At 42.0% G+C, this 121896-nt stretch overlaps 1 long non-coding RNA gene across 2 annotated transcripts; it reads right to left on the reverse strand.

Moving 5' to 3' along the window:
• Positions 1-64594: 64594 nt before the first annotated feature.
• LOC120507275 lies at positions 64595-106526 on the reverse strand. Of its 2 annotated transcripts, XR_005628711.1 has the most exons (5): positions 106374-106526; positions 94946-94998; positions 78800-78925; positions 77945-78001; positions 64595-65857 (listed from the first exon to the last, which is right to left on the reverse strand). It is a non-coding gene; the product is annotated as an uncharacterized LOC120507275 (long non-coding RNA). The 2 variants fall into 2 exon arrangements; XR_005628712.1 differs by lacking the exon at positions 77945-78001.
• Positions 106527-121896: the final 15370 nt, after the last annotated feature.

The following is a 121896-nucleotide window of genomic DNA, read 5'->3' on the forward strand; positions in this document are numbered from 1 at the left end:
CTCCCTCAGCAACACAACATCCATAACCAAGTAAATCTTCCCAAATCCTGTAGGTAGCCACTAACCCTCCATCACAAAACTTCAGATTTAAGCTACAAAAAATCAAACTAACATCAAACTTTACACAGATGAAAACAGATGTGATCTGTCTCATCACGAATCTGTTTAAATGCAGATTTTGGATATCTGTTACTGTTACTTATGTGTATATAAGGATATATCCTTATATCCTTTTATACAGTGGACTTTCTGGGAGGGAAATACTTGATCTTGTCTGCACCCAATCTCATATTTTATTATTGTTAAGAACCATCATTTATGCCTGAGCTTAAATCACAGAACATAATTTCATTTTCGAGACTAGTACTGGAAAGAAAACAATATAAGAGCTTCCATTTAAATTCTATAGAGTTTAACAAGCACTTGAGGAAAGGAAACAGAAAAAAGGCAATAAGTGCTATGTCTCTCTAAGAAAAATGAGTGTCTGATTTATTTTAAAATAAGATCTTCATGAAAACTACACCCCAAGTACTGCAACTAGGCTTCAGCATCTCAGGCTTTTCCCTAGGAATGTAATTTAATGTTTCACTTTGAGTGCTTTTCCCCACCTCACACACACATCCAAGGTCATTGAAATTAGAAATGTGCCCAGTTCTGTGAGAATCTGCCCACAGTAACAGAGATCCTGACAGCATGATGACCCAGAAATTATCAGAAGCCACAAGAAATCACTTTAGTCCAAATGTCCTGATACCAATAAACAGAGAACAGTCCAAAAACATTTGCATGATTCCCAGAGTAAATCTACACAAGAATCTCAGCCTCCACTGCATTTCTTTCTTCTCTATGTTTCCTAGTATTATTATTAACATGGCCATAGAGCATTGACTGCTGGTAGGTGCTAAATCTCATCATTGTTCCTATTAGGGAATTTACTATCAGTAAAATATCATCAATGCGACATAAGATTTGAATGCTGACAAAATTAACTTTTACTGCTAACATTCATCTCTTTTACTGGGACCACATCTTTCAGTATTAAGGCCATGTCCATTTACAGAAATAAATGGGCACACAGCAACACTTAAACTCTGAACAAGGCATCCTGAGCCCTTATAACTGCTTCAAAACCTCCAAATGTATCAGTGAAGACTATTTTCACTTTTCACTCCCCAAGAAATTAGCAGAGGAAAAAGAAAGGGAAAACACAGCAATTTCATGTGTATTATTTCTGTGCAGTACTAATTTGTGGGTTGAGACATTGACTTGATAGCACTTCAAATCTTTCAACGTATATGTTATCAGTTTGTAATTTCCTCTATTCGTTTTAGCTTCAGAGGAGATGCCTTGATATTCCTAGTAAAAAATATATGTAAATGTCTCTTGACTCTGCCACGGAACCATGAGTAATATTGTATTGTTACCAGCACTCACGTAAAAGTCATTCACTTCATTATTATTCAACTTTAAAGTGATATCTTTGTGTGACAGTCATAATTTTTACTTCTTTTCAACTTTATAGCTATGTGTGCCATTACTTAAATACCAGCATTTAAAATGTTTCCCTGTACTGCTTCAATTGCATTACCCAGTGTCATTTTGGAAAGGCAGATCTGCCTGCAGCTTCTGTTGGGTAGTAACAATTTTTAATCAAGTTTTGGAGAGTTGTAGCATTTTTTAATGAGGAGAGAAACAGCAGTCAGGAAAGGTATTCCCACTGCCAAGAGCATGCTGTCTCAGGCCGTTTTTTAGAATGCTTCCACCTTTCCCCTACAGCATCAGGGTTGTCATCAGATGACTTTTAAGGTCCCTTCCAACCCAAAGCATTCTATGATTCTATAAAATGCTTGTGTCTAAGCATCTGTCCATAGGCTTCTGAAAGTTTAGCTTAGTACAGATAACACACATAGAAACACTAAAAATGTCCTTTCTAAAGAGGCCACTGTAGGATGAAAGGCAAAAGACTGCACCTCCTTTTGGAGTGACCCTCTCCTTTAATTCACATCTACATCACCGAAGAGAAGGAGCTAATACAGGACCAGGATGGGGCATCAAGATGAGAAGTCATCATCCTTTTCTCTCCAGAGAGCTCCAGTCAATGCTGATCTGGCAGGGATTCCCCTCAATGTTCAGAGAGCAGGAAAGCACCTGTGCCTCGTGCCTGTCCTTGAAGGCCCTGGGGCTGCCCACGCATTTCTGGGAGCTCTCAGGCTGCTAATGGAGTCTCCCAGACCCTGAGCCTTGGATAGACTGTCCTGTTCACAGGGCTCTGTCCTTAAATGCAGCGCACTTGTTTCAGAGCAGGCACCTCTGCAGGTTTTCTCCACGAGTCCTCATAGCAGGAAATCACTGTGCAAGTCCCCTGTCCTCTACATTAGGGACAGGACACCTTCTCAGGACTGAGGTGGAAACTTGAATTGACTTCTCTATCCCCACACCTTCAGGCCCCAAGTTTCCCATTCTGGCACCATTCAACTCAGTTATTACCTGCCTAAGTTAGGCTATTTCACACCATAGTTGCCTAAGGGATGTTAAGGCATTATAAACACACATATACATATATATACACACACCCCTCTCGTCATTCTAAGAGTCATAGAAAGGGCCCACATCCAAAACTCCACCTCCAAGTGGAAACCGACTTTCACACCATTGGCTTCTTGTTCCTTCTTCTCCCATTGCTTTAAGCCCCTGCCTCTCTTACACTTTCTCGAAATCTCCTCTTGTTCAGTTAATAGCCAGCTGCAAATAAATCACCTCTAAAGAAAAAGCCCAGAAGGTCAAATCTGCCTTTCCAAAATGTCAATAGGTAATGCAATCAAAGCACTGCAGGGAAACATTTTAAATGCTCATAGTTTAAAAATGGCACAAATATATCGTTATAAAGTTGAAAAGAAATTAAATATTCTTACATGGCAAAAGCCTCATATCTCTGAAGTTGAATTTTCTCCACCTGATCACAGGACAAAACTCCTGCTTCACTACCAAGAGAGCAACTAAAACTGTGGAGATCAACCTATTCAACACAAAAATCATCCTGCAAAAAGTGAGGTGATAAAGTGACTTCAGACTTAATATTTCTTTCATTTTTTGCTACACTGCCTGCTTAAATGTTTCTATTGTGATGTGTGACAAGGGAACATTTAATGGACCTGCACCTGGATGGATGTAGGTTTTCTTTTACCTTCAAGGTTATTTTCATAAAAGCATTACATTTCCCCCTTTTATCACAAAGCTGCAGAGTACTTCAAGTCCTTCATCTCCAACTTATGAGTTCCAATACAATTGCCAATACAGGAAATGATAGGCCATGTCTAGTTAGGAACATCATCCTCCCCTCCCCTTCCCTCCCTGCACTTGAGAAATATTACAAATGAGTCATTATGGAAAGCGCTCAGCAAGCCAAGCACTGCACTATATGCAATTTGGGAGCTTATTTTCCTCTCAGAGTAATAAATTTGTGACAACCCATAGTTCTTCAGTTTAATCTGAACAATTGTATTTCTATTAGATAGAAATGCCAATTTCCTTATATCTTGCTTCTTAACCTCTTGTAATTATCTCCCATGCTATGCTTCCTATATCTCCATGCAGAATACTGCACTCATATGGAATCCTGTTCATGTGTCAGCAGCCCAGGATGCTTGGGAATGCTGTGATGCAGAGCTCCAAAGGGGCAGCATTTGCCACCTACTGAGGCAGCCCCTGCTCCCCACAAGAGCCTGCCAAAATATGTTTTCAAACATCAAAAGAAGCTTAAATTGTTCTAAGAAACTAAATAAAGAACAGCTGATGGGATCACAGCCAGCACTGTACCTCTTTTCTCTCCCCCCAGCAGCCCTGGAAATGGCAGTGGTTTGGGGCTGAGAGGCCTGACATAGGCACTGCTGATAGGGATAACTCCAGGAGAAAAGAACTACCATGGCTACCATGGAAGAGGAAGGAGATAAAAGCACACAGAAGCCACAGACATAAAAGTCACAGGAGGGACCACAACTGCATAGCACACAGAAGCCACAGACATAAAAGTCACCTCCATTTTTTCCCAGTAAAAAGACAAAACAAAGGCTCCCAGACCTTCCTAAAAGCAGGCAGACTCCCTCTGTATGAACTTCAGCAAGCCAATGCAGCAGCATTCAGCATTTTGATCCCCCACTTATGGGAGGAGAGAGCATTCTCCTCAGGGGAAAGAAAAATAGGCCCTAGACTCTCAGCCCTCTCACAGTGATGCTTTCCACTTGGTAAATTTCTCCAGCTTTTTACTTAGACATTATTAAAAAAGCAAATAAACAAAAAACCCAGACAGAAAAACACCAAGAATCTTCCAAAAAAAAATAATAAAAAAAGTACTCACATTTCCTCAGTCACCTGCTAACACCTATCCTCGGTGAGGAGTTCCACTGGCTTTTTTATCTCCTCCCCTAATCATCATCTACTAATTACTTACCGAGTTGCAGCTGTTTCCCCTGCACTCTAACCTTTCACCAGAATCAGCAGGTTCCTCCTTACACAGTGAGGAGAATTGGTTGCACCTGTTGCATTGCTGCTGCACTCCCCTCATTGCAAGTTTAATATTCGTGCATGGAGCCAGGCACGAAGGGTGGCACAAGATATATTTCTTAAAAATACACTAATAATCGCAAGGAATTGCCTTAGACCTTAATTGCAGATCCCTCAGTAACAGAGTAACCTGTCTCAAATGAGTGCAATTTGGAGCCAGCTGTAATGAATCTCCCCTGATTAGGAAGAACATTGAAGTGTAGCAAGTTTTTCCTCCTCTTCACTTGATCACTTCATCTAATTATTGGACATCTTTATTACCACTTTTAACCCTGTATTTAAGGCTAATCCTGCTTTCAGCATTGTTAATTCTTGTTACTTTATCTGTGTCTCTATTATGGGCTGTAATTGGCCTTAAGGCCCGAAATTTTTCTTTCCCAGTATTTGACAAGTGCTGACTTGTCAAATACTGGAATTGGTTTGGTGACACTTCTTTCAGCAAGGCTTTCCTAGAATGCCAAGCCCTTTCCAGCTCAGCAGTGAGAAGTGGGTAGCTGCAGTGCTGACCTTCAGATGGAACCAGTGCTCAGTCTCTCGCAGGAACAGCTCAATCTAAGGAATTCTTTTGGTGAAATTGGTTTTAAAACACCATGATCAGCATATGAGATCTCAGGTTGAGAACTTCAATTCTAGTTTTCAATTGAGATTTTATTCTGCTCAGCACTGGGCTTGATCCAGAAGCCTGTGGATTCTTGTTCTAAGCAATCTTTCTGTTAAACAGAATGTGAGCTCAAAAAAACCCCTTTTTTTCTTCAGCATTTTATTCCAGATTTGCTGTCCTGCACAGCCACTGGGGTAAACAGCAATTACACTGTATTATTTTGAAAGAAATCTCACCAGTCCAACATCATCACTAATGAGGGTCATGATATAGCCCTTCTGGCAACTGGTAGCTCAGCTAAAAGTTATTGCTGTCACTCATGATAATTATCCATAAGAACTTGAAAAGGAAACAATTACTGCTGTACCAAACCACTCAGTGGCTCCCTGATTTTAAATTCCACTGCAGTTACATTATTTTGACATATGTCAAGTGACACATCAGAACAGAAAAAACACATTTAAAGCTGAAAAGTACCTTTTCATTCTTTGTATCTGATTTCTGTATCACTGAAGAAAATTAAAGCTTTTCCCTTGATTTCTAGCAATTACATTAAAACAATCAGAAGAATCCAGTTTCCTTTTTGCTTTTTCAACTGCAGCTACACATAGCCTTGAGTCAGAAGATACATTCAGTCAAAAGGACAAAACTATTGAGTTTGAGATATTATGGCACTAATCAGCATCTATAATTATATGATTCTTATTCTTGCAAAGATTTTTGCAAAGAAATTAGACAAATAGATAACTTTAAATGAATATATGTGTGTTTGATAAAGTGTTCAACAAAAAGAATTGGGAAAGAAAGAATGGCAAATCAAGGTATTAAAAAATATCAGCTTATTATAAGACTGTGGTTTGGTTGGTTGTTTTCTTTTTCTCACGTTGCCTTCTGGGAGAAAACAACATTATCTCAGATTTTGCTTGGATAAACTAGGTTCTAGAGAGATACTTTTTATTTATCCATGTATCATCCAGACAGGGAAACCAGATCCAGAATGAACTCAGGCACAGCATATGGATCTGAATTATTTCTGTAAGGGATAACCTCTGGAGTCCCTCTGCTTTGCCCTGATCGTCAGAGATCTCCCTGGTGCTTGATGAAAATGTCAAAGTTGCAGCATCAGTGAGGGGAAAGGACAGAAACCACCACAATTGTTCTGTGGGGCTCCAGAATCCCACTGCATCCTTCAGTCCCCCAGGGAACAGGAGTGTGGAATCAGCTGGGAGCTGGTTAGAACTGTGCCACTGCAGCCACACAAACCTCTCCTCAACAATAAATCTGCTGTGTGCACTCACAGCCTGCACACTCATATGGCCCCCTTCACACTGCTCACGCAGCAGATTTCCGTGGAGTAACAGCCAAAAATTCAGCATCAGATTCAAATGGTGACAACAAAACAGGTCATAAGAACACCAAATCCACTGACTGGAGGTGAATCTAGTGCAAGGTGTTTCCTAAGCAATATCTTGATTTTCCTCTCAGCATTTCTATATCTGCACATAAACAATGAATTCCTGGCTCTTGAGATATTTGCTGCTTAATCAACAAACACACATCTGGAGCTTCATCTTTTTTTTTCTTCTTTTTTTGTGCTGAGATTCTCTGTGGTTTTTGTCTCATTTCTCTTTAGTATAACTATTTCTATTTTCCTTATTACATATAGAAACCAGAAAATCAGAAACCTAGTGCATTGTTTTTCACCTGGAAGAGGGTGAGCTATTAAAGCTCCCAGGACTCTGAAGGAGACAGTGTTTACATGAAAACTGTCTCTCAGAATTCAGCTTCTACAAAGGCATCAATGAGTAATCAAATTGTGGCAACTCTGCAAACTTACTGTCCTCTGACTTTTAGTCTGAATAATTTATTTTCTGTTTGAGCTGCTGCCTGGAAGGAAGCGTACACAACACTGATGGGGTAGGATGGTACACTGATGCTGTGGTTTGATGATTCAGTCTTCAAAATGTTACATCTCAGGATGAATTTTCCCTTTGCTAGACATACTTGTATTTACAGAACAGCAAGGCAACCCTGTGGAGATGAAATCTAGATAAACAGTGCATCAGCACAGAGTAAACCTGAGTAAACCAGGAAAGAAAAATGTTGCTTTAATGAAGAAATTGAAGGGAGGAATTTACTTTGTTCTGATAAAAAAATCCTTGATAATTGTTTACCTGTCTTGTTAGCTCCATACTTTGAGGGGGATTGGTGTAATCAACTCTTCTCTGCTGCTGCTGCTGCTGAAAACAGAGATAGTATGGTGATTACATATTTTAGATTTCTCTTCAAATCAAACAAACAAACAAACAAACAACACTTTCAAAGCCTGGAGCAGTAGGAGCTTCCCGGGATGATGGCTGAGGTCTGAGTGCAGCAGAGAGAACAGTACTCTCAGATGTCTCTGTCTCTTGGATTCACCACTGAATTCCCAGTCCCTCACCTGAGACACTTCTTTCCTTACCTGGAAGGAATGGCAGAACCAGGCTGGCACACAGCAGCGTTTGCTGAGCTCTGCCAGTCCCCAGCGCTGCTCTGCTAAAGTTCCCTCAGCCCCAGCCAAGATGTCAAACAATTTTACATCTTGTCAAGGCCCCTATCTGCCTCCAGGTTGCATTTTAGCAATCCACCTCCCTTTCCCGATGTTTTTATAATCCAATATAATGCTGGTATTTTCCCAGCAAGGGAGGAGGAGAGGAAGAGGAGCAGTGGCTCTGTGCCAGCTGCTTCCAGCAGGGCTGGGACACGACCCCTCCCGTGGGGGTTTGCTGCCAGGCTTTGCCTCTGGGGCAGGAAAACCAACGGGAACCCACATGGAACACAGAGCACAGGAATGCAAGGCTGCAGCAAGGGAAAAGGGATAAGCCTTTTATCCCTTCAGTCTGATTCTCAGAACAAGGAAAGCTGATTAAAGTTCCCATTTCAGGGCTTGAATAGCATCTGACCAAACAGCTCCAGTACACAGGAAGTTGTTCCTGTAGGATCTGTGTTTCTAATCATGCTAAGAAGATGCCAAATGACAGGGAGTCCTCCCAAGAGGCCTGACCTCTTTACTAGGAGTTAAATATGTTGAGATGTGAGGGAAGCAATCTATTAGACAAACATTAGATTCAGAAGACTGATTTTAATGGGATATGTTTACTGCCTGAACCAAAGGCAATCCATCAAACCCCTCCTATGCTGCAAAAAGCAGGGAGAAGATGCACTAGACTTATGGGCTGTGGACAGTGCTGCCATCTGAGCCATGTTCACTGCCCTGAACAGGGCTGCTGAGGCACTGAAAATCTGCCAACCAACCCAAATAACATACACAGTCTTGGGGACCTAGACAGTAATTGGTGCAGAGGATTTGACACTAAATATTTTCTTCTTGGGAACATGCAGCCTCTTAGAGAAAATGAGCATTTGCTGAGCTCTCCCACAGGTGTAAAACAATAACTATTTCCCCCTGCCATTTGGCAAGGTGTTGAGAGGTGGTTAAGTGACCCATGGCCTTGGACTCTCACTACAATTAGGTGTCAGTAGCATTTTTCTCCTAATTTTGTAGCATTCCTCTCCTCCATTAACCAGGAGAGGAATATGAGAAGTCTGCAACCCTCCAGAGAACCCCACTTTGCTTAAGTCACTCCATCAAAACTGACCCACGAGCCCTCAGCCCCTTGGATGGGACCATTGCTGTGGCCATTCTCCCTGCCAGTTTGTGAACTTCTGCTTCTGGACTCAGCTACTGAAAAGTTTCTAAAACACATGAAGCATTCATTACATAGGGCAGAATGAAGCAAACTACTGTACTAAAGGGTGATGAAGATAAAATTTCCAAGTGCAATGACTTCTCATGGAATACACTGATTTTTTAAAGAATTGACATTGTGAACAAAGTGTCCAGAGAGAAAAGAAAGGAGAGAAAAAAAAAAAAAAAAAGGAAAAAAAGGAAAAAAGGATACAATGAAGCAAACTACTGTACTAAAGGGTGATGAAGATAAAATTTCCAAGTGCAATGACTTATCACGGAAGACACTGATTTTTTAAAGAATTGACATTGTGAACAAAGTCTCCAGAGAGAAAAGAAAGGAGAGAGAAAAAAAAAAAAAAAAAGGAAAAAAAGGATACAAGGATACAAGGGTAAGGAGAAACTACACTGAAAGTCCCATGAGTAATTGCTATCAATATTTGCATTATTTCTAGTCACAGATAAGGACCTTTTGTGCTAACTGCTAATATATTAATTCTGAGGCATATCTGTGCAGTGTTTGACAGCATCTGTCATTAAAACATAAGGCACTTTGTAGCCTTGCCAGAGGACCAAGCCTCTCCTTGTTCCCCTTCACTGGCTGCCTGTGACAACTCTTTCCTCTCCAGGACGTCTCAGGAAGTGCTGTGTGTCCCACTGCTAAACCAGGAGCTGCAGTGTGCCATGGAAAAGGCAGTGGGAACAGGGAGGCCATGTAACAAACCCCTGTGATATTCCTCATGGAATAACATCAGGTCCTGAGGAGAAGCCCACCTTGTACTCTTTGGCTTTCTCACTGCAAATGACTTTGCTGCCTCTCTTGAACTTGCTGTAAATAAGAATTCCCCTGAAGTCAGTGGATTTGCACAGCTGTAAAACAAGAGAAAAGACTGTATAGAATAAAGCAAGAAGGCCAATAGAGCTTTGCACATTTTAGTAGATCCAAGATTAAATCTATTTTCAGCCCCTGTCAAAAACAGAGAAAAGGAAAGTTTGCTTTGCCTTGCTATTTAATAAGAAGTTTAAATATTACAATGCTGTGTTCTATGGATTAGAAATTCAAACAATAACCTAGTGTGATATTTAGTTTCACCCCCTCCCCTTTGTTCATGTGCGTGTTTTTACCCTACAATACAACATTTTGCCACTTTAAAAAGTTGCTGTGGAGGTGTTTCTAGAAAATATTCAAATATGTAGATGGGACCCGAATACCCCCATAATGCCTCCAAATAGCATCTGGAAACAGGAAACAAAAATGACACCCAAAATTTGTAATGTAATACAACATTTAAAAAGTTGCTGTGGAGGTGTTTCTAGAAAATATTCAAATATGTAGATGGGACCCGAATACCCCCATAATGCCTCCAAATAGCATCTGGAAACAGGAAACAAAAATGACACCCAAAATGAATTCTGTGTTCCACAGCATCATCCAAAGAGAGTGAAGTCCCTGATTCAAAACATGTCTCAGGCCATGCCCTCTCTGAGAAGTTGTCATCAGAAAGAACAAAGAAACAGCACATATTTCTTGAGTGGAAACTCCCTCAACACATTTCTGGAAGCATCAGGAATTATTTTAAAAGTTCAAGAAAGATTTTCCTGGTATCAGCCTTAATTTATATAACCCTGATGCCTTAAGATGTTCTATCGATGTCTGAATAAAAGTATCTTAGTCACATATCAACTTTTCCTTATGCTGTGTATAATTTTAGCTGCAGGTAAAGAGCAGCTGAAGGCTTTGAGCTTTATATGCAGGAGATCCTGGGAAAAAAGCCCCAAAATTGTAGGAGAGTTCTTCAATGAGAAAACAACCCCAGTTTGTTTCTCTTGAGCATTTTCAGCCCCTTTCCTGACAATGTTTGAGACATTAGGGTAGCCAGGACTGGAAAGTCATCGTAGCTGGGTTTGACTTACTGTAAGGTATTTATACCCACCACTGAGACAGGGGCATTGCTTCAAAGAGCACAGCAGATGTGCACAGCAGTATTAAACTAATTATCAGCATCATTGTTGACTTTCCCTTCCCACACTCTTTGTCTTTCTAATTACAACTACAAATACACAACCTACGTGACCCCCTCCCCATTTATATGCACCAACCACTGAAAAATCCCCTGTGCAATCCCCCATGCAATCAGGTGTTGGTTAACACCAGTCCTCTTTGGAGAATAGCCATCTACTCTGAACACATATTAATTAAATCCAAAGATACTTCTGGGAGGCATTTCATTTTCCTGAGTCAACATAACCTCCTCTAATGCCTGGGAGCATCACTTTTCCCACTGTGACTTACTGTGCTTAACAAAGCCCTGGGAAGATATTTAAGGGCACAGAACAGAGTTCTGGTGCTCTACCTGCTGCATATTTGTTTCCACTCACAAAAAAGTGTGCTGCTCTTACCTGTGCAACTTAATGCACCTGCTTAAAGCTCAGGACAAAAGGGGTTCTGGCACCTATTTTGGAATTTATACCCTTTCAAGCCAAAGTGACAAGCAGACATTCACTGACCTCTAGCTCCCTTCTGCCCCTCCACAGCAGTGGGTGACATTTTTTAGGCACCATCTGACATCCCCTGGGAAAAATGTGCTCAGTCTGAATAGTGAATTGGGAGGCAAAAGGGTGTTTGCCTGTATGTTTTGCTTGTTTGTTTGTTTGCCATTCTTAACTGCACACATTTGCATAAAAGAATGTTGTGTCATCTTCTCCCAGAGCTGATTTCCCATCTGAATCTGTTGATGACAGCTTAATCATTTCCACAGCAACCAAGATCACAACATCAAACAGGGTATAAGCAGCAGGGACAGATGATCTCTCAGGAAACAGAGGTCCTCTTCCATGTACATAGATACTCTGTAAAACAAGAGAGAGAAATACAGAGAATATCTGCCACTCACAAAAATGTGATGGCTCTAAGAAGCTAGACACTGTCCATTTGTTCTTTCATTGTCTGTCTGCTGCTGATTAACAGTGCAAAATTACATCATGTCTTATGATTTTAAACAGTATTAAACGACAGACCTAGCATGAGGGACAGACAACTTCCTTGGGCAGAGCTGGAAAGGCAGATGTACGTGCAGTTCCTCTGCCAGGCACAGCCCATGCTTCAGGTGGTTGCAAAGGAATCCTTCTTGGTCTGTTTGGCAACTTTGCTAATTTTGATCTAAATGAGGAAAATAGAATTGTGACCTTAAGCCTTTCATTTCATTAATTTCGGGAGCTTTTACTTTGACAATATCCCTTTTTGTGATAAAACAAAAACCAAACCTATGTTCTTACTAGTGAGGCCTTTTTTATTCAACCTTTCTGAATTAGGACCCCAAATCTGACCTTTCAGTAAAAGAGTAACACATCACAACAGAGCTTGTAACAAGCAGAGCTGCTGGGTTCAGCTGCTGCAGCTCCCTAACTTAACAGAGCTGTGCAGGTGGATGGAAACGGCTGCATTTGCTGAATGTGGGATAAATCACAAATGACTGCTTAGTTCAGGGATGGCCAGTTCCATGCAGCTCTGAATTATTTAATCTTACCACCATGCCAAGCTGTGCTGTGGCTCAGGGCCACACGTGTGTGACACACTGGAGTTAGGGACAGGCCAGCGCACGTGCCACACTGAATGCATGACATCAACCCGGCAAAATTGCCGTGGAAACTAATATCTGACACAGGAATGAACTAAGTAGAGCTGCCAGAAGAACAGGTTATCGATCACCCTGCCTTCTGGTTGGAAATTAATGCTGCCGCGAGACAGAGAGCAGCCCCTTTCCGAGGGGATAAATCCCAGGAGCGGCTGGGCCGGAGGCGTGCGGCCCTCAAGTGAGAGCTGCCGGTAATGCAGGCCGGGCTGAGCTCACGCCGAGCTATGTGTGTGTGCTTATTGATAATTCGTACATCATGAGTGCTCTGTGAGGTGTGGAATGAGTATTGTATAGGATATAGTACGATTTCTAATCAATCATGAAGGGCACACTAGCCAGAGACAAGGGATTGCTACAGGGAGAGAGCGAGGAAACCACAGCTGGCAGCAGAGGAAAGGAATCCAGATTTACACACGAAAAAGACTGGCCTGAGACAGGAGATGGATGTTCTCTCTGGAATAAACCAGGAGGCACCCAGCGATGACGGCCCATGAGGATGTCTGACCTAGATAATCTGAGCCATCAGAAACTTACATCTGAAATACATATTCCAGGAACTCGGCAGCAAAAATACATCGATTCTGGGACGAAAATACATCTATTCCAGGACGAGCTTAGTTGGACTTTTGCACAGAGAAAAGAAACTACATTAATATGGGAAAACCTGAAAAAAGACAAGAGTCCTTAATGGAAGACAAGAGACTCTGCCTCTGGCTAAAAAACCTGTATTTCAGCCGGCTGTACCAAGCTCTCTTTCTGAACATTGGGGATTCGCTGCTAGCGAGCTCGGATTCCGTGTTCACCCAGCTCCAGTCCCAGGGTCGGTGCTGTTCCTTGATTGTTGGCTGTCAGGACTGTATATCGGTTGCGAATAAATTATATTTTTATTAAATTGGCTGGGTCAGTTTTTTACCTATAACAATCTTCTGCTCACGCTCAGGTAGCAGAAACCTGGGCACACATGAAACCCATCTCACTCTTCCCGCTCTGGATGGTTACAGACTTCTGGTAGATTTTAGCTGAAAAGCCAATGGCAAGATTAGTACAGAAATGTCTGCACCTATCTTGGTCAAATGCAACAGTGACACCTCCAACCCCTGGCTGGGGAGATGAAGGCTGTAGAGCAAACTCAAGGCAAAAGTGGAAATCACAAATGTCTTACTGATTAGAATAAGCCAAACTGCAAAAACTGGGGGGTGAACACAGAGTTTAGGCGTCCAAATATAATTTCTTCCCCAAAGTGTTGGAGAGGAACTTTGTCATGAGTTTCACCATGAGCACTCTCAATTTCCAATTTTACTCTGGTGGAGTGGGGTGTTCATGTTAGAGATGACCACGACAAACTGTGGTGGCCAGTGCAAAACAAAACAAGACAAACAAACAAACTGCAATTATATATCGTTTAAAGCATCAGAAAACAAAGGATCACAACTTTTTTTCCTAATCGTTATTTGCACCAACTCCTCAATGATTTTGGAATTCTGGCTCATGAATTCTGAAATGCTCTAAGCTGGACATACTCCCTGGTGACTGCTTGAGTGCTCAAAAGAATGTAAATCTGCCATTTTTTATTGCTGGCTGCCCACAGCTTCAGGCCATTTATCAAAGAGCACTGCACACTCTCACCCTGGAGGCTGCCCTATCATCTCTCTGGCAGGATGGATGCAGGGAGCCTCACACAGCTCTTGATTCATACAGTTATCCTGTTGCAAGGAGCTAAACCTCCTTTGTACCAATTGGTAGTATTTTTAAAAAGGAAAATTTGGGATGCCTGAAATTACACAAAGCCAGATACAAATTTGATTTGAATGGACAAAACAAATCTGTGATTTTTTTTTTCCCTTACAATTCAGATTTTAGGATGTTTTACGCTGATTTTTCCCCTGTGCAAAGGGTTTTCCTGTTAGAAGGTATCTTTTTGAATGACCTGTACATACCAGCGTAAACTGTTGGGAGGGCTTTAGTAACAACAAAATATCCAAATTACCCTTCCAGGGAGCCTTCAAAGGACTTTTCCTGTGTTTGTACACAGACTGCAGGCAAGCACTGTGAACATTTTATGCAAAACAAATTACTTGGTAACCAAAGGAAAGATGTGATGTGCAGCACAAAAATTTCCCAATTGTTGTTACCCTTGTCACAGAATCTTAGAACCATTTAGCTTAAAAAATACCCTTAAAGCCATCAAGTCCAACCCCTCACCTGGCACTGCCAATCCACCCCTAAATCCTGTCCCTAAGTGCCACATCTACACAACTTTAAACACCTCCAGGGGTGGTGACTCAATTGCTCCCCTGAGCAGTCTATTCCAGTGCTTGACAACCCATTCAAAGGGGAATTTTTCCCTTAATGTCCATTGTTGTTACAGCTCCTCCCAACATGGTGTCTCTAGATTTAAAAGAATCAACATAATTAGCCACAGAGAACAAAGACCCTCTGACTTACATAAACAGACACAGCTATAAAGCTTTCTAGTTTCTTAATCAGTGTTGCATCTGTGCCAGGCAAGAGATTTAGTTTACCAAGACACATTTCTTTGCTGAGAAACACATTTGCTATGTCTCAGTGGTGGAGTAAGTGGTTTGCTGTAGCTCTTTGCTGAATAGCATGGCATTCCTTTGCCAAAAGACCTTTATTTTTTATATCTACACATTTGGAAGAAATAATGTCTTACTCTGCACTGCTGCATTGCAAGAATTGTAAGACAACAAGCCTTGGGTGTGAAAAAGCTGTGGGCCAACATATCAAATATATCTCATTATAAGTAAATTGCCCAGTGTTTAGACATTTAAGAAAATATCTTTACTTTTCTAGCCATAGAAGTCTCTCCCTAAAGAACTGACATTATATCTGTCCCTCTGAGCAAAACCTTCAGTGCAAAATGCCCAAGCTGCAAATCCTGCAGCCTTTACAGACCTGTGTGGGATGCAGGAGGCACTCACTGCTCACTGGCAGGCAGCTCCAGCAGAAGCAGCTCATCCCCTCTCTGGCATGCAGCATCCTGGTGAGGAGCAGGGATGCCTGCACGGTCACAGGCCATGCCAGCAGGTGTGCACTGCTGCCAGCAGCACAGCTTCCCCATGTTGCTCCAGGAAAGCAGCAAAGCAAGCCCAGTGTGTGTCATTTCAAGAGCAGGAGGGATGCAGTTTTCAACGAGGCATATTTTGGCAGCTCAGTGAGGTGGGCACTGTGGAGTGATCAAATGAAAGCACTGAAGTAGGAAGATGAGCACTGTCATCCATGACAGTGAAAAAAAAGAGGAGGAAAACAGTGAAAATCCTCCCTGTTTCAGTTCCCAAAATGAAGCAGAGAAATGTTTCTTGACCTCAGAGAAGGTAACTAGAGGGTGTCAGTAGTCACTGTGTGAAAGCAGTAGAGACAGAGAGGATGTATGAACAGCACTGAAGATCAGAACTATCCAAAGGCATTTTCTTCACCCTTAGTTTATCAGTGTGTGACTTCCCATTTAGTGCCAATGGTAGCATCAAGGACACTACTTTCCTCATTCCCATTGCACTGGAGCAGTAATTCAGGTGCCAAAGTACTGCTTGGAAAAACTGCTTAAGAAGAGGGGGAAAAAAGAACCATATTTCCCAGAGAAACAATGCCTTTACATAAGTTAACTTAAATTCACATAATAAATCTACTCCATCAGCCTTTATTGACCATCCTGGTCTGAAACTACGGATCTATAAATAGCTTTATAGTGCTGTCAGTTTGTTACAGCTCATGTAGCAAAACTCTTACAAAAACAGCGGTTATTCTTTCTCTCTGGAAGATTTCTTTTTCAAGTGAAACAGGCAGCCCATCCATGTGGCTGCAAATGAGGAGCTGAAATGTGTTTTCATTATTAAATGGCACCAGCTGAAAGATTTTCTGCCTTTTACTGTCTCTGGAGTCTCCCTGAGGTCACCCATCTCGGAGAGCGCCGCACACAAAGACAGCCTCAAAAAGATATTTCCCATCTGCCAAGCCCTGTTCTGCATGGCAGGGAGGGGGTTTGGAACTCCTGGCCTTTGTCTCTGCCAGGATAAGGCAGGAGAGAGGCCATGCAGGCTGTGTGTGAGGGAAGGAGCACAAACAGGGAGCCCCTGGCAGGGTCAGCCTTGCAGGGTGTTCCCCTGAAAGCGAGCCAGGGCATGGTAGCTCCAGAAGGACTCTGTTTGTCATGGGAACCAAAGTCCCTGTCGTGCTGTGCAAACCCTGTCGTGCCTCCATGCCTCAGATGGTGTGCTATACATCAATGTGTTATAGATCTATTTCCAAACCACACTGTTTCTCAAATCTGATGGAGAGCTGGTGCTCCCAAAATACTTGCACCACATCTTCCAGTGGCTCAGTCTGATGCACTAGGGGTTTCCAAAAGAAGAAACACTGGCTCAAAGTGCCAGAGGGAAGAAAAAACATAGTATTTCCCCTCTATTAATCTCACAGTGATGAGGAACTATCAACACCTCAGGAAGATGTCAGCTGAGTTCCTGCAATGATTTGGATGAGAATGAAATACTGACAGTAAGCAACAGAGGCCTTTGTCTCTTCTCAGATTGTCTTTAGTGTGAATTTCAAACTCAAGCAAGCCAAAACTTTGATGAAACTTAAACATTAAAAAGATTACCTAGGACTTGTCCCTCCTTATGTCTTTCAGGAGCACTATCACAAAATACTTGCATGACAACCTAAAGTAGGAAAGGAAAGAAAAGAGTAGATGAAATCAGTCAGACTCTGTCTTCTCCAAACTTTGTTAACACTCCAGGTTTCTGTGAAACAAGGAAAGACAGGATGCAATAACACACGCAAAAGCCTTTCCTGTCACATGCAGGGCCTTTCTGTGAACTTCATGGGACGCTAGCATGAAAAAACTGAGGACCAGAATTTTCTTAAAGATTTTTTGTTTAAAAAATGTGATTTTTCTTCGAGGGCTGAGAAAATGAAGTACAAGGATTTCCAGGAAAGCTTGCAGCCCAGCTGAACTGTACATTTGAATCTCACCAGTTTCCTTGCCCCTGTTTATATGCTGAGGAGGAAATCCTGCTACAGAAACATCCTCTGCAATCCCCATTGCTCCTGGGGAGTGGTGCCTAAACATCCTCAGGGCTTCTTTATCCACTCTCTCTGAGATCAGGCAAACAGCAAATCATAATTTTGGTACTGTTGAGTCTGGAGCTTGGAGTGGTGATACCAGGACTGCTTTGAGATGATTTCTGACATAATGACAGAAAATATGAAGTAAAAAGTTAAAAACAGCTTGGGCAATAGCTAAAGTAGAACCATTTCAAATGCATGAGATTGCTGCCATCCCAAGGAAGCTCTGGTGCACTCTGAGCCTGGGCTAATATTCCCTTCACATAACAGCAAGAGCAACACTTGTATGGCTGACATTTGAGCAGGGATACCTCAGCCTGTTTGCTACAAGAGATGTCCCCTGGAATCAGCCCTCAGTTACTACAAAAAAACCAAACCAAACAATCAAAAAACCAAAACAACCAACAAACAAATAAAAAACCCCTTCATTTTACAAAAAATTTTTGTAACTCTTAGAGAGGCAGCTGAATTAATATTAATAGATGATTATATTATCTATGTAATATTATATTATTATCTATATATTATTATATAATTATATAATTATATATATAATTATAATATATACAATCTATATTATTACAGATTATTACATTCTAATAATATATATTATTATATAGATTGCAATAGTACTATAAGAATATTTATATAGATTTTTGTATAAATAGATTTAAGTGCCAGCAGTGGTGAAATCTCCACTGCTCTAGTGATGACTATTGCTTGATCCTTGGCATCTTTATCCAAGTACTCCACATCAAGTTTAGTGATGCAGATAACAGATTTTTTGGACTCTCTTTGTCATGATTTACTGCCATCCCTGAACATTCCGTAGCTCCTTAGATGATCACCATCTCCACCTGAGATTGCCCCACACACACCCACAGCTACAGCTGTGGTCAGTGCTCCAGCTGTGGTCAGTGCTCCAGCTGTGGTCCGTGCTCCAGCAAACAGCAGCCACTTGAACAGGAGATAAATACAAACTCTCCAGCCTTCTTCATCACCTTGCAAGGTATGAACTGATACCAGAGTCAGGCAAGCACACTGACCACCTGTACATGGGATCATACTCCCCATAAAGCCTGTCTCATTCCCTGGCTGGTTTGATTACCAGTGATCAAAGGAAAGAAAAGGGCAGGATGGGAGAGTAGCAGGCACAGAACAGGAATACAGACTCTTAGTTTCTCTCACTTAGAAGAAAAAGGATTTTCTGGGCTGGATTTTCAATCCCCTTTTCCTTCAGAGTGACAGTTATTTCATCCTATGTGCCATGTCAATAGTTTGGACAAACTAATGCACACCCCTTGGGCAATATTTAGAGCAGGAACATTAGCTAAACTATTACAAATCATTGCATTTTCTTATGAATATCAATCTATTTTAACTATTTCAGCTTGGAGGAGTTGCTTGGGGTTTTTTGTGTCAGCATCTGATTGCAATTCCCTAGGAAAAGTTCTGGTTAAGTGTCCATACAGCAGATAATTAACGACAAACTGCTCTCTGCCAGTTCACAGATGACTCAAACATGGCAGGTATGGTGTTAGGATAGGAAAAAATAATAAAATTAATAAAATAATTTTCCATAGACTAGAGCTACCATTAGCTACCATCTATGAATGCCATAAATCCCATCCTTTAGACACTTTTCTGCCAGGAGCATGAAGAGAACTCACTTCCCCCTAAGAGCACAAGATAATAATCTCTGCTAAAAGCAAATGTAGGAGGGAAAGGTGTTACAGACCATTGGCTGTCTCCTGAGCCATCCCTACAGAGATTTCTTTGTAGGAGGAACAGTGGAGGACGCACAGATAAAACCAGTCAGGGAGTGCACTTGTCAGATTAAGAGGATGCAGATAAGGACCAGGGCTTTCTCCTTTCACAGGGTGAGTGCAGACTGCTGGAGTTCTGAAAATATCTGCTGGAAAGGACAGAACTATTGATCTGTATTAAAGGGGAGGGCAATGCTGGTGGGAAGGGAAAGGGTGGCTATAAGTACAACAGTAATTCCATTTTTCAGTCAGAAAGGAAAAGGAGAAAATGTCTGTTCCTGTTTTACTCAGCAAGTCAAAGACTCTGTGATTTGTAATCAGAACAACAGAGCTAGCTCCTAATCTGCCCAATTCCTCACTTGCTGTAAGCCTACACCTGATCTGTCAGCAGCAGGGGTGAAAATGATTGATCTCTGACTTTGTTGGCATAAGAAATGCCAGTGTACATAGAAGAGGATCACTGTCTATCAGCTTGGGCTATCAAATCATACCAGCTATATATCTGACTATAAACACAGATGTTTTGTTATTTTCTGTCTCCTGCTTGGAACCCCTGACTGTCTGCAAGGGGTTGTGAGTCTTGGTGAGAGGGAGGGAGGGAGAACAGCACACACACAAGATTACCATTTGATATTCTTAGTGCTTTTCATTCCTTTTTTTCTGTAAAGGCTTTCAAGAGCTATGCCTTTCCCTTCTGTGCCTTTGCCACAAGTACACAACCAGCCTTAAATATAGAGGAATTTGATTTTCTTTGAGCAACAAAATATTTTCAATCCTAAGGAACAGCCTATATTTTTGCCTGAATCTTCAACAACCTCCCTTCCTTGTGACTGATTTCCTCCTCTTCCCTTCCATCCTTTCCCTTTTCTGGCCCTCTACCTCTTCTGTCTTAGTCTGGAGCCCTTGAAAAAAAAAGACTGGACTCCCTTTAAAGACCATTCTTAGTCAGAAGAATATGCATTTCATCAAGACTCACTGCTTTTCATATTTCCACAAAAGCTTCTAAATTAAATAAAAACAGCACAAATAAAGGACACAATTTCTGTTGCTGTTTAAGAGATGAAAGCAGAAAACAGCTCAGAATTAACGCCCTGGTTCCCCTCCGAGATGAGTGTTTTTAAAAAACCCAAAGTATAACAGCAGTAATGACAGAGAGATGCCATTGTTTCAAACCTTTTCTTTCCCTTGTTCTTTTTTATTCTTTTCTTTGTGTTTTGGCAGCTGTGAATAATTCTGCACCCTGGAATTGTTCTGCAGGCTATTAATGTCTGTGACCTTTTGCATCAACAACAGCTCTACTTTCCAATCATTTCTGGAAGTGCTACCTAATAGGAATTTAACATGACTGAGGCAGCCTCCTACACACACACAGATACACACACAGAGCCCTTTCTGAGACGTGCAGGAGTGTGCTTCACCCCTCCACATACAAGAAAATTAAATCCCTTCATCAGAGAGTTATCTGCCTTGCAAACAGCTGTGTTTCATGGCAACAGGCAACAACCACCTCTGTTACAACCCCCCCAAGTGCTCCTGGGGAAATAAAAGGAGGTGAGATGATTTCTTATATAAGGAAAATAAGATCTCATTAAGTCTGAGCCATTATGGGGTTCTTCTTTGAGCAGCTCTGCTGCTGCTTTTACTTTTTAAGAGTGTGTAAAGAACCCATATGTGATCAAACAGATATCAAGAGCATTCTCCAAATCTATGATCACATGCCTGCTACATCAAGAGAGGCTCTCGTTGTTTTTAGATTCATTTCATTAAATAGACTGGAGTCTAGTTCCCAGTGGCACAGCAGTGCTGCAGGAGTCTCCCAGGATGAAAACAAATAGCAGGTGTCCTCTTGCAAAATAAACTAAGTGGTAAGCAGATATGCAGGATGAAAGAGCTCAAAACACAAATACTTGTAAAAACAGTCTAAAATGGCAAGGTATGCCTTTCTTCACTTAGGAGCCAAAGATTAGTCAAAAGGATTTACAGAAAGTTGGTTTTGTTGGGGTTTGTTTTTTTTTTTTAAACAGGTTAAATGAATTGCCTTAACAGAATTACCCAGCTTAACTTCTGACTGTGGTTTATGCTTCCTAGAAACCAAAGATCATAGGTGTTGCTCCTCCAGTTAAAATTATGAGTGAGATGTTAAAACAGGCTGTAGAAATGTGCTGGACTCCAGCAATGCTTAAACCAGACGTGACTGGTGTAGAACAGTAAGTGCCTGTGTAAGCTTTGCTTGGGAAATAAGAGATCTAGGAATTCCAGCCAGGTTCCTTGCCAGCTGCCATCAGACATTAACTTCTCTGACAACATTTTTTGTGTCTCTGTTTCTCCTAGTTCAGGCTTCTCATTTTTCCACCAGTCACACAGACCAATGAGCTGGGCCTTCTGGAAAATTTCCCCTGAAATCCATTTGTCAGGGAAAAATGAGTTTCTGACAAAACAAAACATTTCATGAAATTTGTCTTTCTCATGGTATATATTAGATGTTCCTAAAAATCTGTTCAATTAAATTGGTTTTAGATGAAGCTCTTCACATTCTGTGATGAGAGCTGACTATTTGTAAGGCAAATTAAGATTAAAAAAATGTTCTGGCCTGGTTTGTGTTTACATTTTCCCTGGAAAAAATCCTTCATCACACAGCCCTGTAACAAACTGGCTGGCTGATCAGGGAACCACAGTACCAAAGAAAGCAGACATCATGTCCTTCTGGAAAAAAGCAAAACTAAATTGCTCCTTCCTATAATAAAGATTTTTGCAGCTGGGATTAAGGGGCAGGGGGGTAACATTCTAAATGTAGGGAAGCATTTCAGGATTCCTGAGAAATCCCTGGGAATGAGTGATCCTCTCAGAAACCCATCTTCCAAAGTGGAAGATGACTGTGATTTCTCAGACTGTCTGTATAATACATTGCACAGTGATGAACCTTCATCTGCAAATCATTATAATACAAATTGTGACTAATACTACCAGAACTGTTGTTTTTAAATGACTCAGCCCTGCTGATCACCCACTGCAGGAACACTTCACTCTGGAGTCAGTGATTTGAGACGAGCCCAGGGTAGGAACTGCTGCTCACTGAGAGCTGCTTGAGACCCATTCCAGCTCCTGGGAAGGAATACTGGAGTGATTCAAATCACCACCATAAAGGGCTGCTCCTCTGTCATGGCAGAGCTGACAGGGAAGGGCCTGGATGCCTCTGGAGCTGGTACCTTGGAAATATCAATCCATCTGCACAGCTCGGTGAGCACTGCTTGGGCAGAGCAACGTGGGGATAGCAGCACATCTGCTGCCTGGATTGCACCGGGTTCAGAAAGAGAGGCACAACTCTCTGCTGATATATTCATGAGAAAGAGCACACTGGGAAAAAAAAAAAGAAAAAAAACCCAAAAAGAATCTTAAAAAATGCAAATTTGTTTCGCTGTATCCAATATGTTCTTGTCTCTTGTCTAAAAGGCCCATCTGGTCTAAAAGCATGCAGCACCTGTGTAAGTTTTTATGTATTCATGCTTGAAGTGTTAAATATTCCTTGTTGTAAAAATAAGTCATGGATAATAAAGGGATTTTTTTCACATGCTTGCTTGTTGATGTATCCTGACTTTAGTGTACCCACATTTGCTGAATTCTTCAATGAAAAGGTTTTCACACAAAGATGGACTTGATGGGCAGAGGACAGAAAACACAAAGATCGAAAAATGGACCTGCTTTTCATATCTCAGCAATAACTTTCTTTACAACTGTCTAAGCTGAGCTCTTTTCTGTAGAAAAACAATAGACTCAATCTTTCTAAAAAAGGTAGCTAAGACACAGAGCAAAGAAAGAAATGAAATACTGCAGAAGTTATCTACATCTCAGACATACACCAGCAAATCCCAGTTAGTGTTGATGCTACATATGTATGTTTTCTATCCCAAACTAGAGCTATGCCCTTGGGTTTTTTCAGTGCTGTACTTCTAGCTGTCAGAGAAGCACAGCAGAACATTGTTCTCTAAGATTTGACTTCTACAATTGAGAATAAAAGAATGGGAAAGAATGGACTGTTTTGGGGTCACTGGCATAACATCCTGGGCTATAGAAAGAAACTTCATCCACTCCCTAAAGTCTGCTACTAGCAGGCACCAGTGCAAACCTGCCCATTTCCTAGCTGGCTGAAAAAACAGCTTATGATTCAACTATCTCTTTTCAAAATGCAGCATGAAATGCCACTGTGATGCATATGGTTCATGTTTTAAGGTGTCAGAGAACTAGAATAAAATACACTTTGAGTTTTTATGGTTATTCAATTGCAATGATTGCATTAAGAAGGAGACATAAAGTCTCTGAAGTCTGAAGTCTGCCAGGGTACACAAAGCTACTGGGCCAGGCTCAGGCCCATGGAGACCTCAGGACTCTCCACAGAACTTTGCTGTAAATTGGTGTGGTCAGGCAGACTTCCACAGCCAGGAACCCACCTGTGTGCTCTCAAGAAGGGACTCCTTACGTGGACTTCTAGCTCTTCTGCTGTTTTCCAGAAAGAGAATCACCTAGTTATTGTTCTGCTCCATTTGTAGCAGAAAAAGATTTTAATTTACTCCTCAGGTAATCCTGTGCAAAGTCAGGTCAGCCAAGAGCAGGTGAAAGATCTAGGAAAAAAGTTGGAAGAAAAGTGTAAAAATCATCCTTAGCATCCTCCTCAATGGAGCTATTACAATGCTACAGGAGGATTTAAATGAATCATCTTAATCACTCTTCTTATTATCCTTGCAATTAATTGCTGGATTTCTAAGGCAGCATCACTTTGTTACTCAGTATTTTTGTGACTCTTCACCTTCCTCATTTACTCATCTGGTACAAATTAAACACAGCTTGGGTAGCTGCCTGTTCTTAAGCATTCTTTGTTATGCAGTCCTCATCATTTCAAGTTTTGAAATGTAAAGTACATGTTAGAATCCAATTAGAATGATAAATGAATCATGAGAAAATCTAATGGCATGAAACAAATTTGAAAGCTTAAACAATTTCCAATTTACACTTATATTGTATATAGCTGATGTAGCTCACCTTGCCAAATGGCACCATTAGCATTTAGACTTCTGAGGAACATCATGTGCAGTGAAAGGATATTGATTATTGCACACACGTGGAAGGAAAATGAGAGCTAAGAAAGGAGGGACAGTGCTGGATGAGATGTGATTGCAATTGCTTTAATCCAGACTCAGGGATTAAGGAGGTCATCCCTGCATGGCTGGAGCTGCTCCCTCCCTGGTAAGGCATGTGCAAACCAAAATTTCTCTGTAAATCCATTACAGACAAGCAAAGAAATGGCACCATTATCTCTCTTCACCTTTTCATCTGTGAACAGACTTTCCAGACTCAGTAGGACAAGCTAGGGAATCTTTCAGGTGTAGGTCTCAGATCAGAAAAGGGAGAGGCGTTGGTTTGCTGCCAAGAAGTCAAAAGTCTTTTTATTTCAAGAGATTTTTGAGAAGAGAACAAGGAAGATGGTATAGGAGAAACTTAAGTGGAAAGGTGAGAACAAAGGAAGGAGAGAAAATGGTAATGATTGCACTGAAAAGAGAGATAAGCCTGTAAAAACATTAAACATTAGTTTAGTGCATAACAGAATTTAGTATTCAATCATCTGGGCAAAAGTATGGAAGAGGGAGGAGAAGAAAAGAACAGAGTAAACACAGAAAGGAGAGCTGAAACATTAATGGGACTGGGATGGGAAGGGAATGAGTGCTAAAAAATAGTTCAAGGACAGCAACCAGGGACTGCACTGCTGAGGTCAAACAGGCAAACATGGATTTAGCATAGTCTGAGGGGTTTTTTTCTGTAATTGGAAGCAGCTGTTTTTATCAGTTGCACTACCAAGCTGTGGCAAAACATAAATACCCACAGATATAAGCAGATACAACAGGACACATGCATGAAACAAAGAAGAGTTTTGGTAATTTTTAAACTTTCAGGACACCTGGAAGCACCTGTCAAAGCAAATTTGCTCAGGGGTCAGTAGCAGTGATGAACAAACCTGGCCAAATTAACTTTGATGGAGAGCAGAAAAATGATGCCGCGTATTTTACTGTTTGTTCACTCACTTTCAAAACGCTCTCTTGCTGGCAGAAGCCTGCAAACATGCACAGAATTCACTTCTCTTCCAAAAGGGAAAGAACAGACAGGTATCAAGAAATCAAACATGAAGAAATTATTTTTTTAAAAAAGGACAGAGGTATTAATTAACATGTTCCCGTTGCATAGCAATATTGCACAAATACCCTGCAGGACAGTGTGCAAGCTTCTGGGAACACATTAAACTTGGTTCTTCAAACTTTGCAAGTAATTGCTGGAAGGCAATGTCCCCAGCAGCCAGCTGAGGCTGAACATCTGGGCAGTGGATGCTTGATTCCAGGTGGAGCCTGAAGTCAGGGCTGCTGGAGAAATGGCAGATGATATTTTCATGCTCTGCTTCTGTACTGCTCCTTCCTGCCCTCGGAGGGGCTGCATGGTTAGCAGACCAGAAAGGCTGTGGCTGAATGGATTGTCTGAACATTTTTTCCTGAATGAGGACTTCTAGATCAATACCAGACCATTAGCACTGCAATTGGTCCTGTGCATCTTCTGGAGCAAACAAACAAACAGAGCAAGAGAAATCACAAGGACATTTTTTATACAAAGTTTAAATCTAACCTGCCATATAGAAAATATACAACTAAATTGCACTCTGCATTCCCTTTACCGTGTGACTTTCTCAAACTGTAAACTACTTTTGGTAAAGATCTCATGGTCACAAGTCCAAGACTGTCAGTCTAACACATGGAAATGCTTTTCCTCCACTGTGCAACAGAGCTGTCCTTGAAGAATTGTGTGCAGGCTCAGAGTTTGGCAAGGGACCTGATGTGTTGGTCTAGTGTTTGTGCCCACATAACTCTGCATCATTAGAAATTATAATATTTTGCTGTAGAAATATGAAAGCTGGACAAAGAAAGCTCCTGCTCAAACCATGACTACTAAATGAAAAATCAAACCCAACGGCCCTTCAGTTCCTAATAGTAACTGCAGGAAAAACTTTGAAATTACTGAAGACTTTTTCCAACTTTTGCTACTGCACTCATCTCTGTGCTAAGACCCTCTAAGGTTTATATGATCTTCTTGCCATAACAACAGTGCAAAATACCAAACTCATCCCCCATACCCAATAGATATTTGAGTCCATAACCCATCGTGCTGTTTCCACACAAGCTCATTTCTTCCTAGTAATGACAAATGAGGATGATGAAAAATATGATCAAACATACAACACCAAACAAATATTAATTTGGAAGTTGATTATTTTTGTGGTTTTGCTGTATTTTCTTTAAGTTTTTTGTCATCAATTTTGTATAGTCTGTGTGGAGATGAGCATGAAAACTCTTACAATTTTCTTTTTAATTGCTGCTTTCACTATCAGTTTCTACCACCTTTTTTCTCCTTCTGCTCTTATGTTTGGCTCTGTCACACAACTTTTGCAGAGAACTGAGCCAATAAAATGGTGACACCCAGGAGAGCCTGCAGCCTTCCCTGGCAAATATATGAAAGGCTATTTGAAGATTCTCAAAGCCACATGAAAAACAGTGTATATCCTAGACGTGATTTGTCTATTTAGTATTAAAAGCATTTCTGCATCTTTGTACCTTGCACCACTGAAGTCTGTCATTCATATAGCACAAGTCAAAATTTCATAAATTTCACTTACTAAACTTCAGACCCAAGAATGCAGATAATCTGAGATGTTCAAAAGGGTTTTGCTTTTATGAAAGATGGGATTGGAACAACATATTTATTCAAAGTTAGCATCATATGTCATTGCTGTAGTTCACTGTATGTGAATTCCTGGAAGTATTACTCTACCTGTGTATGCAAGCAAGAAATTTTTTTTTGTAAGTGTGCATATTTAGGGTTGTTATGGTCCTTTTCACATCTCTTTGTAAATGTTCCTTCCTGTTCTGCTCTCTGCAGCCTTCCAAATTTCAACAGAGTTGATTGCACAGAGAATCATAGATTTTGTCAGGTTTTGTGTTTCTGAGAGGGATAGCTGTATCATATGGATTAGGAAGCTTTCAATCTGTGCTTGTTTTCTAATAAATATCTGATTAAACTGCTGGGAAAGCCAGAGGAAAAGGATTAATAATGCTACTTAGTACTGTCAGCTTTCATAATGAGATAAAGGGAATTTCAAGGACCAATTAAATAAAAGACAGGGAAGAAAGATAACACACAAATAGCAGAAGTAGCTGACTACATATTCACTCAAGTATTGAAGGTACTTTAGAGGTGAATTTTGCACTGTTGGTTGGCAAATTTAAGGGTCTGATTGACTGACTGATGTTTACTTGAATCCAAAGAGTCTCAAGGCATTTGTTTGAGTTACTCAGAAAGTAAAACCTTTCCAAGCCCATCAAATAGCACAGAGCAGATCAGCATTTCCCCCTCTCTAATTCAGAGTTTCTGCTCATGGGTGAGCTACAAAAACCAGGTCTCAGCAGGAGCTAAGATCTCTAAATAACCTTCTCATGGGTGACCCTCATGATGACAGTACTGCCTTTGAAAGGGAATTTGCACGCTGTCTCTCCTGGTAATGAATTTAATCCTGCTGCCTGTGGCCTTGTTTTCAATGTTTTAAGTCTTTATCCAAAGGAGGGTTGCACACACCAAGTGAGTTTTACATAGCTGCAGCAACACTGCTCATGCTCTCAAAAGTTTTTCCCTCCACAGCCCCAGTATGAAAACCTGAATTAATTTACAGCTTCCAAATGAGCCTGATAGACTTTGCACTGCATTTTTGATTGAATTTTGCCAGCAGAAAATTTGGCCTTCAGTGTTGAATTGCTCCAATTTCAATCCAAATAGAAGTTCCAGTCTGTTGCTCTGAGTTTACTTTTTTTTTCTTTTTTAAGGAGGCTTCTTTCTACATTATCTTTATGAGAGTCATTATGAGATTAGTGGCATTTTCTGGGGTTTATGAGAAAATCCCCAGAAAGTTTAACTGCTCTTATATCTTCTGAATGAGATAAAGAACTCCTGCCTATTATCTTTGTATTGTCTATTCCCTGGCATGACCTTATCTTGGGCTGCTACAAGAAAATATTTATTGACATTATTTCCAAGTTTACTCTTTTCTCAGGCCCAAACACAAGTTCTATAACTTTCAAGCATCCAGTAAAAGTTTGTAGGTAGTAAGAAATACTCTATATGGTGAGATAAGCTGCTTGGTGAAACTGCCCAATAAACTAAGGTTTCCCAGGTAGATTTTTGATGTGACAGACAGAGAGGGTTTGGCTTTCTGATCTGATCAGAAGACAAAACAAGGCTCGATTTCAGGGACCAGCCCTATTTTATGTACTAGTCAGAAGCCTTTGCAGTATGAGCAACAAATCTGGGCTGATGTAGACCTGCTGATTCTCTGATGCAGTCTGCTTAACACGTCTGAGTTTCATTTCAGAAAGCAGAGTGCATTTGGATGGCTGGGGTGATGTGCTATTTAACTTCCCACGTGCAGAAAAAGGCAGTTTTCCCTGTGGTCCCTCTCCTGAGCAGAGCAGTGCTGAGCACTGTCCCAGCACAGCACAGAAACCACAGGGCTCAGCAGGGGAAGGGAGGAGGCTCTGGCAGAACGCTGGCCCAGCCACGCAGGACACCTTGTGACAAGGTACCTAAACCACAGCCATTTGTGAGACCAGCAGAGCCCACGTGAATGGCAGGTGTGAGATTTATAGGAACTCCTTGGAATCCTGCAGCAACAAACCCTCTGGAGAGCACAGCTGTGAAGGGGGAAGAGACAATGCAATGGAGGAGAGAAGAAAAGCTGAACCAAGAACAGATGTGTCCCTTGTAGGAACATTAGGGAAGGAGAGAAAAGAAAGCATTTTTACTTTTATATGGGTTTATTCTTCATTCTAAATATGTTATATTTCCCTCCAGAAGTCATTCTCCACAGTTTCTTTAAATTTCAGCTAGGGAACTGCTCTTTCCCCTGGTAGTTTTTCAGGCAAACGAAATCAAGTTGCAGCCTAGCTCAGCCCTAGGCTGTGTCTCCACCACTAATATTCCACTGTCAAAGCAACCAAACTATTCCTCAGAGGAATACTCTTTCTGCAGCAAACTTTCCTTCCCCTCCTCTAAAGAATTCCCCAACAGGGCAGGAATATTTTTCCTGCTTCATGTGGCCCTCACACAAAGAGGCACAGAACAGTGAATTTCATTTTGTGCCTGTTTTGAAGCCTCAATAAACTGGCAATCCCTAGCTATTTTCAGGATGGAACAACCTACTTTTCTCAACTCCTTGTTGTGAATTTTGTTTGGAAACCTTCCCAAAAAATCTAGGCAGCAGAAGACTAAACGTGCCATCTTCACAAGTTCCCTGTTTCACCTATGGCAGTCTGACACATGAGAAAGGACCCCAAAACCACTGCAGAGGACCCCAAAACCATTGAAGAGAGTCACTGCAATAAAAAAGATCCTCACATGGACAGAAAGTTCACACACATATTTCTGACTTCAGGGCTGGGGCCATATTTTGTAAAAAGTCTTTCCAAATGTGCTGCAACACAATTGGAAATGGTAGGTAAAGAAATGTGAAAAAGAAAATTACCTCCAGCACAGAACACATCCCTTTATGTCTTGACACTCTTCCCATGGATCTGTTATCTGGAGCTCAGGACTATTCTGTCTGTGCCACTTCCAGAATATTCTTGGTAATGTCAGGGGCTCTAACACAGGCAAGGTAAAATACCTTACAGGAGTCCTAGGCTAGGAAAAAAAAAAAGGAAAAATGTGACTTGGAGTTTATAGCTCAAATATAAAAGCAGTTAAAACTGAAACAACTCTTGAAAGGAGGGGAAGAAACTGCACAGGTTCTTGTGGCCATCAGCCAGGGCACCCTTTGCACTCACCCAGAATGGCCAGAGCAGTGAGCTACACTTCAGCTGCACGTAATGCCCATTGCTTCTGAAAGAGAATTGTTTTGTTGCCTCTCTGGTAAGGCAGGTTCAGCCATGAAAGTAATAACAGAACTGTCCTGGAGAGCAGAGGCTGCTGGATCAGGCAGCTGTTCCTTGCTAAAAAGACAGACCAGGAGTTCATTTGGATTGTCAGCTTGTTTTTGTTCTTACTTTCCAGGACCTCTGTTTACAGAGGAAATGTGGACTCTCTTCTGTCCTCTACAGAACTAAAAAGTTCCCAACACTTCAATTCCACAGTTCAGAGTTTGCCAGAAAAGGTAGATGGAGATGGAATAATGAAAAAAAAAAAACATTCCTTCCAATACCTTGTGAGGTTATTCAGATAAGATCACAGGAACAGCAAGAAGCATCTTGAAAATAGGCATGTCATTAAAAAAAACCCTAGGTTTCATCATGCAGCTTACATCTGAGTGAGCACCATTCCTTTTTATAACTTCCCTGATATTTGAAAAAAACAACTGCACTATGCTACAAAAAATTAATATGAAATACAGTACATTTTGTCCAGTAAACATACAGAACAAAAGCATCATTGCAACAGCACCACTGTTTTCCCAGCCTGGAGCACAGCTGAAGTTTCTTTATCATTCTATCTGCAGTGCTTACACCTGTGAGAAGCATAACCTGATGAATAAGGATGTGATAATGTTACAGAAACCTGCTGATAGCAGAGCAGCTCCTCTGACATCTAATTTATTCCATGTGGCTCAATCGTTATTCCTTATTTCACTGCTGCAAGAATATTCTGAGTTGGAAGGGACCCACAAGGATCATCAAGTCCAACTCTAAAGTGAATGGCCTGTGCAGGGATCAAACTTATGCCCTTGGTGTTATCAGCACCATGCTCTGACCTGCTGAGCTGTTCTCAGGGTTTTATTGAACATTGTACCACAGTTTGCAATTAAAATAAATTATTACCAATTATTACAATTAAAATAAACCAATTATTTTGTTGGCACAACAAAAAACAAATTCCAGTTTCGGGGAAAGTTTCTGGGACCCTCTTGATCTCAACACAAATGTCACAATTTCACTTTCACCTTCTGAAATTCAGCTCTCATGAGCAGCATCTCTGTATTTCCTGCTGTACCATGTGCTCCTCCCTCCATGCACAGATGACCAACCATACCTGGTGTTTAGACAACCCCTGAGTAACATTTTTCTATAAGGCAATGCACAGATTCTCTCAGTGCCTCTGAAGAGTGTGAGGAAAGGTTCCCCCCTCCTTGGGTAGTAGGTAAAATTTCACACAAAATACTTAATCCTGGGTGGGAAATACATTTTTCTTCTTGCGCAAAAGTTAAAGTTTTAAAAACTTATCCAACTCTGAAACACGAGTACCACAAAAAATAGTTTGTACTCAATGCACAAAGATAAGGAAGTATGTTTCTGGGTCGATCAAATTATTTTGGACTCCTTATGTTTGTGTGTTACTTTCCCACATTTGGCAAGCTTAGTGGGCAGGGTGACACTGATACCTGGGCTCCTTCCCATGAGCAGGACAAAACTGAGCCTGGACCAATGAGGACCAATTTGTGTCTCTCTCTTTATGGACAGAAAGCTCTGAGAACCTTTCTTTCTACTTCTTTTGAATTAATAAAATCCCTGATGTACTTGTACTGGTGAGAGAGGTAAATAAGGGGGAATAAGAGATGTAAAGAATTATATTGGCTTATTTTATTATATAAAAGAATTATATTATATCATAAATATAAATAATATATAATATTATGTATATATTTACATTAATTATATGTTATATATAATTATATTAATTATATATTTTATATAATTAATATATATGTGTGTCTATATCTATATATATATAGGAATCAAGGGTGTTAGCTTGCCTTCATAACATCTGAGTTTTATGATATTTTAGTGCTCAATTCTTTAGCATGATGGCAGCTCATGCCAGCTGGTGATTGATTTGATGCTGGAAGCATACACACACAAGAAAAACTCTTCATACTGAAAGGGCCATTAGAACACATTTTCTGTCTGATACCTGGTAAGAAACTCCTCCCAGACAGTCAATGCCATTGCTATAGGGTTGAAAATATTCAGCAAGCTGCCATTTCTCTTTCTGGAACCTAGATGAAGGGAAACAAAATAAATTATGTATTCTACACAAGAGTGCTAGACTGTGCAGGTGATGCATCCATTGTCACTTCAGCAGCAATCACAGAGAAAATGAAAGTGTCCTTTAATGAGGAACATTGTGGCTTCTTGGAGCTCCAGAGGATTTCTTGGAGGCATCTCAAGAGCACAGAGAGTGAATGTTCAGTTCAAAGAACAGGACTAATGGAAGTAAAAATGGGCAAGGCAGACAGGAGAGATGAAGCACACCGAAGCTGCTGGAGAATACCTGTGGAATGGGTGTAGAAAATTCAATAAAGCAGAAATACAGGTGTGTGACAGACATTCAGGTGAGTCACAGCAGTCCAGACTGCAGTCCTCAGATCTTTCCTCACTTCAAACCTAAACTGCTTTGGTGCTAAGAGATCTGCAAGTCACTGCTGGGTTTAGTTACATTTCAGAGCACTGCCAGGTCTGCCAGGTTTTGGGATTGAACACTGAATAGATCACACCGTCCTCCACATAAGTCAACCTTGCACTGCCAGACAGTTCAAGGTTGTGCCAAAGGCCTTCCCACCTCCTAAGGACATCTAAATTCATTTGCAGGGAGATTAATCTTGTTGACAGGCAAAGGCTGTGACTGGAAAACATCTGGAAGTTTAACTTCCCAAGCTGTGATCCTTCTAAGGACCCCAAAGCCCAGGAGAGAAAATCACATTGAAAACTTTGTTCCACAGAGGCCTGAATCAAAAATAGTTCTGTGAGTCAAGGACTGATGGCCTCTGATGAGCCCTGAAGAAGTGCTCTGTTAGCCAGGGCCATACTCAGCAGTAACTAGAGAGGTAAAACTAGGAAAATAGAAAATAAGTACGAAGCTGATGGGCAAGCTACAAAAATCAAACCAAAGCTACAAAAACAAGTTGGTAAAAAAAAAAGGAATAAATTTATTCTGAAGATCTATTCTGGTGCCACACTGTATGAAGCACTGTAATTTTCTTCTCTTGGTGTCCCACAGTACCAGGACTTTGGGGCTTTTAATTTTAACTTAGCAGTATTTGTAGGGCCTGTGAACAAGTTTTTCACTGATTGCTCTGGTACTGTCCCAGGGGAAAAGACCCTGTCATTCCTTCATTGAAATTCACTATATGTGCTTCTATTCATGGTAGTTCACTTTTGCAGGAGGGAATTGAGCTACTCTGACTTGTCCCCAGGACACACAATAGTGGATGGGAATAACACCCAGGCTCTTTAAAAGTTCCTAATACAATTACTTTTTGCTTGAGGCAAAGGAAAAATCAATAAAACATGGGCATCTGGTGTGAAAATCTCACATTTCTTAACCTGTATCAGTCCCTGGATTTTCAGGTCGCTGTGGAGGGAGAAAGAATTGGAGGAAGTCATGTGAAGCCCACACTAGGAAAAAAAAAAAATCACAATTTGGCACAGAAGTACCAAGCCTGTGAGAGAAACAAAATTTGTAAACCTGGCTAGTGGGGAGCCACATATTCCAATCAACTATAATCCCCAACAGGGGTCCCATATTCACAACTGACTTCCACCATCAAGCAAATTTAATATTTTTCATACTTTTTCCAAGATTAAAATGCTTTCAAAGACTAAAATGTTGCCATAGGTAGGCAAAATCCACTAGTTTTGTTATGAAAATAAGAGTTTCCCTACTTTCTTTAAGACTAAAACATTAGATTTTAAAAAAATCAAACAAACAAAAAACCAAACAACCAAAAAAAAAACCCCAAAAACAATCAAACAAACAAAAAAAGGGCAGACACATAATATCCCCATGCATCAACTTTGCAAAATTCTCAATTTTGCAGTTATAGATCTTCAGGCTTGGAAAGAGGAAATGTGTCCAGTACTCAACAGAGATAGATTGAGATTCTTGCTTTCAGATCTTCTGCTTCTACAGGGAACAACAAACTCCAACAAACCTGTGGCAAATAAAGATAGCCCTAAAATTTAAAACAGGAAGAATTTTTAGCCAAAGTTCTTAAGCTGTTCCTTGCAAGAAGAAAAGACAAAAGAGCAAATCTCTCTTTTTGTCTGAGAGGAGGAAATATAAGTGAGATCAAGACCCTCCCCTGCACATCCCCAGAAAGTTCTGTGGATGGTGTCACGAGGTGAACACTAACATTATGAGTGCTAAATCTATCAATCAGAATTCTACCAGTGCTTACCAAGGGCTTGGTGCTCCTTCCCAGAAATACAGCATGCCCTGTTTAGCCTGGGAAGTGTTCAGACTGCCGTAGCAATGCCCTTCTCATCACTGCAGAGGAAGGAAGCGAGCAGCAGTCTTAGGCTGCTGATATTCTTGCCATCGCCCTCTTGCTCAAAGCTCCAAGGAAAGGAAACCTTAAGTACCTGGATGTTTTCATTCCTGGTTCCTTGACAAGGGTGAGTAACAAAAGCTGTGATCTCACAGAGCAAGGAGGGAAAGTGGTTTCTTTATTCAGTTTCTTCTTTTTTTCCTTAATTGGGCAAACACGTCTTTTCCCGGCTTTGGCTAAGACCCAATGTACTCCCCACTCTCTTTTCAACCCAGCACCTCCTCTGGTTATTTTGCTGGCATTATCACTTCATGAGGAAAAGAACTTACTGTTAAATATATTAAGGGGCTGTAATTTCCCTGAACTTGGCTAAAGGGCTTCAGCCTGAATATATACACATTTCTGCTGCATCTTGCCTAACAAGGTTTGATTGAATATTAATTGAGTTTTCATACCAAACTGAACTGTACTAATTTGTTCATTATTTTTGTAAGACAGTTTTGGGCTGGGTCTTTGACATCTGACCAAAATGACCCTTTAAATTATGGTCTTATATTTGTAGTACTCTTGTAACAGACAATTTGCAAATGTAATGTACAAGCCAGAATGGCATGTCTACAGTTATTGTTGAAAACTGAGAACGAAAAATACATTAGAATTCTGAGATGCATCTCAGTAGCTCCATAATCACATTTAGGCATGATAATAAAGGTTGATACATTCTTTGACACTCGATGCTATTCCCCAGTGACAGAAAGCAGAAAATTCGTGACATTTTGCTAATTAACTTGAGCACTTCATTCAATAATATGAGCAAGTAAAACATTAAGCATGGTACTAATATTCTCTAAGAATTCAATATATGAAAATGACTAAAAGTGTTTCCAAGCATACTTCAAAGGCACAGGCTAGTTTGGTGTAGCCCAGATATTAAGAGTATTATGCATTTTGTACCAATACCTTGGACCAGAAATCCCCAGTGCAGGCAGGAGCTGTGACTTCCAGCACCACTGTCACCCCCCTTCAAGAAATGACTGTACTCAGGCAAATGGTGAGGGGTTCTGTGACTGAGAGAACAGGTTTTTTAGTAATAGATATGGTTTCATGTGAGCTTTCATTTGCCTGTTCTCAATTAGCTTGTTTATTTTACCATGCATGCTAATTTGAAATTGTGGTTTAGACACGTTTAAATAGCATTTGCTAATTAGTAAATTAGAACCTGGCAAATCAGATGCAAATCACTGATTTATATACACAATGTGAACACTCTTGGCTCCATTTTTCCAGCAGTTATTTAACTCTGGAAAACTGAAAGAGCACAGGGTGTAAAGCCCCCCTTCCAGCATAGCTGGGGCAGAGAGTTGCTTAGTTAGCCAGTTGTTTCAACAATTAAATGAACCCCTCTATTTGCACCAACAAAACAAAGTCTTCTTTTGAGTTATATCTGCATTGAAGACTGAGAGAAGGACTATTTCATATTTCAGTATTATTTATTTGCATTTCCAATTAATTCTGCTACAGCCATCCTGTGTATTTTTTGCAAGGATAGGGAACCACTGCCAGAGAAATATTTGTAAGAGCTGTGTGGCAGTTTAAGAAATCATGTGTCTTGCTAAGGCTACTCCTTTTTTAGTCTCAGACCAAAATAAGCCAATAATTTCATTTTTTAATTGCTCACGTGTTACTCACACGTGGATAAGTTCCCTGAAGAGCATTCACTGAGTTTTTAGTTCTAAAATGCACAGGGTACAGATCCCAGATTTTGCCTCCAGCTTTTTCCCCTCAATGGTTGTCAAAATAAAGTGTAGAGGAATTCCACCTGAAATTGACTGTATTTCAGTGAAAGTCAAGACATTTCACACTGCAGAGCAGATAGCCTTGGAAAATCCCCTTATTTCAGGATAAGGGAGGCCAGCTTCTCTTCTGTTTATAAACTATGACAGCCTTTTTTAGGCAAGATTCATGTTCAATTGTGTATATTATTTTAACAAATGGTCTTCACAGCAGGAGGGAGCTTCTTGTTTTTAAGATAAATTCTTAACAGCTCCAATTGTGGCCACCTACAGACCAGATTTTATGCAAAACCCAGAGTCCCTATTTGAAAGGTGAAACAAGGGAGCTGTTAAGAGAAATAACCGAGTGTAAGATGTGGGGATGAAAACGTGCCAAACTTTACAAGGGAAACAAAACAAACCAAAAGAGCTGATGAAAGGGAAGTGAATTATTAGTATGCTCCTTTCAAACTAACAGAAAATATATTTACTAAAAGGCCTGCCTGTTCATGGGAGTCCCTGCAGAACGGGGAGCCTCCTTAAAGATTGTAAAAGGACTGGGGATGTCCCCCCATGAAAGGAGGCAGTGCAGAACTTCTTTTCCTCTTACCAAAGCAGAAAGAAGCACTGGGGTTTTTCTAAAAAAATTGTGTAATATGAGGCAGCTGAGCTAAACACTCTGACAAACCCCAGCTGAAATTTTAGGTGCTGATTCTACACACTCTGCCCTTCTGTCTGCATCCTGGGAGTCCTGCCAAAGGCAGGGATGGGTGAACACACACCTCAGCCTTTCTAGGGCTGGGGCCTCACTGAAACACAGCCCAACCCTGCTGCACATGCCACTTCAGCATCTGAGGCCAGTCCTTGAAAGGGAACATCCAAATCAACATGAAAATTTAGGTCAGATAATGTAATCTAAAACCAGGATTAAACTGCTGAACTCTGAAGAAAGAGATTATCTTTCAACCAGATGTGTGAGGGCAGGCACTGACAGCTGGGAGGATTTGAAACCTGGGCTAAAAGCCAACAGAAAAAGGTGAGACTTGGTAGCTGAGTGGACTTAATTTGTGCCAAAACACCCTCAATCCTACATGGATCCCATCCACTGCTGCCTTCCAGCTTCCAGGAACGCACACAACACAAGCCTTGGAAGTTTAGACACAAATGTGGTGCAGGAGAGAGCCCAAAACTCTTTTTCACCTTAAATTAGGTGAGCCTCAAAGCAAGCACAGGAGGACATGACAAGGATCCTGAGCACAGGAGCTGTCAATGCCATCCAGTTTGAATGTGGTGATCAAGGACCTTCAAACAAGTGAAATGTCTTTCAGTGAGAGGAATAAAAAGATGAAAGGTATTTTTGTAAACAGGAAAAACAAAGCTGTCACATACCAAATTACCTCAGAGTGGAAGATGAGTTTGGAGATGTTTTCCTAGTTTGATCTGGTATTCATCTAAACAAACTAATGGCTCTACCTACATTCTATACTGTTAGCAACAAACCCTCTCCAAGTTCTTCTGTGGCATGTGGATTTAAGACCTGCATATTTACATGAAAAGACCTGCAAGGAACTTTGCATTTTAGGTGGCCAGTTGAATCCTCACTCTTTTAATCTGTAGGCAGGAAAAAGCTAGCACTGACTTTGCTGTCTTGTTTATTTAAAAAACAGGAGTTGAAAGGCACAGAGAAATAGCCCACATGAAACACATGAATAGTTTAATGACAGACAAACAAACATACAAGGCAGCAGAGTGCTGCACAGCAGTATAAAAACCAGAAAACCTTCTACAGCACCTTCAACCAAGGGGAGAAAGCAGTGTGATGAAGGAAAAAAGCAGGAAAGAAGAGGAAAAAATGGTCATAAATAATTTGCAACTCTACAGTTGCCAGGTGAAGGGCAGAAGGAAGGAAAATAATTACATTCATCATCAAGAATAGGTTCCTGAGGAGCTGATTCATGTTAAATCATGCATGCAATTGTTTTCTGAATTAAGGCCCAGAAATCAAAGGTCCAGGCTTGTAAACACCTTTGGGTATCACAGTATTGAGCACAACCTTTGGCCAAGCAAGGAGTGCAGGGGAGCCCCACTGAGCTGCCTGGGATGTGTGTGCTCCCTGTGAGGAGAGCTGGAGCTACAACAGCCCAGGAAAACCCCAAGGAGCCAAGGGAAAAGGAAAATCATGATTTCCTGAGTGCCCTTGGACAGGGAACGTGCTCTGAGCTGAGCAATGTCATCCCAGGTCCGGGGTAAGGTTCTCTCCTGTCAGGACACTGTTCAGTGTCATTGTCCCCAAAGAGCTGCCCCCAGGCTCTACCCCTGACTGCCACAATCCCAGAACTGAACCACAGAAGCCAGAAAACCAACTCAGCCAGCCAAGAGAGAGGCATCTCTCAGAGCCAGCAGAGATTTCCTGAGGACAAAGCTAAAATCTCACCTTTCCCAGAAATAAAAGCTAGGGGAATATATCTGCTTTGAGGAGCCTTTCCCCACCACAAAACCACTTCCCATAACCACCTTCTTCAAAGCCAAATAAAATCTTCTCCTTCTTTTCTTTCAAAAACCACCCCTATCCTCCCTTTATTATCTGAAGGCTTAAAATACTCACAAAAAGCATAGTTTCTTTTACAGTCGTCAGCTCACCCAACATCTGTAGTTTTGAGTTTTTTTAATGGAGAGGGAGAGAAACAGTAATGTCTTTTGAAAACATGCAACTGTCTGCTTCACCAGATTTTAAAATTGCAGTCTGAACTGCATGCTGTACTTGGAGACTTTCACCATGTTTTAAGACACTGCTTTGTAAACCTTGCATAGTGCCAGCTGCAGTCTATCATATCAAGTTTTCTTCTGGATTGATTCTCCCAGAAAGGTTTCATCAGCTTACAAGCAGCAGAGTTGTTTCATTTCCCCTTAGGATTCTGCTGTGTGTCAAAGTAAGAAATTGAGACTAAACAAAAAAACGTGGGGTAAAGTTTAAGTACCTCTGCTGTGAAAGCTGTTAAATGAGAAACAGGCATTGCAGGCTACAAGTGCCAATTAGGAACTGGTTCCACTGGGAAATGACATTTTCACATTGTTTCTGCCTTCTGGTTTGCTGTTGACAAATCTGAGTTTAGGAAAGTTATCCTCTAGTTACACAGATTCCTGACATCTTTCCTTTGCAGGCCTGTCAGAACAGATATTTCACATGAAGCTTATTTGCTCCTATCATTTTAAATTAATAAAAAAACTCTAACATTACAATAAAAATATTGGATTGCCTCCTCGCTCACTGCAAATCTGGGGTACTCAGTTGTCAGAATGAAGGAATGATTTTGGAAATCTCTGGCTTTTGGCACCCAAATGTAAGTATTTCAATGAGATCTGATCTGTGATTGACAGGCAGCCCTGAAAGTCTCCCTTACAGATTGTAAATTGCATTGCATTTGTGGGGAAAGAAAAAAAAAAGGGAAAAAGTCAGAATGACTGGGAGAAAAATATCCAGTGAAAGCTTTATGAACCCTGGTGAATTCCAAACACTGAACATCATCCCACAGTGTTCCAAAAGTGCTTTTTAGGAGCTGGGCTTGTTGTTAGGAGCACAGCCTGTCCTGTGTGGGGATGTAATTGCCAGGGACAGTGTCAGGCTCCTGCCTTTGAGCGATGACAAGAGCAGTGGAGGGTTACCACCCTGGCAAAGCTCTGCTGCAGGAACATCCCCAGCTTTTGGGGTGGGAGATGAGCTGTTCCAAACCCCACAGCAGGGGTTAAAAGGTTTTGAGCCCGGCACAAAAGGCTTTGCAACAATAACAAATCAATCCACCCAGAGCCCTGGCTTATGAAAAATGGCTGATTGGCTCCTGAGTGGCTGAAAAGCCGTGGCTGGAATTGAAATTCCATCTTGTAATTCTGTCTCCATATGCTATTGTAATTCCATCAGTCTCCTTTCACCACTCACTCCTGGACTCCTGAGATTTCGTGTATCACTTACCCCCACACTTCTATCTGAAATCAGGGAAGGGACTTGATCTCCTAACATGTGGCATCATGCCACTGTGCTTCCCAAGGACCCAAAACACCCTCCTGTGCTCCAGCACCAGGATAATTGGAATGCACTGCCATCAACACAGGAGTGGATGTTCCTGCTGCATCTGCATTCCACATGGACTGTGAATTTGACAAGCTCCCATAATAACAGAAAACATTTCCGACAACTTTCACAGCTAATATATTCTGATCCCTACAGAGCAAATTTTCTAAAAGAGAAGTGTATCAATTTACAGCTAAGGGTTGGTTAAGAAAGGCAGAGCTTTCCACAGAGAGGAATATAACAGCGAAGACACAAAGGCACAGAAAAGTTATTTTCAAAACTTTTAAGCATGCATTGTGCCTAAAGCAAAGTTTGCATTTCCCCTTCTCAAAGGCCATTAAATTCCAGGGAAACTTGGGAACACATGCTTGAACTAGAACTGTCAAAGGCTTTGGCAGAGGGCCTGTTCAGTTACTGACAAATTAAAAGCTGAAAGTTTCCCTGGAATATAAAACCCCCACACCTAATCACACACAGATAGGACAGGAACCCCTGACTGAAGTCATAGAATGATAGCTGATGGAAAGTAGCAGAACACTTGTGGACTCAGAAGGGGCAAGTGAGCATGGGCAGATCCAGAAAAAAGCCATAGAAACTCACCAGGACTGCAAAAAGCAGGCTGAGGACTGTCAGGAATATGGCCAATGTCCTCCAGTAGGGCAGGCTGACTTAGGAGTTCCTCTTCTTGCTCATTTCGTAAGGAATTTGGGTGTATCATTGTGCTAGAAATTCAAACACAGTTCTGTAATGGGATTTTCCCTCCTAAGGGCTGCCATTGTGCCAAACACAATCAAAATAAAGCTGGCAAGAGCATGGAAGGCCAACATACTGAGGGGCACAAGATGGCAAGCAGCCTCTCTCTTCTGCAGTCAGCAGCCTGTGCAGATTTCCTTGGTTAAATCCTTCAGATGACTCTCATTTCTGTGCACTAACCAAAGTTTCTGCTCCTGTGGGCAGACAAACCCATGCCCTTGTAATGTGGGCAGACATCAAGAGCCCAGAAAAAATTTCCATCTCCAAACTGTGAATTTGAAATTTGCTTCTCATGTTAATCCAAAATAACCCGAATGCTTTGATCTCCACATGTAGCACTCTGTCCATGTTTTTGGGGAACAGGAGCTATTGACATTTTTGGATCTGGCTTGACCTAACACTATTCAAATTAATTCTCAGTCTGACAAGAAGAGCAATTTCTGGTTTTTGTGTTATTTAATTAAATTTGAAGATATATCACAGGTGTCTGCAGTCAGAAGTGGCCTTGATATTATGATATGCAACACCAAATTAATATTTCCCAATAACACTGTTTATGGAGCTAAATGGCCAGCACATCTGTTCATGCCCTGGAACAAGATATCCTCGTTGTAAGGCTCAAACTTGACAGCAGGGCAGGATAAATATGATGCACAGCTATTCTGCATGTTTCTCTCTCACATTTCAGGCTGCCCATTGCAGCAATGTCTACAAGGGTCTATTCAGCTAGAAAAGAGATGCCACCCAGAAAATGGTACAAAAACATAATGTCAATATTTGGATTTTAAGCTATGAATGCACAAGTCCAAAGAAAAGACCTCCCCAGGGTCATCCTTCTGGGAGAACATTTCTTTCCCATTCACCCCTCACAAGGAATCCTTGAAAAAAAAAAAATTAAGCCCACAGTCTTCTTGAACACAGACTTATGGACTTAAACATCATTATGCTACAAAGTTTGCCTCAGCAGCCACTTTGATGCTACACTTGTCAACTAAATGAGCAGATGGAAATTTAAAAAAAAATACCACTAGTAGTGAATTGTGTCATATCAGTGTGCTTGGACAAGACACTAAACTTTAAGAACAATTTAAAGGTTCTCACCATATGCTGCATACAATCTGCAAATTTTGACCTTGAATCAGCACAAGCAGTTCAGATATATTGTTTAAAAATGAATCAAGCTGGAAGTCTTTAGAAATTTCAGCCCTTGTATGAGCTATTGATTCTGGTTTTGCATAACAATTGTCAGCAGCCTACAATTTTTTACTTAAAAGAAGAAAACTGGTGAGGCAGAAGGCTTTTGCTTAATTCCACTCACCTGAATAAAACCAGCCCTGTTTTCTAGAATATAAGGTCTCCACCTTTTTCTTGCTGTTAAGTCTGTAATTTTTTTATTCATGCAGGCAGACAACAAGGCACCATATGGCCTATTTTTCTATGACAAAACTCCTGCAACTACACCAAAGAATTCCCAGCAGAAATTTGTGAAAGCAGCATCACAAAGCTTGCACTGGAGTGCTGCTCTTGGCCCATCCCTCTCCCCTCCTTGCAGGAGCCAGAGGGGAGTTATTGCCTTCCTGTTCTGTTCCAAAGGACAGCTCCTGAAAACTGTGCCCTTTGCACAGCACAAAAATAGCATATAAACACAGCTACTAAGAAGATTAGGGCTTGCAGTCTTTGCAGGGCACAGACACCAGGGCGAGTCATACTTCTCTGTTCTGATTATTCCTCAGCTGCAAATAGTGCACAGAGCCAAAACATTAGCTTCCCTTTAAAAAGCCTCCCAGGGCTTGTAAAGCATGATGAAACTGGCACAAATGTGAATTCAACACACTGCCTCTGCCTTATGGGCTGCCAGGCTCATTAGCAAGTTTTTAAGTCACCTTATTGTGGCTGTCCTGTGGGATACAAGCACCTTATATTGCTGGAGAGTTCTCCAAGCAGCCTGATGCTAACTCTGACTCACTTGACAACATTCATTTTTGATTTTCCTCTCCACTTTTCTGTTATGATGAAAAAGCCATGGCATTTGCATTGGCTCCTTTTTTGTGTCACTGGATCATCAGGAGGAACAGGCACCATAATTCCAGGGGAGTTACTGAGGGGAATAAAGAAGGACCAGAGAGACTGGCTGGTGTCACACACAAGAAAGGGCAGCTCAAATACGTGGAAGGCAAACACTCCTGTGGGTGTATACACACATAAAACACTGGTAAAGAGGAGGCAGCATTATTCCTTTCCATGTGAAAAGATTTCTTGCTTTATGAAAGAGATTGTGCATTGAGCACATTCAGGCACGGCCACAGCAGGTCCCAGCTGGCCTCTGGTGGCCCCTACCCAATGGATGGCACTCAAGCTGCTCTAGGCTCTGCAAGGCTAGAGCAAAGTCAGGCTCAAAGCAGGGAGCCAGAAGTGCCCCTGCAGCCTTTTATTGGTACCCAGTGAATACTGAGGGCATCTGCAGATCTTGCCAGAAAACCCTGAGAAAGTTCCAGGAAAGTCCCAGCTTTAACAAAATTCCCACTGACCACAAAGAGAGCAGCAATATCCAGCCCTTCCTTTTCTTGGAGCAAAGTCCTGGTTACACTCTAGGACCTATGGTACCATATTTTAAATTATCTCAGAGAAGAGCCATGAAGAGGCTCTCAAGTGCTAAATGTGATGAAAATTGCTTTCCATTTAAAAGAGCTTCTTTAATTCTGTCTCTCAGGTGGCTAATACAAAGCTTGAACACATGATTAACAGGGAATAAGGAAAAAGCCCTCTAAGCTGTTGTTTTAAAATAGCAGTGCCTGTATCCTACTGATTCATAAACACTGGATAAATGATTTGATGGGGATGATTTGATCTGTGGTCCTTTTTGTCCTTGTGCCTCTGGACAGTCAATCTCCCACCTTTACCTATCTCAAGATGCAATTTGATGCTGCATTTTCAGGTTGCACACACTAATATTCTCCAAGAAAAGGCCTGCAAATGCCTTTCTGTACACCATGTGTCTCCTAATTCCAGCAGTGCAGTCCCAGAAATACATTCCCATGCCACTGCCAAGTGAAATGATTCCTGGAGGTGCTCCCATCCCTCCTGCCACTGAACTCTGAGCTTTGGGAAAGGTATCTGTAGTAATATCAAAGAGCTACAGAACTGACAGCACTACTGGCAGATGTTGGGAGAGAAACTGAACAGGGAAAAGCCTGAGTGAGCACGAGGCAGGCATGCACTCTGACCTCCATCATCATTTCTCAAATTTCATACCCTCTGAGGTGTAAAGTAGGTAGATCCTTTTCTTCTTTTCCCCAGCCAAGAAGCAAAAGGTACATGGTAAAAATATTCCACACAGCATTTTTGAGACTGCTTTTGCAAACAGAATAAAACCTGATGCATCAAGTGGTATCAAGTTACTTTTCCATATTATGTAAAAACTTACAATAGACACAAGATACACAGTAGCTAATCTCAAATTCATTCTTGTTTACCTCAGCAGACCTTTACATTTCCTGTTCCTGCAACTGTGTGAGCAGTGTGTGAGACACAGAGGTTACTTGGAAGGAGCACTGTTAATTTAGAGTGGCATTACCAGGCTGTTAAAGCAGAAAGGTGAGTGTGCAGCTGATGGAGACAAGCATGTGCTGGGAGCACAGAGGCTGCTGGGGAGAGACATTTTGTTCAGAAGTGACAACGTCCTCCTTCTCTCAGGTGAACCCCTGAGTCCCTGCTCAGCTGTCAGCACCTTCTCCTCAGTGAGTTAACCCCAAATGCCAGAGCCCCAAGGAGGAGACAGAGATGCCAATTCCTACTTGAAGGAGCTGGCTGGGGGATGCTGGGTGCCCCAGGGGCCAACACTTCTTTCCCAATACAATTTCAATGCTGCTGCCTATTGCAGTGGTTCTCTATGTTCTTCCCTCTCCCACTCTAACCTGATTAGCCCGTTTGGGCAAATGAGACCAGATTTTAGTGGTTCTTCAAAGATTAAATGTCAAGAATACTTGAGAAGTTCTTACTCCCACTGAAATATGCTTTAAGAAATAAAAAAAAAAAAAAGTGCAGAACTAAAGCAAAAACCTTTCAATGACTGTTACCAGAACATTTTCTTTCAGTAAGGCCAGAGGCTTGTGTTCACTATTTACTCAACTAATGGTAAATAAAACAGGGTGCCCAGGAAGTTTGAAACAACCCCTAGCACCTTTCTGATGTTCAAAAAACATTTGAAAATGTTTTTATTATCAAATACTCAGTGTCAATTATTGTTGTCAATAATCTTTGGCTTTTCTTTGCTCTTGCCAATCCTCTGGTAGGACTGAGGGTGAACACTGCTTTCTAAGGGTAAGATCATTCTTGCTGGTTTTTCTTTACAGACACATGCACATTTGAGTAAGTAGCACACCTTTAAATATTTGAAAGCTATCATCTTGATATGCTTTGAAGACTAGACAGCAAAACCCCACCTCCTATGCTGAGTTTAGTTTCTGTTTTTTAATAAACTGTGTCTTCTACCTCCCCATTGCTTCTTTTTACTATTTAAAGGGAAAAACAAATTCCCCTTAAGCAACTAAATGCCAGGTAAAATAAAAACAATCTTTATATTCTTATGACTCTAAAATGAAGAGAGGTATAGAGTTTGCAGCACAGCAAAAATAAAAAATTATTTAGACAGAGAAATTCATACAGTAGAGGTGTTTGGAGATTACTTTCTTCTTTTAAATTTTGTGAAGCAAAATATATTATGATACATAGACAAATTCCAATCTCTAAAGAAAACAGAGACAGAATATATATTTCTGAAGTGCCTCTGGAAATGTATAAATTATGATATAGTATGCACTTTCCTTTTAAAAAAAGGAGAAAATGTACTCTGGAAGACATGGCACTTTGTATGTACGTGTTTTGGATAAGCAAGCCCAGGCCTTTTGTTGTACATCCATTGATTTTAAGCAAAGATTCTGTACAATGTGAGCACTTAGGATATTTCTCATTTTTAAAAATTCATTATAGGAAGCTGAGAGATAGATTTAGAAGAGAACACAACACATATTTGTAAAATAATTGCAGTTTATTGACCGAAGCCATTAAAGACACTGCAGACAACAGCATTACTTGGCAGTCCTCATCGAGTTATTGATTCACTTTTCTCTCCCAAAAGCACAGTTGCTCAGGCTTTGTTCAGGTGCCTGAGCACAGGGCAGAAGGCACCTTTTCATTGCCACTCTTTGGATGTTATTAAACACCACTGCCCCGTGCTGATTTTGGCAGGAAGGAGCTGGTGTGCTGTGCCTGGTGCAGCAGAGGCAGCGCTCCTGACTCAGAGGTGTGCTTGCACCTCTGGCCCCTCCAAACTGTGGAGTCTCCTCCAGATCCCTGCTTTGCCCTTGCACTGCCATCTTAAAAAGAAAAAATACAGGAAAGGCTTGAAACAACCTGTGTATGCGAAGGTGACATGTTGGTACTGCTTGAGAATGAGAAAAGCCTGAAGTCTGAGCTTCCTGGTGGAACACAATACATCCACAGGTCTTTTCCCACAAAGGAATGGATCTTAATGCTGGGAAAAATCTGAAAAGTACCCAAAGACAGCTGGGTAAAAACACAAAGTGTGCTCTGATAAAGCAGTGCTCACAAAGGAATTCAGTGGTGCAGGAGGGCCAGGCACACAGAGATCTAAACACAGATGGGCACCCAACGCAAACTCTGGTTACATCAACAGGGGAATCAAACCCCAGAGCTGTAAGAGGTTTCAAGAATCAGGTGGCTGTGATGGCAGACAAGAAGCCCTTGTGCTTCCCCTGTCTGCTCACATGAGCCACAGCCAGGAGTGCACACACTCCTGGGCGCTGGGCAGGTTTTGATGGAGGGACCATCACAGGTCCTCCGCCCCACACCCGCTCTCTCCAGGCAGCAGCAGATCCTGCTGAGCCTCCTCACAATGCTCATTGCTTTGGGGTGACACCACAGGCACCTGAGATCCAGAGGAACCTCCTGGGAATGGATTCTGTGGAAATGAAGCCCCTGCAGCTCAGTGAAGCTGCTCCAGGAGCAGCCCACTGCTGCAGTCCAGTGATTACCCTGCAGATGGGCACAGCTGCTGCAGCCCTAGGAGGAGAATTCAGTTTGTTACTCCTTGCTCATCCTGAGCCTGCTTAACAGAGGAATTTCCCAGAGAAGAGCCACGCTTCCTAACTCCATGCCATAACACAGAATTAATTATCCCCAATTAAAAGCATGATTACAGGCACTTATTCTTCCAACTCTCTTTCTAGTTGCAGATTAAATGGCAAAAGCATGAATGGGTTTATTTCAAAATAACTATCAAGAATGCAGTCAGACTCTGATCTGATTTTCTTGACTTATCCATGGCATGTCTGTCCTTCTGGAAGGGTAGAGCCACTTGATTCCATCTCAGCATGTAAGCTGGAAAAGAACAGTTTAAGGATCTGTGTCTTTGCTGTGTGCTGTGAATGATGACACCTGCACAGGGGAAGCAGCAATACAACCAGCACAGGCCCCAGACCTACTTACAGCTGGCTTTTGACAGCTTGGTGGCAGCCTGAATTTCCTTCAATTCATTTTAAAAAGTTGCAGATCATGACAACACATTAATCACTGTGCAGAGGAGCAACTCCAGAATGAAAAGGGCTTGTTCCGAGTGGGGAAGTGTATTCATGAAGTCAAACATGTGCCATCCCATATTTTACTGACTGGGCTGGCATTTTCCAGTGGCACCACATTCTCATCAGAATTTCCACTGCTGTGCTATTGCCTGATCCAATCCCATCCCCACACCAACTGATGATCAGCACCAAACCCCTCTGTTGGTTGACAATCTTTTGATCTGGGACAACTTCAATGGATGTGACCAGATTAAAAAAAAAAAAAAAGTGTCTTCAGTCCTGTTCTAGTTAAAGAACTCCCAGTGACCAGCAGGAAATCAGTGCTGTGGAAATGTGGTATCCCAGGAGAACTGACCCAGAGTGCTGCTGCTGTCAGGAGTGCAAGACAGACAGTTCAAGAATGGCAGAACTGCCTGTTCCCTGGATTGGAAAGTGTCAACTGAGATAGAGGCTAAAAAAGCATCTAAACCAGGTGGCTTCATTCTCTCAAGGTCCAGAAATACCAAAGAGAAACAACCTTGCAACGACTCTAATTCATTACAGCACTAGGGAACCTGCCAAACAGCTCAACCATGAAACAAAAACACAGCTTCTCTACTCACAGTCAGGGCAGAGGGATGAGAACATTTGGCTTCTTGTATGGAAAACAAGAGACGAGAACTCCAAGTCCAAAACTAAGTGTATAAGAAATAAAAGTAATAAGGTAATGGTGCTAGTTACTTAAAGGGCACTTAAGTCCCCATTTTACAAGCTCATGGTCACTGCTTACAACCTGCCAGGTACAACTGGAAGCAAACAGTTTGTCTGATGTTGTCACTAGGCAGAGGGCAGGCATTGGAAGAACCCCACCTCCCTTACGGGTTTACTTTGAGGGAGGACAAACACAAACTGAAGGACAGCATCAGACTTTTGAGCAGACAATGGGCTAAAAGGGGGTGAAAGGAGCAAAAGGTTTCATGGCACGTGTGCAGAATAAACAAGGCTCTTCCAGCTCAGATACAAGGAGGAGCTGGGGAAGCCAAGACTTAAAAACTTATCAGTCACCAGCTGAGCAATGAGTGCTTTGACTTTTGATAGGAACTTGCTCCTATTCTTCCTTTGCATCAAATGACAATGTTTTTAGCCTTGGTGTGTATCTCTGGGGAACAATGGCTGAGAACTGACTGCATGGCAACAAACAGAACTGAGGGAGTGCCACAAACAAACAGAAACAGTCACTTGAGCCCCTTAGTGAATCACATCAGCAGTGTTTACACCCAATGCATGTTCTTTCCAGCTAAACAGAGAATGTGACTGTTGGCAGGAGTCAGGCAAATGAACAGTGAATAATCAACTCAAGTAGAGACTGTTCACAGGAACTGAATCTTGAATTTACATTCAGGTCAGAAATGCTGGTGACAGCAGGCTCTGCTCACCCAAGCAGAGACAGGCACAGTCTGTGGCTTCTCTGTCTGCTTTTTGACTTTCAAAACATTCCCTCACATGGGTACAGACCCCACCTTACTCTGTTCCCTGAAATTAAAAGATGCAACAGTCTGAGCTGATTCAGGGAAATGATGAGACCTCTGTCAGAAAGATGACTTATTTTCAAAGGGTTTCTACATCTGCTCCAGAGCCATCTGCAACAGCATTTGTGGCCATTAGGAGTGGCTGACAGTGCTTAGGATGGAGCTGCTTAGAAGTCCACAATACAGTTAAGCAAAAAGGAATTTTTATCCAGCCTCTTTAGCTTGCTGCTGCTCTAAAAGGATGCTAGGTTCTTTTATACATGACAAATCTTCATTTTTATAATGGAAAACTTCATCAATTTGGTCTGCTTTAGGTGATTTTAAAACCCTGGTGGAAAAGAAACTGAACAAATTTCTTAACTTTCAACACCTCCTCAACCCTACAAAACTTAGAGAATAAAAAAGTGCTTTGCAAAGCTCTCTCAGTCACCCTTTGGCTTAAGTCTCTGCACTTTCCACTGTGGTAACTGCTTTGCTACTGTTTTCAGGGACTGCAGAGAATTCCCTCAGTTAACTGCACTGTCAGGGGAGATTAATGCAAGGTGGGAACTGGAAGAGAGGGAATTTAACTTGCCTGTCTTTGTTCAAGGTCACTCAACCACTCCCTTCAAGGAGCCCTCTGGCTCCTAAGCTTTCCCACCACAGGAATTATTCCCTGACCATGCCTACCCAGAGGTGATACCAAGCCTCTCCTCAAAGCAGCCAAAATTTCAAGCTGTTTAGAAAGCTTTCAGCAAGACCTGACTGCTCCTTCTCTCCCTGACTTATTCTGTGGCTACTGTGACCCCTTCCCAGCTCAGGTGCCTCCCTCTGCTTTGCCTGGGAGCTGCAAGGGTTAATTCAGCTGGGGAAAAGTTTCACTCCTTGAAGGAAGCAGCTGTGGTCTTTTCTCCCCACAGAACCAGAGTTAATTCTCAGCTTGCCAAGAGTAGAAAAGCACTGAGTTTGCTTGTTGGCTCAGATTTTTCAGCAATCATTTGAGGTGATCAGGATGTTTTTAAATTGGACTCTGCTGCATCCTACCTTAACAAGGCAGGGCTGCATTTAAGGGGAAAAAAAATCTCTTGTCACTGTTTTTGAAATAATTTCCCTTTCATTTTAAAGCGCCACATTTGGGACAAAAGTAAATAGCTGTTTCACAGCATTATTCTTACTACAAAACCAGCTGCAGCCCAGAAAAGGACTGTCTGACCTCATTTGGAGGGCTGTTACACTTATGCCTTAAGTACAGGAGTTACAGTTACTCTTTATAGCAAATTATTTAATCACAAGGCCATGCATTGGAGCCTTGGTTTAATTATCTGTGTGTATGACACTTCCACAGCTGACAATCAATTAAATCTGTGTCTCCAAACACACCCCAACACTCCTGTACGAGTGTGGAGCTGTCCTTTTCAGGAACTCCAGCACCATGAGGTCCCTAAACCCCTCAAGTCTGTCTGAGGGTGCTGGTTCTCCTCTTCACAGATGTATTCCTTGTCATGGTTACCAATACCCCTCTCACTCCTGAGTTATTTACCACATGCTGTACTTTTGTTTTCCCACCAAGTGCTGGGATCTCTAACGTGATGTCTCAACGTCACCACCCAAAACGGAGGAATGGTTTTGTTGAGCAAAAACGTGACAAAAACCACCGCAGGAGAACAGAATCTCCCTTCCTGCAGATATCTCATCCATCATTCTGACAAGCATGCTGACAAGAAAGGAGTGAAATGTCACAGACCTCCTCTAGCAGATTATGTCTAATTGACCATTTGCCCCCCTCCATGAGGCAGGGCTGTATCTGAGGGGGTTCCTTTACTCACTGAAAATAATCAAAGCCAAAACCACTCCCATGATGATGTTTTTCTCTTCTTCCTTTACTCTCTGTACTTCCCTGCTGTGGACACACACACTCATCTGCTCACATCCTCACAGTGCATCAATAACCACAACTTCACCGCAAAAGGAGAAAGAATAGCATGGCTTGGAAGGAACCTTAAATATCATCCACTTCCAAACCCCTGCCATGGGCAGGGACACTTCCACTATCCCAGGTTACTCAGAGCCCCATCCAGCCTGGCCTTGGACACTCCCAGGGATGGGGCATCCGACCTTAAATATCATCCACTTCCAATCCCCTGCCATGGGCAGGGACACTTCCACTATCCCAGGTTACTCAGAGCCCCATCCAGCCTGGCCTTGGACACTCCCAGGGATGGGGCATCCACAGCTTCCCTGGGCAATGTGTTCTAGAGCCTCACCCCCCTCACAAGGAGTGAAGAATTCCTTGCTGACATCCAGCCTAAACCTATCTGTGGGAATAAAGGTATTCACAGACACAGCACATGTGTGCAGAGATGTTTGAGCAAATTATCTTCCTTAATACATTGGATTCATTAATCAGTGCATTAATAAATGGTGTAGACATTTCAAACTCCTTTAGGGTTTATAAAGCACTTAGAAATGTCAGCAACAAATTATACCCAAGCAGTGCAGAGCAGGATGGGAATGAACAAAATGGACACCTACCAAGGGTCAGAGTTAGCCATCTAACCTGGGAACTGGATTGTCCCAGCAATCTGGGCTCTGCAAGTGTGATAGATGCTGTCTCTCTGAGGACCCACAACACCCTGAGAAGGTCATGTGTACACCAAAGCTCACAAATTCACCAATACACTGCTTTTTACACTCCAGCATGGCTGTCTTCCAATCTGCTTCTCTTACCTCTTAGCACAGTGACTGGCAAATTCATCTAAAACATGGCAGATTTACATTCAACATTCTTCTTTTGCAGGGACTATAAACAAGATCCCAGTTAAATTCCTTAAAATTTAAACCAAAATGTTTTATCTAACCTCCCCGTTAAAGTTGTAAAATACTCCCTGAATCATAGAAAACAAAAAGGGGGAAAAAAAGAGATTAATTACTGCATTGCATGCTGACTGCAAGTTCCATCTGGGAGAGAAAGAAAAGAGATAAATAAGGCTGAAGTCCAAGAATTTGCAGCTAAACTAAGGAGTTAACTACCACATTACTTCTCACTCTTACCTACTTGGCTTCGATCAATATTTTGCTGTTCACTGAAAATCAAAAAGCTCGACAGACTGATGGCTGGGGCACTCCACCAGCCCATCCAACACACAGGCAGTGGTCCTGTCAAGTTAAGGGCAGCAAAATCACGTCTCTCACATCCTGAATATGAGCTCTTAACACTGATGTATTCAGTAAAATCTGAAGAGTAGGAAGAAAATATCTTTGTTCTTCTCTCACCTGTCTAGTAAGAAAGAGCTGTTTCAAGGACCTGTTCATAGCAAATTGCTCATGAATATAAATCCCAGGCTAACTTTAGAGGCCAGGACAAGAACCTGGGGAGGACTCGGTCAGCTCAGAGCAGGCACTGCACTGTCCTGCATGAATTGCCCAGCTGTGTGCAAGCAGCTCCGAGGCAATTCCATTCCCAGCAAAGTTCTCACAGCACACAGCTCAGCAGCCTGCCTTCACACCTGCCTCTGCTCCCAGAATGTCTTTCCTTCCTGTTCCCAGCTCACAATCCAGTTTGTTTTTTTTTAAGCCCAGAGGAACTGTGTCCAGTTCTGGGGCCCTCAGTTTAGGAAGGGTGTTGAGATGCTTGAATGTGTCCAGAGGAGAGCAACAAGTCTACTGAGGGCTTGGAACACAAACCCTCACACAAACTGTGAGAAACATTTGAAGGAGCTGGGGTTGTTTAGCCTGGAGAAGAGGAGGCTCAGAGGTGACCCTATTGCTCTCTACACCTTCCTGAAGGGAGGCTGCAGACAGGTGGGGTCGGTCTCTTCCACCAGGAGCACTGACAGAACCAGAGGACACAGTCTCAAGCTACATCAGGGAAGGCATAGGTTGGATATTAGGAAAAAAAAATTTCACCAAAAGAATAATAAAGTACTGGAATGCTCTTCCCAGAGAGGTGGCAGAATCACCATCTCTGAATGTGTTTAAAAAAAGGCCGGACATGGCACTTGGTGCTATAGTCTAGATTCTGAGTTGAGGTGTTAGGGCAAAGGTTGGACTTGAGGATCTTAGAGATCTCTTCCAACCTCATTATTCTGTGATTCTTTATTCAAACAACCTGAAATTTTTTGGGAGATGCTGTCCCATGCATCATTTAGCTTCTCTTGTAATTTGGATGTCCTACAGATACCACACTGATTCTCCAGAAACAGAGAGGCCTTGGAGGACTTGTTTGTGTTTGTATTAGCCCTCATCTCAACTGAAACTGATTAAACACACCAGAATTCTGAGGAACAAGCTTTCTCCAGCCTGGCTGGTGGAATATAGCTCCCTTCTGTGGAGACAGCATGACACAGGCACAGACTGCCTCGTTTCCCCAGGAGCCTGGAAAGGTTAGAAGAAGGAAAAACACATTTCCTACCTATCTAGCACAATGCAACACACAGAGAGAGAGAGATGAATTGCTTTGCTTTAGTCTATCATTACCTTGTCATAAAACACTATTAGCCTAATGCTTCATTCCATGGGAGCCTCTCAGCAGTGTACTCCCTTTTGGGGGACACAAGCAACTGGCTCCAAAATACATTCTGCAGTGGAGGAGTCCATGTTGAGGGTTTAAATTATCTGCCCATCTTTAATCTTAATCCAGGAAGCCATGGAGGATCTGCTTATTTATAACTGGGCTGGGGTGAGCTGCTGTGAGCAGGGTAATTGGAACAGTATTTCAGCCTGCCTGCCACTGATTTGTGTAATGGCTGATGTTAGCTACGGCATAATCACGGCTCTAAATGGAAAATAAAGAATAAAAATGCATTAAACATATGTTTTTATGCTGTGTTTTATGATCACATTTTTTATTGCACTTTCAAATTCTGTTGTTCCTTCCTTTCTGAGATCAATTTACTTGCCTGGCAGCAGTTTTCTGTATGAAAGCTTGAGAAAGCTGATCTGCTTTCTCTTATTCTCTTGATTATGGGAGCTTTCAGCCTGAGAGCTACTAAATTCTAAAGACTGAGGTCTATGACCTCTTTTTAAAGTTGCTCTTACAAAAAAAGATCCATTCATGCAAATTATTGTCCCTGAAAAAATAATCTCCATTTCCCAGAAAGATGTTATTTTGTTCTTTCCTCCACGGATTTTTTCAGCATATACTGTTAATTCTTCAATCCATTACTTGTCATATACTATTTTTTATATTTGACAATAATTCCAGTTAAGTGATTTAGTGCTGTCTCAAATTAGGAAAGACATGGCATGATTTACCATCATGCCCACTATTTCCTCTTCTCTTAAAGGAGAAAGTACTCCCAGACCTCATATTTGGTGTCTTTTATGCCAAGGTGCTTTGCAATTCCTCCAGGGAGCATCAAACACCCACTTGTGTCCCTAAGTCACCACCCAGCCTTGGGGACTTCTGAGTGGGTCACACCCATCTGGTTTTTGGGCAGGAATCTGCTTTCCCATCTCCCCTCCTGCAGCTTGGGATCACAGGTCCCCCCTGGCTCACACTCTGCTTCCAGCACCCAAATCAACAGGAACAGCACCCAGATGTCACCTGTCAGTCCCTGGATGCCAAACCACATCCTGCTCACCAGGCTACAGCAGGAGCCACCTGCAGAGCAGCTGGAGCTCCAAGGTTCCAGAATTCCCTGCTCCAGAGCCATGCTCCAGTTTTAATGGCAGCAAACCAGGTCCATTTCCAGCAATCCCTCTATGTGTTTTGTCAGAAGCTCCTCAAAACCAGAAAATTCCTGTGATATATGCTAGTCATGACAAATATGCTTTTTCCCAAGAAATATACATTTTCTCAAAAAATTTCCAGCTTTCAGAATCTGGGGCAATCCCAGACCATGCCAGACAAATTAAGGCAAGCCTAAACTGTCAAACAGAAGCTCTCAATCTGCACATCCCAGCCAAGGAACCCCCTGTATTCCCAGCCACCTCCAAGGTAAGCTCCCAGGCTGCAATCCTCTTCCCCTCAGCCTCTGAATTTTAAACCTTAGTTCTTCCATCCCCTTAAGAACCATTCAGCCTAGAGCCTCAAAGATTTTTCTCAGGCTGAATCCTAAGTCCATAAACTTAATTCCAGTCCAGTTCTGCCCTCTGTTCTGACTTCTGGCAAGGAAGCACAATTCTCTTGCAGAATCTCCTTTAATATCATAGACAGCACCATTACCAGACTGATAATGATCTGAGAGAAAAGGTGGGCTGAACATAATAAAAATCTCTGGACTTGATCTAGAGTATTCCACTTCAATACCACCCCTGACAGGTCCTGTAAGAAGCACAACTATGACCTAAAAAGTGTTAAATCTGCTGATACTGACACAGGAGTGTAACAAATGAATGCAGCTGGACCACCCAGCAGAGTCACAGCAGCTGCTGGCTGGAGGCACATATTTTATTCACTGCCCTTTGCCTTGCTCCTTCTCATGCACACATAAACTGTCCAATCCTTTTTATTAAACAAAAAGAAACTCTGGTATTTCCAGGAGGGAATTCAGGCAGTAAACAAATCATGCTGGGAAGAAAGGTTCAGCCAAATGCATCAAAGGGACATGTGGGCCAGGAGAACGTGGAGAGCAACAGAGACTGTCATAGATCAGTGAGTTACCACCCTTCTCTCTCATCAGATGGCACATTAAATATTTTTAACCCCCCAACAATAACCTTCTAAGAACAGAACAGAACATTTTTGTGGCTTGCTACAGGGAAAATATCATTATCTGCACAACCTTGCTGAGAAGAAGTCACTTGCTTCCTTGGAAGGTTACAGAAAAAAGAAGAAATCATAGCAAGGGAGCTCAGTGATACATGAGAACCTAGAAACCCACTGAGAAAACCTAATTCCCCATGGCTGCTGAGCAGAAGCTGAAATGCAGCCATTCAACCTTTGGGCTGCCACTGCTGCACAGCCACAAAAGCATCCATGTGAAACCTTTAACTGGGGGAAGCTACAGCTGGGAGAGACCTATCCTGCTCCCATGAAGTCTGACCCACTCAGTGCCCAGCCAGAGGATTTATCAATTACAGCTAATAAATACTTTACCAATACAAAAACTTTGCATATTTGTAAATCTGGAAATGTTGCTTTGTCTCAGGCAGACAGTTCCTCATCTCAGGAGGCAGTACAAATGGATTTTTCTACTGTAGAGACACTCACTGCTCCTGGCATGGGTTCATGTTAGTGAAGTAGCTTCTTTTTCACAGCAGAGAGATGTTCTAGGAAGGCTGGGACATAATTTTACAGACATAGGCTTGGGTGAATCTGCCTCAGGGTTGGTGTTATCTAATGGTAACTATATTGTACATGCTACAGGGAGGGTGAAATGTTACCTTGCTTAGTCTAAAATATGTGTCTATGACAGAAGAGAGGTTTTACCATTAAAATCAGAGAGATAAGACTCACAGGAATGACAGGAGCAAAGGCTCTGGAAAGGCTCTCAGCCCAGTCAGGTAAATATAAGCACAGTGCCATCACGATGACCAAAACTATTCCCTGCCAAAAATGGGTCTCTGAAGAAGCAAATCTGTAAAGGTGATGAGTCAGAACCTGTCTCAGGTGGGTCATGTTTGGTTACTGTCCCCTTCAGCAAGAATCATGGAATCAGGGAATATCCTGAGTTGTAAGGACCACAAGGTTCATCTAAGTCCAGTTCCCAGCCCTGCACAGCACAGCCCAAGGACCACACCTTGTGCTTGAGGGCATTGTCCACACCCTCCCTGAGCTCTGTCAGCCTTGGTGCTGTGACCAGTTCCCTGGGGACCCTGATCCAGTGCCTGACCACCTTCTGGGGGAAGAACCTTTTCCTGACATGTAACCTGAATTAGGTTAACCAGGCCTTAGCCACAAACATTTTTGAACCCTTTTCTTTACCAGGATGTTCTTCTTCCCCAAGGAGACCTCAATATTTTGTGAATGCTCCTCAATCCTGTGCTCCTGTTCCTGGTGTAAAGCAGCTGAGCCTGGCCAGCTGCCATGCCATCCTCTTGGTCTCTCTCGTGTGCCAACAATATTCTGGGCCATTTGTCATTAAAAAATAAAAAATAAAAATAAAATAAAGTTTTAAAAAAAGTAATATCTTCTGTCTGCTTTCCACAGAGCCTCACTGCCTCTGGCCCACTGTTTAGCACCATGTCCATGTCTGTTCCTCACTGGATATTCCCAACTTCACGCTGAGCAAGGCTCAGACTCAGATCTCACTTTATGTCCATGCACAGCCCCGTGGGTAGTGCAGAGAGGAGAAACCTCAGCCCAGGGAGTGCTGATGGATCAGAGTCTGGGGGAAGCTGGTAAAAGAGCAGTCTGGCTTGCACCCCAAACTGCTCAGGCAGCTTGTAGGAGAAATCTGCACCCAGAGAAAGGGTCACCCAAGTTCTCGCATGTTGCAACAACTTGAGAAAACGTAAATATAGAGAAGGGGTAGGAGGAAAGGTATAATGAAACACAAAAGCTTTTTTTCCTTCTAAAATGAAGGTGAAAAACATAAAATTTATTGTGAAATTTCTGAACAACTGTGGCATCTGATAAGTCAGAGATGGGCTCCTGATGTGTGCAGCACTCCCATGCACACACATTCCCAATACTATGAGGCGTTTTCCCACTCTTGGGCACTGCAAGTCCTCAATACAAATAGCTTGAGAGCTCTGCTGAATGCAGGTGTGCTTAAAATATGCTTTAAATTAAACACTTGCCTATATTCCTTGCTGAATCAGAATGAAAATCCTGTGTGTTGGCACAGTCTCAACTTTACAGATGCAAGAATTACACCAAGGAGAATGGAGTCTGATTTCCAGCAAAATAACAGACTTACAGAGCTATCAAGGGCCACAAACAAGAAGGAGAGAAACAAGGCCAAGATTTTTATCTGTCCTTGAATCATGGCAGAGTGCAAAGGAAGACACAGAGGAAAATCTTTCTTTTCTCCCCTTTTCCCCTTGTTTGGCTGAATGAGTGTGTGTCTGCAGCTCCATTCCAATTGGATTATCTCACTTTCAGAAATTAATCTGCCAAGGAAACAGCTGCTTATCACGAGGCTGCAAATGGGATGCCCCCCAGACCACCAGCTCCCAGAAGCTGGGATGAGCAATTAGAAATGTGTAGGGCTAAAGGAGTATTTGCTCTTCATCACAGAAATATTGATAAGTTTTCACTATGCCAGTTCCTTGCTGCTTTCTTTCTCACACTGCTTGCCTCAAGGTGAACTATATAATTTGAAAATTATGATAGAGTCACATACCTATTATTCCACTAAAAACACGTGAGGTTTTCTATAAGTACCTCTGGTCAAACCTTTTAACATTTCTCTTTAACAAGGGAAGAAAATCATGGTTCTATTTTGAAATGTAAAATGATGATGTCTTGATTGAGATTTTCAATGTAGAATGAAAAAATAACCACAAAACCCAACCAACCAACCAGAAAATAAAAAGACAAAATTGATAAACTAGGGCATACTTAATTTGGGTGACTTTTTATATACCTCTACAGCAATGACTAACCATATCAAGCTAAGGGTTCTTGAAGTTTTAGTCAAGAGGATGGAATTACATTTCCTTCTGCTGAAGAGCAGCACCAAGACTCCACAGCAGGACTCAGTCAGCTTTGAGCACAGGTAAAAAATGTGCATGTCTGCCCCCAAGCATACAGATATATCCATCATCCAGGCTTTAATCCTGCAATGCATCTGACCACTAGCCCATCCCTTACCTATGCAGCCACTCTTTGCCAAAAGGGCACTGCTCTAGAAAGTGCTAAGAGTTATTTACCTTTTAGCCCTTGGAAGTAAACATGCAGACGCTTATTTAAATATTTAAGTAAATTAGATTTCTTGTTTTTCAGAAAAAACTACATAAACTACACAGAGTATTTTGGTGTGAATAGAAGATAGAGAGACACAAAGAAAGTGCCTGAAAATTTCTTTAGTGCTTACCTTAAGCAATGCTACACCCCACAAAACCAGGTCATTCAAAGGCTTTCAAGTATATTGGAAATAAAACCAGATTTCAAATGACACACTAAGGACTGATTTTGAAGTATAAAGCAGTCACAGGCTTGAGTGGCAGCTCCTAGTGAGCATAGCTTGAAGTTGCTAATGAAAGTGGCCTTGAAGAAAAACTTCCTCCTGTCACAAACAGGTCAAAAAGACAATGAAGAAGTGTACTCAGGGAGAAATGAACATTAGAATTCCAGAAATGTCTTGTTCCTAGACCTGTAGTTCAGTGCCAGGGACAGGCTTTGTTCCTGAGAGCTCTGACAGTGAGGACATGACACAGGGACTGCTTAGCGGACAGAACCTGTTGTGGAATTTAGTGTGTTCTGGACCAGCAATGAACCCTTCCCTCAGCCCAACACCTGGTATTCAGATCATAGATTACATTACTTTTGTGCTCCTAAAAGAGCTGTGTGATTCCTCCTGTCCCAGGCTGACAGGATTAAGGATTAATGAAGTCTGGAGAGGAGCTCCCACTGGTGAAATCAAGCAGCTGCCATCTCCCTTCCTCCCAGAATGAGTCAGGATTCTTTTTTGTTCATTTGTTTCACACAGCCAGACGCTGCAACACTGCTCAATACCACCAAGAAATAGAAGAAAAAGAGAAATAACCAACAACAAAACAAACTTTGGATTTGCAACTTAAATACTGAATACATGGGAAATGCTAGAGGGAACAGCAAGCTTCAAGTGTCAAGTATTGCTGTTTGTCTCCCTGCATAAGGGGAGGTACCAAACCATTCAAAGATGCTCAGTGGCTTGCCCCAGCCTCATCCTTGCTGAGCTGATGGCTGGATGATGTCAGGTTTTGGTCCCCTGCCAAGGAGAGAGCATCCTGCCTCAGCATCCATGGATTTTGGGGGGACACTTGCCTTCCTGCCTTCTGGCAAGGCTAGAGGGATACCAAAAGAGTACCAGACTAATTCCTGCTGTTGCTGTACAGCTCAGGAAGCATGAAGCATTCACCAGTCTGAGCAAGCCAGTCACTTTGCCAGTCTCAATAGCAGCTTCAGATGAGTGCTGCCATCCCCAGAGTGCACGGAGCTGCAGAAGGGTCCCCAGCTCACTGCTCAGCCAGCTCCTGCTGTGGGGGATAACTGAGAGAGATACCTGGGCAAAGAGAGCCCAGAAGAAACCAGAGCAGCACTCTGCTATGAGCTGTTTTCTTCAGACACACACGGCTGCCTTATTCCCAGATCTCAGGGTTAATGAAGAGATGCTGAAGATCTGAAGGTGAATTGGGAACAGAAAGATTGATTTTGCAAACTGCTGAACTGAACTCTGGATTCAATGTGAGCCCAGAGATAAGTAAAGTAGGCCTTAAAGCTGTAACACCCTACTGCTCCTCCCAGGCTTCAATTTCTCTTTCTCTTCTGCTCTGCAACACATTGATATGAATTGCTCAATAATCACCACATCCCCTGGGCTTCAGCCTTCAGCTGACAGAGAGGAACTCATCTCTGTCCTGGGAGTTAATTCTCTGGGCTGTTCTTTTTCTAGTTTTTCAGCTATTTGCTCTGAACTTTAAGAAGAGCATATCAGACTCCTAATCCTAGTATAAAATCTTCTCTCATTTCATAATAATCAGGGGAAGATGTAGTAATCAATAATCATATTCAATAAGCCTTGTCTGTGTATGATTCTGCATTTAATTTCATATGTCACAGAAATTTTTATGCTTCTGTTCTTAATCTGTTCTGAGAAGTTATAGTTCTCCCATTTTCTGCTTTTTTTTTTGTTTTGTTAGACCTCAGCCACTTCAGCACAAGGTCCCTACAGCAGCCCCCAAACCACAGTAGTGCCCAAAGATATATGCAATGATATATATATATATATTTATATATATATATATATATATAGACACACACCCAGCCACAGTAGTGCCCAAAGATACATGCAATGATATATATATATTTATATATATATATATATATATAGACACACACCCATGCAAACTAGAGTTATGACTAAATCTGACTAAATCATATTTTGGGAGCAGAAGAGGAATATTGTTAAACTCAGAGGCACTAAATAATTGGTAAACCATAAATATATACCCTAAATAAACCAGGCTCTCTTAGCTGTACTCTGCCATTCCCTTTGAAAGAACTGCCCCTCAGAACAACAAGAAAATGGCATTTCAGACTCCAACTCTTACTTCAGTTTAAAACAAGTCCTTAGCAGTAGAAAATGAAAGAAATTATTTTAATGGATAATGAGTTTCAAGGTGAGCACCTTACCCCTGGCACTTTTCAATTAAGAGTGCAGGACTTGCATGCCTTGAGAATACTATTACTGACAGTGCTGTTCTAATATATTTTTAGAGGATTGCCCTCAGGGCTCCAGTTTCTTCAATCCACAGCCTCCTCTCTACCTTCTGAGGTTCCTGCTGAGTTTCTGACAACCCATAATACTTCAACCCCTCTCATCTTTCCCACCTTCCTCCCAGCTGAAACGGAACAAACATGTTTTAAAGCTATTTTATTGTTTTTCTCCCAGCTGAAGGCCCCCCTGTGAAAGGGCTGTTTGAACGTGCTCAGGAAAGGTGCTGCTGGTGGCGGGGTGCTGGCAGCCTGGCCTGGACAACTCTGTCTGTCTGTCCATCCATGGGACTGCATACAGATTGCTCTGCTCAAGCCTCAGGTGTGCTCAGTGGGGGAAAACCAGCAAAAACCTGTCTGTGAGCAAACACCAGCCCTCCTCCCCCTCCTGTTTTACAGCAAATACAGAGTCTGGGATTGCTAAAAGAAGTTTTTGGGGAACTTTGGTCTTGCTGCTGCTTACAGCAACCAGCTGGAAGCCCAGACTGGACTTGGACAAACACAGGGCACAAGGTTCAGTCCCTACTGTTTCACACGTTCAAAATAAAGCCACTGCAATGCTCAGAGGAGAAGAGCTCCTGTTTGCCATCCAAAATGGATTCACGCTGCTTTTCATTCCTTTACCATTTTCACAACAGATAAATACAAACAAAACCAAAGCTCCTCTAATTAAATTCAACACCTTGTCTCAAGGATGAGAAGTTCCAGGTTGCAGACATTTCTGCACCCCCTGACAGCTGTGCTATGATGATTATTGTTAATAACTGCTGCAAGCACACTTGAAGCAGCACACGAGCACTGAGCAGGCAGCCCAAAGACATTATTTATTCCTTGGCTCCTGTTAGATTTGTTGTGTTAAGGGTGGTTTTGTAATTAATCTACAGCTCCTGAAAACACTATCACCTTTCTAATGTGGGGAGAATGTGGCTCCTATGAGCTAGGTCATGAAGGGTGCAATGAGAGCCAGTGTTCACAAAGCACAGCAACAAGTTCCCTCTTCACCTGAGGCCTGGCACAATGGGGAATTTACAAATCCCTGGATATTTGTAAAAGGACATAAGATCCAGTTTTTATTGCATATCTCACCTGCTATTGTTGGAAGGAGCCAGTGACATGTCCAGACAGATAAATTACTCAGATGAAACTAAGGACAAATAGCACCTTTCCAGTTTCCATTAACACAGAACAGTGCTGCTTCACCAAAACCACCCCTCCATGGGGGAGGAAAACCATTTCTCCAGATCTGATTGAACAAAAGATGAAGATAAAAGCTCAAACTTGCAGAAAAGAAAGGAAGAGAGACCTTCAAAGAGGGGATTGTCAGGACTGTGCTCTGATCATCTCTTTTGATATAGGTGGACTGAAGATTTATATCAGGGGCTACAGGACCTCAGAGTCCATCAAACACCTCAGCTCTGGCTCAATCCATCTGGATGGGTTGCTCCAGAGGGATGGTTTACTTTCACACCTTTCCCTCCACATTTCAACAGGTTGGGTTTGCTGAAAGATCAGCTATATGAATGTCAGGAGTTTTAGGTAAAGTTCCTTCATTGTCCAGGCCACCACATGGAAAGAGACTCTCAAGATAAAGATAGTGGGAGTGAAGAAATCCTATTTGCTCTGGGGGGGAAATGAAGGGAGGATCCAGTCTCACTCACTTTTAGGATGAGAAAGCATCATTTTCTATTATTCTAGCTCCTCCCTCTCATAATCTAGAGGCTACTGAGTTATATTCACTCTAGACTCAGTATGCAACAGATGCAAAAAAGTCCTTGGCTGACCAAGATCACTATGCCTTCTCAGGCATTATAAGCTTACAGCTCAATATCTAGGAAGATAATTATTGTATTTATGTGTGGCTTGTTAGAATATCCAGAGAAAAATATATACAATTCCATAAATTCATGTTTGTTTTTGCACACCCTAGTCTAATACACAGATAATGCAAACTCAAGCAAGTCTACACCATGAACTACTAGATTATAAATATGGTTTTTGTTTGTGAGACTGTAACTACACTGTGATATCTACTACACTGGATTATTCAAAATCATTCAGAGGAAAAGTAGAATTTCATGGATCAGCATTTCTAATTCTTGTCTCCTCTAAAAGACAAATATAAGAAAATCCATTGAGATATTTTTGATATATAAACCAGCTAAAAGCAGTTTCTTCACATGATTAAGATAGAAGTAGCCCCCAGTCACATCCAGAGGTAACCTGGTGATGCAGACAGGAGGGAGACAGGCAAAAATGAGAGTCTCTAACAGCCCACTGAATGCACAGGAGCTGCACATCCCTGGTTTTTGCAAATTAGCTGCCTCAGAATTTCAAAGGGAGCTCGAAAGATTCAAATGACAAGTATGCTCCCATCTGGTAGGAAATTCTCTTTCAAAGCAGAGGAGAATCATGCTGCACTGACCAAAGAGCCTTGCCAGTAAGACTTAGAAATAGCAACACACAATTTTCTCCAGCTGAGAAGAAAACTGTTTGGGAAAAGCTTCCAGTCAGATTTGAAAACCTCTGCAGGCTCATTCAATGCAAAAACTCCAGAATTCATGAAAAAACAATCCATGTGATCAAAAAAAATCATACCCACCTATTAGCAAAATCCATATGTGATAGAACTACCAGCTTGCATAGAGTAACTAATAAACAGCAGGTCTCTCTTATACCAAATCCATCCAAATCCAGATCTTTTCCACAGAATAATATAAAAATAATTTATCCTTAGAATTGAAGAAACATTTCTCTTTTATTCACCTTGGCTCAACAAAAAATAGTTCACCTCAAACAAGTCAATTTTGTTCAAGCATATGGAGACAAATTTTTATAAATTTTAAACAAACATCAAATAAAAGTAACAAAAGAAATATTTATCACATTCTGTCATTTATTACAAGCTGATCAAAAGGTATATCTGGATATCCAGATGATAACCAATGTAGATAATTTCCATCAATAAGGTTTTTAATGTCAGAAACACTCATTACATGCTGGCTCCTATAATCTGCTGGGAAATTACTCCTTCTAAGCTAATTAATAGGAAAGCTTACAATGATAACATAATTGAAGCAGTGCCTATGAAACAAATGGTCTGACCAACATCAATCCCTGTTCAATAACCTATTAATATTAATACATCATCTATGCAAGCACTTCACCTACAACTGGCATCATTCTGCAGGAGGGAGAACAAGACAAAAATACTGACAAAATCATCCCAACTGTTTTAATGACATGAACAGCAGTGATTCCTCTGGGTAAGTCTAAATGACATCATCAGCCACTTATGAGCTTCCTTTTTCTAGACATCCACATTTCCACCACCCAGCTGCATTACAAAGAGATTTTGGAAATTCACAACACAAATTCAGTGTTGGGGAACCAGAGAGGTCAAAGATGTAAAAATTGGTCCCACCAAGTTTTATTTCTCTTGCAGAAAGTTCTCATTTTAACTGAGAAGCTCAACTCATTGCTTAAGCTTGGAGATGCCTTACCTGCCCCTCCAAGAAAAAATGAACAAAGAGATTTAGAATAAAATATAATACCTCATTACACACAGCATGCTTTATCTTTTAATTTTAGCCTGAAATATATGAGCAGGAGATGCTAACAATTTTTAATTTTAAGGGCAGGAAGAGCTGTGGCAACCACCCCATCAGATCTGCTCAAGAGTATGAGCTTTTCCTATACCAAAAGGAATAAAATGTTGCTGAACTAAAACTACTCCTCTTAGAAAGCAAATTCTTATTTAAAGACTGTGAGTAGTGATCAACAAATCACTTTCCTCAATAAATTACTGTAGCAGTTAATTAAAATGTGTCCCTTATGTTCAGTTTTCTTTGGCATCCAGCATGTAGAGAGCAGACTTTGTTTTTTCTTGCGTTGCATCCAGGCAAAGTTTGTAAGGTCTGGCATTCATTTTTCTCTACAAAAATTGATAGAACCTGGAGGCACCTTTCTGGTACACTGCCTGATGCTTCCACAAAAAAGGCACAAACACTGCTTCTACTCCAGCTTCTGCTAGTGGAAGGATTTTGTACTGCAGCTACCACATGTGTCACCTCTTCAGTCACAGCCACCAGCTGCCCTGGCTAGGGTGCCACAGTCCAGGGGTCCCAACACATACTGCCACCACATCTTCATTCTGTGGTGTAGAGAGATCTTTCTGTAATAAATACAAAAGCTCTTTAATTTTCTTCAGTTTTCCCTCCGCACTGCACATGCACTTGATGAAAGATGCCTTGTTATTCTCTCCTTGCTAATCTGAGCAGACTGAACTCTGCAAACTCTCCCAAAAGGATAAAGATTTCAAAAGATCTGTGGGAAGGGAAGCAGAACAAAAGAATCTTTTGGTTTCCAACAGCCCAGCTTCTCCTATGGGCTCTTTTTTCCTCCTCCCTGCCCTCAAGTTAGATAAATTCACTCCCACTGCACAAAGGGGCAGAGCTGGCAGTGCCATTTCAGGGCAGGAGGAATCCAATCAGGAATCCAGTCAGGAGTGCCCCAGCCCATGTGGGGAGCCTTTCCTGGGCAGGGGTGGGCAGGGATGGCTGGCTCATCCCTGTCCTGCTCTCCCTCCTGCTCTCCCTGCCCCAGCTGAGGCAGGCAAGGCAGCCCAGTGCCCTGGGCAGCTCCAGGCTTTGCTGGATCTAAAACCTGCCCTGAAGCAGATCCTCTGATGTCAGTGGAGCAGAGTTGTGTGTGTTGGGGTGAATCACATTAGAGCTGCTTAGTACAGGAAATTGAATTTCTATATTTATAACAGGGGTAATTTAAGTGCTCCAAGGTCCCTGGACTCACACATCTATCTTATGGAATTACTTGTCATCGAGGTGTCAAAGCCAGGAGCATCAGGATGACAGTTTGTTAAAATGGGCAAGCTAAAAGATTCTGCTAAGTTAACACTTGAATGACTTATGAACCACTCATTTTAATATTTGATTTAAGTTTTAGGGAGTTGATTGCGTGTGGAAGTGCAGGGTCTGACAATAAACAAAGGAGTCATTCATAGGGCAAAAGCCTTTTGCCTCAAACCAAACCTGCAGAATCATGGCAGGCTGTCTCTTGTTCTGAACCTGTTTCTCCTACAGCTGGTTTGAGCACACACTGGTCCTGGGCTTCTCCTGCACAGGAACAGTGGGAATGTGTGACAGCTCTGTGATCCAGACATGCTTTTGGTTTGTACCATCATTTTGTTTGCAGATGTAACAACAAAAAAAGGAGTTTCATCCACTACTCTCAGCCCTCAGCTTCTTGCCACCATCTCTCTGAGAGCTGTTGCTGAATTGGGGGACCTCACGTTTGCTGGCAGAGCTGTTTGGAAGAGCCCTTCTTGTTTCAATCAGAAGAAATGGCTGGGTTAGCAAATGGAACAGGTCTGACAAGTGTATGGGGCTGGGAGAGGGTGGCTGAGGCATCTGACACCATGCAGGACCCTCAGCACACACCATGGCTGGATGGTTTCACCAAACCTTGGGACCTTCTTTTGCCCGTCAGCCACCAAAACACAGCTGCGACACAAACAGGCAAGAATTAAGGGAAACTATCCACACACACTCCCTGAGATTCCAAAAGAGTTTATAAAATCCCAGAGGAGTTAGGGATACCAAAAGGCTTTTGAAGAGGCAGGATTCAGAATGACTCACATTAAGACAAAAAGGGGATGCAGCAACAATCTCTCCCCTGTCATTTATGTCCTTGCAATCAGGCTTGATCCTGCTCCCCCCAACCACCAAAAGCTGTTCCTTGTGGAAGAGTAATCTCCTCCTTTCTGAGACCCCAAACGTACAGAAAATGAAGAAGGAAAACACAAATATTTTCTCTGCTGTCTGCCCACCTCCTTTTCAAAGGGATGTGACTCAGTGCAGGGAAGGCAAGAAGTCACTACCCATCATATGCAAAAGAGCTACAAACCACATCCAAGTTCTTAATATTCCCAATGAGCAATCCTAGCTCTTGTGCACTGGTTTATGGCAGCCTGGACAAAAACTAAAATGTATTTAGGAAGCTCCTATTAGAAACACAGTGTTTTCATCTAAAGGCCTCAGGCTCTGTTGTGAATTTTTAAATATATTAACAAATAAGATGATTTTTGCTATTCAGAGAGAAGCAGAGGGAAACATGGATCAGAACAGTGTGTAGATAAGAACCTGAAGACAGAACAAGTGAAACTACAGTACAAAAAAGCTGGGACAAGAAAGGATATGGAGATATAGAGAGAATGCCATTGTCTTCAACTTCCAGGTCTCAAAAATGCCTGAGAATATAAACTCCATGAGTCAAAAATATCATCATAATCTTCAAATATTTATCTCTGCTTATTCCTGCCTTTCATAATTTAAAACACACTGTATACAAAAATCTGTCATCCCAAATTTCATTTTATGGTACAACATAATGAATCAAAATGAAACATTTCAAATCAAAAAAGGAAGAAATATAGAAATGAGAAAGCTTTAGTTAAGTCAGTTAATATTCCAAATAATTGGTTTGAAGAATTCTTTGAAAGCAGCCAGCTCCTGACAGTTGGGGTTTTTTAACACAACAGGATTTTTCTAATAAAAATCTGCTCTGTTTATTATTTTTTGACTGCTTGACTTCCAGTAAAGATCATTTTAAGCATATTATATTGAAATTAGATCTAACAACTTTTGGAAAGTATGGATAAAGATTTACACCACTGAACTCTGAGGGAGAGTGATTTGCCCTAGACCAGTGAATTAATTGTTTCAATGAGTCCATTCTCACTTGTGAGGAAGTGCCTGATATTCCCTGCAATCAGACCCTGCATGACCCTTAGCAAATAGAATTCAGGTAAAAGATTTGCCATTGCAGTGTAGATTTCTAAACAACACTTTTCACTGTCATGGTGCAAATTCAGTGTCAAGCCAAACGTTCCAGGATGGGTTCAGTTATGGGACTCTCATTTGACCATTTGGCTGTGGCTGCAGGTCCTCCACTGGAACAGAGCATCAGGATGTCTGAGATCACACATCAGGATCTCTGAGATCACACAGTGCCCTCAAGCACAACCAAAATTCTGTAGGCAAGCTGGCCAACAGCACAGCCCCATTTTTTTGTTGTACGTTCCTGGTTGGGAGTTCCTGGAACTGATAAAGCATGGAGCAGACTATTTTTTTGTTTCCCTAAAATGTATTTCACCCCAAACACACCATGTGTAACATAAGACGACAACATCCTTGAAGGTATTGTTTTGCACAGAAGAATTTGTGACTCATCAAGAAGAAAGGTGAGTTCTGCTGAATAGATGATGCTAACTTTGACAGGAAATCTATGTTTCCTCCAAGAGGCAGAGTATCAAATTAGCAAAGACAGCACAGTTCCAGAAAACTGCAGCTCAGCAGTTAACTTATGCAAGTGGTGAATTTGGCATGAGTGACCTGAAAATTCCACCTCCTGAGAAACCCTCACACCTGTAATAAAAGCTGAGTGATTGACATGCCTGCCTCTCCCTGACTGTACATCCCTGGTGCTGGGGCAGATCCACCTGGACCTGCTCTGGCTGTGGAGTCAAATGGGGTGGCACATCAAAAGAAGCTGGTGCAAATGCCCCTGCAGCACCTTTTGACCTCTGTTTTTAAATGTCAGCAAGCAGCAAAGATGGTAGCGCTGTGCCTCTGAATCCACCTTCACAATACAGCTGAAAACCCACAAATTTGGGGAATTTCAGCAGATCCCTGTCTGTGTGACCACTGCAAAGGAGGGACCCTGGCAGCTCAGGGCTGGTATTCAGCCAGCAGGTACATTGCCCCAAACCCCACAGATGGATTCAGGAGCTCTGCAGCTACAAAAGTGACAGCCTTTCCTTTCCAGCCTGCAGTCTCTGAACAGACTAACTTACCTTCTTTAAGTATTAATGAAGTGCTCTGCTCACCTAATGAAAGCAAGTTTTCTCTGCTGAGTGAGCTGGGGCCTTGGCAAGCCAATTAGTGCAAGATTCTGCAAATCCTACCAATGCTATTTAGTGCTGTTCTGGAAAGTGCTCACTGACTGAGAGCTTTCTGGTGAGCTGGCAGAAACCAAATTGCCAAAAATAATTTTCCCCCAAGGGCACAATCCACTTTGATACATTTTCTATTTTGAAAACAAGTGTTTCAGAGCTGCCACTGGTTCTTAATGTGTTGGGCTGTTATTAAAGAACCAGCCTCAGATTTCAGCTTGACATTTCTTGTTTAGAAATAATTTGCCTTGAAATGTACAAAAGAGTATTATTTAAGTGAATAACAAAATGTACAGAAGTGTATTATTTAAGTGAATAACAATGTAACACAAGTATATATATATATGTACACAGTATATATTAACCTCAAGATATTTTAAAATTCCAAACCCACAAGATACAAGGTACAATGATAATAATAAGATTTTTAGGAATCCAGAAAGAGGAGAAATAAGAAAAGAAATAAAATATTAAGTTTTAGGACAGCTCACAGAAGATGTGATTGACTTCATGCAGTAGAAGTTGTCCCTGCTTTCAGCCATTAACATGAATGAACAAGCACAGACCAGGGAAACAAACCCAAGGGAGCTTCCAGGGGACTGTGGGCATCCCTAGGGAGCAATGTCCCATCACAGTGCCTCCCCACCTCTAAATTCTGCTGGCATGTCATGCTCCAATGCCCTGAGGCTTCCATGCCAGTTAAATCCGAGACTTGTGTGCTGCTTCTCCCTGCATTTCACCCTCAGCTCTCATGGCTGCTGGAGCTGGGATTGACCTGGGCTGTGATTCAGCCTCTGCTGATGGGATCTCTGAGGAAGACTTTTCACACAGTGGCTCTCCCCTGCTACAATCATTCCCAAGTTCCAATTTTCCTCATGCCACAGCTGCTCAAGAGCAGTGAGTGATGATGTTTGGAGGCTGAGGAGGAAATGATCAGTCAATCCAGCAGGCTCCAGTCTCCCACTGGGGACGTAGGAGCACTTCAGAGCTTTTAGGAGACTGGAAAAGTTGCTGGGTTTGTGCCCAAGGAAACCTGAATGCGGCACTGATCAGTAATGTACAGTCACCCAGGCCCAGACCTGCCCTATTGCTCCTGTGAAGGTGTTTCTGTTTCTCAAACGCTTCTCCAAACATTTGTGACCCACACTATGGCATAATTATGACTGCGAGGCAATTAAGATACTAGCTAAGCCCAGCAACCCTGAAAGCTTAATGATTAAGTTCATAGTATGTTCTTACTTTCTTGTACTTCGTGTATTTTGTGCAGCTCAGCTGCACAAAGGACAAAACCCTAACAAAATTTGGTTTATGTTTTCCAGCTAACAAACAAATGCCTGAACTTCAGTGTCCATAGCCTAGAACAAAGCTACATTTGTATTTATTTACGGAAGATTTTCCTAGGTGCCAGAGAATGCCCTCTCCTTCCTCTGAGATCTTCACTGTGTAACTATTTGAATAATCTTTTATACAGTGGGGGTATTGAAATATTAAGCTCTGACAAAAAGATGGTCTCATGGAAAAAAATCAAATTAGAACCACCTCTTTTTAATGAGCCAAGTCTGTGGATGTTTCTCAGAGTTTTGCATACAGAAAGAACTGAGTTCTTGGGAGAGGTGAGAAGCAACCAGAAGTGTCAGCAAAAAGAACATGCTTTCTCCTTACTGTCACTTCAGTCTAATGCTGTGCTAGAAAATCATGTATTTCTCAATATTATCAGCTAGCAAAAGAAACCAAGCAGACTGTCAGTTCTTCATGCTATGGGAATGCCAACAGATTACCTCTCTATACCAACGTGGGAAAGGCCTCCCAATTACAAAATGCTTATATACCCTAGCACGTGAAAGGATTTAAGAATAATGAAACCCGAGAGATTTCCTGGCTTTAGATCATCATCTACAAGTGAGACATTGTATCATCTTCAATTTAAAAAAAAAAAAATAAAAAAAAAAGGAGGATAAATCCCAGCACTGCCCTACTCACTAATCAGGTGATAGATACATCCTTTTCACTCATCCTCTCATACAGACTTCCTTTACATCATATTCAGTCTTACATGCATTTAAATAAAAGTCCTCTCCCTTTGAATGTTACTGGTGGACCTTTTTGCCCAAAGGTCAGCATCCCCTCTGAGTGTCCTCCATGCCTATGGACAAAATACAGAGGCAGCATAACAAACTGAAAAAAAATAAAAAAAAAATAAGAAGCATAAATTCCAGCACTGCCCTATTCACTAATCAGGTGACAGATTCATCCTTTTCACTCATCCTCTCATACAGACTTCCTTTACATCATATTCAGTCTTACATGCATTTAAATAAAAGTCCTCTCCCTTTGAATGTTACTGGTGGACCTTTTTGCCCAAAGGTCAGCATCCCCTTTGAGTGTCCTCCATGCCTATGGACAAAATACAGAGGCAGCATAACAAACTGAAATAAAATAACACCATCACAAACCACAGGTCAGCTAATACTGAGCAGTCTACACTTTGCTCTACTTTCCATTTTGTACTCTGCCATTTCAGACAAAAAATGGAGTTGGAGAAGAATAAAAAAAACCAAAGAGACACCAAAAAAGAAACTCAAAAAATAAAACTCTAAAACAAACAAAGCAAAACCAAAAAAACCCACCAAAACATCCTAGAAAAGCTCACTTGAAGTTGGTGCCTTATATAAACTCCATAACCTGGAACTACCTGGCCAGATCATCCTGCCAGGCTGTCCTGCCCTGTGTGGAAAGCTGGGGAAGGAACTAGCTGCTGATGCACACATCAAAGCACAGAGCAGAGTGAAGCTGCTCTGAGGAGCAGTGGGAGGTTTCTGTGAAGCTGAGATGGAAGCAGGGAGGGGGAGCCAGCAGCCACCCAGGCTGCCTGCCAGGCAATCAGAGCCTGTCAATAAAGCAGTGCCCTGCCTGACTCACCCCTCCCTGCTCTCCATCCTGCTTTGCGGGACTTTTTGTTCCTGAATTGCCTCGCTGCTTGAGCTGCTCAGGCCCGGAGTTAACAAAACTCAAACACGGGTTCATGCAGCTCTGTGTCTGTGAAGGGGAGGAAGCAGAATGCAGAACACACAGATAACGCTGCTGCCTTACCATGGGCCTTTCTCAAAGCTATTGATTTTCTGTCACAGCTTTTTACTGAAATCACAGCATGGCCTTCTGGCTGACTGAGATGCATTTTTGTGTACACACGCTCCCTGGTGTCTCTGTATTATCACATTATCCTCACATGCCAATTCTCAGCATCCCTGTCACCACTAGAAGCTGACACACAGGTTTCCTTCATAAAAACATAAAGCTGCAATAAATTCCAGTCTAGCTTAAACTAAACCCGTGGCTGCTGATTCTTATTCATAGTACCTTATTCCCAGCATCAAAATTCTCCCTCTGCTTGTTTGTCTCTCTTTGAGGGAAAATGCTGTTTGCTGAGAAGCTGTGCTAAAGCTCTAATTAACACATGTTGCACTGAGCAAAAAGCACACCAGCAAACAGGCTTGTTTTAAGCCTATTTTTGAATCATATTGCATTCAAGACATGCTCCCTCTGTTGTGTAGGCCCACACAGTCACTTAGGACTCGCTGCCTGCTTCCACTGCTGGCTGTTTCCCAAGTTTTCCCTCCCTTCTGTCTTATTCTCTGCCCATGGAGACAGCAAAAGAGCTGTTTCCACAATCAAGAGAGGCTCCTTGCTGAGTCAAAAGAATTGAGCCCTAGTTAGAGGAAAATACTCTCAGACACAGGTATTGCAAGCAACATCATAATTACAGCCAGAATAGATGGCCTGCAAATTGCCTGGCATTTGTAATTAACACTGCTCTCTAATGAAGACCACTCTGTGTGCCTTTACCACCTAATAATGCTTCCTAGCTGCATGAACACAGCTTTATTTCACTGAGAAAATGAGGATCAAATATTCACAGAAGTAATCTACCCTAGAGTGCAAGATCCTCCAGCCAGAGATGAAATTGTGGGTTATTTAAATATCAATCAAAATGAATTTGTTCTTAAACACTAGTTTACCACTGAGATACCAGCCCAGCTAACGGGAGCTGCAGCATGGAAATCTTTTGTGGGGTCTGGTTAGATGCATCTGTAGGTCCTGAGGGAACTGGCAGAGGACATGGCTAAGATACAATCCATCATATTTGAGAAGTCATTGCAGATGAAGTTCCCACTGACTGGAAAAGGGGAAATATAACCCCTACTTATAAAAAGGGAAAAAAAGGAAAACCTGGAGAACTACAGGTTGGTCAGTCTCACCTTGGTGCCCAACAAGGTCATGCTAAGGCACACAGGGACACAACTGGTGACAGCCACCCTGGCTTCACCATGGTGAAGTGCTACCTGACAAATCTGATTCTCTGACAAATCTGATGGCAAACTGTCACAGTTATAGAGTTAGTGGAAAATGGAAAAGCAATTGATGGCATCTACTTGGGCTTGTGCAAAGCGTTTGACACCATCTTTTTTGATGTCCTGGTGTCTAAACCAGAGAGACATTGCTGAGAAAAAAGGATTAAACCCAGAAGATTTTTGTGAGCAGGGGGTACTTTCACTCAAAAATACCTTGCAGCTGGGAATGCTAAGAACATCAGAGTGGGAAAAACTAGTATTTGCTAGGATGAACTAGGCCTGAGAGATCCTGTGTCCCCACATGGCTGTGTCCCCATGTCCTCCTGGTGTTGTTGGCAAGGCAATGAAATAAATCTGTTCTTTGTACTGCAGCTGGGCCTTGGTGCCTGCTCTGGTTGCCTCTATGTGTCAGCTCACACACATGGATTTGATGTGTGGATGAGGAATTGGCTGGATGGTCACACTCAAAGAGCTGAGGTCAATGACTCAGGTTCCAAGAGGAGAGCAGTGGTAAATCCATCCTCGGGGATTGGCCCTGGGACCTGCACTGGTATCTTTGTTGGTGACACAGAGTGGGATGAGCCCACCCTCAGCAGGTTTGCTGGTGACCAGAGCTGTGTGGTGTGATGGACACTGGAGGGGAGAGATGCCATCCAGAGGGACCTGGATAGGCTTCAGAACTGGGTCTGGGTGGAACTCATGAGGACTGCTTATTCCTGAAGACAGGAAAGTTCTTCAGCAAGCTCCTCCTCTCCCTAACTCAGCTTGGACTTGATCTGAAGCTCAGCTGAGTCTGTGGCAGAAGGGACAGGAGGCCCAACTGCAGCAGCTAGTACAGGTTTTATCTCAGAGTTTATAAGTCACTTTGCAGACAGCATAAGGCACTTTTAGATTCTGCTGGTGCCAGAGAACCACCATTAATGCCAGGTTTTAATATATCCAGGGTTAATAGAATCGAGAAAATTCCAGTGCAAGGATGTTGGATATTTGCTCATTTCCAATTCAAATGTTATTCTGATAAGGTCAGGGCCTAATTGTACAAGGACCTACAGAATAATGACAAAAACATGTCCCCATTTCTTAATAAAGAATGATAGCAGCAATTGGTATCTGCATCACACTTAGTGTCGAAGTACCCCTGGGCACTTTCCAAAGCCCATCTCTGCCCCAGGGTGGTGATTCAGCAGTCCTGGAGGTCAGCAGCACCACTGCATTCTGCACCTGCCCTTCCTCCTCCTCCCCAGGCAGAGCAAGGTGCATCACAGGGAGTGCTCAATATTGCAGCACTCATGGGGCAAGCAGATCCAACAGGCTCTGAAAGCTCCTGGGGCTGCCTGGCTTTCTCCAAGCCCCCTGTCCCTTTGGCAGTACCCAAATATCCCCACTGGAGCAACTCCAGGGCTGCAGAATGCCCTGGACATAATCAGCTTTGCACAGCTCATTGTGAGAGAAGACAAAACATGACACAGATGGAGGAGAGAAAACCTGGCTAATCCATACTGATTTTTTGGTGGTTTTCTGACAATTCATGCCAATCCAAATCTTAGCCAAAACAGTTTTAAATAGTAGTACAAAGTTAAAAGGAAAATGCAGTGTCTGGCCATACCAAGGGATTAGTTTTGTCAGGACAAAACCTCCTATAGCTGACTTAATAACTTGGCAAAAGCACTGTAAATAAAGGCAACAGTGAATCTGCCAATTCCCAGCCTGTCAAGCTCCTCCACAACCAACAAACCACAAAAGTAATTACAGACAGTTAAAATGCAAAGAGCAGGAGGCCATTTCCTAAAAGGCACAATTGCTGTGCCCCTAGAGGCTGGGTTTAATTCTACACCCTGAATTAATTTCCATTCATTTCCATCTGAAATTCGCTCAGCTTTCCCAAAATGTAAGTTTGAGATGCTTCCAATTTATCTGAGATTTCACCATGAAGGAACTTGCAGTACACACTTCAGTGACATGTTTAAAGTCCCTCATTCCCATGACATTTGGCAACAGTCAGCTTTCTGTGAGGCAGGCTTCTAAACAGCCCAAAATAAAGATCTTGTTTTTCAGCATCTTAATTTAGAGTTTTCAGTATCAGCGAGTATTGCTTTGTTACAAAAAATGAACTATTTATTTGCAGGGACATGTTGATAATCCTACATGTCTGTTGGCTGCAGGGCCTAAAGATGCTCCTATGAACATCTAATCTTGTTTGCTGTGTAAAATGATACGAATTTCACCACAAGTGCTTGCATTCCTCAGAACATTTGTTGTTTTTTTTTAACAGAAACACATATACCCATTCAGCATTGAAACAAGCTTGAATCCAGCAACACAAATGTTGTAAGAACAACAGAGGGAAATAAATGAAATGTTACAGCCCTTTCACATTGTCCATGCAGTGCAAGAAGCGTTGAGCTCCTGGGAATGCCCTTGCTCTCAGAAGAGAACGAGAAGAGTTGTTAATAATCCAAAAATTATTAAAAAATTGTCCCTGTGCTGCTCAACACCCTGAAAGCTGCTCACTGATAGGTGTTCACACCATTTAACTTTAGACATTCTCAATTTGATACCTCCATGCACAGTTACTGAAAGGAGAGGCAGGTTCCTAAAATGGATTCTCAGTATCACCCTCCAGAAGTCTCATTTTCCTTCAGGGTACCCAGGTTCTTAAGAACTATTCTAACACCCTTTATTGTTTCATTTTCTGGCTCTTGGGCAGAATATGTATTGTTCTTTCACAGTAGGTAATTTATTCAGAGGCATTTTCCAAGTCAGAGGAGCTACTGCCAGCCCCAGCTGAGCTTCTGGGTAAATTTGCCCTGTGCAGAACAGCAAACACAGAGAGGACAAAGCAGGGGAGGGTTCAGCTGCACGAGTGAAGCACACTCTGGGGCTACACAAACTCCTCAGCCTCCCTAGAACAAAAGGGGTGTAAACCTGGGGGGAGGGAGACTTTTATAAGTCTGGAAAGAGATGGTTCCTGTGTGTGCTGTACTTTCATCTACATTCTTCCCAAGGCCACAGAGGAGCAGAGACTGAGGCTGCTTTGGAGAAGTCCAGACCATTTCTGCCACTTGTGACAGGAGCAACCAAAGCCGAGCTCTTTCTGCCTGCACCAGGAATGCCCACGGGACACTCCACCTGCAGATCCCTGTGGATTGCCTGCAGAAATAACCAGGCTGCTCCCAGCAATCTCTGGGAACCCCACAGGACAGACCTCCACACCGAGCCTGCTTTGGGGCCAGGCAGCACAGATCACAACCGAGGCCAGCAGACCTTTGATCCTTTCCCATTCCCTGCCTCAGTACACAAAGTAACCAAAGTTTCTGTGAGACCTGTTCTTTCCAGACGTTCTCAAGACACAGTCAGAAAACAAAAATTTCCCATTGCTGTTTAAGCCCTCCTGGTTAAATCCTGCTAGAGAATATCTGTACATTTCGCTAAAAAAAACCCAATAAAGCAGAGTAGATTTATGTCAAACAAGCACGTGACACTGTTTCTTTCTTCCCTTTATGCATCCTTGCCACAGACATACCAAGAACCTGTTTGAGAAGCTTGTGCATTGCAGAACAGTTACAAAGAGCATTATTAAAAAAAAAAACAAAACAGTTTTCATTATTCACAAAAGCTTATATAAGTTACCAGGCCAGTATTTCAGTCATTCAGTGTTATTTTCTGCCAGGAATATACCAGTTAATGTGACCTTTTACAACATCTACCCTTAAGATGCCTCCAAGCTATGACGGGATTACAAAATTTGAAATCTGCTGAGGCAGATGAAATATTTCTTATTAGAATGACCTGAAAAAACACAGGGTGTGCCCATGTATTCCCTAGAAATTCTCATTCAGAGAATTTCATTCCTGCTCTGCTGATTTGCAGACCCTTAGGTATTTCCCTTTGAATCCCCCAATGTCAGCATAATAATAATAATATTCTTGCCTTCCTTAATTACCTTTCTCAGATCTCTTAGCAGCAGCTAATAGACCAACAGGGATCCATAGAGAATAATCTGAAAATGATGAGTTAATAACTTCATAAGGACAGGCCCTCAAGTGATTGTCCTTCAAAGAAGGACACATTTTAATAACAGAGTATATATTATATAGAAGTTTCCTGTTCCTCTATCTTGTATAACAGAAACAACAACTGCAGTCCTTTGACACTACATTTTTTTAAACTGTCACAAAACCTGCCCAGAGCCCAGTGGGGCAGTCAGGGTCAGCAGAGCCTGACTGCCCCAGCCTCAGGAATTACACCCAGCTACAGTATGCAAAACAGACTTGATGGTAATGCTTATTTTCCTGTGCCTCCCTCCGTGGGGAGGGTTACAAAGTGCTCCATGCAGAGCCAATCATTCACAGTTCAAGCAAGCAGGGATGGCGCTGAGGGAAACCTCATTTCACAAGGAAAGTAATATAGATTTTAGTACTGGAAGTTTTAATGGTAATGCACACTAGAGAGAACTAGCACTTAGAAAAATGCACTAATGATACTGTCTTTTCAATAGAGACATCAGAGCAATGATTTCTATGGTGCTTTTGATCCTGGATTCTGAAGGTGAAATTTCCTGTTCAGGAGCTGATGCATCAAGTTTTTATGAGGCTCTCATTAACCTTAGCTTGAAACTTTCAGTGGCACACACACTTTTGCTAGATAAATTTGAGGTAACATGAATTCATGTTAAATTTGAGGAACATGAATCCTATTAGAAAACAACAAATTTGAAACCAGCAATTGCACTCAGGAGTCTTTTACCTGAACTCTACTTAGGTGACACAGCTATTCTCAAGCCCCAAGGAACACTCACCTGGAATGTCATGTGAAGGATGCTGCAGACATACAACTCTGGTTTGCAAAATCAAGCCAAGGCAATAAATTTGGTCAACAGGAAAAATCCAGGGTGGTTTTCTCTACAGCACTGGGACACTGACCTCTGGAAAGGACAGGGAGGAAAAAATTCAAGACCACTTCTTAGGATTATACAGAGAAACAGATTCCAGGTTTAACCTTCAGCACCAGGTGCCCAATTCACAAGGCAACAGCCTGGCTGTAATTTTCCTACCTCAGCAAGCAAGGAAAACAGTATCAGTCCTTTTAAGTCTTAGTCCTGTTTGTGAAAGGTGAAATTTTTAAAAAACCTGCTCATTGTTGACCAAGCAAACACACCATGTCATGTTGGTTATAAGCTGCAGCTGAAATGTGTGTTTAAGTTATACACAGAACAAATTCAAACACCATCCATGCTCCCAAGGGTGTTCAAGAAAGTATTTAACAAATTCTCTGAACAATTTGCAAAGTGAAAACATCCGAAGTTCTTTGCCTCAGGCACCCGCTCCATCTCCACATTAAGTTTTCATACACAGAGCTAGAGAGCAGATGGCCACTGCAAGCACAGAAATTTCAACAGGGGTGTTGCAGTCTCTCAGTCACGGGTTTACCTGAGCAGACTGTGCCCTGATAACAGAAACATCCTGAAGCCCAAAGATTAGGATTGCTTAAACATTCACATAAAAACATGAAGAATAAATGCAGACACTATAGGAGTCATCTGCCAACCTGACACTGGGCTTCCAATGGCTTCTCTGGTTATTCAGACACCTGGAAAAGATCTATTTTCAGAGTCCTGCTGTGAAAACCTGAGCCACACTTGCCCTAGCATGCACATCATGTTATCTAAAATTAACATTTTTGTCTTTCAACTTTTTCAATTGTCTCAAGTCTGACCTCCCAAGCATCATTTCTCTTTGTAAGTTTAACTAGGTATGTGTAGATGGAAATAGCAAAGAATGATTGCAGCTGCCTGGCTCTGAAGGAGCAGAAAAGATGTAATCTTGGAGGTGGGAAAGGAGAGAAAAAGAACTGCTTTGTTGTAACACACTACTCCTTGTTCAAAAGGCTGTGTGACACCTCCAAGTTTTGACAACACAGCTGCATTTATAGCTACTTGTGATGAGAGTTCCCATCAGCTCAACCCTGGCATTATGCCTGACTGGCAATTCATTACTCACTGTAATTTAGGAGCACTTTTTAAATCACAGCAGCTCCTCTTTACTGTTCTCTCTCCCCTCCACCCTGAGCACGCCCAGGAGCTGCTGTGCCTGTCTGCAGATGCCACCACTGAGCTCTGGGGCTGTGCTCCAGCTTTGCTGGTGCAAAGGAGCAGCCTGTTTATTCCAAACAGGGCCTGAGAGTGATGCTCCAGATCACACTCCCAGGCTGCCTCTCCCCATCCACTGCAGACACAGCCAAGGTATGTAAAACGAGTAATGAAGGGGAAAATCATAAAGCAGGGCTCTGTTCAAGAATTAATGTGCTCATTTTAACTCAACAAGTTCCATCTTCCCTGTTTACAGCCTGAATTATCTCCTTGAACACTGAGACAATAGAGGGAGAACACTTCCACTGCTTCCCTCATGGTAAGCACACAGGTGCATGCTGCTCATTGGAGGAAAAAAAAAATTAGCCTCCTAATAGGATAATATAGTTTGGATTATATTAGTTACAGAAAAATTGAGATGAGAAAGCTGCAAGGGCATAATCATGATGAAACATGGGGCTGATTACTGCAAAGTGCTGAGCTCCAGATAAAGGCATTGGGTGTTATATGTGCATTATAATATGATCACTATTGTCTTTCCACAAATTATGGGCAAAAGGTAGATTTTCATACAGCTACACATCCAGCTTTCCTTCACTAAGTATTTTTAGATATAAATTATTAAAATATGCAGCTCATAATAGTGCTGATTTAAACCTCTGCGAGTGCACAGAACAACAGCACAATTATTTATAATCCATATACAGAATGCAGAAATTGTATAGCACTCAATGAACATGCACTGCTGCACATTCATACAGAGGAGCAATATCACAGACACACTTCTTGAATGAAGATCAATCCTCTTGACCAATGCAATGGAAAGAAAATTGGGGCTAATGAGAAGATCAATCAAGGAAAACTGAAAGACTTGCAGATATTACTCCAAGTAGAGATCAGAGGAAAAGTGCTTTCAATCACTGGGATTTTCCAGTGTGTCTGAGGGATCTGAACCCTCCACAGGTTCACAGCCCTGTTCCCTGTGGGCAGAGAAAGCCTCACACAGCACCAGCTGCACCCACCAGTGGGCTGGGCACCTGAGCTGCTGTCCTACAGTGAAAATAAAGGTACTGCAGTAAAGGAGCAAGATAAAAACTTGGCAATCAAGAGCATTCTTGAAAAACCTTTGCACCTGTGCCAAGGGAACATCTCTGCTGGTATCATTCCAGACAGGAGCTCAGAGCAAACAGAAGGAAGGGCAAAAAGCAGAGGCTCCAGCAGAAAATCCATCAATGATACTTTAAGTGACTTGAACTGTGAGCCAAGAAATTAATAAATTATGACATCAAAGTCTGCACTCATATAAGTGACAGGGTGCTAATTTAATATTAATTTTTATGTTGGGGGAGCTCATTACCTACAGAAATATTTATGTCCTCTCTAGAAAAAAAAATTCACTTTTTTCTTCTTAAATTACTATTATTGGCATTCCTATTGACAGGGAGAAATACAGAACCACACAAAACTGCCCAAACCACAACATAACACTTCAATGTGCCCATCAGCTAATGCTAATCTATAACTGAACACCGTGTAGGTACTCAGGAAATCCATTAATCTATACAGATTGTTCCTTCAGGATGAGTGCTTCAGGTTACTTTACATAAGGAAAGGCATCCAAGGTCTAGGACACTGTCAAAAAACTCACACATGTACAGAAATACTAACCAGGCATTTAAGGAGAGACACATGACAACTGGAATGCTCAAAAACTTCAAAAAGAATACACTCACTGAAGATGTCCACCACAGAAAATGCCTGCAAAGATATAAAAGGATTTTTTTGACTTGGAAAATCAGTCGAAACTTGTCCAAAATTGTGATCCCAAGGTTTAACCCTACCCATTTCTTTCCTCTACACAGATGGTCCTTCTGTTTGACTGAGAAACAAATATGGCAAAGAAGGTAAATACATTAATGCTTTAACAGTTTTTAATGCTATTTGCTAATTGTCTCTATTACCAAAGTAATACACCGATTGCTCCAGCATGTGCACACACGTGGCAACTGAGAAGAGCCTTCCCTGCTCCATCAGCCAGTGCTGGCTCAGAATCACCAGCTGCTTGCTCTGATGGATGGTTCAGGATCATTAGGATCAGCCACATCAGGTGGCCAACAGCACCTGGAGATCATCTGAGCAACTATCCCAGGTAAAACATCTCCTGTCGTTAAAAAGAACAGGAGCAACTGAGCTTCTGCTGCTTCCCCTGGATAAAGACTTCAAGAGAATTTAATGAAAGCAGTTTCCCACTGTTTGCCAAAGAGATGACACCAAATCACTACCTGGCTCGTGGATCTGCTGAGAGCCTGGCCATGAGGACAGAGCTTATTTTCCTTATTAGCAGAAGCAAGGCAAGTTGGAAAGGTGCATGCCTTAGCAGGGAATCATGTTTAGAGTGCTTTCAGGACAGGCTCCATCAGGGCACTCAGAATTGGCATTCTGAGCTAAAGAAAAACCAAATTATTAGATAGCTCTGCAAACAAAAACTGCAGTGCTTTGCCCTAAAAGAGTTAACATAATTTTTAATTTTAATAAAACCACACTGTCTGCAGACAAAGCTGAAGTGTATCAGCAAATCTCTTACCTTCCTTACAACTCTTCTTCAGCATTTTAAGATTTTAAAAACTAGCTGCTTATCCATGCTTTATCCATAGCAGACATGACATTTCATGAGACTTATTAATATTCTGATATGTCTAACTAGCAGGAGGTCTCTAGAATATACCTTTTACAATAGGAATGCTAGTGTGCACCTGCCCCTTGTTCCTCTTCTGCTCTGCTGTGTTTTCAGTAACAGGCTGTATCTGAATTTTATTTCCTGCTTCCACTGGTCTCCTTGGTACTCAGAGAGCCAAAGCCACCACTGAAACCTTGGCAGAGGCTGAGCTTTAATTCACCAGTAATGCAATCCATTGGAATTACAGAAAAACTGCTGAAGTGCAGTTTACATTTGTGCCAGTTGTACAGGAGATCTTGTCGTTGATTTATCATTTGACAAGCAGTTTAGCACTCTGGAACAAAACACAGACTTTCTGAAAGCTGCTCTCATTTCATTCAGCAACACAGCACCTGTGAGTGAGAGCAAATACTACTACCACAGGCATTCTTCCTTACCCTGGAAGGGAAAGGAATACAGATTATTGCTATGGTACAGAGGACTTTTACTGTTTATTCACTTTTATTTCATTTCCTGACTTCACAAAAGCATTCACTGATTATTTTAAAGTCAAAGCCATTGACGACAGGGAATCACCCTTTACTGTACCATGAGGTGTTACCTGCCACCCTCCAAAGACACTGCTCCAAATTAAAACATGATTAGACTCTCTACGCTGACCTTGTGAAAAAGCAGGGATGTGTTTACTTTCTCTGCCTTCCAAATCAACCTTGCTAATTTAGAAGTAAAGACGTTTTTCCTAATTGCCAGCACTGAGAACTCTTTGTTTTCTTAGATTCAGGGTCTGTGAAGTGTCAGGAATAGCAAAGACAAGGAAACAGTTCATGATTCTCAATGAAGAGCACAAATAGTTAACGATCCTGGGAGCTACCTGTAAGCAGACTCCAGCTCACTCATCCACAGCTGAGCTGAATCTGCAAGGCTGACAAATAAAAAGCAACAAATGTTTATTGTTTTTCAACAAAACGTTAAGCCATCATTTACAACAGAGATATTTTCAGAGCTGCTCTGCAAGACAGTGCCTTATCTGCCCCTTAATTCCACGCAGCTGTTAGCCAAAGGTTTTCTCTGCCTATTTGCTGAAACAACACCCATTATAGGGGATATATGTGAGCATGGCAGCAACCCAAGAACTCCCTGGGATGGGGGAGGCCACAGCCCACTGGGGGCCACAGGCCCCTGGACATGAACTCTGGCCATTTTCCATGGGAGACAAAAGCCACCAGCCCAGTTCCCTGATGTCACTTGGCAGGAGGTGCCTGGCACTGCCAGGGCAGCCCAAGTGGTGGTGGTAGGCTGGGTCTGCAGACATCCTGTGCCATTTGGAATTCTAGGAAGCAGCAGCTGATTGGTTTTACTTCAGTGCATTATCCCAAAGAGCTGCCTTCAGTCATGGCCAGTAGATTTAACTCCCTGTACTTGAGGGAAATCTGAAATTCCCCTGGAGAGCAAAGGACTAACCTGCGCTCCCAGCAGGCTCACCAGGGATTACCAGGAATCAGCCTCCATCCACCTGAGGAGCCAGAGCTGCAGGAGCAGGGCACTGGGTCACCAGGTAATCCCCTCCTGGGACAGCAGCAGAGGAAGTTGTCAAACCTGCTTTTCTGCCACTGAGGCTCCATGCTCTGGCTGTCACAAAACTGACCCTGAGAGAGCTTGGCTGAAACTGCCGAGCTGGAAGCTCAGCTTTGATTGCTGACAGGGCTTGGGAATGCAATCCAATCAGGAGCAGCACTTGCTGGACAGCTTATAGAACTTGACTCAGCACCTACTGGACTATGGTAGCAGCTATGGTCCACTGTGTATCAGCTTGTACTGTCCTTTATTAGGAACTCATAAAAAAATATTTTTATTCATTTTCCATCGATTTTCAACATAATTACCTTTATAGAGACTACAAGATATGTAATGTGTAATGCAACTTCTAACTATTTCCACCCTGAAATGTATCAGAAAAATGGGGAATTTAATGGCAGAAACTTCTTGTGACTCATGGTAGGTTTATGAGTTGTCAGTGTGAAGAATAAATGGGGTAATTTAATTGAAAAATGGAACAGCCATTGTGTACATGTCATAGCTCAGGCGCAGTTTCAGACCTGAGAATATCCTTATCCAGCAAAAGCAATTAAATACTTGCTTATCTTTAAGTAATCCCACAGGAATCCACAACATCTAAAAAGTAAGCAGTAATGATGAGCAAAATTGTTACTCCTCATTTTGAAGGAATATTCATAAAATAATGTCCAAACTGAGGCAATAGAAGAATTTAATTGTGATTTTCTCACTGTCGAAATTATTTGCCTCAACTCTGAACTCTGTAGTTTCAATGTGTGTGTATGTATCTCCATGAAAGAAAACAAAAAATACCTTGTCTTCATTCTGGAACCATTTCCCACATGTTGAAAACACCAGAGGGTCTGGAAAGGGAAGCATTGATTAAGAGAGATCTCTGAATGGCCACAAAATGAGTGGTCAAAGTATTTTGCAATTATCTTTCTAAAGTACATTCCTAATTCTGACTTTAAGTCACCTTGAAGTCCACCCACGTGGCTTTTTCTCATCTAGCAGCTCCTCTGGCAAACAGCTGTTTGGTTTGTCAGCACGAGCTCCTGTCCAGCTGTGGTTTGAGCAGCCACTGCCTTCTCCCACAGCCAAGTAAAGCACCAAGCATCTCTTCTGCTTTGCTGGGAGAGAACTCCTGGATGAAGTGCTGGGGAGATGGTGTGTGGATATCTTGTTTAAACAGTGGCTGAGGGAAGAGCCCCGTGATGGATGAGGTGCTCAGTGGACTAGCTTCCCTAATAACTCACTAAACCCAAGCAGCTCATGAATTTCTCTTTCCTCACAGGGTTCAGAAATCCATGCAGGATTCTGTCCTTCAGCTGCTTAGAGAATGAACCACTGCAAAGGTGGATAAAGGGCGGAAAGTTTGCCTCTCAGGTTCTCTCAGGTGTTTTCTGGTAATAGAAATGCCCAGGATCACAGAAGGGTTTGTGGTCTCCTTATACAAGGTGATTACAGCCAGCATTTTGCACACACTGGACAGGCCATCCACACAGGGCTGAGGCTGGGTGAGATGAATGAAAGAGCATTCTCCTGCCTGCTCCTCAGGCACAGCTGAGCCCTCCTGTGGCAGTGTCCGCTTGCACACCACAGTCAGATGCCACTACACAGCTTAACCACAGCCTGGTCTGAGCCCTTGCTGCTGTCCCCCTCTGTCCAGGCAGCCCAAAACTCCTCCTTGAACAGAGAGGGACACCTGCCTGATAACTTGCTGAGCATTCTGACTTCCTAAGAATCACCCATACTGCAGACCAAAAAAGAGACACAGGACAACCATCTTAAAGATCCTCACATATGCAAGACCTGTTGTTCTACTCCCACCACAGCAACACACATCTTGAGGTCTTGCCCCCTCTCCCTTTTATCATAATTTATAATGTAGCAAATCTGTTAATTAGTGTCAAAGAAACAATGCAAACTAGTGCAAGACCTGTTGTTCCACTCCCACCACAGCAACACACATCTTGAAGGTCTTGCCCCCCTCTCCCTTTTATCATCATTTATAATGTAGCAAATCTGTTAATTAGTGTCAAAGAAACAATGCAAACTAGCTGAAAGCAGCTTTTCTGCCACTGATCACTGACAAGCTAATAGGCCTGACATTTCCTTCAGCACACTACTCCTCTGATTAATGCAGCTGCACAATTACTTTTTTTTGAAAATTTGTGTAATACCCTCCCATGACAGGAATTGATTTACAAATATAAGACAAAAATGAGGAAGAGGTGGACTTTCAGTGGGGAAAAAAGTTATAATGAGGTTCACAGTTAGGAGGACTGTTATATACTGAATCTTGGGCAGTTTATTACTGACTTAGGTAGTAGCAAGGAACTCTTAAAAGGTAGAGAGGGTCAGCAGCACTTTCCAGTGATGGGCACCTATTGCTAAAAATTCTTGGAGGAGAATTCTCTTATGTGAGACTGCCAATGCTTTCTTAAAAGACTTGCAAAAATAAAACCCTTCTTCAGTATTTCAATCTAAATAACTGAAAATAAGTAGCTATTTTTTGTTTATCTTGTTCTTTGTCGAGTCAAGCTGCCTATCCCAAAGCTCAATGGCTGCCCCAGTATTTTTGAGCAAAAGAAATTCTCTGTCTTCAAGCTTACATATATCAAATGCAATAGTGACTTTACATCCAGGCTGAACTTTGTATTTTCTGGTCTGACTGAATTTTCCATGTGAAACACTCAACCTGAGAGGTTCAGTCTGGATTTTTATTTTCAGCTTTTCCTTGGCAAAAAGCCACCACCATCTCTGCTTGTAAACATGATCCCTTGTCCAAGATCATCAGTGGAGTTAGTGGACTGAAAAGTGGAACATTTGGCTGGTTGTTGTTTCCAAAGTTTTCTACAAGAGTCATGGTATAATCAATATCCTCTGATGACTCTGCCTGGGGTTCTTGAAGAAAATATCATATTTGACCTTACAGTATGTTTGTGCCCATCTATCCTTCTGTTCTCACACCTTCCTTTCCTCCAAAACCTTCCCTTACCAAATTAGAAATACAAACACATTCAAAAAAGGCAGCAACATAGGAGAGTTTTCTTGGCTGTACATTTTTTAGCTGGGTTGGGGTTTTTTTATGTGCTCCCTACATACTAAAGATATGACAGCTGTAAAGTCCACTCCTTGATGCACAGAAAATCCAATCCCCACCGAGGATCAAGCATGGAAGCAGATTTGGGAAGACTGAAACCCTTCAGCAGACCCACTGCTGGCTGAGCTGTCTGAGAAAGGCTGTGCTGTGACCAGGGGGGATGACTAAGCAGCATTCCACATCTACAGACAGGGATATTCCCTTGAGAGGGACAGACTGAAATCCCTTTCCACCGCAGGTCCAAAAGTGAAACCTCACAGGTCTCCCTGTCACACCAGATGCCCTTGTCACCAGGTTCCTAGCTGCTCCTTGCTCCAGCATGTGACATTTCCCTCAGCTTCTGGAGATGCAGAGTTTCCTGGACACTAATGAATTTCCATGAAAGGTTTTAGTTTCAGTGAATCAGCTTTTCCTGATGAAAAATGGCACTGACAGAAATCTCTCACATTGGATAACCTTCAGGAACTCAATTCACCTCAATGTTTCTCCATCTTGAAACAGGGCAATAACACCAACCTTTTTTTGTATAACCTTCTCTGAGATGTATGGACAAAAGCACTGTGTAAGAGCAAAGCATCATTATTATTTCCAAATCTAAGCATCACTGAGACAATAAGGGAAAAGAAAAACACCATGATATTCACTGAGGTAAAAAAATAAGGCCATTCCTCTGGCATCACTTTTTAAATGTTACAGCTCAGGCTTTCCTTTTCTTTTTTTTTCTTTTGGTAGCTGTCTACAGGGTTGTTATAAATCTCCAATATCAAAACTAAAAAAAGTTTCTCATCTCTTAAAGTAAGTAGGCAAAGCAAACAGAAAAAAATATGAGCATACAGACAGCCTCTGATGGTTTTGTCTCAAAGCAAGATTTTTTGTTGCTAGCATTTTCTTGAGCACACAAAGAATCAGTCCTGAAAAACATCTCCATATTGCAAGAGCCATATTCAGAATTTTACACTTCAGGGATAAAACTCTTTGATATCTCAGAATACAACTTAAATTCTAGTAATAAAAGCAGATTAAGCAGGCAGTATCCTTCCACTCATATTAGCAAAAAAAAATCCACACAGAACAATGTTTTATAGAATAAATCTCCATATCAACAAAGTATCTATATATTTAAATGCCATTCAGCAGATTACCACCCAAAGCTATTTCTCATATTTCAGTGAGATTATAAAATATTCATACAAGACACAGAAATGTTCAAGACATGCAAAAACCCACTCTCTTCTGCAGGGAGCTTTGGAAGTACAAAAATCTAACTCAGGTTGGTAGAGGACACTTCATCAACACCAGCTCAAGCTCAACTCCCACCCTGGACAATCTGGCTGTAGGAGCAAACTGGGACCTCTGGAGGAAAGGCAGCAGAAAAAATCATGAGAGTGTGGTGATACCAACACAGATTTACCAGCTCAGGCTGATGCTGAGTGCAGACAAGCCCACCAGCTTGAGATACCCAAGAAAGACAAAAACACCACCAAACCTCCAGAGAAAAGGCCTCCTTTAGTTGTTACAACCTGGAATTCCTCTGGAGCAGGGCAGGCACACCACCTTACATCAGTACCTCATGTCCTGTTTCCTTGCTCTTTCACAGTGATCAGGACTTCAGCATATGAACTCCTTCTCATTCTAAAACCTCTGCAAACTGGTGCCAAAAAAACCCCAAAAGTCCTTGAAAAAAAAAATGGGTAGCTACATATATCACAATACATTTTGTAAGGGCAAAGTTCCAGCCCACTGTCAATATAATCATGGAAAGCAAGCAAAGAACAGTTTGTATTCACTGACATTCACAGCCTGCTGCAGCAGGTTTTGTCCTGATCCTCCTCTTCCCCACAGTTCCACTCTCTTTCAATTATTCAGGTACCAAAGTATAAAAACCCTTCTATAATCAAGGAAAATACAAAAAAATGATGTCTCCTTTACTACCTACATCTTCTTTCCCTACCTCTTCCATTTCCAGAGTATTTTTCAATCAAGAGGCAATATAGCATGACCATAAAAAATATTACAGGCTCTTAAAAGAGCCTCTTGGCTTTGGAAAGAGAGTTTAAAATGTTAAGTAATTTCTGTCAGCTTTCAAGTCATTAAAAACCTCTGGAAAAGATTCAAACTCTGTGCCTGGGAGAGAGAATTATTTCTGTAATTGAAAGAAGAACAGCAAAACACAAGTTCTTTAATAGACACGGACTCGTGGGAGATGAAACAATCAGCTATCTTGTCAACTCAAAATGTACACTTGGGCTGCTTTTTCCTGCATTTGTTGGCTTCAAGGTGAAAACTTATTATTTTATAAAATACAATTAGAGCATTTTGCATAGGAAGCTCCAGATCCTTAAATAAAAATAAAAAAAAAGGTGTAGAGGTGGTGAGTCTTTGCTCAGAGATTAATCCATAGAGAGGGGAGATGGAAGCTAGCCTTCCTGCCAGTCCATCATGAGTTTCAAACTACCTACAAACTGATCTGCTTGTGAGGTGCTGGAGTTATTCTCACACCTCAGGCAAAGAGCAGTTCATTTAAAGTGACTTTTCTTATCCACCTGGCATGGTTAAGTGGCTGCTGTGCAAAAAGCCGTGCAAGGAAAGAAAGGTGTCTAAGTGCAGTGACCCTCCCAGCAGAGGACATGGAGCACAGAGACAAAACAGGACTCTGATGAGCAGCACTACTGGGGCACCTCTCTGGCCTTTCAGTACCTTCAGGTGCTTTGCTGAATTTATTTGTCAGAAATGTCCCTTGGTTTCCATCTCTCAAGCCCAGCTCTGCTTCTCTCCACAGGGTCAGTCTGTTTCATGGCTCCCATTCCTGTCTGGGCAGGCAGCTACAGGAATGATGAATGGAAAACTGAAATTTTACAATGTTCAGTGACAACTCACGGTCAATTCTAGCCATTTTAGGCCTGGGGAGGTTATTTGCTCCCTTATTTTGGTGGGATTTTGCTGTCATGTTTGATTTGGGTTTTTGTTGGGGTTTTTTTTTTGGGGTTGTTGTTTTTTGTTGTTGCTGTTTGGTTTAAAATCTTGCTTAAGTTGGTTTATACAGCCCTAAACAAATCACAAACTTTAATTTGTCTTTTCTAGATCACTTTCCAGTAAACATTCTCTCTTTCTTTGGTAATGTACTGCAGTCTGAGTCTCTAATGGAGTTTGCATGTATAAACAGTTTCCATTGGCATTCACTGGAGCCATATTTGCAGAATCAAAGATTAAATGCAGCCATTATTGACTTGCCTGTTTTTGCTGGTTTTGCTCATTCTCTGTTCATTGTCTGCAAGGCTGCTCTTGCATGATAGTGCTGATTCAGGGGATCAAAGCACTGCATCTTTATATATATATATAAAATTAAATTCAAGGTTTGTCTGGTGCTATTGCTCCACAGAGGTTTTTATCCTGCAGTAAATCCCTGCAAGACAGACACACAAATATTAGGAAGGTTTATAGGGTACAAGTGTTCCTGTATAACCAAATCCACTGGGCTGGGAGGTTTGGTGTCTGCTCTTCATTAACCAGCAAACACAGGGAGAGATGAGTTAGTGCAGAGGGACAAGCACAGCAGAAGTAATTAAAGCAAAGTGCCTCTTGAGGGACACTGCACAATGTTCTAGCAGAACTTCAGAGGAGCTCACAATTCCTGTTTTACCCTACATTTTGATATAAAATACCCAAATTCCTATCCAAACAGGAGCCATGGACACAGCTGGCACAGCCACTGCCTCCCTGCCCATTTGGCTGATAAAGGACACTCACTCCATGCTGCTTCTCCCTTATATCTTTAAACTATCAAGGCTACAACAACCATCAACTACATTTTGCAAAGCCTAATGACAGAGATTATTCAGATTCTCACATTGGCAAGTGTCAGCCCCAGACAGAATGTATCAGTAGCTTTATCCTTTACCTTGTCCTAGGGTTTTATAGCATGTATGACTCACAACATGGTGCTTGCACAGCTCTTTCAGAATATTCAGACCTCATGAGTGTATCTGAGCTGTTATGTTACTGCTGGATGACTAATTCTCAGGATATTAACCTTCCTGCACTGCTCTAGTTGTATTTCTCCCATCTAACAGTGATAGCCAGTGAGATCCAAACCTCTGATGAGAATCGTAAGAAGGGAAAAAAAAAAAAAAGGAACGCTTACCAACATCAAGATCCAAACCTCTGATGAGAATTGTAAGAAGGGAAAAAAAAAAAAGAATCCTTACCAACCTCCTCTAACACCAGTGCTGCTTAGAGCAGCATTTTTCTTTAAGAAAAGCAGCCACAACTTTGAGAGCACTGAGTAGTGATTAATTTTGAGATGCTCCAAATTACATGGAATTTGTTTTAAGGCTGCTTTCAAAATAAAGGAAGGGGTCTAAAATGCAGAAGGTTATTTGAGAAGAAGGAAAGTAATAATAGAAAACCAGACAGAATCTAATGAGATCTAAAATTAGAAATTAGAAGATGAAGTAGCAATATAATACCTAAACTATTAGCAAATAATCTAAAGAGGACGCAAGAGAGGAATGTAGCAAAGGAAAATTGGCAAAGAGATGGGCAATTCAGGGTTAGTAAAATATTCAGAAAAGCTTAATTTTTATTGTGATAATAAAATGGAGGTGAGCTAAAATGCAGAAATTCAGGTAAATACAAATGCAAAACACTGACTGTCTGGCAAAACACATGCCAGGTAACAAACACATACCAAGAGCAACCTAACTCTGGCTCACCAAGCACATATCTCTGTGCTGCACCAATAAATCACATTTTGATTCTGCCCCAGGATAGAAAACCAGTACAAAGGCTTTATCAGGAGCATTCCTGGAAATTCATGCTGCACTAAGTTCCCTTGGCGAGCTCCTGGTGGGTTTTATCTCCTCCACCAAGACACACATGGTAGACAGGGACAGGACCTGCCCCTGCCTGCTCTCCTGCTGTCTCCATGAAGGATGGATGTGCCTGCACTGCTGCTCCCCACAGTGACTGCCAAGCTCTGACCCCAGAGCAGGGACACTTCCACTGACAAGCAGCACCTGCAATTTCTTGCATGCCTTTCTTTTTCCCATGGCTCCAGCCTCCATCTTTCCAGGCACAAATGGCCTGGCTCCATCTTCTTGATATCCTGCCTGCACACCTTTATGAGGTCCCACTGAGCCATCTCTTCCCAGGATTTGCCTGGAGTTATTATTGCTTACAATTCAAGCCAATTTTCTGGGTGCAGAGTACTAGCTCTGATGAGAAAGGTTTAATATTTTCAGTGCTTTTCCGCACAAACTGAATTTTCCATCTAAGCCCAAACCCTTCTCTTCAGTTTCATAACCAGAGACCATGTGCATTGTAGTAGAGCTGATAAGAACAGGTAGCATTATTTAGGATCCAGTTGCAGTCCTTACCACAGGCTTTTTGACCTTTTGGATCTCTTGCTGCCCAGGTGAAAGCCCTAATCACTGCTGCAAACTGACCCAAACACCACAAACCCCCTCAAAGGAATGCGAGACCCAAGACAGTCTTACAGAAGCTCTCTCCTAACCCACTCCCACCAGCATCACCCAAGATCCTGCCTGACAGCTAATCAACATTAGTTACCATAACTACACTGTGTGAATTACCTCGTGAAGGGAAAAGAATCCCCAGCAGTAAGTTACATTAAAACACAATAAATCCCCTATCAAAGTCATTATCTGAATCACTGATGCAGTCAAGTGCAAGAGGCATCTGATCTGTAAATGGGATTTGTTTATCAAGCAGAATTTCAAGTCTTTAAGGAAACAGCATCAACAGGAGCAGCCTCAGAATTTAAATCTCAACACAGAACAATCTCAGATATCAAGTAAACATTTTGCCAACATTTAGTTAAATTGGAAGAGGCAGGAATACTGAATGCAGAGAACCCTATTTTCCTGCCCTGTAATAGCACAGAGGATTTTCAAAGATTTTTTTTTCATTGCACTACATTCAATCAAGTAATTTAATAGTTTAATTTGACAGAGCCCATGAATATACAGCTCCCATTCTCTCCCTCACCAGTCAAAGCAGCCCCAAATTTTACTGCAGAGCTTTCTGAGGCACTGAGATGCACAGAAGAAAATGTGCTCAGCTTAAAAAGATAAATGCTTGTCAAAAGCAACTGCATTTCCTGCCCATTGTTTCCTCCCCTATTCATTAAACTTATTGCTCTTCTTTTATCAAAATAGAAATTCTGTCATAGCAAACATAGTCCTAAAGTCTACAGTTACCAGATGTGAAAATGTCAATATATTAAACACGTGTATACACAATGCAGAAACTCCAGCCAAGCCACCAGGCTTTGTGTTTCTTTACTCAGTCTTTTTCTGTAAAAAATGTGCTCTAGAAAACTGAAGTGTAAATAAGAATGTGAACCACCAACACCCTGAGTGATTTCCAATAAGTAGGGAAAATGAGAGGTTCCCTCTTTGCATTCAGCAAATTAACCAAATAAGAAGAAATCTGTTTTGATCCCAATAGAGCAGGTGCAATCACAGGGAGGTTTCTTTACAGATGCTTGCATCATAAAATGGTTTAAAAACAAATAAACCAGAAAATTTTGCAGGTTTAGGGGTCTGATTAAAATGTAATGGAAAGCATATTTCAAAAATACTTTATTATTTTTCAATTAGGATCCCTTAAATCAGGATACTTCTACACTGAAGATAAATGGATTTTCCAGGGAGCTCTGCTGCCTTTCAGGTACTTGCTTATTTACAGTACCAGAAGCAGGGAAATATTGCATCCATCCCCACGAACCCAATCATGGAAATCTCTCCATTATCTCAAGTTAACCTGGGCTGAAAACTTAACCAGGGTCAGATGTAATTCTGTGCAGAGCACAGGATTCTCTGCCTCCCTCAAAACCCTGAAGAGGAGCATTTCAGCATCTGTTTTTCATGCTCTCCAATTCAGGACTGTTCACTAATGCACACACTTGGAAATTTTCAAAACCATTTTCAGCTCTGGATTGAAACATCTCAGGCTTTTTTTTTTTTTAAGTGAAAAACAACAATTGAAAGGTATTTGCTCAAATGGGAGTAAAATCCTTTTCTCAGGGAACAGAAATTATCTGTGTGGCAGATGAAGAGGGTGGGTTGATTTTAGCAGAGTTAGGTGGAGGCCAGTGATTTGGCCAGGTTTCAGGCAAGACAGCAAAGTCTTCACTTACAAGAGAATTGTCTCCAGCAGCACGTGTTGCATCTCAATCTTCCAAGCTATAACTTGACCTCCACATTTTTCAAAGTGAGTTGAAAATAAAGTATTTTTATTGATGTAATCCATGAGATAACCCTCTGAGAAATCCAATATGCTATTGAAAGATTATTATCATTGAATTTCCCAGAAGTTCAACTAGACACTTTTCAGAAGTGATTCTTGAAGTTTCTCATCCTGTCCTTTTATTATGCTAAGTGCCCATTGATTGAGACTATGATGTGGACGAAGCACAAAGGGTTAATTGCTCTGCATCACTTCTGCTTAAAATAATTCCAGTAGAAAAGGCAGCTGTAACAGCCTATTGTGTACTTACTTTCAGGGAGTCTGAACACATTTTCTGTGGAAACCATGGCAATTTGAACGTTCCTGGCAAACAAAGAAATAATTACCCTTGCAGTCATTGAAATCAACTATGTGCACATGAAGGGAAAAAAAATAAAAACACCACCATAAAATGTCCATTCCAGCCTTCTTAGACTGCAACAAATTACCCAAACATAAGGTGTAATCAGCTTCAGCAGCAAAACTTGACAACCTTTTCTCCCACTCCTTTTTTTCATTCTATTATTTCATTGTTGAAATACAGCTAAAAATTCTGTGTAAAAGTAATGCCTGCATGTAATTTTAAGTACATACAGGCGTTTTAAAAGCTGCCTCTCTTGTGTGTTCTGTGAGTCAGAGACAGGTAAAGGAAAACACAAAAGGAAGCTAGAAAAATGAAGAAAATGGAGGAAAACTGAAAGAGTAAAATCTTCAGGCAAAAGCCTCTTCACACTTAAAACTGGTTGCTTGGTAGCTTGGAAAGCACTCCTGCTTGTTCACAGAAACAAGAAATCCCCCTGAAAGTGGGATCAATTCTAATGAAATTCATAAATCCCACAGAGCAGCTCGGAGAAGGCAGGGACAGGCTGTCCCTGTGGTAGGACAAATGTTTGCAGAGTCTGGAAAGCAAAGATAATAACAATGGCAATAAATTATAGCCATTCCCAGCCTTTCTTGAGCTCGTTCCTTTGCTCTACAAACTTAGAAATACCGAAGACAAATGTTTAGCTCTTCATTATTTCATTTGCAGTGATTCCTCCAGCCAAATCACAAAATATAAACTGAGAGCTAGAGAACAGCTGTCTCACAGAAATGCCAACGAGCACAGGGAATTAGGGAAATACCTCTGAAATCTGATGGCAAACCAGGCTTCTCCTACCACTGCAGAACTTCTGTTCTGCCGGTGCCTCTCTCTGATGAGAATTTTCCCCAGCTGACCCAGAATACCTTCTTGGCTGAGGATGAAGAGGAACCACCCTGCCACATTAGCAAAAACTCCCTGCTCAGTGCTGACACAGCACAAGAAATTGCTGCTTGGTCCCCAGAGGATCAGGAGGCAGCAAGGGGCAGACACACCTTGCTCATACCCAAGGTCACTGGCCAAGAGATCTGGTACCTCTGGAGCTCAAATCCAGCATGTGCATAAGGCTTGATGCACAGAGGAGAAAGGCTTAAAGAAATGATTGGGAAGACTAGAAATAATTTATTTTCCTGGGAGAAGCAATTGTGTGCAAATGATCTCCTTTGTGCAATTAAACCCTTTTTTCATAGCCTGCTAAGAAATGTAAAAAGGATGGACAGCCTAACAAAATGGTTAGCAGAGGGAATGGGAAATAATACAGTTTATTGTATTTCAGATTAGCTATGCTTTCACAAAAAGGCTGCTCCAGCAGGCTGAACAAAACACCATTCCCTTGTGGGTTAGATAGGACAAATTACCTTTTCAGGTTTTAATTTTAAGCTTAAATTTATGAAACACTAATCCACGACCCATTAAAGATAGCATTTGCCAGTATAGCCAGCAAAGCAGGAATGCTTACAAGCTTTCAGAAATGTGTATTTTAAAGGAGAAAAATCATTGGACACAGCCTTTTCCATTGTTCCTCCAGTTCTCTGTTTGGCAACACTTCAAATAGGAATTGGCATAAGAAGCTGTACAATCTGTTCTCCTTAAACAAGCCAAAGACTTTGCTTTTTTTTTTTTCATCTTTGATATATAGGGACTTTTTGCAAAAGGAAAGGACAAAGAGGAAGACAGGGATCTTTTCTTTCTTTTCCTTTTTTTTTTTTCCATATGCATCCAGATATAACCACAGAACAGATCAAACACCCCTATGTCCAGCAGCCAGCCCAGCCTGTGTGACAGTGGGGTATGGCACACTACATGTTCAGGACAAATGTAGTGCTATTTCCCCCAAGCATCCCTTTAGTCTCCAGAAAACTGCAGTGAGGGGAGTTCTGGAGCCAGAAACAATGTCTTGATATTTCCAAGTCTTCAGAGGAATTGCCCCATTGCTTTTCTGAACTCATGTCAACTTTTAGCATGGGGAGCATTCTGCAAGCTCTATAATCTACTCTGCTTTTTATCAGTGCTGAACTGACCACTGCTGGCTTCATTTGCTATCCCTTAATTTTCCTATTGGAGGAGGGGGAATAAAAGATCAAACTCTTCCCTCTTTCTGCCTCTCTGTTGTATTCCCTCTCAGCAACCTCTTTTTTACCCTAAAGGCTCTTTCTCTCTATCAATGATTGTGCTGAGGTTTCAGGACCTCCTTTACCTTCCTATGTAACTTTTCCAGCTGTACCCAAAACCTATTAAGCAGAGGGAACCAGGAGTATGCATAGGATTCTGGATGGGTTTGATTTGTTCTTGTCTTTCCACAATATATCTAACACATTATATATATTTTAGGAGAGTAATGACAACTGAGCTAATCTTTTCACTATACCATCCATCAGGGTGCTAAAATCTGAATCCTAACTGAAAGAAACTGCTCAGAATCCATTTCTTTAATATGTACAGATGGGATTATTTTCCTCTTATATTCATCACTTTGCACTTATCTATACAAAGTTACATCTGCCATTTCTTTCACTCAATGACTTCTCTGAATTTTTCTGCATTTATTTCAGGTTGCCCTTGGTCATTAACATACTGACATTCTTAGGGCTGTCAACAAACCATCTCCTGTCTATTCCATCCACTTTCAGAATTATCTTGAAGACCATATGTTAATTAGCACTGACTCAAATACAATCTCTAATAACAACATTCTCCTCTTGAAAACTGATTATCCATTTCTGTGTTCTTTCCAATTTTTTATCCATGCAACAGCAAGGACATGCAACCTATGGCAAATCAGTGGGCATCTTCTTTCTTGAAGCTGCTTTAGTGAAGATAAATCTTCAATATTTAGGTAACCTGCATTATTGGGAATGCCCACATCCATTTCTTTTTCAGCTACTAAAAAATTAAAATTGACAAATCTGTGAGGCTTAACCTTATCAGAAAGTATGCTGTTTCTCAGTCCTATTGAGCCCATTTCTGCACTGTGATCTCCTTTAGAGCCTTGTCAGTGGTTCTGGTCACAGGGTCAATGGTTGATGTGCTCTGACAGAGGTTCAGTTTGCACCTGAAACCACAGCTAAAGAGCCACAAAACCAGGAAGCACAAAACACTGCAAGCACTTAAAGGGAAAAAACCAAACAGGAATTAGGGTCTCCCATACACCATACCAGAAACAAACAAAAAAAACCCTAAATCATTAATGTTTTCTTTTACTCTATAGCTTTAACCCAGCTCCAGTTTTTTGCACTAGACATTCATTAACCATGACAAATCTTTGATCTTTGGTAATAGACCATGGCAGAATAGCAGAATTTTAAAGGATCCAGTTGTCTTCCCTGTAGCAGTGGCGATGACATTTGCCCCTCTGTTTCCACAGAAACTGAGACAACAACAATAGTACTTGCAAGTAGCATCACACTCAAATACACTGTGGGCTCTATTTGCAAAATATCTGACAATGAACATCATTCTGGACAGTTTCACAGGAACAAGAGATTGAATCAATTTACTCTTTCTTGATTGGTACTTTAATGTTAAAATGATGCAATTATCTGGAAATGTATGTTTATCATACACATCTAGAAACTCTGTGTTTTTATGATGTGATTAAGCAGCCTCAGTTTGCTAGTACTTGCTTATCAGTCTTTGATGAAACACCTTTTAAAGAATGTTGAAAGATGCTATTTTTCTCCTAACTGCTGTAGTAGAAATGGAACTAGAATTGTGTAATTAGTTAATTTTATTTATTATGCCATTAGTTTAAGAACGACACACATTACCTCTCCCAAGCAGTACAACTCCAGTCAAAGATTAAATAAAATTAGAAGTAACCACTTCAAGATGAAACAGAAAAAGCAGAGAACAGATTGTCTGTGTTCCCATTTAATTATTGCTAAGATTTTAAAATCAATACCTAACTCAGAACATTTGTGCCACATATCAAAATTCAGAATTAGACAGTCCCAGACAAGAGATATGTGGTTTGGTTTTTCTGGGGTGCAGTAACAGTCAGAAAAGGAAAGCTTTGAAAAATTTATTATTGCTCTTTTCCCGAAACACGAGAGAGAACATCTGAAGTCTCCCTTTCATTTCCAGTTCTGAATGCAATATTTAAAATAAATGAGTAATCATTTTAATCCCACCACCTGAAAGATCCATATAAAATATTGCAGAAGAGCCTTTGTGAAACAGATGCTGGAGAGCAAGTGGGCCACTGACAGTGGTCTTATCTTGATGGCTTTTAGCTGAGGCTGAGGTTCCAGCAGATCTTACCAGGCTGGGCAAGTCACCCCACCCAGTGATCACCCCATCTTTGAGCTGCTGGACTGACAGAGCTGCACTTGTCTTCTCTGTGCTGGACAGCAATGCCCTCAGCAACAGCACAGCACACATTTGCTAAACAAATTTGTCTGAGCTACAGCCATCAGTAAAAATGTGTCTTAGTTTAACTGGCTTTAGAAGTGAATTGACACCAACTGATTAAATTTCAGTTAAGTTTGAAAGCATCAGTAGAAGGACTAGTGTGAAGGAACCATTCCTCTCCAAAACATAATTCAGATTATTCCCTTTGCTTGTGTCCTCCCCACACAAAGAAGATATTTCAAATCAACCATCCAAACCCCACTCAGCTGGGCTTGGAAGAATATATTATTTAGAAACATAATTCCATCAATTCCAACAACCCCACCTATGTGCCTAAAGGTGTTCACCTCTAACTGAACTAAATTAGGCCTTATGCTTATTTTGCATACTTTTCTCTCTCCCATTGCACAAGAACTTCTGCACTAGTATTCAGAGAAACCAGAGCTCTCTATTTGTGTGTTCCACTCTAGAGAACACAATTCCTATCTTGTATTATTAACAGCGCACTCAAAAGTCTGTCTTTTTTAGAGAAATACCTAGTCAAAACAGAAATTTTGGTTTCCTGCAGAGATTATTAGGAGACAGCCTTTGGTCCATGCTGTGAGGCAGGTCTGATCACACGCTTGCAGCCTTCCCTTCCAGCCTCACATCTCCAGGAAATCACTGGAAAGCAGTTGTTGTTTCAATAACCACCAAACTTATGGCAGCTGCTGTACTAGAGTAAGAATAAAGCCTTTCTTTAAATTCTTCCACCAATAAAATCTGTTAGGAACAAGAGGAATAAAATCTGTGTCTCGTGCAAGATTAAATTAGAAGTACCAGAACTTCTTCAGCTCCTTTTGTTTTTGCAGAGCTGGAGAGAAAAGTTTGTCACATATCCTTACTTTTATTTACCCAGTGAGAAGCACGAACCCAGGAAGAAAAACATTTCTAAATGCTAAGATCGATCTTTTTAATGCAAAAGAAATCAATCTGTCCCAACCCTACCAGAAGCCACAGTCCTGTGGCACATGGCAGAACTCTAATGGATCTTCTGGTGCCCGTGTGCCAATCGGAATTCCCAAGCTTTTAACCATCCCTCCTCTGTGGCCAGGCTGTCTCCCACACTGGCAGGCTCTGGTTCCCCTGCAGCCCAGGTGGCTGAAGTGCAGCTGTAACTCTCAGATACTGTGCAGCCATCTGTGCACTCTCACAGCAACTGTTCATCTCAATGTCTTCAGAATGCAGCACTGATGAGCCTTTTCACTTCTGCTCAGTAGGTGATAAGAGAGCATTTTACCCCAAGCTGTGGCCCAGATGTATTGGACACTAAATGCATTACTTCTGTTTCATTTTCATGTCAGAATGAAAATTAATAAACACTGCTATTTGCAATGGATCAGCTCACTCCTCTGCCATGGGATTTTCTCTGTGGCTCCTTTACTTCTCAACACTAAGCTACCACAGGGTAATTAATAAACCTTCAAAAAAATCTACTTTGGCCATTTTAACAGCGAATCTTCTGTCTGCATAGGAAAATGCCTGTATTGATCCGTGCCATCTCCTCTTCCAGTTTCTCTCTGTCCTTCCAAGCTTCCAAAGCTGACTTGAATGTGCTATCCAAAACAGAAAGCTCTCAGAGGAAGTCACTGCTTCACTAACAGGCATCTCTCCTAATATTGGCCAAACAATTTTATTCTATTCTCATTTGCATACCTATCTTCCGATTGCATGTAATTATGTGTCCAAGTGGGTAATGCAAGTGTAATAATGCCAATTGCCAGCCTTTCAAAATTACTCCACTGACATGGGCCAGTGACTCGCCTCCTCTGCACTGAGCCCATTGTTAGAAACTCACCCTGGTAAGCTGGAGGAGAGCAAAGGTAAACCAGGCAGCACCCAAAACAGGACCTATAGAGAGCAGAGACAGCTGGGAAGGCTGACAGAGTGATTTTACATCAACGCAGAGAGGTGGTTGGTTACACAGTGAGACTCTGTCATGAAAAATCTCATTCCTTCGTGTTCATTCTACTCATTGCTCCTACTTAAAATCTCAGAGTCTGCTCTGCCTCCTTGGTTTTCCTGTTAATTGCAGAGTAGAAGGTGAGAAAGTAGCACATTGTCTGTGCCACTAGACAGGTTATCTACCTGAACACTTGAAATCTGCAGCTGAAACAACAGCAAAAGGATGCTTTGTCTCGTTTCAGACTTTCTGTTTTAAAATCCTGTTCAGATTTAACACACACATTTTTCATTTTTCTGTGTAAGATGCCACAGGAGAAAAAAAGACATCTGTCACCCACACTATTTGAATTTAGGAATTGGAAGCCTGCCACATTTTCATTAGCACTAAGAGAAGTAACAGCAAGATAAAATCTAGAGGGGTTGAGCAATTTTGGAAGATGCAGTAGTAGGTAAGGAGATCTTTGGAAGCACAACACAGATGATGTTTTTGAAGCAGAAGGTTTTGAGTTTCACTTCCTACTGATGAGAAGATACTGCTTTAGGACAGACAATGCATTAGGAAAGGCAACTCTTGGATACTTGTTGGAATACAGGGACACAGAGCAGCATAATAAGGTCAAGTATGAGAAGTTTTCTCCCTTAAGGAGTGATGAATGGGATCACAACCCATATTTTGGGATAGGCTCAAGGCTGTAAGGCCCTAAGGTCCTTACCTCAATACATAACCCCAATTCAGCCTGAGAAAAAGTTCAGAGACATCACTCAGATGCTCCTACCCCAGCCCAAAGGACAAAGCTGAACAAAGTTCCTCTGTCTGCTGCTACCACTTCTAGATAAGAAAAACTTAATGCTCTCTACATACCCTCCCCTTTTTGTCAAAACACACAGTGCCATATTTTATCTGAGCTTGCACCTTCACCCAAGCCACTGACTGGGAGAATGCAGGAAAACACGCAAAGAGCTTCCTTCAAAACCAAAATCCTGTTAACATTGGCCCAAAGGACAAAGCTCAACAAAGTTCCTCTGTCTGCTACTACCACTTCTAGAGAAGTAAAACTTAATGCTCTCTACATAACCCCCACTTTTTGTCAGAACACACATTGCCGTACTTTTTCTGAGCTTGAACCCTCAACCAAGCCACTGACTGGGGGAATGCAGGAAAACACCCAAAGAGCTTCCTTCAAAACCAAAATCCTGTTAACATAACCCATAACGACCAACAGATCAGAGCACAGCGCCTGTAATGTGCTTTCTTTTTCAGATAAACCCATAAGGATGAGGGCCAGACTGCAGACAAGACCACAAAAGCAGAGTAAAGCCTGCCCCACCCCACAGAGAGGCACAAATATAAAACAGCTCAGGGGAGTGACACTGGGCTGTGCCCTGCTGCATTCAAATGAAATAGCAGGAAAAGCCTGCTGGAGGAAAAGTTATTCTACTCTGCACTGATAAGGGCTCAGTGATTTAAAGGCTCATCAGAACAACTGCTGAGGTTTTGAATTGCCTGTTAGAAATAACTGGAGGAAGCTGGGATTTACAAAGATTCCAAAACGTGCCTGGATGGGCTTTGTTTTATTGTTTTGGTGATTTGCTCTTTTTGTTTGTTTGGCTGTGGGTTGTTTCAAGCCAGTAGGAATTTAGTTTTATTAGTTATTTTTAAATGATGTTTTGAGCTTTATTTTTAAATCTGATACTTGCAGCTGCAATTTTTGGTCTGTTTCTTTGATTGGGTTTATCTCTCGCCTCCAAAAAAAAAAAAAAAAAAAAAAAAAAGACAGCCATACTTGGTGCTTTACACAGCCTTATCTTACAACCTAGTATTTCTAGCATTTACATCCTAACCTTTTATACCAGCAACAGTTGAGTTATCTCTCTGCCCTTTACTTGACTTTATTACACACAGTGAGAACAGGATGGATCCCAGAGGTATTATATGCTCAGTAAAAAAAAAAAATTAAAAAAATATCCACAGGTTTTAATCTGCCATAGGTCTCATTTCACATCACATGCAATGATTTGTGCATTTCTTATTTTTTGGTTCAGAACTGCCTAAAGTGAATAACCCACTGACTTTCCTCCCCACCCAGCCATGACCCAGCACCAGGTAATTATGGTCTAATGGTTCTGATCCACAGAGAGCACACTGACATTCTTCACAGGCTAAAACTGCTTCTATGAGGTTAAATCCTGCCAGTTTAGCTCTTGGCAGCGAGCCCCACTGCACATGTAGGACAGGACTAGCACCTGAGGGAAGGAGGAAAAGCTGTGCATCAGACCAGGTGTGCCATCCATCTGCATCTCTCACAACAGCTTTATTAGGGACACGGGCTGCAGGAAGGCTCCACTGCCCCTCCTGGAAGGACTCAGTCACTGGAACTCAGCTTCCCCCTGCTGGGGCTCAGAACAGCACTTGAGCTTCCATTTGATGTGCTCACAGCCCTCAGGTAGAAGACAGCAAAGTGACCAAACAGACACCCTGAGAAGTACAAATTCTGTGCTTGCTTATCAGTAGAACTGCTTAGGCAGACTGTGACTGCTGGATTCCAAATGCCACCTGAAGGGGAAACAAACGGGATCCAACAGTCCCAGCCTAGCAGTAAGACTACATCTGTACATAAGTTTGGGCAGCAAAGATAACTCAGTGGGGTTTTCTTTCCAGGCTACATGTGAACTTTGATTAAGCACCGTTTTATTATTTTATGTTTTATTATTTCAGACATTACCTCGGAAAACTGCTAGATGGTGCTAGAATATATACATATGCAACGCTATGCTAATACAGGGGTTTAAGATGCAATCCTGGCCCCTGGAATCAGCCTTGGATGCAACTGCCTTGTGCCTGCTTGTTGTATACAAACAGAGAGCTGTGCCCAGGATGGCAGAATCTTGTTTTCTCATGCTTTGCAGAAAGTGAACATAGAGAAACACTCAGCTGGATTCACATCAGAGCCCAGGTCAAGGAGATGGACTCATCCCCACGCTGCTCAGTGAGAAAGTTCAGGGCACAATTCTGCACACATTTAACCAACATGCAGTTCTGTGGATTCTGTATTCCCAAAAACAAGCCATCCTGCATAAAAAGAGTATCTTCTAGAGAACACTTTGTTCTTTCTCAATGCAAATATTCTTGGAAAAAGGAAAAAAGAGGCAAAAGAAGGGAAAAGGAGAAAAAAAAGGCAAGCAACCAAACAGAAAAAAAAAAATCTGTTCCTAATCATCTTTACAGCAAAGGTGAATTTGGTCAAGACACCAGTTGTCTGCAACTGGTAACTGTGTTACCAGTCTAGCTAATATTATTGATTTTTGAGTGGTTTTTATGGGGAAGTTTAGGCATGATCTGTCATAAATATATGGGATTATAAATGAGAGATGCAGTTAAAAAGAAATATGAATACAGAGGAAGTGTCACCGGAGCAGTTAGATTTACACAGTACAGACTTGATCCATAAGCTACTAGAGTTTTCATACGGGGAAAAAATATATACAGACATTTTTAAATGGTATTAATAGACTTGATTCTCAGCATTAATGGCTAAGCATGTGGACACTGAGGGAAAATAAAGCCCCAAGCAGACTACGACCAGCTTTAATTACTGTTAATCTGCAGAGACATTCACATCAGAAATATCACCCTGGCATTTTCCTGTTTACCAGCTGCAGATCAAGCTCTGTAACATTTAATCTTTGTAAGTACTTGCCCTTTGAAAACCTCTCCTTCCCTCATCTTTCCCTCAACAAATCACCTCCTGTGCTCCTGCCAGCTTCTCCTGGCTGTTCCCTGCCCAGGGAGCTTTCCTTCCAAACCCCTTGCTCTGCTCTGAAGCTTTTCCCTGAGGAATTAAAACCCCAGGGCACTCCTGGCACATTCCTGGGGATGGGCACTGTGTGTCTGGAACAGGAGCCAGAACTGGCCCAGCAGAACTGCAGGGCTGCCATCAAAGACAAAGCAAGCTCACCTAAGGAGCTTGAGATCAAAACAGCACTTTTGTGCCTAGAAGCACAAGAGCTACTTCAGGAGATCTAGAGCTGCTTTCTTCCTACATAAAGCCAATATTTGCACCACCTCAGCCAAGAAACCTACCCTTCACTGAGGCAGCACCAATGAACACACTGCAGCAATGTTTACCCTTCAGGCCAGCAGCATCTGAGAAACCTAACACCTCATTTTGCCAAGCCACTGCATCCAAAAAGTTGTAGTGTAAATTGATTTGCTTTCCGCTTCTTATGTTTTTGTGGTTCTCCTATATGCAAGAGTTTTCAGCAGAAAATTTCAGGCATTCCTGAAATCTTCCACAATAAAGAGTCAAATAAGAATAGAAATTATAAAGTGAATTCACTTCTCAGAAATCATAGTGCAAGGTTAATCCATTTTCTCCCAAAAAGTAAGTCTGTTACCACACATCCCATCCCTACACTCTTTCAGACCCCCAGGTAACTGTACCCATCTCCATAGGAGTGCTGGAAATTCCAGTTATGTTTTATGCTTTCCAAGAGCAAAATTACATGGAGCCACTTTCGCTTGACCTTTCTTTTTCCAACATGTTATTGCTACATTTTTTTGAAGAAACCATGTATAATAATGATAAAAACATCTATAAAGACTTCTCTCTGTAGGTTTTCAAACTCAAGATTTTATACTAAGTCTGTGTGACATTTCCAAGAAAGCAAATTACTGGCATTGAGGCACTGAATTTATCAACTTCTTTTTGTATTTTCAACACGAAGCATAAGAGAAAGTTTTCCTTTCCTGGAGGAAAAAAAGTCTTAGTTGCCATTTTGCCTCCTCAGTTGAGGTAAGGAGTTCTTCTTTGCACCAAATTAAAAAAAAAAAAATGGGGAGAAAAAGCCTGTAGGATAGGCACAGTTTAACTAAAAATTATATTAAATTTCTTGACTCAGTGACACTATTATTATCTGCAAAACACCCATTAAGAAAGATTTTAATTATTTTTCTTCTGAAAAAAATGAACCCCATTCATTCAAACAAGTCAAATTGAGGATTCAGGCAAAGCATTCCAGCACATTTCCAGCTCCTGTTCCTTACCTGTAACTGTCCATGCAGTGAGGCTGTACCCACCACAGCAGGCAATGGCTGATTGCCAGGGCACTTTTTAGATAAATGGCTACACCTAGGGAGAGATGGGATGGTCCTTTTAAACACAGAAGAAAGCTCTTCAGGACAAATAAAACATCCAGGTCTGGAGAACCACAGCCCTTGAATGGTCAACAGAACCTTCCAGACTATAATTGCCCAGGCCACACAGCTGATTACATTAGCACTTGATTACCTGGTGATCCAAATCAGCAGATGAGGTTCAGGTGGAAGAAAATCAAGATCACCTGATGCTCATCAAATGAAGCAGCTGATTAACCAAACAGTCTTCATGTGAGGTTAATTCGACATTAATGGCATTAATGGCATCCACATGTCACTCATTTTGGTCAGTTCTGCCCAAAGTTACCTCATCACCTCATCATTCACTAAGCACAACTTCTCTTGCTCCCACACCTCTGCACACCCCATGGCTATGCTTTTATTTCAGGTAATTAAAAGCAGAATTTTTTAAAAAATTAAAATTGAAATGTAAAGAAAAAATAATTCAAAAATTCATTTTTCCACTGCAGAGTCTCCCTATTCCTCCTCACAGTTTCTTCTAGAAAAAAAAAATTCAACATGGACCTAACAGCATTATTAGGCTGTAAACGTTACCCTCTGCCAAGCATTACATTTCTGCTCTGGCTCTGCTGGCTCAGAAGCCTGCTGCCTTAGAGAGGACATTTCCCAAAACAGCTCTGTCCAGATCCATCAGGAGCTGGGAGATGCTGGCTCGCAGGCAGCAGAGAACGGGCTGTATCCTGTGGTGCCAGCAGTCAGTGCTTACACAGAGCTGTGTTACCAGGAATGCTTCTCCCAGCAGCTCTGGGCCTCACCAGAGGCTGGCACAGCCCTGTGCAAAGCAGTAATTTCCTTGTCTCTACCAACACATCAGGAGTCCTACTGATTCTGGATTCCTCCTCTTCCCCTATCCCACTTTTCATGCTGCTTTCAGTCCCACTCTCTTTTCCAGACCATGAAAAGAAACTTGCTTCCTCAGGTCACCACCCTCCAAATCCTGCCTCTCCACTCCCCCAGCAGACAGACCAGTAGGAGATATTTATCACTGGGCAATATGTACCTACGGGTCTTTCAAATATCTGACAGAAGCTGAAATACCCAAATAACATGTTTGGTGCTCTCTTGTTTTCTTTCAAGGAAACATAATGTATTTTCCCCCTCTGACAGCAGTAAAAAGATGAGGCAAGGAAGGATGTCATGTTATTTTCACTAAAATTTTCTTACCCTACAGCTCATGCCATAAATGTGCTTACTGCCTTATCACTAAACTTTATCTTGCTGACAAAAGTTTCCATAACAGCCATAGGATTCACAATGTATGGTCTGAATGCCAGCAGCTCCCAAAGAGCTCCTGAAAGGCCAAATCACCTCCTTCAGGTACTGCTTCAGAATCAAAATCTGAGCTGCAGGAGGAATGCTGGAGCAGTGGAGGAGCTCTGGGTATCAAAGGATGGCAGATGTGTGAGAGACTGGAAAGGCTGAAAGCTGCTGCCAGTGAGCAGGAATAGTCTCCTTTGCACAGGAGGGGCCCCACAGGGGCTCTGGACTGCCCCAAGGGGACAGTCCTTTGGGTGTCTGCAGCTCCAGCCCTCTGGTTCTCTGGCAGGAGCTGTCACACAGTGCTGGCTTTGTGACAGCTGTGTCACATCAGCCACCACAGAAAAGCACTGACTGACCATAAAGACCCCCTGCCAAACACAGCCTCTCACTTGGGAAAGGGAAAAGAACTCATCAACACAGAAATAATTTGACAGTAACCTTGAGAGAGTTTGGGGAATTCTATGGCTTGCCTAATGGCCACAGAGGGACTTATTGCACTGGGATTTCATATAATCTAACTGTTTGCTATTTAAACAAAAAATAATCTTTTAGAGCCTGCAGCTACCTTGGACTGAGTCCCCTTGCAATTACAAAAGTGATTGTGTTTGAATAGCTGGCTTTCTCCTTCACTGCTCCACTTCTCTCCACTCTGGTGACTTCAGGGAATTATTTCTTTGGACATCGTGAGTAGATGCTCCAGGCGTTATTGGATTGCCCAAACCTCAGTGTCTCAGCCTCACTGCTAGTACTAGTCAGGCCAGAAGAGAATTGAGCTGTTGCACAGAAGGGCAGTTGTTCAGACACCTCTGAGAATCTTTATGCACACTGGAAAAGTCTCTTCCTATTAGCACTCATAACTAGGAGTCACTTAACCTTTGACTGTGTAACACGGTCAAATTCCATGATACATTGGGTTGCCACTGTAGAAATAATTAAGGAAGACAGTATAGGAAATAATAATCTACACTGGCATGTCTGCAATCCCAAGTTCTCAGCATGTTGTACAACTGTTAATGAAAAATAGGCAAAAGAGAATGGGTTTTGTGATTAATGTTACAGTCCTTCCCAGAGCAAAAGTGTCATGGAGGGAGGGCAACACCATTCAAACCTGACAGGAGAAGGGAGAATGCCCTGGGGTAACAGAATGCACCTCTCCCCTTGCTTGGTTTCATTTTAAAAAGGTGTGGGGCTGTTATAATTTCATGCAAGCTTGCAAAGTTGACTGTCCTTATAAAAAGAGCAATTATACACACACCTTAAGCACGAAGCAGCACAATAATTAAATGAGTAATTACCTTCCCACTTTTAAGCTGTCATGCAATTAAACTTAATTAAACATTCTCTATACTTCACTAATCTTATACAAACAGAAGAAGGTAAGAAGGGTGTGGCAAAGAAAGGGCATTAGGCAGAAAGTTGAGCCTATTATTCTGTCTATAATAAAAAATACCACTGTACAGTCAGCTCTAGGTTCTCATGTCATTGCCTTGTTGCTGGCCAGAGATAACCTGGTCTGAGCTGCAAGAAAAGCAATACACTGAGGCAATGGCACACTGTTTAATTTTGGGTTGCATTCTTCTATGTAACATTGTAAAATGCTCTTCAAAAGAAACAAGTCCAAGGAAAGGGAAATGCTGGCATTTTAGAGCAGAGGGAGTAAAGAATTCTGTACAGAAAAGCTGGTGCAAATGTAAAACAAAATCTTTAATGCAAACACAAGTCCAAAGTTTCTCTTTTCCCCAGCAGAGGAACTGTTGCATGCACACAATAGAGGAAGGGCCAAGAAAAGACATGGGAGTTTTGTTGACAAGGAGACAAGACAGCTCTGGTGCAGGAACAATTGTGAACTTGCTTCTGTCCTGGTCTGAAATACAAATAAGCTTTGTAGAAGCATAGCCCACATATTTCTGCTAATTATTTATTCATTCCCAGAAATCTGTATCACATCTACTGTCTCTAGCTGCAGGTTATTATGGTAAATGACAAAATTAAAACAAAAAAATTAATTCTCTCAAGTAGCAATGATTCTGTCTTCCCTTGCTCTCTGAGGCAAAGGCAAAAACAGGTACATCTAAAAGCAAAACCTGACCTAACTCTGTAAACGTAATGTTTAAGTCCAGGTGTCCTCAGATTTTGGTCCACCTTCATAACCCACTTGTGTGCACACACCTTTCTGCTCCTTTTCTTTGCCACTGAGCCCTGATTCCAAGTGCCACAGAAGAAATTTGAGCACATCACAGCAAAACATGACTGGGAAAGTCAATTTTGCCCTTTTCCACCCTCATTTCTTCCAGCATGCAGAGCAGCTCCACAGAACTGAAACCTGCCATTCATATTAGCAGAGGGGTCTTCACATGGTTTGAAACTATCAGAACAATGATGGGACAAAGACAGGATGCTTGAAGATATGGTTTTAATTTATTATTAAAACAATGGAGAAAAACCCAGTAACAATACTGAGCAGCTTTACAAAATGTTGAGTGTGTCTGAATGCTGAGAAACTGAAAAATGGGTGAAAATCAACCACCCACCCCTGCTGCCCCATACTATTTATTTACCATTGCCTGATGATAAACTGCAGCTGTGGTTAAAATGTGCCATGAAAAGTTTGATGTTTGGTTCTCATTCCAAGTCCCACAATAAGTAAAGCATCACAGGCTGATAAAGTCTAAAACACCAACTGTCCAAAACACAGCACTGTATTAGCTACAGAGAAGAAATTCACTGTATTCCAGCTGAAAACAGGACTGAAGCATTTCTTTCTGGATGATGATACTGTTTTTCATGTTTTGTAGACCAAAACAAATAAATGAACACGTTGAAAACATTGGAAGTGTTTAGGAAAAGACTGGTACAGCCAGTCTGTGTTAATTTGCAGGCAGCCAGCAGCAGCACTGCTCTTGGCTGCTTTGCTCCTGCTGTCAGCCCTCTGTGCCACCAGAGGTGGGCAGCCCCTGCCAGGGACACAGTGACAGGGCCAGTGCTCCAGCTCCCTTGCTCCATGGCTGATTTAGGAGCTGAGGACACTGAATCCAGTGCCAGCTACCTCACAGCTGCAGGGAGCCTTCAGGAGAGCCAGCCTCAGCTGTTTAACCCAACCTGGCAAGTTCCAAAGGATGTTTTATTTCCTCTCTGGGACATTATATCATTTTGTTAATGGCCTAGAAGTCAACAGTCCTCTATAGGTAACAGTGATTAAGTGCTCTGTGATTTGAATTCAGAATCAGCAACATAGAAACCGTATTAAAGTTGTGGTTTTTGCCTTGTGATCCATTGTCCCACCCATACCAACTTGTCCAAAAAAGAAATTCCAGACCTGAACTTGTCCACAACTAAATCTTTCTTTCCTACTTTGGTTTAGGCTGTGGCTCATAATTATTGATTTTTACTTTTTCCTCCCCCTGCTTGTTTTGTTTCCACAAATCTTGCTGTTAGATTTGGCAGTATTACCTCAAGTCCTGCTGCTTTCTGACACAGCGACAGCACACCTCCTTCCAGCCCTCACCTGCTACTGAGGAGTTTGTTCAGAGGGACAACTTCCATGTTACCTTCACTGTGGGAACAAAGAAAACAGTCTTGTAAAACTCATTTCCCAGCAGGAATGCTCAAGGCAGTACAGTGGGACAGCAATGGCAATTCACCCACACCATCCTGCTGTGGCTGACACCCCCAGCCCAGGCTAGTTTTAGCAGATCCAGAAAGTATGTGATTGCTTCTGTGCCACAGTTTTCTTTTTGCATGGTTTCCATGATGGTCCTGACATACTTTACTGCACATTTGCAAATAACAGAAAGCTCCCCTCTCCTGGATTTACAGCATGCAGGGAGTGGGGCACAGGCAGCATGGGGCTGTGTTTAATTCTGGGGAAGTTGCCTCAGGGATGTGTTTAAATGTGAGGAGGTGATTGTCTCTTGCTGATGGGGCTAAAAAATAAAGTGGGATTTGTTATTTGCTGGATTTCAAGGAGCACTGTGATTTATATCAGCTGAATTTGTAACATCACTGAAATATTTAGGGAACAAACAGCTGGAGCCTGCTCACACCAGACTCAGCATCAGACCTCACTTTCCACACTGGCTGTTCCCTCAGGAGTGCTCAGAAGGCACAAGCAGGCTTCATTAAAGATAAAAGATTTTCTTCAACTGGGCTTTCACATTACTTCTCCAAAAGGCACAAGAACTGTCAAAATTAGAAGCAAAAAACATAGAAAAAGTAAGTAGACAAAGAATCTTGATCTCCTCTAGGTACAATGTCCCCCTCCATGCAAGGTGCTCTGAGGTCAGGTTAGTCAGCTGAGCTTGCTCTCTATTCCAACATTTCACCACCCTCATGATCAATTTGTCTTTCCTAATAACTAATGAGAATTTCCCTTGCTGTAATTTGTCTCTATGCCTTTCCTCCTTTCCTTAAACATCTCCAGGAAGGTGTTGGCTCTATGCTTTGTACACTCTCCCTGCCATTACATTGCAAAATAATCTTTTCATAAGTGAGCCCACAGCAAGGCAGACTGAAAGAGCCCTCAGTGCCACTTCCATCTTTACAGTGAGACTGCCATCCTGCCACCATCATCTTGTCTCTAATGCATCTCTCTAATTCCACTGCACATCTAGGCAAGGCCTAGCCCTTTTCACAGCTCAGACAACCTCAGGTCTTTGGGTCTGATCAGTAAAGCTACAGCTCTACATGTGTATATATATATGTGTATATATGGATATAGATATATATATGTGTGTGTGTGCATGTATATATGTTATGTATATATGTATGTGTGTGTATATATATAAATATATTTAAAAATAGAAATATATATAAATATATAAATTTTTTAAAAATATGTATATGTATATATATATAAAGGTATACATGACCTACCTGACATTGCAACTTCACAATTAATAACTGCACTAAACATTAAGTAGAAAATAGACAGATATGGATATGCCCTGCTGGAAACAGCCTCCCTGCCACTTTAACAAGCAGAAAAACAGTAATAATCACCCCCCTCTAGCTTCACTCTGGTGCAGCAACAAGATTATTAGCTGTTCTCACAATCTTCGTTACTGCAACAATAAATATGGAACTGAAATAAGAAAGAAAAAGCCACTTGGCTCAGAGACTACTTCTTGGCAATCAATTCACTCTGCATAACCTACAAAACTATGGTCTATAGGAGGTAGTCAAGTCTCACTGTCCATCTTCCTTAAAGCACTGATGTTCACAATGGTCCCTCATTTAAGGGTGTTCCTTTCCATCGCTGCTGGAGCTCAGCGCCATTCTCTTTCCCCAAAAGAGAAGAAAAAGGGAACAGACTGAGGCAGACTTTGACTACACACTTTCACTTACCAGGCAGTTCTTAACCTTGCCTCTCTGAAGTCTCCTCCAAGCTGATTTGCAAAGATCCAGGGGTACAGAAAATGGGACAAAATCTGTAGAATTACTCAGGCACTAATAGAGCTCAGTAAGGAGCAAAAAATTTCACAGATCTCTTTTTTTCTTTGCACCTGGTAAATTGGTATAGGGAAGAGTTCTTTCTTTGCAAGTCAATGCAACTGGATCATGAACTTTTCATACTTCAAACCCAGCTCAGGATATTAGGACAGAACAGCAGAAACTCAAAAATATTTAAGAATAAAACCCAGGGAGATTTACCTTTTATAAACATGCATCTGGAACTCTTTTGTTGGACAAAGTGTTGTTTCTGTGGAGAACAAAAATGACCCCTTACTCCAGGAAGTGCCTTACTTCCAGAACAAGGAGGTGCGAGTGTCTAAAACACTCAGCACTGTCAGTCCTAGCACAAGTTAAGATGTGCTATAAACCTTCATGCAGAGCATGAGACAAGGCTTGTGAAAGTTGTTTCATACCGTGCAGAAACAGAGAGCTCTGGTTTATGTACTGCACTTCTAACTCCCCCCAGGTGCTCTCCTGTATAGCACATTAGGCTGTAGGAGATAGTTTCACGCATGCTGAGGGTCACTCCCTTCCACACATTGCACCTGAACCCTCACTCCACAAGGCCAGGTCCCCCAGGGCACTCCCTCCAATCCTCCAGCCATAGCCCTGGGCACAGATTTCTCATCTCTTTTGTGAGTGTCTCCCTCAGAGTCCCACGACCAAAGCTACAGAAGCAGCTTTAAGCTCCTGCACAAAGCTCTCCAGCAAACCCAGAGCTGCCCTGCAGAGCTGCTCACCAGGATCATCCGACTAGAGCAGGAGTCAGAAAGCAACCTCAGGCACAGAGCAGCCTCACAGCCTCACAAAGCACCTCGCAAGCACAGAGGCCATTGCTGGGTGTGTGTCAGACACCCACGTGCCCACGCCAGCTTAAAGAGCTTCAAGGAAGGCACAACAAAGAAATGCTGGAGAGTCAGCTCAAGGCAGGGAGAAAGAATACTTTGAGAAGCTTCCAACAAAAAGCTGTAGAGAAGCAGAACTCCCTCGTGCCTCCTGTGGCTGCTGGGATGTTAAGTGAATGTTCTCTTCACCCTCTGAAGGAGTGTGGGCGACTGTGGACAATGAGTGCACATTAACATGGATTAATTAACTTGGACTTAAGGATGTTGTTCATCACAGCAGCATAAATGCTGCAGACTGAGAGATGTTGTGCATTAGGCAGCAATTGCACTGATCAGAAAGACAGGTTTAAACTGCAAACACCTGTCCATGACAGGACTGGCACAGGTGACAGGTCAGCATGTGGACCCAGGCCTCATGAAGCAAAAAACATTCATTAGTGACCCAGCTCAGTTCATAACCACTTAAGGTAGGAATCCAAAGGTGGCAAGTTTAGTGTGTCACAGTCCTAATCCCCTAAAGCAGCTAATCCACAGTTAAGATTTAAATTCAGGGGAATGGCCCAAAATGCTGTTAAGGCTTCTCTTCAGTTTGCAGCTTTTCACAGCCTAAAACTAATTCACAAACCTGGGTCCCTGAGCAGAATTTGGTCAATTTAGTTAGCAGAAACAAAGCTCAGGGGAAATAGGGAGCACTGGCTGAGGGCTGGTGAAAGGAAAAGGGAAAGCAGACCCATGCATCTGAAGCCATTTCAGACTTGGGTCTGACAATGCTGTCAGCCCTCAGACACAGATCTGCCATGCCAACAGTGGCAGCAGCTGAAAGCACAGAAACAGCTACTTCCCAGACTGGAGAACAACCAATTTATTGTTCATTGGTACGTTGAACCAAATCCAGGACTGAAAGCAGAGGGAAATGGGAGGCATATGTAGCAGCTCACATAAAATAAGGTACACCCAGCTGTTGCACAGGGTGACACAGTGAGAGTGGCAGAGCTGTAAAGTCCTGTCCTCTTGTTTGGTTGGATGCTCAGCTCTGAGTCCCTCAAGGTGAAGAGCAATTGCTTCTTGTGAATCAAAGAGTGTATCATCAGCTTGCTGTTAAGGGGTGATTAACTGAATACTGAAAATTAACATTTCTCCTTTTGACCCTTCAACCTTGTTCAGTCACATTACTTTGACACAGATCAAATCTCTCTTATTTGTGCCCACCATCAAGCTTGTAAAAGCTAAACCCAGCAGCAATACATTTTTTCTTTTAAGAAATGTGCATGATTGAAACGCTAAAGAAAGCTGCTATCTCCTGTCTTATCATTCTTTATGAAAGTTCTCTTTATTACTTGAAAATGGCAAGAAATATGCAATGAAATCCAGTGATAAAATATCTGAAAATGTCTGAAATACTGGTAGCAACTAAAGTGCTTCAGCATCCTCCTCCTTTAAATATCCCTATCTCTGAATGAGGGGATATACAATCTTCCACTGAATTCTGTGCAGTCCATGAACAGAATAAACTCCATACACATAAAAATAACACCAAACAAGATGGAATAAAATTCTAGCGCTTCTTTTCATTCCAGAACTGAGAATAATAACAAAATCAAGGAAAGACTTCACTGGAAGTACCCAAGTATTTAAAATCCAAAAGGAAATGGAGTAGCTTTGGGGGATAGGATGGTCCCACAGTGTCAATCAGAAGATTGACCTGCCAATACAGAACTGACAACTGATGACTCCTGCACAAACTGAAAAGATTCATAATACCAGTCAGAGGGAGAATCCTTTAAACACTTACAAGCACTTTTCAGGCTGCTTTTATTACCTTACATTGATAAGTACACCTCACACAGACTTGAATTACTTATATTGCAATTAAGATGCCGAAAGCAGCCTCTGAAATGGGCATCTATTAACTCTTTCAATAGTCTAATTAGGACTGCAAAACAAGGAATACATCACAAGGCAATACACATTTCAGCCAGTTAAAAGCAGTAGCTGGCTGAAATTGAGATAAAATTACTACCTGTAAAAACTTCAGAGAGAAAATCCATGAGAAGAGTAGAATGTAAAGGCAATTCTTAAAACAAAAACAAAAAACAACCACTTAGCAAATAAAAAACCTTAAAGACATAAATTCTTCACTAAAGTCATCTGTCTTGACCCTTTCACATAAATTCCTAAGGGATTTATTCAAGTGCTTCTGCAAATCAAGTCACTCCATGCTATTAAGGTACAGATTTAGCCTGTTAATATTCTTCCCCTAGTAAAGGTGTTTTCCAGCTGATACCCCAAAACAGCCTCTCTGCCATTCATCCAGCAGCTGAGATCTCTCCAGTTCACCTCATGTTTGGTTAAGATATTTTCAATTAGAAAACTAGCTGAAAGCAAGTCCATATTCAGTTGTTTTCAAAAGGTGGTACTTGCTAGGACCACACCTACCTGGATAAACTCGTGTTGTGCATTCTCTTCTCAGCAGTCAGGGTGAGATTGGTACTGACTGATGCCCCTGCTAATAGATCAGGGTCACACAGGCTTCAGGGAGGGCTCAGCAGACCTCTCAGCAATTAGGGTGAGATTGGTACTGTGAGCAGCACGATGACTGATGCCCCTGCTAATAGATCAGGGTCACACAGGCTTCAGGGAGGGCTCAGCAGAGGCAGCTTGTGCACTAAACACTGTCACCAGTGCTCCTGCAGGCACAGGGACAACCTCGGAACACCACACACCTGGAATTTAACTGCCTTTGACCTTTTCAGGTTTTCAAGTTCAGGATTTAACTGCTTGGCTCCATTAGGAACAGCAGGAAGCGAGCAGTTAAAACCCCTAAAAAGGCTTTGAGAGCTACCTGCTAAATGTTCTGGTGTCTCTGTGCGGTTCAGCAGCTGCAGGAGGAAGGGCAGGCTGAGGAATGAGGGAGCAGGTACTGCAGGAAAGGGGACAGGGGGAATAGATGAGCTAAGTTTGGCTGCTGTAAAACCAGCAGCTCTAAAAAGACATTGAGGGAGAGTCTGGCAGCTCCTCCTTCATGCCTCATTACACAGGGCACTACTCTGCTTCAGAGCTTCCCAGATGTGGGAAAAGTTACTGAGGCTTCCAAAGCAGCAATTTATTTTGCTCTTCCAAGGCAGTTTGATTTGGGCTTTTTGCAGTTTGGCTTGGGCTTTTTGCCCACTGGACTCTGCAATTTGACACTGAGCTGCTCAGGATCCAGCCTGCCTGAGCAGCTTCCAGGGCAGGCTGGATCCTCCAGGCATCTCTGGCAGGAAAGCAGCAGCTGGAAGGACTGCAGTGCATGGCATGGCCAAGGCCATCCTGTGAGCTGGGCCAGGGCCACTTAGAGCAAGGAGGATCCCTTCCAATGTCACATTTCTTAAATCCCAGAGAGGTGGCATGTCATTTCAGTGGGGTAATTATCTCAGTTATAGACAAGTCTATCCCCTCCCATACAGTACCTGCATTCCTCCTGCCACTCCTGTGGAGTCTGATTTCTCTCTGGCCAATACAGCTCAATTATTTTCTAAACCTATTTGTAAATTAATTCTCCTGATTGATGAAGAGCTCTGGATGCTTTGTATTTCCTATTTCTATTTCTATTTTCTATTTGTAAATTAATTCTCCTGATTGATGAAGAGCTCTGGATGCTGGGAACAAAGATGTAAAATTTACGTTGAAGTACAAATTCAAGTTGTTGTTGCAGCAGCAGGTTGCTGGTAAAATCCCAGCAGAGACCCCACCATGGCCACTCCTGCTGAGAGGGTTGGTTACTCTCTCAGTTGTTCAGGGACTACTGAGAAGGCCAGGAATGATTCCCAACACAGGAGCCACTTGAACCTGAAAGCTATGGCTCCTACAAATACATAGAATTTGTTTGTGTCTGTTGCAAAAAAAAGGAAGAAAAACACCAAAATATGAAAAAAACAGGCATAATTTTCATAGTTATTTTACAGCTTTTGGGAGTTTTTTTACGGTGATGTCCAAAAATCCTTGGCTCAGGGACACATATATGTACCTCTTTGAGAACACAAATGGATTTTATTTTAATTAGTATTTGAGTAGCTTTTCTCATAGCTAAAGGAAATATACATGTGTTTAAATCAAGGATTCCCTCCCACAAGCTAAATGTTCTTGTATCACTAGAGTGGCAATCTCAGATACTTACACGTAAAATGAAATGTCTGGGATAGTTAAAATCCTTAATGAATTCAGTTTTTTCCAAGGTATGCCAAGCCTCACTGGCTATTCACAGGGCCAGGTACAGCTATGACCCATAAAAGCTGTAAAAGAAAACCAGCTACTTGGCTGAGTAAATCTTCACCATCAGAACACAGCTCAAATTGACAGGTTCCAGTTGATCTCCCTCCCCAGTCCCCATTAATTACAAGCTCTTTTAATTACTACATGCATGCGAGGGGTGGAAACAACAAGATTTAATTACCAAGCTCCCACCAAGAGTGACCCAGCTTGGGCACTGCAGCAGGAGCTCTCACAAAATGCTGTTCAATGACAGGGCAGGACTCCAGCATGGCAGCATCATCCCCTGGCACTCAACCCAGGAATGCAGCTGCTGCTGGAAAAAGAGAGATCTCTTTTCTGCCTGTTCCTCTTCCTGTTCAAGCAAGGGGGTGGCACAGCTGGTCACCCCACAGCTGGAACACTGCTGATGGCAAGGAAAATCCTTGCAGCTTTCCAGATAGGCGATGTCCGTATTGATTTTCTCTCCCCCACTCTCAGACTCTCTTCTCCTAACTCTCCAAAAGGTAGGGTAGGAAATTCAACTGTTCCAGGAGTGTGCTTTTCCCCTCCTGAAACACACCCATGGCTGGTGTCTACAGTGGACTTGGGCAAGACCAGAGACTCTGCTGGGAGCTGGAAGCAGTTACACTTGTGAGGGGGGCAGACAGGAACCCACACATCCCCGGCCATTTCACCGTAGGACATCATGCCCAGAGCCCCGAAGAAAAGTGAATAGCCCTGGTGGGCTCACCTGCCCTGACCCAAAACAACCTGTAAGTATAAAATAGTGCAGAAGAGGAACCAACTAAGTCCACATCAAACATAGCAAGGCGTGCAGAACCAGAAACAATGCAAACAGTGTTATTTTCACCTTTACAGCATGCACGTGCACACCCTGCACTCTGCAAGACCAGTCAGCAGTAACAACTCTCAAACAAAAGGCAGAATGGATTGAAACAGGGACCCAGCACTGCTCAGCCCCTCTGAACAGTGCCTCCAGGCCAGCTGAGGTTGTGTTGAGAAAACTCTGCTGTGCAAGAGCTCCAAGTGAGCTTCAGGTAGCAGCTTTATGGGTCCCAAACTGCAGCGTGATAAACAGCATGTACAGAAGCCACCAGAGACTATCAGGAAGGATATTAAGACCTTCTGGTAAAGCACTTCAGCAAACACTTAGTCAGATTGAATTTATGATCTGATCCTTCAGTTCTTGGCTCCAGAAGTGACTCACCCTTGGCTCCCTCATACAAGCTGTGCTCATTCCTGAGTATGGCTTCTGGAAAAGACAGACAGGAACTCAGCGGAGCACCAGCTCAAAACTTCCACTTGCTGCTTTACTTAACTGTTTTCTATTAACTCATTCTTTAAAAAAGAAAAAAAAAAGTGCTAGCTTCCTGCATGAGCAAGGAGAAGAACCAGCAATAAATGCTGATAAAAGAATAATTTAGAGCTGTGAACTCAAATCAATAAATAAATTGGAGATTGTTCAGTCACCACCTCCCAGAGCTGAGGAGAATTAAAAACCAATGAAAAACTACACATCTGCCTCCAAATCAGTCAAACGGAAAGTGAAGGACTATTATAGGACAATGATTGCCAAGAGAAAGTAGATCTTGCTGGACCACTTTTATGGCTGATCATATAGCAATTAACTTACAAATAAAGTAACCCAGTATCACTACATTATAAACCAGAGGTTCCAGTTTTAAAAAGCAACAGACTCTTATTGATCAGCTCAGAACAGTTTGCATTTGATTCATGAAACTGTGCCTCAGGTTGCCAAGAACAGAGCTGCTCCTTAATTAATAGTAATGAGCACCAGCTCAGAAGCCTCACACTTACCAGACCCCAAAGGGGCAGCAGCTGAAGCAGGAATCTCAGTGGGCAGCTTTTATCCAGCCAGAAGCAGAAGCACAGAGATTAGTAAGAGACAGTGTTTACAAAAGATGCATTAATGATCTTTGATGTTCTTTCATAACATCTCTAGCACTGCCAAAAATAACATCTTTTTGGGCTTTAGCAAAGCACCACAGCTCATGAACCTGCCCAAAAGTGGCTGCATCCCTAATTTTCAGTCATAACTCATTAATAAGATACCAGAGAGCAGTGAGCAAGCTCATTGTACCTGAGAAATAAAATGTAGTTGTTTTTCTGTGGCAGAACCTTCTGGAAAAGAGGAAAATCTGTGGCCATTCATGACTCATGAACATGATGCAAAAGCATTTATACACAAATACAGACAGCAAGTCCACTGCTCACGTTCGGCAGGAATTGTTCCACTTTGGTTTAGGACACCCAGCATCAGCTATTTACATAGAGCAGATCACTTGCCTGCAGAATTAAATCCACTAAAGCACAAGTGGTGATGTCAGGTCAGAATTTTGTCCCCAGCTTCATCCTTAGGAATACATCAGCTAAACTCCAGGTCTACCACAGAGTCTGACATTCAGCAGCTGCTTGGCTCAAAGTGCTGGCACCCAAAGAGGGAAAGGAACACCTTGTAGTCAGGGCACTCATGTCAGTGGGCTCCTTGGGAGCCCATAAGGTGCTGTTCAGCTGGCAGTGAGACAAATGGAAATGTCACCTGAATGACTGATGCTGTGCAAAGTACACAGAGGCTGAACTGGCTTCCATGGAGCACCTGAGGCACCAAGACAAAAAAAGGTAAAACCATTTCCTCTTTTCAAACTGAGCAACTCTTTCCTTCAATCCCTGTATTTAGAGGGAAAAAGTAACAGCCATTTCAAAGTGCCAAGAAACCCTCTGTACCTTTCAGCCCCTTCATGAATCACACCCACATACAGTAACACACATTGTTAATCCTTTCCATGAATCTGGTCCAACACCAGGTGCTCCAGCTGCAACCTTTTAGCTAAAAACCCTGCACAGAGCACCACACACCTGAAGACCACAGGGCTACACAGCATCTCTTCCAGAAATTTCCCCAGCACCCGGTTATTCACAGCCTTGTCTGCAGTGCCGTGCAGTGCAGGGAGCTCCCCCACTCTCCCCTGCACTGGAGAATCCTGGCTCCTGCCCCTGGTTGTGTCCTGTGTCACACATATACAGCTGCAACCTTTTAGCTAAAAAACCCTGCACAGAGCACCATGCACCTCAAGGCCACAGGGCTACACAGCATCTCTTCCACAAATTTTCCCAGCAGCTGGTTATTCACAGCCTTGTCTGCAGTGTAGTGCAGTGCAGGGAGTTCTCCCCTGCACTGGAGAATCCTGGCTCCTGCCCCTGGTTGTGTCCTGTGTCACACATATGAAATGGCCAAAGAGGAGGGAGTTGGGCCTGTCACCCACCAGTATGATGCCCACCAATGGCAATTCCCCTTCCAGAAACCTCCAGAGATGTGGATCTTTGCACCAGAACAATGCTGCCTTGATCTGGCTGCAATGTGCAGTTCCCTCCTGGTCTAACACACTCCCAAGCTTCAGAGAAATCTCAGGGCTGCCTTCAGCAAAGCCACAGCCTCTGCAAAGCATCAGCCCCCAGACCACAAAATGTGCCAGAGAAGCACAAAATTAAGAGAGATCCTGGGCTGATGGTGTGAGTGATTCCTTAATCCCTGGCACTGGTACTGCTGGCCATGCTGAGCATGG

The sequence above is a fragment of the Passer montanus genome, unplaced genomic scaffold (assembly GCF_014805655.1).
Source record: "Passer montanus isolate IOZ18808 unplaced genomic scaffold, ASM1480565v1 scaffold42, whole genome shotgun sequence".
In the NCBI taxonomy this organism is placed as follows: Eukaryota; Metazoa; Chordata; class Aves; order Passeriformes; family Passeridae; genus Passer; species Passer montanus.